This window comes from Sminthopsis crassicaudata, chromosome 3, assembly GCF_048593235.1.
Source record: "Sminthopsis crassicaudata isolate SCR6 chromosome 3, ASM4859323v1, whole genome shotgun sequence".
NCBI lineage: Eukaryota > Metazoa > Chordata > Mammalia > Dasyuromorphia > Dasyuridae > Sminthopsis > Sminthopsis crassicaudata.
Window position 1 is genome coordinate 599,851,293 of NC_133619.1, and position 125,911 is coordinate 599,977,203.

Below are 125,911 nucleotides of genomic sequence, written 5' to 3' on the forward strand. Positions count from 1 at the left end.
ATTTTTCCTCACGCAAGTGCCCAGAAAACCTCATGTCAAAGGTCTTGGCATTAGCTTAAGAACTGCTGACTAGGGAGATAGTGAATTCAAGCAGCTAGAAGCACAGCCAGCTAAGTTAAAGGTTGCTGCCTTCCTGATTGATGTCTCCATCCCCCCGCCCAGAGACTAGTGGGTCATAAGTGCTCATTGGGACCCTTAATGAGTGGCCTCTTCTGGCCACAGCCCTCAGATCAATAACCTCCTAGGCAAGGCTTGCAGCCAGTAAAGGAAGGCTTCCCTGGGAAACTCAGGGCTCCCAGGCCTGAGGCACCTAATAATAACCCATGCTGGGGCAGCCCTTTGAGAGATGTAAAGTGCTTTAGAGACATCTCATTGGAGCCCAACTATGAGACAGGTTCTGTGGATATTATTGTCATCCTTATATTTGCAAGTGTGGAATGAAAAAGCTTGAAAAGGTTAAATGTCATGCTCTTTGAACCTATATTTCTCTGACTCCTATAATAATATCTGCTGTAATATCAAGGTCATCTCTCTCTCTCTTTTTGTTTCTCTCTGTGTCTTTCTGTCTGTCTCTATATATCCATCTATCCATCCATCCATCTAATCTATTATTTTTCTATTATCTCTATCATCTATTTATCATCTACTCATTCATCTATCTCTCCATCTATGTTATCTGTCACATTTATCTATCTATCATCCATCATTTATCCATCCATCCATCCATAATATCTTATCGGTCCATTTATCATCTATCTATCATCCATATATTATCTGTCCATTTATCTATCCATCTATTTTATCTATCATCTGTCTATCTGTCTGTCTGTCTATCCATTCATCCATCTATTTATCTAACCATCTATATTTATTTGTCCATTTATCATCTATCTGCATTTTATTATCTATTGCTATCTATCTATCTATCTGTCTGTCTATCTATCTATCTATCTATCTATCTATCTATCCATTTGTCACTATCAGTAATGTCAGAGAAGGGAAATGTAGCTTTCTTTCTTGTTCTAGGTTGAATTCTATATCTTAGACCATAAAGAGCAGACTTAAGAATGTAGAGACTTGAAATCTGCCCCAGATTTTTCCACTTATTTGATGTGTTACTTTTGGCAAAGTCACTTCCCCTCAGTTACCTCACCTGTGAAATTGGATTGATGGTCACTTCCCAGCTTCTCTCATAGGGTTGTTGTGTGGGGCCAAAGAGGAAACCAATGGGGAAAATGTTTTGAAATACAAAGTGTAAAGTCTTGAGAAGGTGTGAGCTATGGTTATTACCCTGGCTGTTTCCCCCTCCTTATCCCTTTCTCTTATATTCTGAAATACAGCATCAAAGCCAGCAGCATCCTAGAGCAGGCACTACCCTGTCCCTGGGGCCCTGGATGAGTCTCAATTATTAGTACTAGGAGTCCTGACAAATGAAATTGACTGCTGTTGGGAGGGAGTGACCACTTGGTGGGGCTGACCCTCGGGGTCTTGCCGGAAGTGGGCGGAAACTCTGGCATGGGAACCATGTTGGCCCATCTTTTCACTCTGGGCAGGACACTTTGTGCTGTTTCATTTGCTAAATTGGGCTACTAGAGATTGCATTTAGAAGTAGCTAACCATTTTACCCCAAACTGTGGCTCTTGGGCCATGCTGCTTCATCCCAATCATTTTCTGCTCTAATGCTGCTGCTCTATTCTCTCAGTAGGATCTTCAGAGATTATGCCCAGGAGCAACTGAGATCTTTCTATCATGTCATCAGTGCTGATACTCCTCCTCCCTCTCCCTTTTGCTTCTCGTTCTGACATCTGTAATTGAATCAGTCCTAGCATTGCTCCTAAAAAAGTAATTTCAATTGATTGCCTATTTTTCATTCATCATCTATCTTAGTGATTTCCTAGATAAAATATTCTTCCCTGGCCACCAGCATCTAGATTTAATTTTCTCCCTATTAGAATGTAAGCTCCTTGAGGGAATAGACTGACTCACTTTTGAATTTATTTCCCCAGAGCCTAGCACATAGCACTTTATGAATGCTTTTTACTTAATTGATTAATTTGAGAGTTGTCCCATTGAGTGATTATGAATCTTCTTTTTAGGAAACTCTGCAGTGTTCTGGGGCTTGATGGAATGGATGCATTTGGTGGCCTTTACCATTTATGGAGAATTGCTCTTCTATTTGGAATTTTGATGTACAGTTTCCATGCCAGGAGCTTTGGTAAATTTAAGGCCCCCTGTTTTATGTCTTGCCTGATACAAATAATGAGGAGTTAATCATCAATTAGTTATCAAATACTTATTAAGTACTTTATGCCTGATACAATGCCAGGTAACAGGTATTTTTATTGTTTAATAATAATAACTAACATTTACATATCACTACTGGGTACTAGGCATTGTGCTAAGTATTTTATAGTGATCCCACATGAGATATAAAGGATTTTTGTATATCCTGTTGTCCACCGAATTTTGGGGTTTCTGCAGACGAGGTTCAGTCTTCTTATTAATATTTCTTTTTTTAGACCAGCCTTTACCTCTGGTTTCTACTGGTGAGAATTTGGTGAGAGAGAGACAGAGAGAGAGACACACACACATACAGAGACAGAGACACAGAGAGAGATACAGAGAGAGGTTTTTGGTACTTCCCTGGGTACTACTCAGGGAAAAAGGACCCTCCCTGGGAAGTACAAAGGGTTGTTAGGGAACCAAGCAACTCAGACCTTTTAGTTAGCCTCACTTCAATTCACAAGAGTTTGTATGGTAAAGTAGATAGGGTGATAGATTTAAATTCATAAAGATGTAAGTAAAATTATTAGTTGTGTGATCCTAAGGAAGTCACTTAACTTTTCCTTTTTTTTTCAATAGCATTTTATTTTCCCAAATATATGTAAAGATAACTTTCACTACTCATTTTTGCCCTCACCTCCCCCCTCCCCAAGATAGAAAGCAATCTGATATAGGTTAAATATGTGCTATCCTTTTAAACATTTCCATATTTGTCATGTTGTGCAAGAAAAATCAGATCAAAAGGGAAAAAAGCTATGGAAAAGAAAAAAAACAACAACAACAAATGAAAAGGTAAAAATATTATGCTTCAATCCACATTCAGTTTCCATAATTGTCTCTCCAGATATGACTGGCGTTTTTCATCCCAAGTTATTGGAATTGCCTTGTATCACCACATTTTTGAGAAGAGCCAAGTCCATCACAATTGATCACATGATCTTGCTGTTACTATGTACAATGATCTCCTGGTTCTGCTCACTTCATTCAGCATCAGTTCCTGTAAGTCTCTCCAAGACTCTCTGTATTCATCCTACTGGTCATTTCTTACAGAACAATAATATTACAATACCTTCATATACCATAACCTGTTCAGCCATTTTCCAACTGATGGGCGTCCACTCAGTTTCCAGTTCTTTGACGCTACAAAAAGGGCTACCACAAACACCTATGCACGTGTGGGTCCTTTTCTGTTTTTTATTATCTCTTTGAAATACAGACCCAGTAGAAAACACTTACCTTTTCTATGCCTCAGTTTCCTCATCTAATATTTATATAATTTGCAGCAATCATTTTGAAAGCCTTAAAGCACTATATAAATATCATCATCCTCATCATCACTGTCCTTGTCATCTCTTTGAAATAATGTGAACTAGCCAATCCATGGGTACTCTCCTTGCTTCATCAATGGATCTTTGGTTAAGGAAGAACTAGTTATCCATAGAGCTATACCCTTGGGCTTGGCATTTAAGAGGAAAATTAGAGGGCAGAGCTGAGATAGAAGGATCTAGGGAATAGGAACTGGAACACTGTAGAGGAAGACAAGATAAGGAAAGATTCTACCCATAGGAACTTGGGTTTGGTTCAGTGGAGGAAAAACCTTACCATCTCCAGACAGCTATGTGGCCCCTGAGGTGACAGTGGACATCTGTTTGAAATCAACGAGGAGTTCCTGGGCCAAGCTGGGATCTCCAGGAATGTAAACTAGCAATATGGGAGTGCCAATGGCAGAGAGACAAGAGAATTTCTGGACAAGTGGAAGCATTTCCAGACCAAGCTTCCAGGATTTAGGGGATTCTTGGACTAACCAGGAGCCATGATATGAAGGAATGATCCCAGACCCTGCCTTCCACTGGTAAGGAGGAAAGGTTTGAGATGGTAAGGACTGGAATAATTTTCCTTAATGGTGATAGCGTGGTGATGATGAATCTGGAGTTCCTGGGACTGGCACCGGTCCCATAGAGGGAGAATGTCAAGGAAAGAGGAGAGCAATTTGATTGGCTGTGAGCTTGTCTTTATTTTTTGGGGGGTTAAATAAAGCTTATCTTATATCTGATATTTTGTTAGCCTGAGTGCTTGTGTGGGGACTCAGAGGCATTTATTTTTCCATGAAGGTAAGAGTCAAATTCTGATATCGCCAGAGGAAATCCTAGAATCGGCAAAAGCCAAAAGAAGAATAATATGAAGAAAGCCCAAGTAGCGAATTTAATTCATTTAAACCCAGAACTTTTACAGGTTATGCTTTCATAATCTTTTAAAAAAATTTATTATAGCTTTTTATTGACATAACATATGCATGGGTAATTTTTCAACATTGACCCTTGCAAAAACTTCTGTTCCAACTTTTCCCTTCTTCTCCCCCTTCCCTAGATGGCAGGTAGTCCTGTACATGTTAAATATATTAAAGTATATGTTAAATACAATATATGTATACATATTTATACAGTTATCATGCTACACAAGAAAACTCGAATTTAGAAGGAAGGTAAAAATAACCTGGGAAGAAGAACAAAAATGCAATGTTTTCATAAACTTAACATTGGTATATGTTACATTTGATATAAAGCAATGAGATCCCCTGAGAGCAGGAGCTGTTTGTTTTTGTATTTCATTATCTAACACTGTGTTCAGTACATAGTCAGTGCTTCATAAAAGTTTATTGATTGATTTGAGGGACTTCATTCTTTTTAATACTGCATTTTGTTCTACTTAAACAAAAGTATTGCTGTGATTCTTTGTGACTCCATTTGGAGTTTTCTTGGTAAAGATACTGGACTGGTTTGTCATTTCCTTCTCCTGCTCATTTTACAGATGAGGAGACTGAGGCAAACAGGGTGAAGGGATTCTCCAAGGATCACACAGCTTTTAAAGGCTAGATTTGAACTCAGGAAAATAAGTCCTAATAAGTCTGCTGGAAGGGAGTCGAGATAAGTTCTTTCCCAGCTCCCTCTCTCTGCCACACTCTCAGCTCCCAATAGGGATGGGTAGGCAGCCACTTCATCACCACCTGTAGCCAATGCCATTTGTCAGGCTTCCTGAATGCTGATAATTCAATACCCCAGACAGGGCCCCCAGGGGCAGGGCGGTGCCCGCTTAGAGGAGCTCCTGGCTTTGATGGAGTGTTTGGGCTTGTAGAGGGAGGAGGAGGGGAGGAAAAGCAGCTGAGACAATAACTAGACTGTCCACCTGTCGGGGCTGCCAGCTTTGCAAGCGATTTTCCTACTCATTTCCTCATCCTGTCCCCTTGACAGCTCTATGATGGGAGCAGGGCCAGGTTTATGTACCCCATTTTGGAGCTGGGGAAGCTGAGAGGAAGGGATTCTGACCCTGGTCACAGAGCAAGTGAGTATCATAGCCAGAGTTTGGTGTTTGCTGAGCTGAGTGGAGAGATTCTAAGAATAGGGTGGAAGCCTACAGCAGCCATGATTCTGGAAGAGAAGAGTCTTTCCTGATGCTCCCCCAAATCCCCAAACCTAAACAGTCTTATATTCTTGCTTACCTACACGTGAGTTCAATTGGAGGGAGAGGGAAGACATTAAAATAGTGATCACTATATTTACATCACCTTTCTTTCCAAATGTTTCTCTTTTCTCATCCTCCCTGGCAAGCAATCCTCTGGGAAGTAAAGAGGAAAATAAGAGCTTTGGCAAAATGAGCAGGCACATCATCACAGTCTGGCAGTAAATGGAACATTCCACCCCCATAGTTTGCTATCTCTGCAAAGAAGGGAGAATCTATATTCTTATGTCTCTTCTTCTTGGGCAAGCTTTGTCATCAGAATCAGACTGCATCCGCTTTCGGTTTTATTTTATTTCCATTGTAGTAGTCAATGTGCATATTATTTTCCCAGTTCTGTTCACTTTGCATCTGTTCATACAATTTTTCCCATGGGTCTTGGTATTCTTCAAATTCACTGAATCAGGATCATATATTTAGAGATGCAATGGACCAAACCAGAAGTCGTTTCCCATCATCCTCATTTTAGAGATAAGGTTAACTCTTAAGTGAAGTTGCCTAAGATCACACAGCTCTTAAGTGGAAGAATAAGAATTCAAACTAAGCTTTGAACTTTGGAACCAAACCCAATGCTTCAGTGATTCCAGTCTACTATACCATGCTTATTAATTTTTATTTTCTCTAAATAATAATTTATTTGTATATTTTGTTTTTACATCACTTACATTTGCCATTATATTCCTCCCTCTTCTTTCCTACCTCCTCCCAGAGAGTCATCCCTTATAATTGCAGATGTCCATCCCTCTTCAGGACTCAACTCCTAAAGAACTAAAGGATTTTCCTCTAATACTTTTGGTTAAGCATCTATTTTGTTATTTGTCCCACTCCCAGGTGCCAGTTATTAAAGGCCTTAGTTTTATTAACACAGAATAACTCCTACAAAGGAGTTTTAACTTTTTTTTTGTTTCTTTGTTTTGCTGAGGCATTTGGGGTTAAGTGACTTGCCGAGGATCACACAGCAAGGAAGTGTTAAGTCTGAGACCACATTTGAACTCAAGTCCTCCTGACTTCAAGCTGGTGCTCTATCCACTGTCACCTAGGTGCCTGGGAGTATTAACTTTGAAGATTGAAGAATAGAAATAATAAATAGCTGCAAGATGGTAAACATTCTCCTCTCACACATCTAGAAACTTGCTTTCCCCAGGGAGAGTGGTCTCAGATTTAAAAATATCTACATAGAGATGTTCCCCCAAATTCATATCCATGGAAGTAGCCCACAAGCTGTGCTTTTTCCAAAGACAAGCCTTCTAAGAGGTGGAGATGAGGAGGCAGTGTGTTCTAGTCTGAACAAATAGTCTGAACAAAGATTGAGAGGCTGAAGATGGAATAATGAGTTTGGGAGCCAACAAACAGGGTGTTATTTTAATCTAAGTACAATAGGGGACGATAGAAAAATCTTGAGCAGAGGGCTGATAGAGAAAATGACTGGTATCTGTGTGGAGGGGGTTGGATTGGTGAAGGGAAAGATGAAAAGCAGGGAGATTTGGAGGCAAGTGGGGTAGTCTGGGGTAGAAGCAGTGAGGTCCTGACCTTGGATGGTGGAAAGGACAGAGGTCACTTTTGAGAGATGTTGAAGAGGAAGAATAGATAAGACTTGGCAAATGAATGATTATGAGGAGAAATGGATGAGTACAGGAGGAATTTGTGGCTGTGAACCCCTGTGTCTGGAAGGACAATCACTCCCTCACCAGAAAGTGGGAAGTTGCTGGAAGGGGAGATTGGTTGAGATCTCAAGAGGTCCTTTATTTTCCTCCTTCCTCCCAGAAATGTTTGGAATCATAAGATATGACTTGAAAGAATATAGATTGTTGAATGAATGAATAAGTCTAATGGAATAGAAGGAGCTGATTTCTTTGCAGGTGAGCTTCTCTGGAAGTGCTCAAACAGAGGATGGGCAGTCACCTGTCAGAGATGTCAGAGGGAGGTTTTGTGTACCAGGCAGATGACTAGATTTCATCATCTCTACTATCTCTTTAATTTCTGAGATCTGATAACTAAACAACAAAAAAGTCAAGAAAAAATTGCTAGAGAGGGAGATTCCCATTTTGGGACTAGGGGTTATTCTCAGGCTACTGATTTCCTCTCCCTGGAAGGATGCCCTCCCTTTTCCTTCTCCCATGACTACAAGCCCACCACCAGCAGGATCCAGGGGTTTTCTGGGGAAGAAAGCAGCTAGCTTCTAGCTCTGCCCTTTTGCCTTATTCTGTTCATGCAGAGGTCGCCACCTAGTGTCCAGGACACAAAGAAACAGTATTCCCTTGGAGGACTCCTAGGAGTCCCCATCTTGGGCTTAGAACCTTGTTCTTACTATCCTGGTGGCCTCTTTTCTTCCTGAGAGATAAGTCAGAGACATTCCTAAGGGGCTTCTTTCTGCTGGGCTTCCAACCCATAAAAACATCATGGTGGAAGAGCCTTCAAGGCCATTGCATCCAACCCATTCATTTTATAGAGGGGACAACTAAGGCTGGAAAGGCTTGTCCAAGTCCATAGAGCTAAAAGGTTGGAGATCTGGGCTCCAAGACTGGCTTCTCTGACTCCAAAGTCAGCATGTTTCTAGGGTGCGTACTTTCCTGCCTGGCAGACAGAAGACAAGGTGAATTCTGTCGCTGATGCAACAGATGGAGGAGTTTTCCTCTGTAGATTTCTGTTTCCTTATACAATTAGCCGGCTGAACTCAATTGTCTCTAAGGTACATTCTAGGTCTGATACTCTCACTATTTTAAAAATTCCATTTAAAATTATTGATCCTTTCTTTAAAAATCACTTTAATTTAAAAAAATACTCTTCCCTTTGCTACTCAATGAGCCTACCCTTGTAACAACAAATGAAAAAGAAAGAAATAAAAAAATTATAATAAAAAACTATCATGTAGTGTATGTAATATTTTGTACCTAAAGTTCTGTTGCCTCTACTCTGTAAAGAAGATGAATCGCATTTTCTCAGCTATTTTCTGTGCCATGTTTCTTCTTCCTCCATCCCTCAATTCTTCCTTTTCTTTCCTTCCTCCTTCTCTACTTCCTTCCTTCCTTTTTCCCTCCCTCCTTCTCTTCTTCCCTCCTTTTCTTTCTCCTTCTCCTCTTTCTTCTCCTTATTCTTTTCTTCTTCCTTCTTAGTCTTTCTTCTCCTCCTCCTTTTTTTCCAATACTATAATTGCTGCTTCTTTTTTTAAAAAAAGATTTTATTTCCCCTCAATTAATGTAAAGACAATTTTTAACATTCATGTAAAATTGAGTTTCAATTTTTCTTCTTCCATCCCTCTCCTTCCCTCTCCCTTAGATAGTAAACAATTTCATACAGGCTATACATACTCAATCATGTAAAAAATATTACCATGTTAATCATATTGTGAAACAAAATAGACCCAAAGGGAAAAACAGCCGCAAAAATACAGAAGGTAAAAATAGTATGCTTCAATCTGCATTCAGACTCTATCAATTCTTTTTCCTGAAGATGGATAGAATTTTTCATCATGCGTGTTTTTGAATTATCTTAGAATATTGGATTTCTGAGAAGAGCTAATCCATTCAGAGTTGATCATCATACAAAATTGCTGTTACCATAGTCTCCTGATTCCATTCCATTTCACTTTGCATCAGTTCATGCAAGTTTTTCAGGTATTTCTGAAATCAGCCTGCTCATAATTTCTTATAGCACAATAGTATTACATCACAGTCATATACCACAACTTATTCAGTCATTCTCTAATTGATGGGCATTCCCCTTATTTCCAATTCTTTTGGAATATGCTTCTTGCTTATTACAATTACATAGTGTTCAGTTTCATTTTTTATTCTCAGAGAAGCAGTATGCCATAGTGGACAAAGGAGTAGACTTACGTTAGGAAGAACTGAGTTTAAAGAGGTAAGGGATCTTTTGGAACTAAGCAGATACACTCTGTGCGGCTCCTCTCTAAGCTTCAGCTTTTTCCTCAAGGAAAATGAAGATAATACTAACAACCAATTTATAGGTTTATTGTGAGATTCAAATGAGATGTTGTATGCAAACTTGTTTGAAAATATTAAAGCCTTTTTTGTGATCTGCTAACATTATTATATTATTTTTTAAGTCAATCTATTATTAAATGGGCTCTTTTTTTTCTTCTGACCTATCCTTTCCAGTTCTATTGGCCCAGAGGTACATTAATAAATGTTTTACAACCAGCTCTTTAAAATGTATGCCAGAATATACAAGTTTAATCTATATTATTAGCTTTTTTCCATCACTTTCTTAAGTATAAAAACTAACAAAGCAAGAAATCAAGTCCTGATTTGTTGTATTTGCTGATTTCTGAGGTGTTGGTCATACTGAAAATTTAACAATGATTTCCAGCTTCAGCATACTACTACATTAGCCCTAAAGTGAGAAATTTGTTTTTATGGTTTCCCCAGGAAAGGTGATAATACCCTATCAGTTTCTATAGACCTTTATTCTTCTTTGTAACCTTCTTTTTCTGAGGGTACAAAGGACTCAGTTTACCTTTTGTAGTATATCATACTTCTTCTGGCTTAATGACTTCTCCAAAAACCAGAATAAAAATGACTGGACTCTTGGGCACATTACCATTGTTAAACATTCTGGAGACAAAATACAAAATAGGGGAAAACCCTAAAAAACTTTTAATAACAATGCACAGCCACATCTGATGTGTTAGGAATAGTGGGTAGAAGTATTGTAATTCAATCATAGCTAATTCTTGGCAAAGATACTGGAGTGGTTTGCCATTTCCTTTTCCAGCTCATATTACAGATGAGAAAATTAAGACAAAAAGGGTTAAATGATTTGCCCAGGGTCACAAAGTGTGATGTTTAAATACTTTTAGAGACATTATTTTGGAGTCATTTTATTAATAATGCCCACATGTTAATTAGTGAAATGATGATCATTTCACTCTTTGCAGATGATATGATGGTATACTTAGAGAACCCCAGAGATTCTAATAAAAAGTTATTAGAAATAATTCACAACTTTAGCAAAGTTGCTGGATGCAAAATAAATCCACATAAATCCTCAGCATTTTTATACAACACAAACAAAATGCAACAGCAAGAGATACAAGGAAAAATTCCTTCAAAACAATTGTCAAGAGTATAAAATATTTGGGAATCCATCTACCAAAGAAAAGTCAGGAATTATATGAGCAAAATTATAAAACACTTGCCACAAATATAAAGTCAGATTTAAATAATTGGAAAGACATTAAGTGCTCTTGGATAGGCTGAGTGAATATAATAAAGATGACAATACTCTCCAAACTAATCTATTTATTTAGTGCTATACCAATCAGACTCCCAATAAACATATTTTAATGACCTAGAAAAAAATAACAACAAAATTCATATGGAAGAAGAAAAGGTCGAGAATTTCAAGGGAATTAATGAAAAAAAAAAGTCAGATGAAGGTGGTCTAGCTGTACCTGATCTAAAGCTATATTATAAAGCAGCAATCACCAAAACTATTTGGTATTGGCTAAGAAATAGACTAGTCAATCAGTAGAACAGATTAGGTACACAGGACAAAATAGGGTACAACTATAGCAATCTAGTGTTTGACAAACCCCAAAATACCAACTTTTGGGATAAGAATTCATTATTTGAAAAAAAAAACTGTTGGGAAAACTGGAAATTAGTATTGCAGAAATTAGATATGGAACCACACTTAACACCACATACCAAGATAAGATCAAAATGGGTCCATGATTTAGGCATAAAGAATGAGATCATAAATAGATTAGAGGAACAGAGAATAGTCTACCTCTCAGACTTGTGGAGGAGGAAGGAATTTATGAGTAAAGGAGAACTAGAGATCATTATTGATCACAAAATAGAAGATTTTGATTACATCAAACTAAAGTTTCTGTACAAACAATACTAATGCAAACAAGATTAGAAGGGAAGTAACAAATTGGGAAAATATTTTTACAGTTAAAGGTTCTGATAAAGGTCTCATTTCCAAAATATATAGAGAACTGACTCTAATTTATATGAAATCAAACCATTCGTATTTACACACATATATTGTATCTAGGTTATATTGTAACACATGTAAAATGTATGGGATTACCTGTCATCGGGGGGAGGGAGTGGAGGGAAGGAGGGGATAATTTGGAAAAATGAATACAAGGGATAATATTATAAAAAAAAAATCAAACCATTCTCCAATTGATAAATGGTCAAAGGATATGAACAATTTTCAGATGATGAAATTGAAACTATATCCACTCATATGAAACAGTGTTCCAAATCACTACTGATCAGAGAAATGCAAATTAAGACAACTCTGAGATACCACTACACACCTGTCAGATTGGCTAAGATGACAGGAAAAGATAATGATGAATGTTGGAGGGGATGTGGGAAAACTGGGACACTGATGCATTGTTGGTGGAGTTGTGAAAGAATCCAGCCATTTTGGAGAGCAATTTGGAACTATGCCCAAAAAGTTATCAAACTGTGCATACCCTTTGATCCACTGGGCTTATATCCCAAAGAAATACTAAAGATGGGAAAGGGACCTGTATGTGTCAAAATATTTGTGGTAACTCTTTTCATAGTGGCTAGAAACTGGAAAATGAATGGATGCCCAACAATTGGAGAATGTTTGGGTAAATTATGGTATATGAATGTTATGGAATATTATTGCTCTATAAGAAATGACCAGCAGAATGAATACAGAGAGGTTTGGAGAGACTTACATCAACTGATGCTGAGTGAAATGAACAGAACCAGGAGATACATTTCAACAATGATACTGTATGAAGATATATTCTGATTGAAGTGAATATCTTCAACATAAAGAAGATATAATTCACTGCCAGTTGATCAATAATTGGCAGAAACAGCTACACCCAGAGAAGGAACACTGAGAATTGAATGTAAACTGTTTGCACTACTGTCTTTCTACCCAGGTTACTTATACCTTCGGAATCCAATTCTTACTGTGCAACAAGAAAATTGGTTTTACACACATATATTGTATCTAGGTTATACTGTAACACAGTTAATATGTACGAGATTGCCTGTCATCTAGGGGAAGGAGTAGAGGGAGGGAGGGGAAAATTTGGAAAAATGAATACAAGGGATAATGTAAAAAATTACTCATGCATATGTACTGTCAAAAATTATAATTACAAAATTAATAAAAAAGAAATGATGATCATTTGACCATTTCTTTGAGGACAAAGATGCCTCATGGAGGTTGGTTCACAGTTTATATGCCCTTGGAAGAATAGGTGTTCCTGAGGATGGCAGTCAAATCTGATTAATTAACAATTAATGAGAGGATAAATGTTATAATGAAATGCTGGGATATGAGGGTTTTGAGGTATACTTGGATCATCCAAATCTTGGTCATAGAGATTTAACAATTTCCATATCAAAAGGGAGAATCTGTATTTTCCTAGACCTGTCTGAGTAAATGCATCATCAGAAATGCACCCATTAGCATGTACTTTGAATTTCTTTTACTGTCTGATTAGATCTTGGCCTCAATAAATCTTTGAGAAAGATTTTCCACACTGTTTTATTTCTGGATGACAAAGTAGAAAAAAGGAAAAACTTGGGTCCTAGTGCAATAATTAGCTATTAAAACAAGAGAGAAATAATCATTTCTCTCAACAGCTAGCATCTGAGGCCAGATTTGAACTCAGGAAGATAAGTATTCTAAGCCTAGAGTTCTATCCACTGCTCCATCTAGCCATCCTGGTAGAAATTATGGGGAGGCAGAAACTTTGGCTCAGAATGAAGAACTTTCTAATCATTGACCTGCGTTCCAATGGGGACTTTTGCTTTGGAAGGTTTAATAAGATCCCAGTCATTTGAGGTAGAAGGACATCATAGGAAAAAAGATCACAATCATCCAGTGTGTCCTGATTAAGAGATGAAGAAACTGAATCTGATGAGGTTCGGCTCCCCTTAATTCCGGATCAGGGAACCAAAAATGATGAGCTTCGGTGCTGGGCAGGGAGTTCTGCAGGTTCTTCGTAAGTAAATTTATGAACCCAAAAAGTTAAACTGGCAAAAGAAGTTTATTATTAGAACTGAGAGGTCAGCTTTTGTAGACTGAAATTTTTTAGCAGAGAAATCCTGACAGAGAGGTAAATAGGGTCCTGTTAGGGAAATAGGTGAGAGAAATAAAAAGGGAATAACGCTAAAAAAAGTCTTTTCAGTGGACAGAGGGTCGAAGCTATGCTAAGGGGAGAGAGAGAGAGTTCTTTGGCATGTTAGGTCCTCTGCAAGGGATTGAGCTGAAGGAAGCTTGTTTTATGGGCAGCTCTTGGTGGGGAATGGAAGCAGTTTGAGCTATAATCAGGATAGAGAATCTTGGAATTGAATGAGTGTCCCTGGACTAATCTCCAACTCAATAGAGTTGTATAGAAATCTCCATCTCCAGCTCCTGCTAAGTAGAAGTGGTCCTGGACTCCACTACTCCCACCAGATAACAGAATGAAATCACCTGGAGTGGTCCCAGAAAGAGAGAAAGAGAGAGAGTTTTGGAGCTCCCCTTGTCAAATCTACTAGAGATTGTAATTTTCCTGAGTTTACATAGTTGAGAACTGAACCAAGGTCCTATCTCACTTTAAATTCAGAAAAGCAAAAAATGGTCCCTAACCTAGGGGCAGCCAGGTGGTACAGTGGATAGAGCATTGGCCCTGAAGTCAGGAGGACCTGAGCTCAAATCTGATCTCAGACACTTAACACTTCCTGGCTGTATGACCCTGGGCAAGTCACTTAACCCCAATTGCCTCAGAAAACAAAAGTCCCTACCCTTAAGGAGTTTAAAATTTAGTGGGGGAAGGAAGGATACAAAAAGATGCAGAAAAGAGGTGGGGGAAGGAGAAAGTACTTGGAAGTGGGGCCATGGTAGAAAAGTCCAGAATAGAGCAACTAGATAAGAAATGAAGAGATGGCTGATCTGGGTTTCCTCCTTAAATGGAGGTTCTGGGAAAAGAACTTTTTACTCTCCAATCAGGAGAAAGGGGGAGCTCAGGAGAAAAGGGTACTGAAGCAAGTGTGAGTTCCTAAGCTGAGATGACTTTTTAGAATAAAGAGGTTCCTAGGGCATGATGGGGAATCCTCTACTATTTGAAGAGCTTCTGGGAAAAGGAAAGACTACACTACCTTGATTTTACTGCTGCTAATAGCTTGAGGAGAAACCTCTCATGAGCCCAGTGAGCAGACCCATATAACTAAGGATTGTAGATTTATGAGAACTGTTTTTCTGAGACAGCTAATGGTGCCTCAGAGCCCAACCAAAGGAACTACTAGAATAGCTTTGCACACCCCATTCTTAGAGTTTTTGCTTTCACTAAAAGAACACTGCTTCTGTGGGCTGAGAGTAATACAAGTGACACTGCCCAGCAGCAAAGTGGGGAGGCTCATAAGAATGGACCTGTCCAGCAGGTGATCTGTTCCTTCAGAAACAGAGGATATTACAGCCTACAATCTTGAATTGTGGATTATTCAGGGTATATTGATTTCCCTACTAAGGTGTCTTCCTGCTTAGTTCATATATATTTGCACCTACTTTCTCCATAGATTCTTTGGACACAATCTTGTGACCCAGGGTTATGAATGAACTATTGTTTTGCTATTATTTTTGCTTCTTAAAAAACTCAAGTACAGAATAAGAAAATAACAAAATAGAAAAGGAAAGACAGAAAAATTAAAAAGTTGTTATGTACCCCTCAAAATATCAAAGAGAATTTAAAATATGTTACAACAAATTTCCATTTCAAGAAGGCATATATAATAATAGAAGACATCGTACTCACAATTGTCCATCTTTTCTTTGTTTCATTTCAGGTTTTCTTTTGTTCTCTGCTGTGCACTTTTTGCTTTATTCTTTTTTCTCCTTTCCCCCGCACTTCCCTTTAGTAGGCTATATGTTAAGTACTGATATAATTATGTATGCATATACTTACCTACCTATACACATGCACACATATGCATATGTGCATACATATCATCTAAAACAATATTAACATGTCTGACATAATACAGATTTTTCTCATGATTGTATCTTTTTAAAGTTTGCTTTTATCTGAGATCTATGATTACTGTATCTATTTTTTTCCTAATAAATTCTACTCCTGATCATTGTTACTGTTTGTGTTTATCTCTTATTTTCTATCCTTGTTAACTTTTACTTTACTTCTACCTATTAACTTGCCTTGCTATTACTTAACCTCACTGCCCCTTCCATGGATTCCTCCTTATTTCCTCCTCTACCCCTATCCCTCTTTATCTATGATTCTTGTTTTTGCAAGAATATTGATTTAGTAAATGTTTCATTTTATTAAATTAATTTTATGAAATGTTTCATGATTAAGAATCAATCGTATCATCATGACTGATTTGTTTAAATAAAAAGATAGAGGCTCAGGAGATATAGCTGTGAGTAGTGGATCAATTATTTTTCTAGGCCTTAAGAGCAAATAGTAGCAATGGGACTGCCTCTTTTGGAAGCTACCTTGACCTGCTAAGTGTGTGCAGGTGAAGTAAGTAACCAGCCTGAAGCCAGAGGAAGAGAAGTTAGGATCAGTGCTCATGTTAATACCATTTTAGATTTATAATGGAAAATTTAGCAGTCATTTAAATCAGAGAATTCTAAGTATTTAGGAATAAAACTGAAAGAAGGATAATAAATAGGTACAAATTGAAAAGACCAGTCAAGATTTTAAAAACAAACTCCTTCAGTGACAATGGAGCCACCAAGTTTGAACTCTAATATCTCAGTTTCTGTTATGAAGCAGGAGAGAGTTCATAATGCACATTAAAGAAATCAAAGATAGAAAGGATATCAGCATTCAACCAAATAAAACCAGAGGAAGTCTGTTATGGAGGCAACACAATTTTGAGGATGTTGTAGATCAGTTGATAGAAAAATAAGGAAGACACCAAATGCTAGAAAAAGATCCTGGATGCTATTTTTACTGAAAAAAGCTATTAATAAAAATATAAAAAACATCCCATATATCTTGCTTCCCATTTCAACAAAAAAAAATTATGAGAATAATCTACACAGGAATCTAAGGCATCCTTGATGAAGGCAAGAGAAAGTAACAGGCAGGTGTTTGCAAATAATATTTTATTTTAGAACACCTTAAGTCACAGAACTGAGAGAAGGATAAAGAGAGCAAAAGTTCCCACCCTATTTATTGTTGGTTGATTATTAAAAAAATGATGTGATTTTTGTAGAAAAATAAAACACCTTCTTAAAAGCTTTCCTTCCACAAGGGGGCTCCCATGCATATATTAAAATCATACAAGTGCCCTTAAAATTTGTAACAATAAAGGTAACTTTACTTGTCCTCTGATGAGAAATATTATATGAGGCATAAAAAAGAGAGTTATCTGCCTGCCCAAGGATATCTACTATTATGGAGGTTGTTTAATATGGAATCAAACTGGCGTAGGAATCCTTACAAATCATGAAGATTCTCTTTATGGGTGACATTATGCCAGCTGCGTCAAGCTCCAAAATGTTTCAGAGTCTCTTGGTTGAGATTCATGACAACTAAAAGAAAAAGAAGAAGGTGGAAGAGGAGGAGGAAGAAAGAGGGGGCAAAAGTGATTACAATTGGATATAAAGATTTGGGAATTATCTCGGGGGAGATGATGGTTGGATCCATGACCATAATGAAGTCACTCAGGGAAAAAATGTGGAAAAATCTGAAGGCCTTGGATAGAGCCTGGGGGAGTATCCATAGTCAGTGAGCAGGGAAATATGATCATAATCCAGCAAAGGAGTCTCAGAAAGAGTGGCCAATCAGGGAGGAGGAGACTCAAGAGAGTGTGTACTATCTTAGGAGCCAAGGTAAGAGAGAATATCCTTGAAGAAGAAGAGAGTATTAACACGCTCAAAAGCTATAGAAAATTCAAGAAGAGAAAAGGCCCTTGAATTTTGCAATTGGGGATCATCGGTAACCTAGGAGATAGCAATTTCAGTTGAGTGATGATTCCAAGGGATTGAGAATAAATCAGATCATACCAATATAATTAAAGTGATGACATTACCCTAATTAATTTGCAGATTTAGTGCTATGCCAATCAAACTACTGAGAAGCTGTTTTAAAGAACTAGATGAAATAATAAAATTCATTTGGAGGACCAAAATAGTTAGAATCACAAGGGGAACAAAAGGAACAATGAAAAAAGATAAAAATTGGAAGGACCTTACAGTATTAGATTTCAAACTATTATAAATCAGTAACATATGGAATGTTGCATTATAAAACAATTAGAGGTTGGCTAAGAAGTATCTTTCAAATCTTTGGTTATGAGAGGAATCGTAGCTTAGCAAGGATACAATTCATCATAAAAGAGAAAACAGATGATTGTGATTACATTAAAATTAAAAAGATTGTGTATGGATAAAATCAATGCAGCTAAAACAAGAAGGGAAAATTTCAATTGAGAAAAATCTATACGTCATTTAACTCTAAAAGCCTAATAAAACTGACTAAATGCTCAAAGAGCTACAGATTAGTAGCCTAAAGCTGAACTGAGACTTTTGGAACACCTTGTATAGGGAAATGACAAAGAAGCAATCCCCCAAAGGACAAATGGTCAAAAGATACGAACAGTTTTCAGAAGAGGAAATGCAAACGATCAACAACTTTATCTTTAAATGCTACAAATTACCAAAAATAGGATAAATGCAAATTAAAATAACCCTCAAGTTTCACTTCCTACCAAGAAAATTGATAAAGATGATAAAAAGTGGAAATACTCAATAGTGAAGGAGTTGTGGGAAGAAAGACAAATTAATATTCTATTGGTAAGGCTGGGACTTGATCCAACCATCCCAGAAAACAATTAACTGTTTTGCAAAAAAGTTATTATTTGTCTTTTTGCTCTGAATCTATGATCCTACTTCTGGGCATGTATTCCAAGGGAGGTCCTTCTTGGAAAAGAAAGATCCCATATTTAATGCAGCATTTATAGCAGCAGTCTTTGTGGCAACAACACTGAAAATAAATGGAGGGCACAGTAATTGAGGAATGAATGAACAAATTGTGGCATACCAATTTAATGGAATATTTTGACATTATGATCAATAATCAACATAAAGAGTCTAGAGAAAGTTGGAAAGACTTATATGAACTGATGCAGAATTAAGTAAAAGAAACTTAAAGAAAAAGGTCTGTGACCAAAATCATAGAAATTACACTCAAAGGCATAAGAACTAAGCTCGTTCCAATGACTAGATGACTCTCAAATGATGATGAAATGGATTGTGGATAGAGTGCCAGACTTAAAATCAGGAAGATCACAGTTCAAATCTTGTTTCGAAAGATTTAAGATTTAAGGCAAGTTCTTTAATCTCTCAGAGCCTCAGTTCCTTTATCTGTATAGTTGGATAGGATTGGATTAGGTGACCTATGATCTCTTTGATTTCAAAATCTAAATAATAATGGAGAGACAGTAATCTGCAGGTGTGAAATTAGGAATATATTGTCAGATATCATCAAAGTATACATTAGTTTTACTTTATTTAACAGTGTTTCTCTCACTCCCAGCACCAATGTCTTGGAATACTTGACTTCCCTTGGGGTTTGCCAGTCAGTGGGATGGCTACTAACTACTTAATTAGTTCCCTCTCCCTATGACCCAGCGGCTTCAACATAAATGTCATATTTTCCCTGTGTCTTATTATCTTGGGTCCCTGTTTTTTGTGGCAAAGGTGGAGAAAGAAGTCTGATGGAAAAGGCGTCTGGGTAACAGTATCAGTACTGTTCCAGTAAACAGCTCCTTACTGTGCCTAAGCCAGAATGGTGAGTAGTGTTGATGATAGTGGTGATGGTGAATTGTTACACCTATCTAGGTGTGAGAAGACATGTGATCAAAGGAGAGAGCCTGGAGAGGACCAATAAATGGGGTCCCAGAGAACAGGAATTGAGCCCAAAGCATTGTGGAGAAGGCTGACTGAGGCCATGTTCTTTTTTCCCTCTGTTCTTAAGCCTCCTTCCACAATTTTCTTTTATGTAACATCCTCTTCCTTTAGAATTAAGCTTTTGAAGCACAAGGATTATCTTTCTGTTTGTATTTGTTTTCTCAGTGCTTAATAAATGCTCATTGATTTGCTTGATTGGTTTTTAGGAAGACCTTCTTGGTCTTTCCACAAGAGATATTCAGTGAGGGGTATTATGAGGTTCAAATGAAATAACCAGTGTAAAACACTTTGCAAACCTTAAAATGCCATATAAATGCCTGTTGTTGTTGTTGTTACTATTATTATGCTACAATCTCTAGACCTTTAGCCCGTTAATGACTTGATTCTCTGAGCCTTCTATTGCCCTTCTGCAGAGTTCAAGCAACATTTATAGAGCAAATTTAATCTGCATAATTAACATATTCCTAAATCTAGATGATCAACAAAACAATAAATCAAGCTGGGGTTTGTAGCTGGTTTCAGAGATGTAAAAGCTCACATTGAAAATTTAACAATCTGCTCTTTCACAATCAGTGAGAACTGGCTCTGGCATCCACCTGTATTCAGCCTTCCTATTTATATACTTAAATCATCTTTCCCAACCTTTTGGGAAAGGTTTTTTTCCCCCACTGGTTTTGATTTTTCATTGGTCAGAGAAGACTTTCCTTTTTTTTTTTTTTTTTTAAACTTGCTGAGTGACTTTGCATTAATTGCTGATGTTCTCTGGACTCTGATTTCCCTATCTGTAAAATGGGGATCATACTACCTCTCCAACCTTCTTTGAGGTTTGTTCTGTGAAGCCTTGTAGGGGCAGGGTTTGGTGGTGACTTCAGATCCCTTTGAAAAATGTAGATTAAAACGTGAGGTTTGCCCAGCCTTGCCTGCAGGGGGTGCCCTAGGCTCAGGAGTCTGAGGTCCTGATCTTTCTGTGGCTTCAGTAGAGCACAAAGGATGCTGGCAGTGAAGACATGGGGATGCAAGGGAGAGAAAGCAAGGAGCATTCCAGGCCCACCTAAAGATCTCCTTAGACAATGCTCATTCAAGGCTGGCTGGGATAAATCTGCCCTCAGTTTTGCCAATTTCTGTGCCCCTCATTTTTCTTCCATGCCCTCACGATGCCATAGAACTATCCTAGCACATGGAATCAGGATGCTGCGACTGGGAGGAACTGTAAACATCAAATGTAAGGACTGAGAGGAACACAGAATACAGAGTGTGAGATTTAGAAAAGTTTACATGACACAGAACATTAGAACTGGAAAGGAACATTGAACACAGTAAAAGTTATAAATGTTGGCTGGCAGGAGACATAGAACCCACAATGTCAGATAATAAAACTTCAAAATTGGGAGGGAGGGGACTTGGAATATAGAAAGTCAAACTGGGAAAGAAAGGAGCATCTCTAAAAGTTGGAAATATTTAGAAATTATTGAGTCAAACACCTTCATGATAGGGAAACTGAAATCCTGTAGGGGAAATGAGTGATTTGTTCAAGATTACACAATGATTTTGTGGTGAAACCAGCATTAGACATCTTTAAGTACTTTACCAGATAAAAAAGGTTTTTTTTGAAATGAACTGAATTAAATTGAATTGTCTAGAAATGCTGAGGATGGGTAATAATGAGGACCCTAGGTTCTTCTTAATCTTCTTAATCTTAATCTTCTTTGTCCCACCCTTCTCTCAGCTTTCTTTCTGTGATGTCCAGGGTACTGATGCCCCAATCAAAATATCCCCTCCCATGTCTTCTTTCATGATACTGGTGGGAAGGGGTTATTTGAAAAGGGCACAGGGCTTAGAAGGCGAGATGTTACTGGATTCCTGTTCAACCATAGCCCAATGGTATGGCTCATAAATTTTGTATCTACTTATCTATGCTTGGGTTATTTTCCTTGAGAGAATGTATGCTTCTTGAGGACAGGGAACTAAGTTTTTGCCTTTCTTTGTATCTCCAGTGCTTTGCACAATGTCTGGACATAATCTTAATAAATGCTTGTGGACTGAATAGGTGATTAATAAGTGCTTATTGGTTGATTTGGAGATAGAGGAACAGCATTCACATCTTAGTTCATCCACTTTCTGCTTACACAATACCACTTCCGAGATCCTCAGCTTCCTCCTCTGTAAAATGAGGGAGTTGTTCTAGAAAAAAATCTCCAAAATACTTTTGAGCTTTAACTATTTAATGCTAGATTCAACTTCCCCTACCTGGGTCTCAGTTTGTTCATCTGTAAAATGGGAAGGATAATCACTACCCTTCTCTAAGGTTTTAGGCAGTGGAACTCTGGAGAGAATGGGGTGTAAAGCAGTTTGTAATTAACAGTTTGACCCTTTAACTCAGGGAAAACATGACTGGGGAAATTTTGAGAGGACTATTTTAGAGACTGGGGGCTTTTCAGTGGGCCACTAATTTCGAGAGAAGGTGGCACCTGTTTTAACTGACCTGAAGAGTAGGAGGAAACGAAGAGGCCATCATGGTGTAGCATTCCCTGAGTCAGAATCTCCACAGATGGCAAGGACTTCAGAGGCCATTAGTCAAAAATCCTGTGAGAGGAATCCCCTTCCTCTTCCACATGTCCAAGAAGTGATTCTAACCAGTTTTGCTTTGAAGATATCTGAGGAGATATCTCTACTGAGGTTCTACTATTCCACTTTGGGATAGCTCGGATCATTAGAAAGTCCTCCTTTTTCTGGGGGAGGGGAGGCAAACATGCCCCATGGGGTGCCTTCAAAGCCCCCTAGCAATGAGCAGGAAGGGGTAGCTGCTGGAGAAACTGCGGGCTACCTGGTATCTCCTGAGGAAAGGATCTTGGATAGGCAGCAGACGGGTTTGGCAGACGTATTGTAAGAGGGAGGGAGTCAGGGTGGACTTTAGGACAAAGTGGAGAAAGGAGGAGGGCAAGCCCTCCACTTTGCAGAGGTGGGGGGGTGGTTTGCTGAATTAATTTCAGACTACAAGATCAACATGGCCTCTTGGAAGTCTTCTGAGGCTGGCAGGCCAAGGGACAGGTCAGAGTACTCCTTTATTCTGCTGGGGCCAAGAGGGCTAGAGTGGAGTAGGGCTGGGTCAGGGGCCAGTTAATGGAGCTGGTCTGCCTACCTCATGGACCCACCCCAACCACATCTGCAGAGACCTGCTAGATTTTAGTCTACCACTTTCCCCTTAACCCCCAATTCCTTCCCTACTCTGAGCACCAGGCCATTGAAATACTGAAGGAATAGGTTCTGGACCAAGACCTACTTTCTCCAAGGGGTCTTCTCTGCTTATACTAGCCCCCCCAATCCTCAAGCCCTCTTAGTCATTTATTTTGGATCTTGCTGTACTTTGGATGGATTCGAACCAGGGATTCTTGTCTAAGCAAGCCTTCCTTTACTATAATGTAAAGAGTTGGTTATAAGAACCTTTTGCTGATGGGAATCGGAGATTTCATAATTTTTGCACACTACAATTCCAAAATACAGAAATGTACAAAAGAATCCCCAGTTCGAATTCATCCAGTTTTAGCTTGAACACTTCTAGGGATGGGGAGTGCATTATTCCCTAAGACTCAGAACATTTTATTATTTGACAACTTTAATTGTTTTGAACTTCTTTCTTTTTGTGAGCTGAATTTTTTCTACTTTGTGCAAGGTCCAATGATAGATGTTGGGATTAATATGGGAGAGAGTTAAGCATGGTTGGATTGGAGAAGGCTTGGTGTGGAATTCTAGAGTCATGACTAGAGAGCTGAAAGGGGCCTCTGAAGCCAGTTAGGTCAGCTTCCTCATTTACAGAGGAGGAAACTGAGTCTTTGAGAAATGAAGTGATTGACTTGAAGTACACATTGAGTAAGTTACAAAAACAGGATTTGAACTCAGGTTCTCTGATTCCCAAATCAATGGACTTTCCATTGAGGAAGCTGCCTTAACGCTGACTAAATGCCAAGATGGGTTTCTATTTTATTCCACAGGCAATGGGGAACGACTATAGCTTTCTTGAGCCAGAGAATGATGTGCTCATATCTCATATCTGTGTTTTAGGAATATCAATTTGGCCATGGTGTGGAGGATGGATTTCAGAGGAAAGAGACTGAATGCAGGGAGCTCCCACAGGAAGCTGGCTGTTGGTCCTTGAGGACATGTTCTGCATCTGTTGTGCCTTGGACATAATTGATCAGTGCATGCCAGATTGACTTGTCCCCCTTTAGCTCTTCCCATTTTCCTTACTTGTGAGCACTTAGCATTTGTTGCCTTGTCCTATGAGCTTTACATGTCTGGTGGTTTTATTTCCTTAAATTGTAGGAAGTGGATTTGTCAGGGTGACACTGTATGCTAATGTTTGTCTCCTTCCCACATAGCCTCGGGCAAGGTCTAGCATATAGCAGCCACTTAATAGAGGGGTATGGTATTGATCTACTTCCCAGGACATACAGGCAGTCTGGGGCTCACACTTGGGGAGCTCATTCTCCCAGCAGGAAGGCACCTCTCTTTAGAGCGTGACTCACTTTAGAGAAGGTCAGAGTGTCTCTGAGTATTTGGGTTACATGTGGAAGAAGGAGCAGACTTTTCTACCTGGTCACAAAGGATGCCCTGGGAGCAATGGACGGGAGTTACAAAAGAGCTAGATTCTGAGTCCCTAGAAGGAAGAATTTCCTAATAATTTATTGTTGTTCAGTTATTTCAGTCACCTCCAGCTCTTCATAATCCATTTAGGGCTTTGTTTTTTTGTTTTTTGTTTTGTTTTTAACAAAGCTCCTAGAATAGTTTGTCATTTGCTTCTCCAGTTCATTTTACAGATGGGGAAACGGAGATAAACAGGGTTCAGTGACTCGTTCAGGGTCACATAGTTAGTAAATATCTGAGGCCAGATTAGAACTGATTCCAGGCCTGGTATTCTGTCTACCGCACCCTTCCAATAACTAGAAGAGCTCAAAAGTGAAGTGGGCAAGCTCAGGAGGTAGTGAGCTTCCCATCACTCGAGGTCTTCAAGAGTTGGCAGGATGATTATGGAAAGGGTCCTTGTTCAAGTATGGGTTATACTAGTTGACTTCTGAGATCCCTTTTAACGCTGAGATATACCATGATTTAATGCAGGGGTTCTCAAACTACGGCCTGCGGGCCAGATGTGGCTGCTGAGGAAGTTTATGCACCCGCCGGGTTATGGCTAATGGGCCGAGGGGGCGGAGACAGAGTGTGAGTTTTTGTTTTTACTATAGTCCGGCCCTCCCACAGTCTGAGGGACAGAGAACTGGCCCCTGTTTAAAAAGTCTGAGGACCACTGATTTAATGACTCCCTAAGGGTGAAGGAGATAACCATTTGGTCACATGGCTCTGCCATCCACCAGAAAAGCTAAACTGCATCTCCTCATTTAAACTCTGGACCAGGCTCCTCCCTGAGTAGTGGCGTCCTTGGCGGGCATGTGAGGGGGTGTGGACTGAAGTCAATTATAGATCCCAAGGATACCAAGCCCCCACTGTGCCTTGTGTCCAACCGTCCCCTGTCCTGGGGCACTCTGCCCCGGGTGTTATCTTTGGAGGGGGCAGCTGGAGGCTTGCTGCCCAGAAGGATGCCAGATCCCAAGGCAGTCCTGGTACACACACAGCTGCCAAGCGCGGGCTGGAGAACAAGCAAAGAACTCACCTGTGGTGAGATACAGCTTCCAAATACGAGACGGAGATGTCTGAGCCTTATGTTCCCAGCCCGGCAGTCTCTGAGCCACAGCTAATTCATGCTAATTAGATTCAAGAAAACCAGAAGCCCTGGCTAAAGAGGTCTGGAGGGATTGGGTGGAATCTTGTTTCTAAATGGGTAGTGGATGAAACGGTCTTCTGTTCTTCCTTTCTCAGTCCTGGGGACCAGTATGCTCAGGACATGGCAGAATTCTTCCTCTCTCCATCTGCAAGGAGGCTAGGCTACTTTTAGGGAGAATTGGGGGGGGGGATAATCTATTCTAGTCACTCGTGGAGCTGTTACTGGGATGGGACAGAGTTATCAAGTCCACTTACTGTTGAAAACAGTCTGCTTTTTCTGAGCTTCTACTGTGTAGCCTGTCTCATGCCAGAGGCTGGTATTGACAAGCTAGGGTGGAGGAATGAAAAGGCATTTATTGAGTAAGTTTTATGTGCCAAGCATTGTGAGATGCTGGAGACACAAAAGCAAAGTGATAGGGTCTCCGCTCTCAAAGAGCTTACATTCTAATGGGGGGGGGGAGGCAACACATTTAGATTAGGTTAGGAAAGTCACAAAGATGCTGAGCATCCCCTAGGATGGACCCCTGACATGTCCTTTTTCAGAAGCAATGGCACTACTGATTTGATTATTGGGCCAGGGCAAAAGGTGAAAGTGAGGGATGAGAAAGGAATGGTGGATGGAGAGATGGCCAAGGGAGAAACTTGGACAGATGAAGCATGGTTTGGGGCTGGCTAGAGGGACTGAGCTAAGGAAATTTGTTCCCACTTAGGCTCAATCACACCAAGACTGGGAGTCCCAAAGTTCTTAGCACTGGTACACAGGTTCTGGAGTCTATTCCAGTGGATTGAGGGCGTGTCTCAGGTAAATGGTTGGAAGGTTGGACAAAAAGGGTAAGCCAAGGGGTGAGAGGACTGGAACCAGATCCTGTAAGGATGGGCCAAAGGACCTAGGACTGGGTAGCTTAGAGAAGAGGAGACTCGGTGATGGAGAGATGGGCTACATTGCAGTCTAAGTATTTGGGTTTGAAGGGCTTGGTCTGCTTGGCCCAAATGGTGGAACTAGAAGATGTGACTGGAAACTCAAAGATGTGACTGGATATATAGTCAGAAGACCTAGGGAGAAGCCAAGTATAGTCATTAATTGCCTATATGATCTGGAGCAAGTCAATTCACTTCTGGGATTCAGTTTCCTAATCTATAAGATGCAAGTTTGACTACATGGGCATCTCTCCCAGCTCTAAATCTCTAGTTGTGTGGAAATAAATTTTCTACCTGATATAAGGGGAAAGCTCTGAACATCCAGGGCATCTGAAAGTAGGATGGGCTGCTTCCAGAGCTTCCTTATCTCTGGAGGTCTCGGATCTCTTGGATGGCTCAAGTCTGATGCAGGAGATTCTTATTCGTGTATGGGTTGGATGGGACGGCCTGGGAGGGTCCTTCTAGCTCTGAGGTTCTATAGATCTGTCAGGAAGGAATACATACACTCTCTTCCTTGAGAACCTCAGATATGATCTAGTTGGTGAGAGATGACTCATGCAGGAAACCATGAGACAACACAGAACAACAGATGTGAACCATGTTCTTGTGGGGACAGACCAAGTGGTGGAGTGGAGTCAAAGGGCTGCCATTCCTAGCTGCAGGGGAGATCCTGGAGAGCTTCACGAAGAGGTTGCATTGGAGAGGAGCCCGAAAGGATGGTTGGGGTTTGGACAGACAAGAGAGAAAGGAGAGGGTATTACAAGGAGGAGTTAGGCTATGATGGAAGGTAGGGAGATGAGATTTTAGAGGAGGCAAGTGGCTGGAAGGAAGCTTAGGAGGCATTGGATTCAACCTGCTCTTGCACGAGGAATCCCTTCTGTACCTCATCATCTCAGAGATCCAAGCAACTCTATAGGCCACACTTTCATATCAGGTAATAATGTTCTATTGGTGGAAAGACTTTCCTCACTGAGAGGGGATGAAACTATGGATCTATACCAATTGCGGGTTCTATGCCAATGAAATCATAGCTTTACTTATACACCCATCCCCAAAAGTCAGAGACAGAAAGAGACAGATACAGAGACAGAGAAAGAGATAGACAGACACAGAGACATCTACAGAGACAGATAAGAGACTGAGAGACAAAGACAGAGAAAGGCAGATACAGAGACAGAGAGACAAAGACACACACACACAGAGACATACACACAGAATGAGAGAGATAGAGACAGAGACAAGAATGTGATAGTCTTGCTGTTCTCTACTTTAACAGACTAAAGCTGGGATGTTGTGTTCGGTTCTGGGTACTACATTTTAAGAAGTTCAGGGAGAAGTGGCAGAATATCCAGAGGTAACATTAGACTGTGAGAAGGTAAGAGTACTTGTCATATAATAGTTGATTAAGAGCATTGAGGATGTTTAACCTTGAGAAGAGGATACTCGAAGGGACACAGTAGTTATCCTCAAAAATATGTAGGATTGTCACTCAGAAAGGAGCTATAACCCTTCCTGTTGTTCCTGGGATTGTCCCAAAGTGTAGAGGGCTGTCTCAGAGGGGTCCTCTTCCTAAACCTCATAGAGGGTCCTAAAGCAAAGTCTGGATGACTGTTCATTGGAATATTTGAGGCCCCTTTTTCATATATTTCATATATTTTTCACATATTCATATAAATCTTTGGCAGCATGGACTGTTTTTTGTTTTCTTTCTTTTCTTTTCTTTTTTTGTATCCTGAACATTTAGCACAACACCTGACACATAGTAGGTACTGAATAAATGGGAGCTGACTGACTCGTTGACTTACTGAGTGATTGTATTGCCCTTGGAATCTCTCCCACAACTCTGTGATCCTGTGATTTTGGGATGGGGAGCCCCTGGACATCACTTCCATTAGGAGCCTTGTCATTCAGCACCATAGGGCAGGCTTTAGAGACTTTTGGTCTGTAGATGATAGAAAACAGAATCACATTTTTGCCAGGGTAGGATTATTCTCAACCATGAGCTAAAAGTCCAGGCAATTTAAGATATTTGGGAATAATTTAGCTCATGATCCCCAGCTCTTATCCAAATAAACACTGTCCTGACCCACATTGCCAGGTAAAGCCACTGACCATCATCTTTTTATAGACTTGTTGTGCTCTGAAGTTGTCACGGAGCAAGGATCCTCCTGTCCCAGTTCATCCTGAAGTTCCCAGCCATGGATAGGGTCCAGCATCTGACAATTTTATTTTCCACCTCACTGTTCTGACACTGTATTGTGGAAGTGGAGGCATTGCTGTGCCCACGATATAGTATTTCGGGGCTCGCTGACTTGGGGGGTTGAGATTCACATTGGGGGAAAAGGAACAACTTTTGCCAGCTAGAACACCCCAGGTTAGATGTTCTAGCTGGGAGAGATTTTAGAACATTGCATACTGGGGCAGGAAGGAGGTTTAGAAGGTAAAAATCAGATTTGGAAGTGAGCTAGAGACAATCTAGCCCAGTCCCTCATCTTTCAGGTCAGGAAACTGACAGAGGCTCATATACATCTTGTTCAACAACCATTCAACAAATATTTATTAGACATTTTTAAAGCACCTATGTAGTGCTTTGTTCTAAGTCCTGAGGTTAATAGGTACAATGAGGTGTCCATAGATGGATCCCACATTCCCATAATGCTCATAGATATGAAAACTTATTAAACTATATTTCTCATGAGCCTGTGTATAGATCCACAGAGACACACTGCTTTTGCACGAGGAATCTCTTCCTGAGATTGGGACACTTTCATTTTAAAAGGTTAGGAAGTCTTTTTTCCCCTCTACTCAAAATTAAGCAAGGATATTTATTTGGAATAAGGGATGATGCACCCTACTAGCCTTTTTTCAATGTTATTTATTTTATTTTTTTCCTAAGATGCATAAATACCCAAGAGAAATAAAATTTTAAAATGCTATTAACAGTGTTTTTAAAAATATATTTATTTTTAATACACATTGCTTTATGAATCATATTGGGAGAGAAGAATTAGAACAAAAAAACCATGGGAGAGATAAAAAACCCAGAAAACAAAGTGAACATAGCATGAGTTGATTTATATTCAGTTTCTATAGTTCTTTTTCAGGATGCAGATGACATTTTCTGTCCAAAGTCTATTGGAATTGCTTTGGATCACTGAACCACTGAGAAGAACCAAGTTTTTCCTAGTTGATCATGTATAATCTTTCTATTATTGTGTACAATGGTTCTGCAGTGTCAGTCCATTTAAATCTTTCCAGGCCTTTCTAAAATCAATTTATTTTTTGTATAGAACAATAACATTCCATTATCTTCATTTACCTGAATTTGTTCATCCATTTCCCAATTGGTGGGCATCTACTCATTTTCCAATTGTTTGCTACCACAAAAAGAGCTGCTATGAACATTTTTGTACATGTGACTCCTGTTCCCTCCTTTATGATTTCCTTGGGGTACAGATCCAGTAATTAGCCTTGTCCTTAAGGGAGACAGACAACTCAGCAGAGTGAGGTAAGGGTTTATATAAAGAAGAGAAAGTATGAAAAAAACCAGGAGAATTGGGCAGAGCAGAAAAATTGGATGATCTCAGAGGAGATTTGGACAATTTCAAATAAGTTATGCGTGGCAAAAGTCTCTGAGATTGCATTAAGGTATGTGTGGCAAAGGTAAAAGTTCTTCTTGTTCTGCTCAAATCCATGAAAAAGAGAAAGTGATACATGAGAAAAGTCCTGGTGATTGGAGGGAGTCTTTGAAGGCAGGGAGGCATGGGACTGGTGTGCAGCAGAAAAGTGATACATGAGAAAAGTCCCGGTGATTGGAGGGAGTCTTTCAAGGCAGGGAGGCATGGGACTGGTGTGCAGCAGAAAAGTGATACATGAGAAAAGTCCCGGTGATTGGAGGGAGTCTTTCAAGGCAGGGAGGCATGGGACTGGTGTGCAGCAGAAAGGTGATATATAGGATAGAATGCTAGACCCTGAGTCAGAAACACCTGAATGAAAATCTTGCCTCAGACACTAACTGTGTTACTCTGGCCAAGTCACTTAGCATTTCTCAACCTTTGTTTTCTCATCTGAAAGAAGAGAGTAATCATAGTCTATCTCATAGGATTGTTGTGAGGATCAAAAGAAACATAGAACTCTCTGCAAACCTCAGATCACTATTTTAAATGATGGTTGTTACTGACAGAGATGAGAAGTTTGAGTACACATGGCAATCGACTTAACTGTGGTGTGTCTGATGGGCTGAAAAAATGCTGGAAGTGGTCGGTGCATCTGGCTTACACTGCTGGGAGAGATCAGCTCGCTCTCCAATACATCTTCTGAGCCCAAAGGACTCAATCAAGAGCTCTCCGGTGCTTCTTAATGGCTCATCCTGAAAAGCCGACACTTCCTAGTTTGCCTTTCAGGAATTTCTTTTGTATCTTTCCATGTTGAGCTGTGCTCCTCACTTTTTGCCAAAGGGAGAATAATGGGTTAGTTGGGATCCAAAGTAAGCACTTCTAGGAGGCACAGAGGGAAATGACAAGCTTTTTAGGAATGGGTCTTCCAACCAGTGAGTGGTTGTCCAACCTTGAATTGGTGAAAGGGAAACCACTAACTCCCTGGGAGGCTCTTTCTCCACTCTATTGGTCATCACACTTCTCCTCATAGTAATGTAACATCTGGATCTTGGTAATTTCTACCCATGAATATTATTTCTGTCCACTTGTCTATGGCCAAGAAAAACACATAGAATCCCAGTTCCACATGACAGCCCTTCAACTACATGTCACATTTCCCTCATGTCTTCTTTCCTCTTGTTTAAATGTCTCCAGTCTCTTTGACTAGAGACTCTTCTGACATGTTCCAATAGCCTCACTATGCTGGATGCCCTCCTCCGCTTATAAATGTCCTTCTTAAACTGTTGTCTTCATAACTGAATATTATACTCCATAGATATCCAACCAAGGCAGGTGACAGGAACTTATCATCTCCTTCTAGATATTATGCCTTTTTGACTGCACTTTTGATTGCTGGTATATCCCACTATTGTCCCATAATTGCAATTCCTAAAGAGTGGGGACTTTTTTTCACATGAACTTCCCTTGGTTTTTGTGACATTGCTTTCCTCTGGTCATCCTCCTTTCATCTGACTACTCCTCTTAGCCTTTGTGGGATTATCATCCCTTTTATGTGACAACTCTTCTGAGCTCTTTCCTCTTTCTCTTTCTCTTGGTGATGCCATCAGCTCACAAAACGTCCAGTTATGATTCCTATGGAGATGATTTCCAGATCTACATATCCCACCCTATTCAATTTTATTAATTCCAGGTCTAAATCAGCAATTGTCTGCCAGACATCTCTGACTGAATGTTGCATTGTCATCCCAAACTCTAAGATCCAATATAGAACTCTTTATCTTTCCCACCCAAACCTACCTTTTCTCCCAATTTCTCTATTTTTTTAAGAGCATCACTACTCTTCTAGGTTCACAACCTTGGATCCTTTCTTGATTCTTCTTTCTTTCTCTCTCTCCCATATCTAACCAGCTGCCAAGTCTTATGACTTCTTCTTCCATATCATCTTTCACATACAGTAAGTCTCCTCTCCACTCACAGTCACCATCTCATTTTAGACCTTTATCATCTTTCACCGGGTCTAAGCAATAGCCCTCAAACTTGGCTCCTTTCCCTACTCCCAATCCATTCTCCATATAACTACTTAAATTATCTCCAAGAAAAACATTTGTTTATTATTGTTCTCCAGCACAAAAAGGTAAGGGATTCTCTATTACCTTTAGGATCATCTCTGAACTCCTAGGTTTGGCATTTAAAATTCTTTACAATGTGGCTCCAATATACCTTTTTAGGCTTATTTCACACTTATGTCCTTCAGTTCCAGATAAATTGCCTTGTTTTCTGTAAATAACCTTCCATCTTCCATGTCCAAAACTTGCCCAGACTATGCGTCATACCTGGAATTCCCTCCCTCCTAACCTCTACCTCTTGAAACCTCCAGCTGCCTTCAGAAATTCAAATACTATCTCTACAAGGAGCCTTTCCTAATCTCCCTAATGATTAGGGTCCTTTCCTTATGCAATCAATTTTCATTTAGTTCTTATATACTTTGTATCTACTTATCTCTGTATTTGTAGTCTTTCAGCTTTCCAGGTTGAGTAGAAACTTTGATGTGGAGAGATGGTAATGAAAGACATAAGCTAATTTGGGAAATTTTTTGCATCACTACTTGCCAACTTTCTTTCCCTTCCTAGCAACCAAGTCACTCATCACCTCCTGCCCTATCCCCACAGTCATCCTACCATAAATAGAATCTTTCTCCTAATAATAAAAGCATAGTCAAGTAAAAAAAAATAAACATTTCTTGAATCTCTTATTGGTCTCATTCAGCATCTCAAATTCATCACCTCTCTGCCAAGAGTTGGGCATCATGTTGCACCATCTGCTTCCTGAAGTTATGATTGGTCATTGCATTAGTAAGAGTTCTTGTCTTTCAAAGTTGTTTTCATTCATGTTATTGTTGTCATTGTAGAAATTGCTTTCCTGGTCTTACTCACTTCACTTTGTGTTAGTTGTCTTTACAGTCTTTACGGGTTTCTCTGAATCCATCATTTTTGCTACTTCTCACAGTGAAACTATGAAATAAGATTGTTCCATTTGATCTGCCTCAGTTTTCTCTTTTGTAAAAATGAAGATCCAGAATCCCCAGCTTCCTTCAAGATCCAGATGATATGCAATCATTTTTTTTTCAGGAGCTTTTTCCTGGTTTCCCTAGCTCTGGGTGCCTTCTCCTTTAAGGTTACCTTGGATCTATTCTATCTGTACCTTATATACTTATTTGTGTATGGGCTGTCTCCTCAAGTAGAATGTAAGCTCCTTGAGGGTTTTTCTTTGCATCCTCAATGCCAACTTATCTGAAACATAGTAAGGACTTTATTAATGATTTTTCATTCATTGATTAGGATAGATAGTCTCCCAGGTGAATAGATTAGGGTCAGGATAGAGGCTAGGCAAGGAGCTAGTATGCTTCAAGATCAGTGACTGCTGATATAGCTCCCTTGAGTTTTACATGTTTGTATAAATTGGCTGGATCCCACAATCTACTCCTCCCAGCCCCACATACAAGGTCCCCTCATCCATCTCCCATAACACAGATGGATGCAAATAAGGTCTTTTGGCTAGGGAAAGGTGTGGGGAGCTTTGGGCCAGAGTAAACATCAGAGCAAACACTGGACCCCAGGAATGTGAGCCAAAGGAAACCAACCCTGGATAAATATTAGTTCATGCAGACCAGTATTTGAGCAATACCAGGTTTGTGTTATCCAACGGCTAAAAGTGATAGATAAATATTTCATAGATGGTTAAAATAGACAATGTCAAGCATGAGAGGAGCCTTGGAAATAATCTAGTCCTATCATTTAGGGAAACTGAGGACCAGAGAGCAGCCCAGAAGCTAAAAGTTAGAGGTCAACTTATATCTGGGCAGGAGTTGCTTTTACAATCAATCAATTGAAAAGTTTTTATTAACATATGCCAGCCATTGTAGTAGACTCTGGGAATACAAAGACAAAAGCAAAATCATCCCTGCCTTCAAGGAGTTTTCTTTGTAATATAATAAGTATATATGGAATATAATCAATATAAATATGAATGATTCACTTAATAACTCCTAATGCTTGGGAATTAGAGACATATTGGAACCAGTTTGAACTGATTTGAGATTGCAGATTGTTAAATTTTCAGTGTGAGCATTTACACCTCTGCAAATCTGCTACATGTCAGATCTTAGTTTATTGGTGACTGTTTTGGACAGTCTAGATCTAAGAAAATCATAGAGAAAATGTTAATAATACAGATCAAACTGAAAAGAGTACAATGAATACATTTCCTCTCCAGAGAGCTAACTGGTCGTTAAAGATTTACTTACTACTCACCGAAGCATCCCATTCTACTTTTAGGAACATATTAATTTCTAGGAATCTTTTCCTTATATTGAGATGAAAATGGTCTTTCTGCAGCTTCTGCTTGTTGCTTTACCTTCCATCCTGAACAAATCTGATCTCTCTCCTATATGACTGCACTTCAAACGATTGAAAACAACTATGAAGTCCCCCTACCCCACCTTCTTTGCCCCCCTCCCCACAAGACTTGTTTTCTTCAGAGTAAGCATGGGTAGCTCTTTCAATAAATCCTCATATGGCATGTGGTCTATGAATTCTTCATTCGCTCTGGTTTCCTCCCTTTGGATACTCTGTAGCTTCTTAAGATAATGTTCCAAACTGGAAAAAATATTTGAGAAAAGATCTGGTGAGCACATGGAAAACCACCACCACCATTATTTCCCCCATTCATTTTGTTTTGCTTTTATTACTGAAGACTGAATTATCTTTTGGAGCTGCCACGGTTTAGGGAACTGCATAAAGTTTTACAGGAGTGTGAGCTGTTATTATCAAGTGTAATATCTCTGCTCTCTCTCCCAACTTGCACTAGAACTTATTGGATTGGGTCCCCAGAGAGTGACTGTTAACCTACAAGAATGCATTCTCCGACTTATTGCTCCCAAGCCCTTGCAAGAACATTTATTAAAATGGCACAGTAACAATAGTAACTAAGAAAAATTGCCTCCTGCCTTTGGAAGAAAAGCAACAACCAAAACCAAAATTGGGATGTACTCTCCCACAAATATATTACAGCCTCCCTGTGAAGAGTGGGCAAACATTTAGAGTACAACGTAAGTGAGGCACATTTTTAAGGAACCAAGGCATTGTGGTCAAGATATTCATGACTTACATATGGAAGCACCTCAATATTCTTTCCTTCCTCAGAGACTTCACACGTAATTCTGTCCTGGACCAGAATAAGTGGGTTGTCCAGTTGGACTCCCAACATCTGCTTTTTTCTACCACTCAATTCTTGATTGCCTGGGTTAGATCTCCTTTGAAGACATGGCCAACTTTCTTCTCTGCTTATAGGGGTCCTCCTCCTATAATTTCCCTCAAGTAAAACACCTTTCTGCAATTGAATTTGATATGAATAGTATGCTATGTGTCTCCACTCTCTCAAACAGCTGAAAACATGATAAAAGAAATGAGGAGGGGCAGCTAGATGGTGCAGTGGAGAGAGCACCAGCCCTCAATTCAGGAGGACCTGAGTTCCAATCTGGTCTCAGATACTTAACACTTCCTAGGAAGTCACAACCCCAATTGCCTTAGCAAAAAATAAATAAATAAAAATAAGGAGACAGAATTGTCCCTAGTTCTAATGAGCATGGTCCCTATGATGAGGCATCAGGTTTGGGGGAAATTATATATTTTATAAAGTTTAGGGGACATCTAGTTGGCCATTGAACACTTTTGATTCTCTTGTGTCTTTGGAAACCACAATTTTCAAATCAGAGTTTAAAAAAAAAAAGAAAAAAAAAAAAGAACAGACTCAAACAATAACTCCCATTTCCACAACACTTCAATCTTATAAAGTGATTGACTCACAATAACAATGTGGGGTAGGCATCAACAAGTATTTTTATCCCCACCCATTTTATAGGTGAGAAAACCGAATCACTGAGTGAAGTGGTTTGCCCATAGTCCCACAGCTGGTATTTATGTGAATTAGAATTTGAACCCAGGATCACAGGAGCCAATCCAAGTTTCCCTGCCAGATGTCATTTATTATGATTTAGCTTCATTTTAAACACGAGCCCAACTGGTTTGTTCCTTTTCTTGGGACTTCTTTAAAAATCCTTGGAAGCATGATCAAACCCTGCTGAGGGCAGGAAGCCTCCTCCCTGGGGTTGGGCTGATCCTTGTGGGCATAGAGATTGTGCCACATGATAAATGTCTGGTCCAGCTGTGAAGAAAATCACATGATGATGGGGTAGAAAGGAGGAAGGAGCATTGCCTGACCTCAAATCAGAGACTGGCGTAGCAAAGAAGGAACTGCTGACTCAGTCCAATAGGCAGAACTAAAGTGGGGCCAGGATATCTGTGTGTAGGTCTGGGGCTCAGGCAAACTGAGGCTTGAAATCAGAAAAACTTCCTAACAAGTTTAAGTTGCTAAATACAGTGATCCAAGATGATTTCGAAAGACCCATGTTGGAAAATGCCATCCACATCCACACAAAGAACTATAAGCTGAATGCAGATTGAAAGCATACTACTTACTTTTTTTTTCCTTTAATAGTATTTTATTTTTCCAAATTCATGTGAAGAATAGGATGTAAAATTTGGAGTAAGAGAGACCTCCGTTTAAATCCTGCTTTAGAGAGTCAGTAGTTGGGTGATCTCTTTCACTTTATCTCTTTTAGGCTCAGTTGGTTCATTTATAAAATGGGGGTAATAATAGCACTAGTTTCATAGGGGTTGATAGGAAGATCAAATATGGTAACATATGCAAACATAACATTCACAAACCTTAAAGTGCTATATAGAGGATAGGTATTATTACTGGGGCAGCTAGGTGACATGGTGGATACAGTACCAAGCCTAGAGTCAAGAAGACTCATCTTCCTGATTTCAAATCTGTTCTCAGACATTTACTAGATGTGTGACCTTGCCCAAGTCACTTTGTTTTCTTCAGTTTCTTCATCTGTAAAATGGCCTGGAGAAGGAAATGACATACTATAAGATCTTTGTCAAGAAAATTCCAAATGGGGTCAGGAACTATCTTTCTTGTACAGCATAATATTTGTGGAAATACGTAAAGAGAAATTGCACATGTTTAACATATATTGGATCACTTGCCGACTGGGGGAGGGATTGGGGAAAAGGGAAAGGAAAAATTAGAATACAGGGTTTTGTAAGGGTAAATGTCGAAAATTATCCACATATATATGTGTATATATATATATATATATACATACATATATATATATGTATGTATATATATATATATACATATATATATATATATATATATATATATATATATATATATATATATATATATATATATATATATAAAACAAAAAGCTTTAATTAAAAATACAGTAAAAAATGATGAGGAGGCAGAATTCAGAAAAGCCTGGAAAAACATGAACTGATACTGAGTGAAATGAGCAAAATCAGGAGAGGATTATACACAGCAACAGCGAGATTATGGGATGACCAACTGTGATAGACTTAGCTGTTCTCAGAAATACAGTGATCTAAGATGCTTCCAAAAGACCCATGATGGAAAATGCTATCCTCATCCAGAGAAAGAAATATGGAATTTGAATGAAGATTCAAAGCATACTATTTTGATTTTTTTTCTGTTAATAGTATTTTATTTTTCAAAATACATGCAAAGATAGTTTTCAACATTCACCTTTGCGAAACCTGGTGTTTCAAAATTTTTTTTCCCCTCTCCTCCCCCTCGCTCCTTTTTAAGCCAGTAAGCAATCTGACATAGGTTAAATATGTGCAGTTCTTTTAAACATATTCCCATATTTATCATTCTATTTTCATTTTTCCCTTTTCCCAGTGGTTTTCCCTTTTGTTCTGATTCTTCTTTCACAACATGATTAATGTGGAAATATGTTTAAAACAATTGTACATGTGTAATATATATCAGATTGCTTACTGTCATGGAGAGGGGAGAGAGAAGGGAGAAAGGGAAAAAATATGGATCTCAAAATCTAATAAAAGTGAACATTGAAAACTAAAAAGAAAAGAAGAGAAATTTATTCCCCTTTGGGTCTCTTTCCCGTATTGGCTGCTCACTAAATCTCAAGCAGCTTGTGTCCTTAAGAGAATAAGAAGTCTTGGCTGGTACGTTTGATGTTATGGCCCCATTAAGGGGGGAGGCTCAAGGCCATAACCCAATAGTCTGCTCCCTTTTCTTGTATCTGCTGAGCTTTGCAGTTCTGTTCTGCTTACCACCGATCTGATGTGGGGCCCACCTGGCCTGTGATTCATTGGCGCTTTAGCTAGCCTCTCCATCTCCTCTTGACCATCCATCTCTGTAGATGCTTGGCTGATTCCTTTTACCCAGCTGGTAATCCTCATGACTTCCCCAGCTTTGGCATTTTCTCATCTTCCCTTATTATCTATTTTTGTTCCTAACATCTCATCCTGCTCCTCCTGTCTGCAGATCTTTTTCACAGTGATGGACTTCTAGGAGCACAAAGTCATGAACACACACACACACACACACACACACACACACACACACACACACACCTGATATAATTAAGTAATGATAGAAAACAGTCTATTCTAAGTGCCAAATGAATGGGTCAGGCAATGAAATTCATTCAGGAAGAATTCATCTTCTACTAGAACATATGTTGAAAAGAACCTAAGATCTGAAAAGGGCCTTATAAAACAGAATGTCGCAGCAGGAAGGACCTTCAAGAATTGAATGCTAGGGATTATTTAAAATTTATTTTTATTCTGAACTTACATACCAAATAAAACAAGCATTTCTAGAGACATAGTAGAAATGGAAAAAAAAAGATTGTACCTAAAACCACAGTCTATAATAAATAGCTTACTGTTTTTTTAAAGTATATAAAAAGTCCAGCCTATAATTTTCACAGCTTGCCTGTGCTTCATTCTGGCCTGAAAAAAACCCTTCAGAACTTAGAATATCAGAGATAGAAAAGACCTTAGTACACAGAGTCAGAATTTGAAGGGGTCTTAGAACACAGAGTATCAGAACTTGGAATGACTTTAGAACATGGAATGTCACATCTGGAAGAGACTTCAGATTGGGATGGGAAGTACCTTAGAACTCAGCTTCTTAAATTGTGATTTGTGATCCCATATGGGGTATTGTAACCAAATGTGGGATTTGTGAAATTATGATTTATTATCAGAAAATGTTTGATTTGTATACATATTTTATATATTTATATACCTAGGATCATGCAAAAATTTTTTGGGTGAAAAGGGGTCACAAATGGAAAAAAATTAAGATGCCCTCCTTTAGTATATAGAATATTAGGGCTGGGAGAGAGACCTTTGAATGTCAGAGGAGAAAGAGACCTGAGAGTACAGAAACTTGAACATAGAATCATAGATGTTGAGTGAAAGGAACAGAATCAAGAGAACATTGTACATAGTAACAACAAGATTATGTGATGTGATGATCAACTCTGATGTTCTTGGCTTTTTTTTTAAACAATGAAGTGATTCAAGGCAATTCCAATAAGTTTGAGATGGAAAATGCTAATTACATCCACAGAGAGAACTATGAAGACTGAATGTGGATCAAAACATAGTATTTTCGCCTTTTTTTCTCTTTTTGGTCTGATTTTTCTTGTACAAGATGACAAATATGGAAATATGTCTAAAAAAACTTGCACTTCCTTGACTTTGATATTTTTTTTTGCATCTTCCCTTATTATCTCTCTGTTATTCCTAACATCCCACTTGTTTCCTCTATCTGCAGATCTTTTCCACAGTCATGAACCTCTAGGAGCACAAAATCGTGAACATCCAGGCACATACAAATACAGATACAGAAAGAGAGAGAGAGAGAGAGAGAGAGAGAGAGAGAGAGAGAGAGAGAGAGAGAGAGAGAGAGAGAGACAGAGAGAGACAGAGAGAGACAGAGAGACAGAGAGAGACAGAGAGACAGAGAGAGACAGAGAGAGACAGAGAGAGAGAGAGAGAGAGACAGAGAGAGACAGAGACAGAGACAGAGACAGAGACAGAGAGACAGAGAGAGAGAGACAGAGAGAGAGACAGAGAGAGAGAGAGGAGAGAGAGAGAGACAGAGAGAGAGAGAGAGAGAGAGAGAGGAGAGAGAGAGAGAGAGAGAGAGAGAGAGAGAGAGAGAGAGAGAGAGAGAGAGAGGAGAGAGAGAGAGAGAGAGAGAGAGAGAGAGAGAGAGAGAGAGAGAGAGAGAGAGAGAGAGAGAGAGAGAGAGAGAGAGAGAGTTCTTAGGTTTTTAAGGGCATGAGTTCCTTGGAATTTAGTGAGCAGCCTATGCAGGAGAGAGGCCCAAAGGGGAATAAATTTCTTTTCTTTTCAGTTTTCAACATTCATTTTTATTATTTAAACTATGTCAAATTGTTTCCTGTCTTGGGGAGTGAGGAGGTAAAAGATGGAGGGAGAAAAATTTAGAATACAAAGTCTTACAAAGATGAATAATTTAAAAATATTTTTACATGTACTTAGAAAAATAAAATACTATTGAAAATTAAAAGGAAGGAAAATAGAATCATAGAAAATGCAAATCATAGAGGGTAGTGTTACAGAATTTCAGAGTGGAAGGGATGTCAGTGGATAGTTTTACCCTTTGAAAAGACTTGGAGGAGAATCTTGAGGGTGAATGGGTAGGCAAGACTGGGTTTCAATCTGTATTATTGGAGGTAAGATTCATATCAAGGAGTTTACAGATCCATAGGAGATTTGGCTTTCCTCACCAGCTTTCGGCAGGGCTGCCTCAAGGGTTCTGTCATTCATCACCAGGAAGATGAAGGTGCTGTCTCCAGTACTCAGGGTTCCTGAAGAGACCTCAGGGAGATGGTTCTCCTGATCATGAGGGAGAGACAGGAGGAGGTGGAACCAGGATGTGGGTGATTAGGTTGGCATGACTCTTGCCCCAGCAGCCCAAGCCTGGGGAGGTTTGTGGGCAGGAGATGGCAACTGGAAAGGCCGATAAGAGATAGGGAAACAGACTCTCAGATAGGGCCAGATAGAGAAGAAAAAAGATTCTAGAAATCCCCAGGGCTGTCAGAGTTTTGAGATAAAATCTGGAGCAGCTGAAGAGATTTATGATCCAATAGGCAAGAGTTGGGCAGTCAACAAGTATTTACTTACTGCTTACTCTGTGCCAGGTGTTGTGCTAAGCCCTACAGGAAGGAGACAGAAAGGCAAGAACAGTCCTTGTCCTCAAACAGCTTCTGTTCTATGGAAAGAGACCACTTGCAAAACACTCGTAGCTATAAAATATGGACAGTATAAATGGAAGGTAACCTGACTAGGAAGATAATATCATTAAGTCTGAAGAAGGAAATGGCAACCACCTCAGTATCTTCCAAGAAAGCTCCAAATCGGGTCACAAAGGGTTAGAAATGATCAAGACAACTGAACAACAAAAACAAATTAAGAGGGGCTGGAAAAAATTTTTTTTTTCAGTGTCTACCTAGATTGTGATTTATTTCTCAGTCAGGAATAGAGGGATGGGTTTTGAGACAGGAAGATCTGAGTTCAAATCCTTCATCTACCACTAAATAACTTTGTGTCATGGATCCCTTTGACATTCGTATTGAAGGAAACCTATGGATCTTTTCTCAGAATCATGTTTTTAAAGGCATAAAAGAAAATATATAGGATTACAAAGAAAACAATTATATTGAAATATGGGAATCTCAAAGGGCTATAAAACTGCATATCATTTGACCCAGCAGTGCCCTTATTGGGTCTGTGTCTTGAGGAAATTATAAAGGAGGGGAAATGATCCACATATGCAAAAATGTTTGTAGCAGCTCTTGGGGCTAAAACAATACTAGATTTAGAACTGAAAGGGACAATAGAGGTCAATTCATCCAACCCCCCTCATTTTTACAGACAGAAATCAGTTAGGTGATTTACTCAGGATTTTAGGATGTAGAATGTAAGAGATGGAATCACCTTATAGGGTAAAATGTCAGAACATAAAAAGTAAAGAATAGGATGAACCTTAGAACGTAGAATATTGCCGTCTAGGACATAAAATCTTAGGGCTATAAGAGCTCTTAGAGCTAAGAATATCAGAGCTGGGAGGGACCTTAAAACCCAGGATGTCAGAGCTGTGTAATCCCTTAGAATATAAACAGTCCAAAGGGGCATCGGTTGTTACAAATGGAAGAGACCTAGAACAAAGAATGTCTGGTCCAGGTGAGTAGGAATGGTTGGTTTCCACTATAGATCAGCAGGATAAACAAACTGTTGCCCATGTAGGAGATGGGCCAGGTGCTTTTCTTTGCTTTCCTGATTCATCAAAGAAAGTTCTCAAAGCTTTCCTCTAACGGGTTCATTGTGTTTATCACAGGTGCAAGTAACTTTCCATTGGGAAGTCCCAGCCCTAAGAGGCCTTTCAAGGGCATGGCCAATACTGACTAGTTCTTTGTGCTGGGTTGATCACACTTTAGTGTTAGTACCATCCTTTCCCTCTTTCCTCCAAAACTAATTCATCAAGTTATTTCCTTAGCATCCACTATTTGTTCAGGTCTATGCTCAGTGATTCCACCTTCCAGACTCCCAAAGTCAGACTACAACCCCTTCCTCTAATAATTCTCTTCAGATATTTTCCACTCTACCTAGATGCACAGTCATTGTGCGCCCTAAACCTGCCTCTGCCTTTCCAGGCTCTGCTCGTGCTGTCTTTCCCCTGCCCCAATCCCTTACTCTTTCATTCTAACCTTTTAAAAATTTTTCCAGGAAGGCCTCCTGCCCATTTTAACCCACTTGTTTCTACTTCCCCATAGGACACTTGTTCATTGGACATTTAGCATAGGAAGGAAGGAAGGAAGGAATAAAACAAGCATTTGTTAATAAGTGCCTTCTATGTGCCAGGCATTGTGCTTAGCACTTTATAAATATTATATCATTCAATCTTCCTAGCAAACCTGGAAGAAAGGTGCTAATATTACCTCTATTTTAGAGTTAAAAGAGCTTGAGGCAAACAGAGGTAACTCTTGCCCAGCACCACATGGCTAGTGAGGGCCTGAGGTTAGATTTGAACTCAGGTTTTCCTGACAGCAGGCTCAGCACTCTATCCACTGTCCACCTAGCCACCCCAAGTATAGGCTGTTTGGTATAGTTAATTCTCTCTATCTTTTTTTCCTTTTGTTTTTTTTCCCCCAAACTTAACAAATCCTAATAGAGATAAACATTTCTGGAGGACAGAAAAGATTATACATAAAAATATGAACCCCTATAACATATAACTTGCCTTTCTTTTCAAAATATATAATATAATTAATATGTAACTTTCAAAACTGTCCTTTGTTTCCTTTGTTTTTCTTTTCATGTGTGTGTCCTGCAACTCCTACTAGACTACAAGCTCCTTGAGTGTAAGATCTCATCTGTGAGCCTTCTTAGCATCAAACGCACAACCCTGCATAGGAAAGGGTCCAGGAATATCATTAAATACTGAGGGGGGGCAGCCTAGAAGGGACTCTGAAGGAGAATCTAGTTTGATTAAAGAGGACAAAGAAGGCAGTATGGCAGAGTAGTAGGAGCTCTAGGTCTGCAGGCAGAAGACCTGGATTCAGATTCTACATCTGATGATTATTACTTATGTGCCCCTCCATATACCTTACTTTTCTCCTCTTTAAAAATGGGGTCTCCAGAAAATCTCTAAGATCTTTTGTGGCTCTAGACCTAGAATCTCATGCGGATTTCTATATCTACATAAAAATTCATGCAAAGTAAGTACAAGGTGCCTCTGAGAGGAAGTATCAATACCTGAGGAAAGTGGGAAAAGCCGCCTACTGTGGGTTGTCTTTGAGCTTCATTTTGAAGGACCTAGGGCGTCTAAAAGGGGGGAATGAAGCAGTGGGAGACAGTCAAATAAAGCACAGAGAAGGTTGTGTGCATGGAACTGTGGGTAGATCAGTATGGATGTACCAGGATGCATGGAAGGGAATGATGTATAAGCAGCCTAAAAAGACAGGAAGGGATGAGGTCTTGAGGAGCATTGAATGCCAAGTAGAGGATTTATTTAATCCTAACTGTAATTGCTTTCTTGGCTGCCATATCACACAACTGACTTATCCAGAGATTTTGGAATATTTAGACCTCATGCTCTCTAGCCAGATCTCCCCTATCTTGTGTTCCAGAAGTTGATGTTAAATGCAAATGTAAGATTTAGATTTTTTTTCTAATATATTTCATCTTATTAGATCCAGCCAACAGTCTACCTCTTTTTGAAGCCTGGTGATTATCCACTTGGTTAGCTTTCCTTCCGAGCTTTCTGTCATCTGCACGCCTCTGACAAAAAATTAAATAACAAAAAGCTAAATACAAATTCTGGGAGCGTTCTACTAGGGAACATTTTTTTTCCAAGAGGCATAGAATAATTAATGAGTGCTCTTTGGGTCTGGTCACAGATAAATAGAAAGCTGCGGCATTTATTAAGTGCTTACAATTGATAAAGCATTTATTAAGTACTGTCATTGGCTGCCTTCCATGCCTGGATGCTCTCCATTCTTATCTCTGCCTTCTGGCTTCCTTCAAGCTCCAGTTAAAATCTTACCTTCACAAGAAGTCTTTCCTGATTCCTTCTTAGCACAAGTACTTGTCCTCTACTGATTATTTCCAAATCTATCCTGTATATAGTTTGCCCACAATAACATGTTTGCATGTTATTTCTCCCATTAGACTACAAATTTCTTGAGGGCAGGGACTAGCTTTTGCCTTTCTTTGTATTCTCAGGGCTTAGCATAGTACCTAGCATGTATAGAAAGTGCTTAATAAATGCTTATTGACTGACTAAAAATAGGTCAGGTACTGTGCTAAATGCTAGGAATTTTTTTTAAAAAAGAAAGAAAATACGATGGTCCCTTCTCTGAAGAGCTTGTAATTTACTAGGAAAAGACAAAATACTGAAGGGATGCCCTACAGGATAGTGGAAAGGAAGAGGAGGAGAAGAGAGAAGGGAGAATACCCAAAGCCAGTAGGGAGATGGAATAACCTGGGAAGTGAGCCAGCAGAATAATGAGCATTGTGGCTCATTGGTGGTCATTCGACCAATTCCAAACATATCCAACTGTGCCTGCCTAAATGTGTACAGCCAACATTTTTCCATTTTGTTCTTAAGAAAAGGATAAGATTTCTAAAATATATGTAGAGTTGACTCAAGTTTATAGGAATTCAATCCACACTCCAGTTGATAAATAGTCAAAGGATATGAACAGACAATTTTCAGAAGAAATTAAAACCATTTATAATCATATTAAAAATATCCTAAATCACTATTGATCAGAGAAATGCAAATGAAGACAATTCTGAGGTACCACTACACACTTCTCAGATTGACTAGGATGACAGGAAAAGATAATAATGGAGAGGATGTGGGAAAACTAGGATACTAATACATTGTTGGTGGAGTTGAGAGCAATTTAGAGCTATGCCCAAAGAACTATACCCTTTGATCCAACAGTATCTCTACTGAACCTGTATCTCAAAGAGATTTTTAAAAAGTCAAAAGGATCCAGATATGCAAAAATGTTTGTAGCTGCCCTTTTTGTAGTGGCAAGAAACTGAAAAGTGAGTGCATGCCCATCAGCTGAAGAATGGCTGAATAAGTTATGTTATATGAATGTTATGGAATATTATTGTTCTGTTAGAAACAATCAGTAGGATGTTTCCAGAAAGGCATGGAGAGATTACATGAACTGATGTTAAATGAAGTAAGTAGACCCAGGAAATCATTGTACATAGCAACAACAAGATTATGTGATGATAAATTATGACTCTTTTCAACAATGAGGTGATTCAGACCAGTTCCAATGGTCTTGTGATGAAGAGAACCATCTGCACCCCACAGATTGTGGGGACTGAGTGTGGCTCACAACATAGTGTTTTCACTTTTTTGTTGTTTGCTTGAATTTTTTTTTCTTTCTCACTTTTCCCCTTTTTGATCTGATCTTTCTTGTGCAGCAAGATAATTGTGGAAATATGTATAGAAGAATTGCATGTGTTTAGAGGAGGGGATGAGAGGAAGGGAGGGAGAAAAAAATTTGGAACATGAAGTTTTGCAAGGGTGAATGTTGAAAATTATCTTTGCCTAGGTTTTAAAAATAAAAAGCTTTAAGAAAAAGCATGAAAGATTTTGTTTAATACTTTCCTGAAATAAGGTAAGCTATAGGACCATTCTTTTAATCTAGCAGGATGAGAGTTTAGTCAAAAAGCAATGTTTAAGATGTGATTTCCTGTTCTTCTTTCTTTTGAATGACTTGCTCTTGATGAACCCATATTGTCTCCTGATGATCACTGCTTTCTTTCTTTTTTATTTTTTCATTTTCACTCACTATCCCTTCTAGAATTTTGCCAAGAATTGAAGCAAAACTCACTGACCTATTGTTTATAGACTTTGTCCTCCTCCTCTTCTTGGAAATCAGGGCAATATTTTTTTTTCTACTTTTGTGGTATGGCTCTCCTTCTTTCTTATCTTTCAAAGGTCCTCAACATCACTTCTGTAATCATGTCTGTTCTGAGATGCAGTTCATCTGAGACAGGAAATCTAAATTCATCAAAGTGCTCTCATTCAGGTGCTCTCTTATGCTCTCTTGAGACTGGGGGAGGTATGGTACAATATGTACTCAGATGAGCAAGATTTAGGGTTGGGAGCAATTAGGAATTCTGAGGTTGGACATTTGGGAAGCAATATTTTCAGGTGTGTAAATAAGTTGTGGGCCAGATCAAGGAAGAATGACAAAGTTGTTTTAAGCAGGGCTATCAGAGGTAAAGCTGTGAAGTGGAGATTTGTCTTTGGTTGGATTTTTCCCACACCTCCAGTCTCCACCCATTCTGCTTCCTATCCTCCTCTTATTCCTTCTGGATTCCTTGGCATCCAGGGCCTTCATTTTGTTCTTACCTACTTAGAACCTCTCCCTTTCCCCAAGGGATAGCTGGGTGAAAAGAACTTTGGTTTGTAGTCAGGAGACTCAGGTTGGAGCCATAGCTTCGGACCTGATAGCTGTATAAGCTGAGCAAATTACTTCAATATCATCATCTCTAAGTAAGGATAGTGATTCCACCACCTATCTTTTCTAAAGTTCAACTCCAAAGCTTTCTTGTTGTATAAATTTTTAAAATTTAATTTTTCTCTCCTTCCCATCTATCCTCTTTCCATTAAGAAAAAAAAAAAAACTTGCAGCAAATGCATCGTGAAACAAAACAAATTCTCACACTAGTCTTATCCAAAAAAGTGTGTCTCAATATTCACTTTCAGTCAGTCCATCATCTCTCTATTAGGATACAAGTAGCATGTTTCATCATGGATCCTCTGGAACTGTGCTTGCTTATTGTGTTGATCAGAACACCTAAATCTTTCAAAGGCGTTTGTCTTTATAATGTTGTTACTGTATATATTGTTCTATTGGTTTTGCTCTCTTCATTCTGCATCAGCCTGTGTGAATCTTCTCAGGTTTTTTAAACCATCTGTTACATAATTTCTTGTAGGATGACAGTATTCTATTACATTCATATACCACAATTTGTTCAGCTATTCCCCAACTGGGTAATTAGATTGTGCAATGGATAGAGCTCTTCCCCTGGATGGAAAAAAACCCATTTCTCTAAGTTCAAATCTGGTCTTAGACATGTGTTAGCTGTGTGACCCTAACCAACTCACTTAACCCTGTTTACCTCAGTTTCCTCATCTGAGTTGGAGAAGAAAATGGCAAAAAACACTTCTGTATTTTGCCAAAAACAACCCCAAATGGCATCATGGAGGATCAGACATGACTGAACAATAACAAAAGCTCCCAAATTGTTGGGCATCCCCTTAGATTCTAGTTCTTTGCTATTACAAAAAGAATCATTATTAATATTTGTTTACATGTGGATATTTTTCTTTGATTGACTTGGGAGTATGGACCTAGTAGTATTGATGGGTCAAATATAACAACACACAATTCAATAACAATAATATAGTTACAAATTGATTTCTGGAATGACTGGCCCAAGCAGAGCTCTGCCAACTAGATTAAATGAATTACTTTGATCAGTGGAGATCACCTACACTTTTGAAATCACAGATTTACATGGTATTATCTCATTATCATCTTTTTTTTGATAGAGTTCAGAAAAAAGGCCCTGTAACAAGTGACTATTTTTCTTTTGTTTAGACTACTACTAAGTAGACTACTAGTAAGTAGATTACTAGTAAGTAGACTACTAGTAAGTAATTTTTTTTTGTAATTGAATAAAAACTTTGGAAAATAGCTATTCTTCTGTTGCTTCAGCAAAACCATCTTTAGATGTCCCATAGAAGACAGGATGATGGAGAGGGAGTTATAAGGACAGAAATGAAAAGTCAGGAAAGAGATGTTTTAAGATTCAAGTAAGCCTGAAAGGAATCAGGAATAGATCATCCTGGACCAAAAAGACAAAAAATTTCTGAACTTACTTTCTCTTCTTTTCCTTTTCATGACTCTTAAATAAATTACCCTCAATATGATCTAGAGAAGCAGAAAAAAAGAAAGGAAGATAGAAGAAAAGGAAAAGAGACATTAGTAAAAGAGGGAAGAAAAAAAGAACAAAAATTAATACAGGAAGAAGGAAAGAAAGAGAAGAAAAAAAGCATCAATAAAATATTAAAAATACACAGAATAAAATACAGAGGTTCTAAAGAAGAATAGGTGGCAATTTTGTTACTATCATATGCTTTTAAAAATAAACCACTTAAAAGTTTACAGTTTCAAATACAATCTTTTCTATTCTCTATATTTTGGAATATCTGTGCTTATTGGTTATATGTGTTTATTATAAAAAGGACATTTTATTCCTTGTTTTCCCTCCCTATATTTTTGTTTCATTAAATATTTCTCAAATTCCAAAGCAATTCCAATAGATTTTGGACAGAAAGTGCTATCTGCATCCAGAAAAAAGAACTACAGAGATTAATTGTAAATCAACATATACTATGTTCATTTCTTTTTTCTTTTTTTTCCCCTTCTCCTATGATTTTTCCCTTTTGTTCTGATTTTCCTCTCCCAACATGATTTATAAAGCAAAGTGTATTAAAATAAATTTAACAAAAATATTCCTCAATTACATAAACATTTTTAACATTCATTTAAAATTTTTTGAGTTGCAAACTCTTTCCTTCCCTCCTTCCTCTCCTCCCTCTTGAGAAGTCAAGAAGTTTGATCTAGATGATACATGTGAAATCATGCAAAACATATTCCTTGTTAGCTATGTTGCAAAAGAAAACAAACCACCCCGCCCTGAAAAATAAAGTAAAAAAAGTGTTTCCACCTGTCAGATTGGCTAAGATGACAGGAACAAATAATGATGAATGTTGGAGGGGATGTGAGAAAACTGGAACACTGATGCATTGTTGGTGGAGTTGTGAAAGAATCCAGCCATTCTGGAGAGCAATCTGGAATTATGCCCAAAAAGTTATCAAACTGTGCATACCCTTTGATCCAACAGTGCTACTACTGGGCTTGTATCCCAAGGAAATACTAAAGAGGGGAAAGGGACCTGTGTGTGCCAAAATGTTTGTAGCAGCCCTTTTTGTAGTGGCTAGAAACTGGAAAATGAATGGATGTCCATCAATTGGAGAATGTTTGGGTAAATTATGGTATATGAATGTTATGGAATATTATTGTTCTGTAAGAAATGACCAGCAGGAGGAATAAAGAGAGGCTTGGAGAGACTTACACGAACTGATGCTGAGTGAAACGAGCAGAACCAGGAGATCATTGAAGTGTATAATGATACAGTAATGATACTGTATGAGGATGTATTCTGATGGAAGTGGATATCTTCAACATAGAGAAGAGCTAATCCAATTCCAATTGATCAATGATGGACAGAATCAACTACACCCAGAAAAGGAACACTGGGAAATGAGTGTAAACTATTAGCATTTTTTGTTTTTCTCCCCACATTATTTTTACCTTCCGAATCCAATTCTTCCTTTGCAACAACAACAACAAAAACAACAACAACAACAAAATTCAGTTCTGCACATATATATTGTACCTAGGATATACTATAAGATATTTAATATGTATGGGAATGCCTGCCATCTAGGGGAGAGGGTGGAGGGAAGGAAGGGAAAAATTCGGAACAGAAGGGAGTACAAGGGATAATGTTGTAAAAAATTACTCATGTATATGTACTGTCAAAAATGTTATAATTATAAAATTAATTTTTTAAAAAGTATTTCAATATGCATTTAGATTTCTTCAGTTTTTTTCTAAAGGTGGATGACATTTTTCATCTTTGAGATTGCATTAGATCATTATATTTCTCAGAATAGTTAAGTCATTCATAATTCAATATTGATGCTATTGTACACAGTGTTCTTCTGATTCTGTTCACTTCACTTTGCATGAGGTCATATGAGTCTTCTGAGTTTTTTGAAATCATCTTGTTCATCGTTTCTTATTGCACAATACTTTTTTCATCACAATTGTATACTATAATTTATACAGCTGCTCCCCAGTTGATGGGCATCCTCTAAATTTCTAACTCTTAGCCACCACAACAAAGAGTTTCTCTTAGTATTTTGTACATGGAGATTATTTTTCTGTAAAAATGAAAATTTAATTAAATATTAAAAGTGAAAGGAGGTGTCACAGGGAAAGAGATTTTGTACAGCTGCTCCCCAATTGATGGGCATCCTTTAAATTTCTAACTCTTAGCCACCTCAGCAAAGAGCTTCTCTTAGCACTTTTTATATCTCAGTTATTTTTCTTTAAAAATGAAAATTCAAATTGAGTTTTAAAAAGTGGAAGGAGGTGTCCATGGGGAAAGAAACTCGAGGAGATGCAAAGAGTTTGTGTGTGTGTGTGTGTGGGGGGGAGTTCTCTATTTTGTTCCATGTCTAATTTCAAATGTGAACTCCAGTATTTCAGTTCTGCCTCAGCATCTGACTACTGCTTCCCTGTTTCACAGGGCAGGGTTGGTTCCCATTTCTGGGATAGCTATTCCCACAGAATCCCCAACACAGCAAGATAAGGAGGTGACCCCATGTATTGCCCCTTCTCTTTTTTTCCCAGCCTTATCCTGGGACAGCTTGTCAGAGCCAGGCAGCAGTAGAATCACTGAGGTCAAAAGGACAGCTTTCAAAGAGGAAGATCTTTTGAGAAAAACAACCATTTCACAATGCTACTGATAGTGTGTGGGCAAACTCCCCTGGCAGACCCTGCACTCCTTCGCCCATGTTATTCTCTTAGATTTGTGACTGGTCTGACAAACAGTTTTGACCAGGCCTGGTTTATGATTCAGGGCTCTTGTGACCCAATTTTTTTTCTCCAGGAGGGCTATCTATCCAGATCTGGTAATTATTTCAGTCACCGCAATCAGTAGCACTTACGGCTTCCTCTGAGGAAGGGGAGATGTGCTGAAAGGACCTGGTACAGAGCTTATTGTGTGATGGACATTGTGGTATCCTTTATCCCCCTTCCATTAACTCACCATGTGGGGCCTAACATGGGGCATCAAGCAGAGGCTTTAAAGTGTATGAATGTATTTCTTTTTCATGCATTCAAAATTTGTCTCTCTCAGGATCTCCTACAACAATTAAAAGTAAAACTCTCAGTATATATAAATTCCCACATTGATCATGTCTGAGATTATGTGTCCCTTTCGGAATTTTAAGTTCATGAACTCACGAGCAGAAGGTGAGTAGCATGTTTCATTTTCAGTTTTCTGGACTTGTGGTTTTCGCTTGCATTAATCAGAATGCCAAAATCTTGAAAAATCTGTTTTTATCAAGGATGCTGTTGTTCCCTTGGTTCTATTCTTGTTGATCTGCATCAGTTCACGGAGGCCTTCCCAGGTTTTTTATGAAACTGTCCATTTTAAAAATATTTTAGGCCATGACAACATTCCATTCCATTCATATGCCATAATTTGTTTAGCTATTTCTTAATAGGAGTACAACCCCCAAGACCCACTGGAACTATTCAAGCAGAGAGTGGCTGAGCCCTTGTCCAGTACATTGGTGGTGGGAGGGGGAGAGGAAGGCCTGCTCTGGAATGGATTGCACCAGATGTGCCCTGATGTTCCTCTCAGCTCTAAGCCCTTATTGTAGGGTCCTTGAGGTCTGGAAATGTTTGGGTTTTGCATTTGCAACTCCAGCATCAAGGACCTTTTGCATAAATACCTTGTAGAATTGAATTAGATCAGTTGAGAGAATGTGATACCAAGGGAAACTGGAGGACCTGGTTTCAGATTCTACCCTTTTTTTCCTACATATGTGACCTTGGGCAATTTTGCTGAGCCTCGGTTTACTCATGTGTAAAAAATGAGAAATGGGGTGACCTAGCTGACCTCTGAAGTTCTGTTCAGGTCTATCTAAGTCTATGGTGATCCTTTAAATGGTGTGAATTAAGGCAGGAAGATGGTTATAATGGATTATGAAAGTCTAGGGTTTCTCTGAGATATCCAAACTCCTGCCTGACCCTCTGGCCTTCAGTTGCCTCCATCTCTCTCTTAGAGCACTCCCAGTGGGACTGGTTAAGCAGAGTAGGGAAAGGTGGCTTAGAGGCCTTGAACAAGTACAAGAGAAAGGGGCTTGCATCAGACCTGACTGGGTGAGGTGGACAGTACTGGATGGACCCAGGACCCAGGCTGCAGTCTTTATATTTGCAAGGACTGCCAGGGCTAAGGGCTGTGACTCTGGGACTTTGCAATTTCCTTTTCAGGAACAGGTGGCAATGAATGGCCTTTCCAGGAGGCTGAGGCTCTGGCCTAAGGAGCTTAGGCTGGAAGTAGAGAGAGCTGCAGAGAGAAACCAAAGGGAGCCACCATCGATGGACCCAAGAATAGGAGTTCTCCAGTGGAAGACAAATCAGACCGAGGCATATAGCAAGCCCTGGTGTAATACCTTACATGAGTTACATCACTTCTGGACCCTAGAGGTTTCTCCTGAAGAAGCCAGAAAGGCAGTTCCTCTTTACCTAATAATAGTTTACTATTTGCATATAAATAATGCCATAATAATAGCAATTATAACGGAATTTAAATGCCAGTTTGCTGTTTAGAAAGTATTTTACATGTTGCTTTTAATATAATCCTCACAACTGTGAGATTTGTAGCTGTTTGAGTATAATCATCCTAATTCTACAGATGAAAAAACTGAGGTTTAGCTTCTCTGAGGTGACACAGATAATAAGTGGTAGGGAGAGTCAGAATTCAAATCCAGGTTCCTGATTCCAGGGCCTCTTACTCACATCTTGTCTCCTCTCTTTGGCATTCAAGGCCTCTGAGCTCTGCCCCTAATCTCCTCAAACTTCTGAGACATTTTCCCTAATTCTTACTCTCCTTTTCTAAATGGGTACAAGACATTCACCAAATGTAGCCTACCTTGCTCATTCTTATTTCCAGGGTTTTTTTGGTTTTAATTTTTTTTTCAATTAACAAGTGTTTATTTTCTCTTCCTTCCACCTCATTCTTCCTTTAGGAGAAAAAGAATCTTGTAATAAATATGCAATCAGGCAAAAAAAATCCCGTATTGACCATATCCAATGTTTAATGTCCAATTAAAGTGTCACCTCTCTGCCAAGGGTCTTACATACAGTTCTTAACTCTTATTGTTTTTGCCAAGGATAAGAAATCTACCTGGTGTTTGTGATTTCCTTAAGTGTCTGCCTGTCTTTGTGTCTCTATGTCCATGAGTCCATATAATATAAAAATGTCAGATGTACTTGCTTCTCTATGTGGGCGTGCAGTATATGGTCATATATGTTGGTATATATCATATATACTGTTATCTCTGCGGATGTGCAAGTCTGGTCTATACATGGGTGTATATGCATATATGTTTGTGTATGTGTGTACATATTGGCTGTTATGTGTCTGTGTGCTGACCCCACATTCAGACTTGTAAAGGGCAGGGATTGTGTGCAATATGAGGGGTGGGAGGATGAGCAAAGTGGCTTGAATCCCAGTCTCAATTATCTCCATAGAATAGTGTTTGTTTAGAGAGTTCTCTGACTTGTTTCTCCTCAGATGTGTCAGCAAGGCCTTTGCCTCTGTCCTTTTTCCTTCTTTCACTCTTCCTTGCCTCAGTTGTATTTGTTACCCCCTCCATTAGAATGTAAGCTTCCTGAGAGCAAAACTCAAGTTGTATCTTTCATATAGCCCCAGGATCATGTCACAAGGCTTGGACTTAGGGGCTACTAAACACATGTCTGTAAAACCAAGTAATCCTGAGAAGCAAAGAAATACCACGGGGGAAAGCTTTATTCTGGAACTTTGCTTTTTCCCCAGGAGATGATGCATCTGCTAGGCGGACTCAGGCCCCTCATGATGTCTCAGAGAGAGAGAGCCTTAGCAAGATGCTCTGGCATGAGTTTGGAACAGGAAACTGTCCCATAGGCGTGGGACTACAGATACAGCTTGAGGGGGCAGGCAGGGGGGACAAAGAGTTCTTAAATTAAATTTTCTATTAGCCCATCATTCACTGCTCCATGCTAACTCCATGTCTCAGAAGTTTGAGGAGATTAGGGGCAGAGTTCAGAGGCCTTGAATGCCAAAGAGAGGAGAGGAGCTATCTTGAGCCTTGTCTGGATGTTCTGGTTCTAATACAGCCATGAGAAAAAGATTATGGTCTGTTTGTAAGAACTGAGGAGATCCTCATTACACCCTGACTTGTCCCCTATGTGATTTTCAACCTTGGGCCAGCCATTTCTCCTCTCCCAACCTCAGTTTCCCTCTCTGGAGGAATGAAGAGAATTACTAAGGATGCTCCCAGAGCTGATGTCCTGAGTTCTAGGAGCATCATAGAGCCCATACTAAGCACCTGCTTTGTGGTCAACCCTGGCCTTGGTGCTGGAGGAAACCACAGGAGGTAATAGCGTTCTATCCCTGAATGAGTTTACACATTTTGTGAGGAAATGAAGTCCATGTGCACAGTAAAAGATAGAATACAAATTCCTTGAGAGCAGACACTATTTGTTTTTTGTTTGGATTTTGAATTCTTTCTTTCTTGCTTTTCAATATTGTCTCCTTGAACTTGGAGTTCTGGAATTCAGCTATAATGTTTCTGGGAGGATGTTATTTTTTCTTTCTTTTTTTTTTTTTTTTTAAAAAGTCGTGATTTATTTATTTTAAAGAATTTTACCTTTTAAATTTTGAGTTCCAAATTTTCTCCCTACCTCTCTTTTCTCCATAATCCCCTGATAAAACAAGTGAAATGTTATCAACAATACAGGTAAAACCATGCAAAATACATTTCCATATTAGCCATATCATCAAAAAATGATGAAATTATATTTCAATTTGCACTCAAAATTCACCAGATATCTTTTGAGGTAGAGATATTTTTTCATCATGAATCCTTTGGAATTTTTTTTGAATCATTGTATTGATTGAAGTAGCCAGATCTTTCATAGTTGATCATCATTATAACATTGCTGTTATTGTATACAGTGATCTCCCAGTTCTTCCCACTTCACTTTGCATCCATTTATATAGGTCTTGACATGGTTTTTTTAAACCATCATACTTATTATTTCTTATAACCAAAAGTATTTCATCATAATTATATGCCTCAATCCGTATTTAGCCATTCCCCCAATTGATGAGCATCCTCTTAATTTCCAATTCTTTGCCATCATAAAAAGAACTGCCAAAATCATTTTTGTATATAGAGATCCTTTTCCTTTTCCTTTGTTCCCTTTGAGATATAGCCTTAATATTGTGTTGCTGGGTCAAAGAGTGTGCATAGTTTTAATGGGAGTTTACATTTTGGTATTTCTTTCTAGAGGGGATCAGGAGATTATTTCAATTTCTACTTTGCCTTCTGGTTCTAAGATATCTAGGCAATTTTCCTTTATAATTACTTGAAATATGATATAGACCCAACATTTTTAACTATTTCTTTTTGACCTATTTTCCAGTCGGTTGTTTTTCCTATAAAATATTTTGCTTTTTCTACTATGATTTCATTCTTTTTAGTTTATTTTGTTGCTTCTTGATGTCTCACGGAGTCATTAGCTTCTGCTTGACCAATTCGAATTTCTCAGGAGTTATTTTCTTCACTATCTTTTTATGCTTCTTTTGCCAACTTGTTAATTCTCTTTTCATAAATTTATTTCATTCCTCTTATTTTTTCAAGCTTTTTATCTATTGCTTTTGTTTAATTTCTAAAATTACTTTCTTGTACTTTCTTTAGCTCTTCTAGAAATTCTTTTTGGGTTTGTGTCCAATCCCCCCCCCCCCAAGGCTTTACTTGTAGATGTTTGAAAGTTGTCATTTTCTTCTGAGTTTGTGTCTTGAGATTCCCTGTCACTATAGTAACTTTTTAGGGTCTGGTTCTATTTTTTGTTGTTTGTTCACTTTTTCCAAGCTAATTTTTGATTTTGGACTTTCTGTGGTGGGTGTATATGTAGTTGAATATCTGTCTTTGGTTTCTCTCTTTCATGAGTTTCTATTGATTTTATAATTCAATGAGGGCTGTAAGTTTTGGGGGGTATTTTCAAAATGGTGTGATCCAGGGGGAGGTCTGGTCATTGCTCTCCTGATCTATGCTCTGGTTCTTCCATAGGGCTGCTGATCCCTTCTGGCTATAATTACTTCTTTCCACCCTGAAGCTGTGACATGGAGCTGGGTGATGGGCAACACAGCTGCCGTATTGTAACTGATCTTGTGCCTAGGGCTAGCATTGAGGTCCCATGGAATCTCTTTTTGCTTCGATGTTCAGTCCCCTTGCTCTGCTTGTGTTTTATGCTACTGATGCTACCACATCTAAGGTCCACAGCCAGTGCTGCTTCTACTAAATCTTGCTCCTGACCAGCCCCTAGGCCAGTGTTCTAAGACCTCTCTTTTTTGTCCTTGTAATCTGTGCTATCCTGGAAAAATGACTCACTGTGATTTGTATTGTTATTGGTTTTTCTGCTCAGAATTTGGTTTGACATCCTTTTTAAGATTGTAGAGAGGATGTATTGGGAGAGCTCAGAAAAATGCTCACTCTTCTCTTCCAGCTTTCATTTTGGGCCTGTTCATTTCATTTTGATTTTGGAAATGCTGGAAGGGAAGTATTGCAAAATCTCTGTTTCTGGAGAATACTTGTGCTGCCTGAGCACAAGAAACCATTACTCCAAAGGAGTAATGAAAACCTTCTGAACCTTTCACTTTCTCTGACATGATATCTTCAGATGGCATGAGATATTTGCCAAATACTTATATACTGATGCAACCAAATATATGTCTTAAAAGACCATCTTATCTATATCTTAGATAACTGAGTATTATAACAATGTGATTACAGGAAATTTTGATGGGGTTTTTTGTAATCTATTTATATTATGGAGAACAATATTGAACGAGGCAGATATTTGACTATAGCTTTCCTGTTCTCTCTAAATCATTTCTTCTTTAAGATAAAGACCCTCAGTTCTTTCCATTGATGTTTGTGTGCCATGTTTTCCATTCTCCTTCACATCCTATTTGTTCTATGTCCCTTCTCTCCTAGGTCAATGTTCTTTCTCTTACAACCTGTTTGTCTCTATTTCCAGGGATTCCACTTGTTTATCTACTTTGCTGCAGGTGACTTCCATCTCTCCAAATCCCTAGAATTAGCCACTTTCTACCTTCCCAGGAGTATTGTGAAGAAATGGCTTCACGAGCCTTCAAGAGTTCTACAAATGTGAATTGTCCTTATAATAAGATCCTACAAGCAACCTCTTGGGTGGACTTCTCTCTCCTCTCTGCCTGCCCTCGGGGGTACTGAGCTCCAGGATTTTTGGTCTTTCATTCTCTCATCCTTGTCATGGGGGTCCTTGTCTTTTTGGGCATCTCCTTCAGATCTGCCAGTTCATGGTCGGGGAGGGCATAGGTCTGAGTGAGGGGGCATCAGGCTCTGATCTATAGTTCTAAATAGCTAGGGTGGCCACTGGGGTCCCTCTCTCCCCTCTCCCAGTTTCCTCTTCTATAAAATGAGGAGCTTTGACTAGGTGATCTCTAAGGTATCTTCCTATTCAGCAATCTTATAAATGATGGTGGCAAGAATGATGAATTTAGATTTTGGGGCCTTCTACCCAAATGGAGCTCTGATATTTAATTTCTCTGGATCTCATTTTACTCCATTGTAAAATGAATTTAATCTAGAGAAGGTATTCTTCACTTAGGATATAACAGGAACTATACCTGTATTTCCATATGATTAATTTGCTTTGTAACCCTATGTATTATATTTTGTGTATTTAAAAGCCTTGTGCAGAGAAGGGGTCCAGAGGCTTTCTAGACCTCCCAAAGGGACCGAGACAAACAAAAGGTGAAGAAGTTTTGGTCTAGATAAATGACCTGTAATGGTCTTTGGAGCTTGGAGTCTGTGATCTCTGTTTTTGGAGGAGAGGGAGGACAGGAGGGATGTGTGGAACAGCAGAGCCCATGGCCGTTTTTCAGGTCAGGGAAACAGCCAGCTTCCTTCAGGCAACCACAGCTGCTCTCTCCAGGTCCCCTGAAGAGGCCTCATACCTCTGGGACTCTCTTGGGCCAGGAAGGTGGGGTGGGCCAGGAGGTGGGGCTGGGAGGGATAATAGCCCTCAGTCACCAGGGCTTGGGGACAGGGTCTGGCTCAGGCGTGTTTGCTCCCTGGCTGGTAACAGGACGTCCTGGCTTCCTCCAATACAAGGGGGTCTCTGTGAACGAGGGGCCAGGGGAGAAACAAGGGGCCTTCAAGGCAGCCAGCCTTGAGTCCAAGCCCCTCTGAGGGGCTTTTTCATTCATGTTCCTGACCCCTAGATCAAGATGTGTTTAAGGAACTGGGAATGAGGGGGGGATAAGGGGAAGTAAAAAAAAAAATTAAAGGCCCCCAGAGAGAATCCCTGGCTGAATGAATAGCCTCCAGCCATGGAAGGGACGATAGTATTGGCTTTCTAGTGAGAAGGCCTACTCTGGTTCTCCCATTGAGCAGTCAGTCTATGTATGCATCCAGTGTGGGGGCTGTGAACCACTATGGACCCCTACCATGTCCCTCAGGGAATCTCTCTTCTCTGGTTGAGGTTCTTGGACACAACTTGGACTAAATTTCTTTTCTTTGCTGTGTTGAAGGATCCTTTCCCCCTTTCTCTAAATGTTTGTCTGCATTTTGCTCCACTGAAACAAAAGGATCATACAAGAAGACATTTAATGCCCTTGAGGCACAGTTTTCTTATTTGGAAAGTGGCTACAAAAATCACGCACTCTCTTCAACCTAAGATTGTTGCGAGGAACAGAATGAGAGAAAGGTTTTGTCAAGGTGATGGGTCCTTCCCAGCTAAGGGATTGGTTATCATTTATAAGTAAATTCTATTTGGGATCAGTGGTAGTAATCCTACTTCTAGGGAACTGAGATCTTTTAACTCAACAATAATTTTGTTATCACCCAGTTTGGTCACCTCTTGCCTGGACTATTGCAGTAGCCTTCTAATTGGTCTTTTTTGTTTCTATAATTCTTCTTCCAGACAGCTATCAATTGATACGATCTCCCTCCCCAAATAGTTTAAAAAGCTCATTTAATCAAATTGGCTGCAAAACAGAAATCTAAAAACACAGATCTATCACACCTCTCGTTGAATACTTACTTAATTAAGTATAGCTAGTATTTATGTAGTGCTTTAAAGTTTGCCAAGCAGTTTTTCAAATATTATTCCATCTGTAGTTCCCAGTAATCTTGGAAGGTGAGTGCTGAGGGGAAACTGAGAAAGATAAGAGGCAAAATTACTTGCCCAGGGACATACAGTTGGTACTAGTGGGAGACAGGATTTGAATCTATTCTAACTCCTGGTCCAGAGCTCAATCCATTATCCGCTGGATCACTTAGTTTACCTCCTCAAGAAACTTCACTGATTCCTTATTGCATTTAGACCAAATCCTCTCTCTGGCATCTCAAGCTATTTACCATCTGGCATCAGCCTAACTCTCAGAATTTTTACACCTGACTCCTCTTATTCCTCTTTTGTATTTCAGCCAAATTATCTTCTTGGGACCCCAGCCCCAGCCCCAGCCCATCACTCTCTATCTCCTATTTCCTATCTCCAAGCCTTTTTTGGACACAGCCAGAACGAGGTATTTTTACAGCTTCTCTCAAGTTTGAAGATGGCACCCCTGGTGTATTACTTTCCACATAAAGTTTTAAGCTGTGCCCTGGAGAGGTTAGTGTACTATAGTGGAGAGACTTTGGGTGTCAGGGAGGTATTTGAATTCTATCTCAGACAGCTTTCCCTCTGAGACAAATGACCTAAATTCTCTGAGTTTCAGTTTCCTGTGAAATAGAAAACTGCACATAAATGCTGACTTATTATTATAATTATTTCTTAAAGCACCTGAGATTTGATATATCACCAAATAAATCCTTTGGGTGATGAAGGGTATAATATTTTGGCATTGGGATTTATTTTTTAAAAAAGCTTCATTTGTCCCTTGCTGTGTCCTCCTGTGTAAGTTTTCTTCTTGGATCTCCCCCAATAAGGAGGGTCCCATGCCAATAAGCTTTGGGACTGAGGTGGTCATGTGGCCACATCCTTTGACAATCCATAATCTTGGGATTGGCTAATTTCTTGTTCCCCATATCCCGGTGGGACTTCTGAGATACTGCAGTGTAATTAGGGACTCACATTGTGAGGGCTGTCCCACACAAGTTGCATAGGGGGGTATTGCTGTGTGACTTGGAGAAAAGCAGAATTGACATCCCAAGAGTCCTCCCCCAGCCCTATCCAAGGAAAAAGTTAATTCCTGTCAGAAGGAAAAGCAGGAAGCTGGGGCCAGAGGTCACCACTCTACTCTTCTCAGAGAGAGGAGGTCCTGGGCTAAAAGTAGATCTATTTATTCCCTTTAATATTATTAGTCTAGGAGATGTGAGTTTTAGATTCAAGCTCACTTCTGATTGTTGCTTCAATATTGGAGGGAAAGGGAAGAACCCCAAAACCATATATAAGGCTTGATTCCTTTCCTTCCAAATACCAATAATTACACAAATAAATACATAAATAAATAATACACAACAAATAAATAAGTACACAAAACAATTATCAAAAAAAACACATTCCTTCAAATCAATAGCAAACCAAAAATCTAAGGAAATCTACATAGGAGAATACATATCAGAAAATATGGAGAGAAGGAGTTCTTCAATTGGGAATGAGAAGATAACTCTGCTCAAAAGAGGCACACAGAGATTGAAAAATAGAGACACAGAGAGAATGGGATAGACAGAGACACAGAGAGAATGAGACAGAGACACAGAGACAGAGAGAACAGAGACAGAATGAGAGGACACACAGAGAGAGGATGTCCCAGATTGCACCCAAGGGAAAGTTCCAGTTTAGTAAGCTGGGGAGCTTCTCTCGTGGCTTCTTCCCAGAGTCTTTTCCTTCAGCAATGCAAATGGAAGCTGGTTTCTTCCAACTTCTCTCTTGAAACTGGGGGCCAGAAATGGGCAGGTGAGGAGACTCAAAGAAGACCGACGAGCCAAGAATTCTTCTCCCCCACCAGCTGTGTCTGTCTCCCCCAGACTCCAGGCCTGGCTCTCCCCCAATAAGGAGGTCCCATGCCAGTGGACTTTGGGATTGGGGTTATAAATGAATGCCTGGCTTCATGATTCACTGAGGCCAGCGGACGTCAGGTCAGACCTACTACACTGAGCTGTGTTTCAGGATAATTCACATTTAACTTCATTTCACTAAAAGAATTAACATGCATTCATTCCATAGGAGCCCCTTCAAGATAATCCCTTAAGTCTGCGTTGGGACTGGGCCATCCTTAACATGAGTGGGTGGGTGGGGGTGTTGGGGAGTTGAAGTAGGGCCAGAGTCCATACCCTGGAGAACTTAACCTTTTTAAGCTCCAGAACTTGGATATGGAATAGAGAGTGCCTCAGGTGGCCCACTGGTGGTTCCAGATGTTCTTAATTTTACTCCTGGGTCATCATTTGCTGTCTCTGCCAGTAAGTATTACTCTCATCCCCATGCCCACACCCCCACCCCTTTTCAATTCTGCCATCCTGATCAAATTAATGCTGCCATTGCTGCTGGGAATGCTGGGCCAGCGTACTCCCCTTAGACACCGTTCATCATCTTTGTAACTTTCCAAACAAAAACACTCTTCCTGGGTCATCGCTCACTTTTACACCTTGTCAGTCTTTGTGTTTGTATCCCCATTCCTCCCCTGCTCCCCACCCCCTTAACACAATGTTTGGCTTGTGGTAATTGCTTAATAAATGCTTTCTCATTCATCTCTTCTCTATCTCAAGTCCCTTCCTTTGCCAATTCATCCTCTGTACAGTGGCCACATTGATATTCCTAAAGCATAATTTTGATGACTACTCAAGAATAAACTCCATTGGCTGGTCTTTATAAAGAGCTTCTGGGCTTTTCCCACATTTCCTCACCTTTTCTCACTTTTCAATCCAGTTAAATTGCCCCTCTTGTTGGTTCCTTGTAGCTATTTTTCTTTCTCCCACCTCTGGATCTTTGCAATAAGCTGTGACTCACCCTGGAATTCATTCTTTTCACCTTTACCATCCAGATCCCTGAGCTCCCTTCAAAGCTTGGCTCAAGGGCCATTTTCCAGGATCCTTAGTGGAGTCCTTTGGGATGATTTGCGATATGTGGTGAATTTGCTTATCCATCTATGCTGTGTGTTTCTCCTACAGACTACAAGCTCCTTGAGGGGAGGGACCCTATCGTTTTTGTCTCAGCATCCTGGCTCGGCGCCCGGCACACAGTAGGTAGACCTTCCAGAATTTTATGGACAACTGAACGGGGCTGGAGACACTGCCCTGAAACCCTCAGTCAGCAGGCTGGCCTCAGGCAGCAGAGGAAGGAAGTGAAATGGGGGTGGAGTGGGGTGGGGTAGGGGAGGTAACTTCTCCTTTCTTTGCAGTGGAGTCGGGACAGTCTTGTTCTTCTTCAGCTGGTTGGAAGCCAAGGCGACAGAAGGGTGGGCTCCTGCCAAGCCGGGCAGCCAGCGACCATGGCCCTCAGAATGGCCCCAACCCAGCGCATCTGCTATTGCTTCAATGTGAGGATCACCACCACAGCCCTGGGCATCTACCATGTGGTGAGTCCTGTCCCTTTCCCTTTTCTGGAGTCAGGGTCCGATGGGAGCCTCCTGTCTTTCTCTGAGATACTCCTCTTTTACAAGTTGGGGTTATCACCCTGACTTTTATCTACCACTATCTCTAACAGCCTGTAGCTGTGTCATACCCACAGACGAGGGTATGGGAGGGCACGGGAGGATGGGCAGAAGCTTGGGCTGGCACATCTCCGTTTCAGTCCTGACTTGACCTTTGATTCACAGTGGGACCTTTTAAAAGCTAAGTTCTCTCCCTGGCCTTCAGTTTCCTCTGCTTTAAAATGAGGGTGTTGGATTCTGGGGTTTCTCCTAGCTCCAAAAGATGTCTTATTTTTGTTTGGAATCCTGGTTTGTCCTCTTTCTACTCAGATGACTTCCTGCCCCCCCAGTCTCAGACTCCTCATCTGCAAAATGGGGAGATGGGACTAGCTGACCTAAGAGGGCCCTTCCCCATCTTGATCAACACCCCATCCTGGGGATGGATGTGCAGTCCCTAGGGGAGTGGGGCTGGTCTTGGAAGAAACATCTGTTTTTGTTTTCCTCCTTCCTGCTACCAAGCTGCCTTCCTAGTTTTCACTTCTCCCAGCCTAGTTTCCTTGGTAGTTTGCTTTGGTCCTACCTTCCCCTTCTTCCTGGCTTCCTGGCTTTGATCTTGTTCTCCTTAAGGCTGAACATGAGTGCACTTCAGAGATGACAGGACCCTCCTCCAGCTCAGCCTCAAGGGAGAAAGGAGACTTTGAAGGAGATGGAGCATTTCGATTGTAAGGGAAAGTGCCTGGTATTGCTTCCCATCTGAGCTTTATCACCTGTGCCTAAGTCCCCTAGGAGGAGACCAGCAGGGGAAAAAGAGAGTTCTAATGACCTGTGCAAGAAAGACCTGAGGGAAAATTGGAGAGAATTGTTCAAAGTAGAAATGCATCTTTCTGGGAGGAAAAAAAAAGAGCCCTAAGCTTCCTGAGAAAAATAAGATGCCTTCCAGCTCTAGTGAAAAAAAAATAATGTGAATTTCGAGGCAGCAGATATTGGCTTGAACACTGGCTCTGCCATTTATACCTTGGGTGATCTCTGGCTAATCATTCACCCGCCTAGACCCAATTTCTTTATCTGCAAAATGAAGTCGTTGGATTAAATGGTCTCTGAAATCCTTTCCCTTTCTAAATCTATAAGCCTATGAATCCATGTATATATATTAATTAATCCATGTATAATATTAATGTATATATATATTCCTCATTAAGTAATGAGGAAGGACATTGATGGCATATCTAGCTCTGAAGAGTGCCTCCAGAATGGGGAGGAGCCCCCAAGATCATCAAAGGCATTGGGGGTGATTGGGCAACTAGGTGATGCACTGGATAGAGCACTGGGCTTGGACCCAGGAGGGTTTATTTTCATGAGTTTAAATCTGGCCTCAGATACTTATTAGCTGTATCTGGGCAAGTCACTATATCCTTTTTGCCTCAGTTTCCTCATCTGTAAAATGAGCTGGAGAAGAAAATGGCAAACCACCCCAATATCTTTCCCAATAAAACAGCAAATGGGGTCAAGGAGAGGCAGACAATACTGAAATGATCCAACAATAAAATAGAATGTAAGATTTCATGGGTCATACAGAGATGAATCCTTCCCCTCAAAGGGGTTACAGTCTAGCTAGGGGAATAAATAGAGGAAGTAGATGAAAAGAGAAGTTAGGAAATCCTGTATAATTATGTGTTGACAGGAGAGATCACTGGGATAGTCAGGGAAGGCTGAATAGCAGGGAAGGAATAGGAAGTGAGCTGCTCCTTTTAAAGGCTCAGAAGGTAAAGACTGGATAAGGATGGTGAGAGAGAATGACCTCCTGGAAAGGGGGAATGGTGCAAGTAACGAGGCGGAAGCAGCAATGATTCTGGAGTATCTGAGCAATAGTATGAACCAAAACTGACTGAAGAAGGAGGTTTGGCCACAGATAAGACAAAGCTGAAAGTGACCAGATCCTGAGGAAGAAGAATATGTATGTGTGTGTGTATATGTATATTCAGCACATCTATATACATACATATCTATATAATCACATATACAATTGGAAGCGGGAGATTAGGTTTGGAGGCTGTAATAATAGCCCAAGTGAGAGGTCAATAGCAGGACTCTGGGGGTGAATGGTCATCTGACTGAGGGGGCAGTTTTCCTTGAGTCACATCCATTCCCTGAAAATATCCCACAAGTCCAATGGATGGCATTCACCCACCTGGGTCATTTTAAGAGATATCCCCAAAGGGGACGGATGTGTATGTGCCCACCCAGGCTGGGTTCACACAGCAGCAGACATCTGGATGGAAGAAAGGAAAGTCATTCCAGATGTTTCTGCTTTGCTTAGAACCGGAGTCACCCACCCTCAGTCACGTACTCAGATCTCTGCCTAGCCGTTGTTACTCCTGAGTCTAAGCCTCTGGGGAGTAGCAGACCAGTCAGTTGTGCAGCCATTGCCCACAAGAGAAGGTCCCTTGGGTTTACAGAGACTAAGCCCTGTGATCTGGAGAGGGTATGGCTTTCCTGGCTCACTCGGGTAATTATGGCTGGCTAAGTCTGCCTGGGGAACACACAATCGTAGAACCTCTGAATTGAAAAAGACCTCAATGACCATTGAGCCCAACCCTGTGTTTGTCTAGCATCCCTTCCACAAAAAAGTGGCTATCAACCTTGGCTTGAAGATGGAGAAAGTGACTACCTCTGGAGAGTCCCCATTTACTTTTGGATTGTCAGAATGACAAAAAACTGCTGTTTTTCTTTAGATGGATTCTAAATCTGCTTTTCTAGAACTTCCCTCTATTATTCCTGGTTTTACCAAGCAGAATAAGATTCTTCCCTCTTTCTCACAGTAGCCTTTCACATTCTTGAATGCAGTTATCAAGTTCTCCTTTTCCGTTCTAAGAAATCTAAATTGCCTTCAGCCAATTCTGAGACTTTTCACCATATTAGTTGGTTTTCCCTGAGTGCCCTTTAGCTCGTATCTGAACACAAATCATAGACAAAATGGCTCTGAAAAGGGCAAGTGCTGAGGCTGGGAGGGAGTGGAATATTGCCTCTTTTTTCTCTGGAAGCCGTATGAAGCCCAAGATGGCATTGATTTTTTGGTTGCCACATCATATAGTTGATTCATAGTAAACTTATGGGCCACTAAAAACCCCAGATTGTTTCTCAGATGAATTTCTAACTATAGCCAGGCTTGCCTGCAGGCACCCAATCATAGTGCAACTGGGAGCCTGCTCTTTGCCAGATGTGGCTTCTGATATGGTAAGCTCTTCACACATGGTCAGGAGGTGCAAGTGGAAGCTCTGTCAGTCCGACCAATTACATAGCTGTTGGAGGCAGTGGTACATGGAGTGAAAAGCCCATCAGCTTTCAAGTCAGGAAGCCTGGCTTCAAGTCTTAAATCTGACACCTAATGTAAGTGATGATGGGGCAAATCAATTCAAATGCCCAGGTCTCGGTTTACTTTACTAGAGCTAGACTCTACAGGTCACTGGTGTGGAAGGTGACCTATGGGTGGCCAATTAGGTTAAAATGTCCACTCTTTTAAGCCCGAGTTTTATGCAAAGAGGACTTTGGTCCCTGAAAAATGTCTCTGTAAGGCTGTCAGCATCTGCTCAGATTACTCATCTTGTCCACACATTGAGGAGGAGCTCCCAGGAAGAATTCATTGATCTATCTCTGTGAAGGTCAATGAGGGTGACGGTCTTTTCCAATGCCTTGGAACGGGCAAGATTCTGCTGAAGGGGGACAAGGGAGATTTCTGTAGAACACAACCTGGTGTGTTTGTGTGTGTGTGTGTGTAAATGTGTGTGTTTCCAAATCAAGTCAACCCTCATTTCTAATTGAAAGACAAGACATCATTCAAGGCAAGACGTGAGGGATGCTGACAGAGCAGACACTGAAAACATCATCTCCACTGGCTTTCAAGATATTGCCAATAATGTCCTAGAAATCCATTGCTTTGGTCTAAGACATGGAAACCTCTTCAATGAGAGAAGTTATGTAGCATTCTGGAAAGAAGCTCTTAAAGCTGGCCATCAAAAGCTTGCTGGAGTCCTGACTGTCCCCTTGGTAGCTTGTGACTTCGGGCAAAATACTTGGCCTTTCTTAGACCCAATTTCCCTTCTGTGAAATGAGGAAGAAAATAGCTGTTTTCTCTCAAGAAAATGTTGCCAACTTCCAGATAAAAATGACTGTTATTGCAGCAGAATATCAGGGCAGGAAAAGGCCTTAGAGGTCACCTCGTCAATCCAGGCTTGAAGGGGGAATCAATGGATTTGTAAGCGGTAAACCCAGTTCTTCCAATTACCATCTTGTGTGGCCCTGGATCCAGGGAATTAATCTCTCAGGCCCTCACTTAGGTGACTCAGGGCTCTATCCCCTGAGCCTGGAGGCCGGAAGACCTGAGAGCAGATTCTCACTAGATGTGTGAATCTTACTCTATACTTGCTTTAGTTTCTTTAACTGTGAAGAGGTGGTGGTGGCAATTTTAGCACCTATCTTACATGCTGGTTATGAGGATGAAATGGGGATTTTTATAAAGGGTTTAGTTGCCTAGCTTACAGAGCTTAATAAGTGCTTGTTTTCTTCCTCATCTGTAAAATGAAGCTTGAGGTTGGATGGAGGTGGAAGAGATCAACTCTCATGATAGAGAAATTACATTGGAAAAAGAGGCAGAACCAGGCTCTGAATTTGGATCTTCTCTGGCTGGAGGCAGATTCTTTCCAGAATTCCTTTTGGCTCTGAGACTATAATTCAATGATCATCTAAGCAATGATCCTTCCATTTCTGGACAGCACTAAATGTTAGGAAGTGCTTGGTTTTAATGATAACAAGCTGAGACATAAAGCCTGGGGACTTCTTCCCTTTGGTGCTAGAAAACAAAGGTAGTTCATGAAATTATAAATATCCAAAGGGGAGTGAATTGATGAGGTCACTGAAACGGGGACTTGGAAGAAGCAGAGAGCTGTTTATTTTGGGGGAGGAGAGGGACATCATCACCTCCAGGGAAGGCAGGTCTTGGTGGTATGTCCCACAGGGGTTATCTGGTAGGGAATGGAAGGGTACGGAGCTGCAGAGGGATGTCACAGATGGGCTGGATTACTACAGGAGTGACCTCAGGCAAGTCCCTGTATTTGGGTCTGACTTAAGTCATCTCTAAAATGGGGAGAATGAGAGAACCTAAATCCCAGAGGGGTTGAGATAAAAATGACAGTATTTGTGGCAGTGTTTTGTGAACCTTAAAGTACCTTGTACAGGATAGTGATGATGAGGATGATGATGATGATGATGATGATGATGATGATGATGATGATGATGATGAAGACATTTCTGTCATACTCAGAAAAAAAGAGTGATTTCCTTGCAATCTCAGAACCCAAAATGGGTTCTGTGGGAGGGCCCTTAGAACCCCAGGATGTCAGAGCTGGGAGGGTCCTTAAAACAGAAAATATCAGAGCTGGGAGGGCCCTTAGAACATGAAATGTTAAAGCCTAGTGTGTAGGCACTTCAGAATGTGGATAATTTAAACATCTAAGTTGGAAGGAACCTTTGCCATCCTATTCTTCATACAAATTGGGAATTAAAGCCTAGAGGGGCAAAAAAAATTTATTCTAGATACCACAGTGAATGACAAGGTGAAGAGTATGAGAATCTAGGTCTTTTGTGGTCTCCCCCACCCAGCCCAGACTTCCTTCCACCCCACTGTGTACATTCTCTTTTCTAAAAAGGGCCCTCCCAGCCCTGATTTTCTGCATTCTAAGATTGAAAGGAAATTACTTTTTTTTCCCTGACCATAACAGAACTGCCATCATCCTCATCATCATCATCACTACAAAGCATTTACAAAGTATTTTAAAGTTTATAAAATACTTTATTTCCTTTTATTTCTTCCTTTCCCCCTTTTTTTCTTCTTTTCTTTCTTCCTTCCTCCTTCCCTCCCTCTCTCCCTCCTTTTCTCACCCACTCCTGTTCCTTTCAAACACTATGTACCTCACCCAGCCTTATAATTATGCTCTCTTAGCCTATAAGCGTGGGGAGGACAATCCAGATGTGATTCCCCGGTCTCTCTTTGTGCCCAATAAAGATTTGAATACAGCCAGTGCCCAGGGTTTCTTGAATGACTGAATGAACACAATGAATAGCCTTCAAGGTGTAGGGAAGGTGAAAACTGAATCTCAACAGCCTCTGGGTGACATTTGAAAGTTGATGTTTAGGGATTAAAAATAGCTTCTTGACTGTTTGGCAGGGACAGTGCCTTTGCATCTGCTCGCAGCCGGCAACCTTATTTAGCCGAGCGTGGCGGAAGTCAGCAGTCCTCTGGGGCGCACCGTGTGTGCCCAGTGAGAAAAGACGGGCCCTGGCATCTTGCCATTTGGGGTGCTTCCTTTTCTTCTCTTGCTCAATTTTTTTTTGCAATAATAATGATCAGAGGAACAACAAAAGAGAGGGAGGAAGGGAAAACAGCTTCTCTGCCTTTATTTCTTCTTTCCATTGGGGTGATCCATCAAGGAAGACCAGAGACAGAATATATGTGGATATGTTTCTGCCCCTTGCTCTGTTCCTCTCTTTCTAAAGAGTGCTCAATACCCCACGTTGCCTCTACTCTAGCCCAGATTCCCTGGAAGTTTTCAAAAGCTCTGGGTTCTTTCTATACTTTCTACTACTTGAAACTGGCCCATGTGCCATGGGGCAAGGACTCAGAACCAGGTTCTTGCATTTCTGAGTGAGTCCATACCAACAATCAGTCAATCGACAAGCATTTTTTTACCAAATAATTTTTAACAATAATAATTTCTTTATTTCCTCTATCCTTATAGGCAATGATTAGAATTTATCTTTAAATAATAGCTTTTTGATTTTCAAAACATATCCAAAGATAGTTTTCAACATTCACCCTTGCAAAACCTTGTGTTCCAGTTTTTTTCTCCCTCCCTTCCCTCATCTCCTCCCCTGCATAGCAAGTAATCTAATATATATTAAATATGTGCAATTCTTCTATACATATTTCCACATTTATCATGAACAAATATTTTTTAAATGGAAAATTTTTTTAATTAAATTTTTTTTTCTTTCTCCTTTCTCTTGCAGGGGGAAGGGGAACAAAATTTAAAACCTTTGTAACAAAAAGACAGTCACGTGAAATAGATTCCCACATTGCTCATGTTCAAATACTTAACAGGCTTTTATCAAACTTTTAGTATGTGCCAGACACTGTGCTAAACATTAGGGGATTCAAAGAAAGGTAAAAACTATTCCGGCCCTCAAGGAGCTCACACTGTCTTAGGAGATGTACCAGGTACATATATGGCTATTTACAAGCTACATACAGATTAGATGGAAGGATATCTGAACTGGGATGCATTAATAGCTGGGAGAACCAGGAAAGATGGTCTGCAAAAAGTAGGATTTCAAACAATCAATTAATTACCATTTATTAAACATTTCATCTGAGTCTTGCAGGAAACCACTGGAACTAAAAGATAGAGGAGAAAAGGGAGAATATTTTTGTTCCAGAGGACAGCTAGTGAAAAGACATGATGCAAGAAGGATGGAGGGTTGTATTGTGGTGGATAAACAGTAGGAGTACCAGAGTTGTTGGATTGTGGATTGTGTGAAAAGGAGTCAAGGATAAGAAGATCGAGGAGGTGGGAAGGGGCTAGTTTGTAAAAGGCTTTCAATGTCAATAGAAGAATTTATATTTGGTCCTGGATGTAATAGGATTTCATTGGAGTTCATTGGGAAGGGGAATAACATGGTCAGACCTACATTAAAAAATTATTAAAAAAATACTAATAAGGATTTAAATTTTCTCTTCCCCACTTTCCCATCCCCCAGTTCTAAAAAGTGAAAGCGAAAGTCTATAAACTCAGCAAACTATATTAGCTCTTCCTGTAACTTCTGATGAGTTTGTGGAAAAGCCAATGTTTGGTGCAAATCTGAAAAAGGAAGAAATCTGAAACCCTTGAAACAAATATATATAGTGGAGTAAAAAGTTTTTACATTGCCCTTATCTGGAAATGTATTTCTCATTCTTCACACTGAATGTTCCCTTCTGTCAGGAGATGGCCAACACGTTCTCTGGAATCGTGGATGTCATCACATTGATCAAATCAAGTTCTTTTGTCTTTCTAAGTTGTTTGTCAAACTTAACATTTTTAAAAAGTCACCTTGTGGCAAAGCCCTGAAAACAATTTCTCTCTTTTATTTTTTTCAAACTTGGGATATAATTTATCCCGATCCTCACTATATTAAATTTGAAAAGCAACGTGCCTTTTCTATTATACAGCAAGTCAGACTGGTGTCACTGTTAAACATGAAAATCTAATACAACCTATTAAGACAGGTTGATTGAGAATTTACAATGCAGTAAAAAAGATATTTATGAAAATTTATCACCATACAGATGCATCAGCAAACAAGTTGTATACATTTATTAACCACACAAAGATGCAGTTCTATTGCTTTTCTCTGTTCTAGTAAATACCTTTCACTAATAGTTGTAGATATTTCTACATAGCTGAATGTATAAGGGTAAATTATATATTGTAAAGGGTAAAAGAAAAGATGTTGTCAACGGAGGAATGGCTGAACAAACTAGGTCATATGAATGAAATGGAATACTATTGTGCTGTAAGAAATGATGAAAGGGACAGTTTCAGACAAACTTGGGATGATTTGTATGGGCTGATGCAGAGTGACCAGAACCAGAACAATTTATATGATAATAACATTGTAAAGGCAAGCAATTTTAAAAGACTTCAGAACTCTGAGCAATGTAATGACCAACCACAATTCCAGGAGACTAATGAAAAAAATTACTTTCTGACAGAGAGGTGATGAACTCAAGATGCAGAATGAGATATATATTTTTAGACATGACCAATGTAGAAATTAGTTTTTGCTTGACTATGAATATTTGTTGCAAGGATTTTGGTTTTCTTTTCCAATAGAAGGGGCAAGTGAAAGGGTGAGAAGATTAACATATAATTAAAAACAAGAAAATCACCTTGACATATAAGTGGAGGATGGATGAAAGTCAGGAAACATTTAAAGGGGAAAGACCAGTTAGAAGAGTATTGCAATAGTCCAGCCAAGAGGTGATGAAATGATGCAGGTACAAAATAGTTATACAAAATAATTTGTTGTGATAGGGGACAAGAGTGGGGGAGAGGGATTCCAAACCACTAGAGGAATCAGGAAAGATTTTGTGTAAGAAACCGCCCTGTAGCTCACTTTAGGTAAAGCTTGGTATTCCTAGAGATGGGGGTAAGTAGAGGAAATATTATGGCCATGGGGAGAGAACCAATGCAAAGAACCAGAGGTAGACCATGAAAGTGGTTATGCATTTGCCCTGTGAGTGTCCCTTGGAGGGAGAATTGTGAACTCTGATTTTTTTTTCTGAGGCAATTGGGGTTAAGTGACTTACTCAGGGTCACAGAGCTAGAAAGCAAACTCTGAATTCTTAATGAAAAGCTTATACCCCAGGGTTCAAGATTTCAAACAGATGGGAATGATTATAGTCTGGAAAAGACAAAAATTGGAACAAAATTATACAGTGATTAATTCTGATGGACGTGGCTCTCTTCAGCGATAAGATGATTCAGACCAGTTCCAATGGTCTTGTGATGAAAAGAGCCATCTACCCAGAGAGAGGACTGTGGGAACTGAGTGTAGTTCACAACAGCATTTTCACTCTTTTTGTTGTTGTTTGCTTGCATTTTATTTTCTTTCTCATTCTTTTCTGGTTTGATTTGATTTTTCTTGTGTAGCAAGATAATTGTATAAATATGTATTTATTGGATTTAACATATATTTTTACCATGTTTAATATATATTGGACTACTTGCCATCTAGGGGAGGATGTGGGGGAAGGGAGGGAAAATTGGAACACAAGGTTTTGCAAGGGTTAATGTTGAAGAATTATTTATGCACATTTTTTGAAAAATAAAAAAAAAGCTTTAATAAAGAAAAAAGGACAAAAATTGTGTAGGAGGGGTCAGAGTATGATGGCTATCTGCAAATATTTCCAGGGATAAGTAGATATAATTAATATGTTCTAATTATTGGAACAGGGTGGGGTTAGGGATGGGTAAGAACCAGGGCAAATAGAAATTCAAGGTACATTTATGGAGGCCTGCTTTGTGCAAGAGAAAGAAGCATTTAAACATAGATAGAAATTAGGAATGTCCAACAGCTCAGTGTGAGTAGAACATACATTGTGGAAAAGACTGGGTTAAGACTGGGAAGGCAGGTAGCCAAGACTATCCAAATGCCAGGCCAAAGAACTTCTATTTTATTTGGTAGACAACGGGGAGCCACTGAAGATTTTTGAGCTAGAGAATGATAGGATTTGATGTGTGCTTTGTGGAGTATGGGTCATGGAAGGCAGGGAGGCAAATAAGGAGGTTCTTGAATTTGTCTGGGTGAGCTGTTCTGGAAGCCGGAGTTAAGGCTAAGATGGCGTGTGAATGGAAAAGTAGGAATGGGCACAAGAGATGCAGAGGAGGTGAAACCGGAAAGATCTGGCCACTGGTTGGCTAGCGGGGGTAGGGTGGGTGAAAATCGGCTGAGGAGTGGTGGGGTAGAAGGTAAGACATTGGAGGTATTGAGCAAAAAATCTATTTAGAAGTGGGCGGGGAACCTTCTTCTGCCCGGGGCCATTTGCATATTTATAACTTTATGGACCTTATAAAATTATCAACTTACAGAACTCAAGCAGTCGGAGGTTTTTGTATCTAACTTTGAGCTCATCATTGCCTGGGTTGACCTTAGCAGATGATTTTGTGGGTCTTATATGGAGTTCTCCATCCCTGCACTAGAACGTGGTTTTTAACCTTTTATGTATTATGGATAGTCTGGTAAAGTCTATGTTCCTCATCTCCAAATAATGCTTTTAATTCATAAAATAAAATCTGTAGGATTACAAAAGAAACCAGTTATATTGAAGTACAATTAGCAAAATGTTAAGAACTAAGTTCATGAAACCCAGAATGTGATGGTGAAGAAAAGGACCACACATTATTAAAGTGTGGAGGAGATCAGAGACCTTAACCCTTCAAGGAAAGGCATGTTTATCATGCAGAAGAAAAGATGTAGAGAAGACTTACCTGGATATTTTAAAGCAGTTAAGTGAATGAGGGGTTTGGCTGGTTCTGTTTGACCCCAGAGAGCAGAATTGGGATCACTTCCACCCAAGCAATGGGTCATATTTAGGTTCTCAGGAAGTGAGAATTTTCTAGTAACTAGAACTAGATATAGTAGAGCTGGCTACCTTGGGAGATGTCGGTTTCCCCATCATCAGAAGTCTTCAACAAAAGATAAATTTCCCTAGAACCTAGATCCCTATCTGCCACAAGTAGGCACTGATGGATAGATAAAAAAAAAATGTTTGTCAATTGATATTATAGAGATAGCATATTCCTATCTTATATTTTAATTATATTTAACTAAATTAAATATAATTTAATTATATTTTAATTAATTAATTAAATTAATTGTTGACATATTCCTATTGCATATATAGGTTGGACTAGAAGATCTTTGAGCCTCTTTCTAACTTTGAGATTCTATCAGAAAGCCAGAACTATAGCTTAAAAGAATAGGAAAACCAAGGAGAAAGTCTTAAAAAAAATAATAACACTGATAGGTAAATTCTGAAAATATTTCTATGAAGAGAAAGAACAGAGAGGAATATATTAAAAAGGAGAGAGAGAGCAAGGGAATGCTTGAAAGAAGACAGTCCCGATGAGGAGAGGGGATGGGATTGGATGGAGGATATTGGGTGAGGGTTAGCTTTGGTGAGCAGTGGGGCTGTCTGGTATTAGGAGACAAGTGGATGAAAAAAAAAAGATTTCAATGCACAGAAGAAAAAAAAAAATTCTCAATGAGAGAAGAAGGTGATCCGTCCCTGCATATTTAGTTCAACTGACTGAGGATAGCATAGCTACAGAGCAGAATAACTGGAAGAATTTGTGATCTCCCGGAGAAGAAATTATTATTCTGCTCTTTTTTCATCCTATCCATCTCTGAGGCATCCTCCAAGTTTGATCCAGATTTTCCTCTTCTCAGCCTCTACCACTGCATTTGACATTGAACATGACACAAGGATTATGGATCTTGATTTCTTTATATAACGATGGAATAAAGGCTAAAAAAATGCAAGAAAAACAAGGTAGCATGAAATGATTGGCTAAGAGTTTATTGGAAATAACAGCAGCCAATGCAAATGATTCTAAATGAAGCAGCTGGAGAGGCTTCCTCTGCTCAGTCCCTTTCTCAATCATGGATTGGAAGTTGAAGTGATGCAGGAGGAATAGTTCAGTTAAAGGAGCATTGTCCTTCCCAACTCTTGAGTCAAGAAGGACAAAATGGAGTCCATCTCATCTGAATCATTGCTCAGCAGGTGCTTAGCTTTTAGTAACAGCAGGACCCCAACTTTCAGAATCTTTGTGCAGGGGACAAATGCTTGACACAGCAAAATCCACATGGTGTTAAAATGAAAGGCAACTGCAACTTGAATGGTCTTGACCTCTATTCCTCTCTCCTTTTTCTCCCCAAGGAATTTGTTCCTTGTTCCAAATTCCTTGTTAACTATCTTGCAAACTCCTTGGTTTTATAACAGCAGTGGCTTGTGGAATCTCAGGGAATCTTCTTCCTCTCTAGAGTTATTCTGAAGAAAGGTAAAATTCCAACAATGAGTTACAAAAGAACAGAAAATAAGCAAAAAAAACCCCCACATATACAAAAGTAACTCTACCTAAGAAACCCATTTACTTCTTCTGATTGCATGGACAATGTTCCATACCCTCAGCTCCTCACTTATTTCAAGATGGCAAGGAATTGTATTTTCTCATACAGGGTTTATTATGTATCTTTTAACTCCTTCATTTTACAGATGAGGAAACTGAGGTACAGAGAGATTAAATGAACTGTTCAAAATCACGTAGCTAGTGTATAGCAAAGCCACCCAGACTCCAAATCTAACATTCCTTTTACTTTACCATGCTTCCAGTTATGGGAAAATTGTTCTGAGTTCTTATGTCCCTTCTTCCTCCCCCTCCCAATTCTCCCCACCACCCCAGACCTTGCTACATATACACAGGAAGCCGGGGCTTTATTTTAAGCCCCGGGGGCACTAGCCTGGAACCAGGAATGTATTCTGGGCAATATGTAAAGCCAGTGTGAGAGGTGACGCACTTCTCTCCTAGAACTTCCTGTAAAAGTAGATCACCATTTGTACAATAAATCCCTCCTCCTGGCTTGGATCCGGGGCCTAGTCACTGATGAAAAAGTTTGTGGCTATTCCCATCTGGGAGCATGGGGAGTGAGCTTAGAGGAATGGTCCAGCCTGTATGGTCCAGGGTGATGGCCCTAGCTAATGTCAACAGTAATGTCAAATCAGATCAATTTGTTCAACATCATAAATTGATAGAATGTTATTAGTGGAAAGGATTAAAAGAGAACAAATTGCTACCTGCTTTTCTATTATGCCTTTAGGGCTACAGGACTTCTTCATCTGACTTGCAACTCAAATCTTCTATGTTGTGTCCTCCATCAGAATGTGAGTCCCTTGAGAAAAGGGTCTGACTTTTTTTGTTCTCCTCAGTATTTAGCATCTAGTAAGTGTTTAATAAATGCTTCATTTGCTCATCCATCCATCCCTTCATTAATTTATTCATGCCTCAGGATGATGTGCCTAAGATTGTTGCCTGTCTCTCTCTAGATGAAAGGCCTAAAAGAGTCAAAAGGTACGATTAATGATCAAAAGAGGTGTCTGTTAGGAGGAACAACTGCCATGCTGGGTGACCCAATAGATAGAGCAGAGTTTGAAAGACCCAAGTTCAAAAATAGCTTCAGACACTTATTAGTTGGGGGAGGGAGGGTGATGAGCAAGTCAAGTCACTGTTTTCTACCTTGTTTCTTCACCTGTAAATTGAGAGTAATAATTATATTTGCCTTCCAGGGTTGTTATGAGATAGCTGAGCAAAACAATTAAATTAGCTCAGAAGAAACATGAGATGTGCAAAGTTAGAGAGTCCACCCCAAATGTTCATAAGGACTACTTGTGTCCGACCTGTGGCAGAGTATTCTGAGCTCACATTGGTCTGATCCGCCACGGTCTGATGCACTGAAACTCAATTCTAGCATAGTGAGGTCATTTTGGTCCTCTTTCAGAACAAGAGACAACAAGCAACTATCATTATTATTTTATTGCTGTAATTCCATGTCTCAGAGTGTCAATGGCCCTTTCAGTATCCCAGTATCAAATTTTGTTTGAGTTGAAAGAGTCCCAGGGGGTACTGTCTAATACATACTTGATTACTTTTCAGCCTTTGTTTGAAAATCTCCAGGAAGAGGAAACCTACTGGGGGCAGCCCATCCTATTTATCTTTCAATTTTTTCCTCTGAGGCAATTGGGATTAAGTGACTTGCCCAGGGCCACACAGCTAGGAAATGTGTTAAGTGTCTGAGCATGGATCTGAACTGAGGTCCTCCTGACTTCAGGGCTGGTGCTCTATCCACTGTGCCACCTAGCTGCCCCTTGCCCATCCTATTTATGGATAATTATTATCTTCTACATGGAATGGAAAATGGTCTCCCTGTGCCTTCCTAGTTTTACCCTCAGGGGCCCAGGAAGGATAAAGTTAACCCTTCTTCTGTCAATTCTTCAAATTCTTGAAGACAGCTACCATGTCCCCCGTCCCCCCTCCCCACACTTCTCTTTTCTCCAGGATAAATATCCCTAGACTTTTCAAGAGACACTCCTATGGAGGAATCTTCAGTCTTTCTTGAACGTGTGATTTCCCCTTACCATATAAAGTTTCCTTTTTTCTTCCTTTCTTTGATTTATTGCCTCTTTGTCTCTCCCTCTTTTCCTTCCTTCTCTTTTTCCCTCACTCCCTCCATCCCCCTCTTCTCCTTCCCCCTTCCTTCTTTCCTTCCTTCCTTCTTTCCTTCCTTCCTTCCTTCCTTCCTTCCTTCCTTCCTTCCTTCCTTCCTTCCTTCCTTCCTTCCTTCCTTCCTTCCTTCCTTCCTTCCTTCCTTCCTTCCTTCCTTCCTTCCTTCCTTCCTTCCTTCCTTCCTTCCTTCCTTCCTTCCTTCCTTCCTTCCTTCCTTCCTTCCTTCCTTCCTTCCTTCCTTCTTCTAACACTTTATATCTATTTGTTGATTGACTTGCCCTCCTGGGAACTCTCCAATGTCCTTCCTGAAGTGTGCCCATAAATGAGCCCAGTCCTTGGGTTGGCTCCAGAGTGAAGCAGAAGACAATGAAACTTTGACCTCACTGAATCTGTATTCTCTTATATCTCTTGGGCAGTTTGAGTTTATCCTGGAGAACTTGGCTAAATCTTTCCTGCTTTAACTTATTCCCATTTCTTCTTGGTGCCTTGACTACGTGGCAAACAACTGGCCAAGAGCCAACAGAGCACAGCACTGGCATGAGAGTCCCCCTCCAGGTCTTGATGGAAAGGAAACTGTGAGGATTTCCTTCTCCCCCAAATAAAATGTGCAATATGAAAAAGTATTAATAGGCTAGTGGTGCTGAGTGTGATCTGGGGAACCAGGGGTCCCCTCTGCTTGGCTGTGGGTCTGGAACTGAGTGTCTAGGGTTGGAGAATGTAGAGAGGGGTCGATGGGGAAAGCTCCAAAAGGAGAAGACTTTTTAGTAAGGGAAGAATTCTTTGGACTGGGAGGGACCAGAATGTCTCAGCCTGTAGCCTGGCTGAGGGAAGGAAGGAATGCAGACTTCTTGGAGGGGCAGGCCGGATCTTGGAACAAGAGGCGACCGCTGGACCTTGGAAATTGGAAGGCTTATCCAGTAATAAGGCAAATGTTATATTACTCAGTGTGGATTTCGTCTCCAGAGATAGTTATTACTGGTTTCCTGTGGCAGGGAGATAGGGAGCAGGAGGGCGGTGTACCTGAAAAGAAGCATATTTGGGAGAACAGAAGAGTGTGTGAAGACAATGTGAGGAGACCTGTCTAGGAAGGGGCCTAATTGGGGAGAGTCCAGTTCTGACTTCTGGGTCCAAGTGTAGTTTTGGGGGTGCTGAGAATCTCCCAGTATGGAAAACCTTTCCCAATTTCTCTTAATCCCAGCACCTTCCCTCTAGTGATTATCCCCAATTTACCCCATCTGTAGTTTGTTTGCTTCCTGTTTCCCCTCTGCTCTCAATGAGACTCTAGAGTCTGCCTTTTACCTATATGTTTCCAGTGTTTAGTAGTGTCTGATGAATAGTAGGCTCTGAATGTTTATTGACTGACTGACTACTAATACTTTCACCTTCCATCTAGACTGTATGTCACAAGTACAAGGTGTGTTTCCAAAATTTTAAAATGTAAGCTCTGTGAAGGCAGGGGACTTTTTTTTTGGGGGGGGGGCTCTTTCTTTATATCCTCAGTCCTTGATGCAGCGCCTGACATAGAGCAAGTGCTTAATAAATATTTGTTCATTGATAAAAAATGGGGGAGGGGATTTGTTAGGTGACCCTGGGCTACCCTGAACTTGTGCTACCTTAGAAGATCTCTTTCCGTCTCTGTTATTTTCTGCATGGTTTCCCTATTTGAGGATAAAAATGAAATGATATTTGAAAAAAACTATGTACATTCTCATTCTTAATAATAATTATTATTACTTGGGGCTAACTCTGTTCTCTAGCACTGCTGTCCCAATGGAAATAATTAGGGCTCTTGGAAGATACTTTGAATAAGAAAGATATTCTAATTCTTGGGTAAGCAAGAATATTTGTGAGTCAAAGATGAGGAAGTAACGCAAAGGCCTGTTGTCTTCCTGGCAAGACTGAGTATGCTGAAACAAGGATGAGGTAGGAGGGGAGGGGGACCTCTTGGCCCTCAGCTGTGAGAACTGAAGTGAGATGAAATGTCAGAGACAATGCTGGAAGTGGAGTTAACTCTGCTTCTTGTTAAAGAGGCAGCTGAGGGGCTGTGGCTGGAGTCAGGTAGACATGAGTTCAAATGAGACCTCAGAAACTTACTAGTTGTATGACTCTAGATAAATGACTTAACCTCTGTCTACCTCAATTTCTTTCTTTCTTTTTTTTTTTTTTTTTTTTTTTTTTTTTTTTTTTTTGAGGCTGGAGTTAAGTGACTTGCCCAGGGTCACACAGCTAGGAAGTATTAAGTGTCTGAGACTAGATTTGAACTCTGGTCCTCCTGAATTCAAGGCTGGTGCTCTCTCCACTGCGCCCCCTAGCTGCCCCTACCTCAATTTCTTTGGCTAGAAAATGTGGACAATAATAGTACCTATATTCTGGATTTAGTTGCGGGAATTAAATGAGGATCTTAACATAGTGTTGGGCATATAGTAGGGTTCTTAAACAGAGAATGTAAGAGCTGGGAGGGCCCTTAGAGCCCGGAATGTCAGCACTGAAGGGACTTAGAACCCAGGATATCAGAGAATAGGCCTTAGAACCCAGGAGGTCAGAGCTGGGAGAACTTAGAGCCCAGGATATCAGAGCTGAGAGGGCCCTTAGAACCCAGGATGTTAGATCTGAGAGGGGTCTTAGAACACATAGAATTCAGGCTGGGAGGGCCCTTAGAATCCAGAGTGTCAAAATTGGGAGGGCACCTTAGAATACAGAATGTCAGAGCTGAGAGGGTCCTTAGAATACAGGAGGTCAGAGCTTGGAGGGCTCTTAGAACCCAGAATGTCAGAACTGGGAGGATCCTTAGAACAGAGTATACAGAATGTTAGACCTGAAGTTAATTAAGAACATAATTTCAGAGATAGAAAGGGTCTTAGAAATTACCTAGTCCAACTTTATTCATTTGACAACTAAGGAAATTGAGTGCCAGAGAAGTTTAGTGATTTATCTGAAAATTATTGAATGAAGAGAGAAAATTAGTGGTTGAGAGATTTGAACTTAACCCTTGTAACTCCCAGACTGTTTTATCCATTATACCTTGTTGCTTATTTGATCTTTATGTGAAAAAGATATTGGGAGAATCATATTTGGAATTTCCTGATTGAATTTATATTTGTAGCAAAAGTCAGAATAGGCCCATATTTTTACTTCTGCCTCTTGATTTTTCTTTATTGCCCTTGCTATGTTTTCTTGGCAGTTCAGAGGTGGTTCCTCATCCCCCTTTGGTGAAGATTTTCCTATAAAGATCATTGGTCTTTTTCTGCTTCCAACTCTCTGTGATATCTTAAACATCCCCTTCTCTAACAAACACAATCCTGAGTCCTAGTTTCCTCATCCTTAAAGTGAGAGGATTGGTCTTAATGATCTCTGAGATCTCAGATCTCTAATTTCCCCCCTTGAGGTGTTCAGAGGGTTTACCTTAAAACATATTCCAGTGGATGCTTGTTCTCATTGCTGGGCGTGCTTCCTCCGGTGATCCCTTCCTAGTTCATCCTGGTAGACTCTCATTCTTGTCTCTATGGAACGATCACAGATAATATCTAAGAAATGTTGGGATGTTAAGGGTCTCTGCAAGATTTATGTAAATATTCCTTGAGGAACTGAGCTAAATCTAGAGATAATAAGTTTGGGGTTCTGAGATAGCCCCCAAACTGTGATCTCCAGGGATTCTTCTGGTCCCTCTTCTTATTGGGGGCTGCTTGGCCTAAAGTCCTACCAAGGGTTGAAGCTGTTTTTCTTTGGTTTTCTCAAGACAACATCTATGCTTTTTTAGGATCTGATTATTCTTGGATCCATGGGAAAATCCATCAAATAGAAAAGATCTTAGAGGCCATTGAGGCCCATATCCTTTTTTTTTTTTTTTTTCAGAAAAAGAAACTGAGTCAGGAGTAATTACTTTATCCTGTAATCTATGCTGATTCCCCCCACAGCAAGTCATGGAAACATGATTTCTAGGCTGCTGCTATATAGATGAGCATAGACTAATTTTTTTGTTCCTAATTTTAAGAGGAGGGAAAGAACTCTTGGTTCCGTGAGAAGTAGGTAAGGTGATAGCTTCTGCATAACCACATCTCTGACATGCCCAAGAATGTACCATACAGGGCCACTGGGTATGAAGAGATTAATGTGCTGCCCTCCCAGGCAACTGCTTTTTATCTTGTTTGGAAACTTCTGGAGACCTAATGCAAGGACTGATTGGTTAGATAATGGAATTTTCATGTTAGATAGTCTGTGTGTGTGTGTGTGTGTGTGTGTGTGTGTGTGTGTTTGTGTGTATTGATTTATTAAACACCTACTTTGTGCCAAACACTGTACCAAAAGGACGTAAAAGATAGTCCAAATAAATATGGGCTATGTAAGCAAACAAACTATGTACCTACAAGATAAATGGGAGATAATTAAGAGAATGAAGGCACTAGAATTAAGAATATTTGGGAAAGGCTGAGGAAGTGTGTGTGTGTGTGTGTGTGTGTGTGTGTGAGAGAGAGAGAGAGAGAGAGAGAGAGAGAGAGAGAGAGAGAGAGAGAGAGAGAGAGAGAGAGAGAAGAGAGAGAGAGAGAGAGAGAGAGAGAAGAGAGAGAGAGAGAGAAAGAGACAGAGAGAGAGACAGAGACAGAGAGAGAGACAGACAGAGAGAGAGACAGAGAGAGAGAGAGACAGAGAGAGAGAGACAGAGAGAGACAGAGAGAAAAAGAGACAGAGAGAGACAGAGAGAGAGAGACAGAGAAAGAGAGAGAGAGAGACAGAGAAAGAGAGAGAGAGACAGAGAAAGAGAGAGAGAGAGACAGAGAGAGAGAGAGACAGAGAGAGACAGAGAGAAAAAGAGACAGAGAGAGACAGAGAGAGAGAGAGAGACAGAGAGAGAAAGAGACAGAGAGAGACAGAGAGAGAGAGAGAGAGAGAGAGAGAGAGAGAGAGAAAGAGACAGAGAGAGACAGAGAGAGAGAGAGAGAGAGAGAGAGAGAGACAGAGAGAGAAAGACAGAGAGACAGAGAGAGAGAGAGACAGAGAGAGAGAGAGAGACAGAGAGAGAGAGACAGAGAGAGACAGAGAGAGAAAGAGACAGAGAGAGACAGAGAGAGAGAGAGACAGAGAGAGAGAGAGAGACAGAGAGAGAAAGAGACAGAGAGAGAGAGAGAGAGAGAGAGAGAGAGAGAGAGAGAAAGAGAGACAGAAAGACACAGAGAGAGACAGAGAGAGACAGAGACAGAGAAATGGATACCAAGACAGAGAGATATGGATTTAATAGACATTTTAAAAGTGTTGGACAGTATGACCCAAGGAATATAAATGTAAAAGCAATTGAGTCCTATCTGGTAGAGAGTGGAGGGAGAGGTGTCAGACAGGTGAAAAGATCAGAGTGACAGTAGGTTAGTTCCATAAAGGAGGCATCAGGAAACAGTCTAAGAAAATGTGAGGAAGGGGGGAACTTTTTCTGGGGGGTGATCTGGGAAGGCTCCACAGAGGAGGAGCTATTTTGGTACATGAGGACCTTATAATCATTCTTCCACTCACACTAAAAAAAAACCACAGCTCATGTTTTTAAAGCTCCTAGATGAATACACTTCTTTATCACCACTCCTTCCCTATTTTTATCTCCATTTTGCCCAGAAGGGAAATGGCTTGCTCAAGATTTCATTTCTAGTTGTGACTAAATGCAAACTCAAACCCAGGCTTTCTGACTTTAAACTTATTCTTCTACTCATTTGACAGGCATTGAGTAAGAGCTACTATGTACAAAGCACCAAGTGCCATGCCTTTGCTTATTTTGGTGGTCACTTATTTTTTCCCTATTTAAGGCTGACCTCCTACCTAAGAACTGATGGGAAGAGAAGACCAGCTTAGGCCAGACCTAGAAAACCAGCCTAGACCATACCTAGATTAGCCTAGACTAGCCTAGACCAGACCTAGAAGATCAGGCCTAGACCAGACCTAGAACATCAGGCCTAGACCAGACCTAGAAAATCAGGCCTAGACCAGATCTAGAAGACCAGATTTAGACTGGATTTAGAAGGCCAGCCTAGACCAGACCTAGAAGATCAGGCCTAGACCAGACCTAGAAGATCAGGCCTAGACCAGACCTAGAAAATCAGGCCTAGACCAGATCTAGAAGACCAGATTTAGACTGGATTTAGAAGGCCAGCCTAGACCAGACCTAGAAGATCAGGCCTAGACCAGACCTAGAAGATCAGGCCTAGACCAGACCTAGAAGATCAGGCCTAGACCAGACCTAGAAGATCAGGCCTAGACCAGACCTAGAAGATCAGCCTAGACCAGACCTAGAAGACCAGCCTGAACTAGTCTTGACCAGACCTAGAAGACTAGTTAAGCCAGACTTAGCTTACGTCACTGTTGCACTCACTGATACTTTCTTTGAGAGAGTAATCTGTTAGGAAGAACAGTGAAAATGGGGACAGGAACCAAGGGAAACAAAGAATCTCAGTGCCTGAGTCATGATGTTCTCCATTTGCTCTGCCTCAGCCTTTCAGCACCTGCCAACTGGGAAAGTAAGGTGCTTTCCGTAGGCTAAAAATGGACCCTCTAGTAGGGTCCCTGTGAATAACATGCAGGTGGGTGGGTGATGGACAGGACTAGTCAGGGGACAGTTTTCCACCTGACACCTGGATCCCAAAAGTCCTGTGGACTATTTGTTATTCCTAAAGCTGTGTGACTGGGCCATTCCCCTGCCCAGGAAACTCCCTTGGCCTCCAATTCCTGCAGGATCAAATGCCAGGGCCTTCATTTGACAAATTAACACTTGTCACAGCCTGGTGCTGGCTCACCTTTGCAGCTTTGTTACTCATGACTCCCCTTCATACACTCAATGCCCTGGTCTTTCTGTTACTTATTCTGTTATTCCTCACTCATGACTCTCATCTCCCATCTCTGGGCTTTTGTCCAGGCTGTGGCCGTGCCTACAAGGTGCTTCCTTCTCCCCTCTACATCCTAGAATAACTAGTTTCCTTCAAGGTCCCTCCGACTATCTACTCCCTTCTGTTTCCCTGCCCATCCTCAGCTGCTTATACATATGCATATGGGTAATAATGAACCAAATTACACCGGATGTAAGTGACATAATATAAACTACATGTGATAAAATGTAACATGAATTACATGCAATATAAATAATGTAACATGAATTACAAGATGTAACATACTAAATCTACATGCAACATAAAATGTATGTTATATGCAATATAAATAATATAGTGAGAATTACACATAATACAAATATGTAAATTACACATGTAATATGAATTACATATGATGTAAGGAATATAAATTAAATGTGACATAAACAAGGTAATGTAAATTACACACAATATAAATAATGTAACATGAATCACATGAGATATGTAACTTAATCTACATGTGACATAGATAAATGTTACATGGAATATAAATAATATAATATGAATTACACATAATATAAATATCATTGTGCAAATTACACATATTATACTTAATGTAACATGAATTACATGTGAGATAAGAAATATAAACTACATGCGACATACATAAGGTAATATGAATTACATATGATATAAATAACATAACATGAATTACATGAGATATAACTTAATCTACATGTGACATAAATAAATGTTACATGAAATATAAATAATATAATATGAATTACACGTAATATAAATACCATTATGTGAATTGCATGTGATATGAACAGTGTGATATGAACAACCTGTGATATAAAAATTTGCTGCAAATTACATGTGATATACATATATAACACATATTACATGTGGGTATAAGTAATGTAATATGAATTAATTACATATAATACAAGGTGACATAAATCACATCACCTCTATTTTTTGGATATGCCATTTATGTACACATTGTCTCTCACAACAGAATGTAAGCATCTTGAGGACAGAGACTGTTTTATTTTAGGGTTTTTTTTTTATCTCAAGTAGGTAATAATGTCTGGAACAGGGTAGGGACCTCATAATCTGTGTACAACTGTTTGGATCATTCCTCTTCCACCCAGTAGCCTTTCAGATGTTTGAAGATTGGATAAGGCACAGATTGGGGGGAAATGCATTAAGATCTATTTCCCTAAGCTTCTCTCAACTGACTCTGAAACCACGCATGTGCCATGTCTTAACATACTAATTGCCCCATTAGAATATAAGATAGAGCACCAGCCCTGAATTCAGGAGGACCCGAGTTCAAATCCGGCCTCAGACACTTAACACTTCCTAGCTGTGTGACCCTGGGCAAGTCACTTAACCCAAATGCCTCAACCAAAAAAAAAAAAAAAAATAAAGATACCTGTATTGGAACAAACTTTGGTGAGAAGTTAGTCTCATTCTTCCATTTTACAGATAAGGAAACTGAGATGAGAGAGGTGAAATGACAAGATCTCACAGCTGGTAAGCCAAATTACAAGGAAGGAAGGAAATATTAAGTGCCTACTATGTGTCAGGCACTTTGTGCTTTACTAATATCTTCTAGTACCTACTATGTGCCAGACACATAGTGCTTTACAAATATTACCTTACTCCATCTTTACAACAACTCTGGAAGGTAGGTGCTATTATTATCCCCATTTTATAGTTGAGAAAACCGAGGTAGACAGTGCCTGAAATGTCTTGCCAAGGTCTCCCACATAGTGTCTGAGTCTGCTTTTAAACTCAAGTCGTCTTGATTTCATATTCACTTGTGTCACCCCAGATGCAATTTTTGAAGGTCAGGATAACAATAGTCTGTAAGACAGGGTATATGTGAGACTGGGGATGTTTCTCTTAGGAAAGAGAAACTTCAGGGGAGAAAAACCTGGGGGCCTGACTCTCGGCCAAAGGCTCTTAACCCCGACCTATGTAACTGTTCCAACTATGGACAAACTGGACCTTGTACATTGTGCTTTTTCCTCTGTCTCCCAGGGTTGAGCACATTAGACTTCTAGTGTTTGTTGACTGAATTTTGTGAGAGTTTAGGTGGGTGCTGAGGAAGCAGGGGGGTAGAACAGAACGCTGAAAGAAATCCCAATCTCTACCTGAACAGGAAGTCCATCTCTGCAATATTTGGCACAATATTGGGAGAGACAGACAGAGACAGAGAGAGATGGAAGGAAGAAGGGAGTGAAAGACGAGAGAGAGAGAGACAGAGAGAGATGGAAGGAAGAAGGGAGTGGAAAGAGAGAGAAAGAGATAGATAGATAGAGAGAGAGAGAGAGAGAGAGAGAGAGAGAGAGAGAGACAGAGAGACAGAGTGAGACAGAGAGAGAGAGAGGAGAGAGAGAGAGAGGAGGAGACGAGAGAGAGAGAGAAAGAGAGAGAGAGAGAGAGAGAGAGAGAGGAGAGAGAGGAGAGAGAGAGAGACAGAGAGAGACAGAGAGAGAGGAGAGAGAGAGAGAGAGAGAGAGAGAGAGAGAGAGAGAGAGAGAGAGAGAGAGACAGAGAGAGAGAGAGGGAGAGAGAGGGAGAGAGAGAGACAGAGAGAGCAGAGAGAGAGAGAGAGAGAGAGAGAGAGACAGAGACAGAGACAGATGAGACAGAGAGACAGAGAGAGAGAGAGACAGAGACAGAGCCAGAGAGACAGAGGAGACAGAGAGACAGAGTGAGACAGAGAGAGAGAGAAAGAGAGAGAGAGAGAGACAGAGAGAGACAAAGACAGAGCCAGAGAGAGAGAGAGAGAGAGAGAGAGAGAGAGAGAGAGAGAGAGAGAGAGAGAGAGGAGGAGGGAGGATGAGGAGAAGGAAAGCAGAGAAAGGGAGAGGGAGAAGGAGGGGGAGGGAGTAAGAACAAGGGAAGAGTAGAGAAGTTGGGCTGATTCATAGCATTTTCATTTTTTCTTGTTTGCTTGCTTTTTCTTTCTCATTTTTTTTTTCTTTTTTGGTCTGACTTTTCTTGTGCAACATGACAAATATGGAAATATGTTTAAAATAATTGTACATGTTTAACCTACATCAAATTACTTGCTGTCTTGGGGAAGGGGAAGGTAAGGGAGAGAGATAGACAAATTTGGAACACAAAGTCTTACAAAACGAATGCTGAAAATTCTCTTTTTACATCTATTTGAAAAAAAAAAACCCAACAACATTGATTTATTGAAAAACAGGGACGATTCACATTGTGATAAGGAGAATGAGTGACGATTTTGAGAATTTGAGCCAAGAAACTCTCATCCTATGACCTCAGTCTTCTCAGTAAAATAGGACAATGGGTCCATGTAAACATGGAAAATTAGGGTATAGCTGGTGGTAAGAGGAAAGAAACAATAGTTAGAAATAGTCATGGTGGGGAATTCTATAGGACAGTTGATAAAGGTAGAGTGTGAAAGGCTATCAAAAATTAGCTAAGGCTCAGATGAGCCAAAGAGTTGTGATGAATGAATGAACATCAACCTGGAAAGGAAATTTCAAGTGGAAAGAGTCATGGAGCTATCTCTGAGCCTGAGATCTTTATCCTCTTGACCAATGCCTTGGAGGAAAACATAGATAGTACGCTCATCAGATTTGCTGATGACCCAAAGCTATGAGTAATGGCTGGCATAAATGGCCGACAGGGTCAGGATCTAAAAAGATCCCAGTGGGTTAAAATGATGGTTTTATTAATTATTTAATTATTTTTTCATTTTATTCAAACTATTTTATTTATTCACTATAATAGTTTGAATAAAATAAAAATTAATTGTATTGACTATAGTAAAACTTCTTAAACTGTGACCCCACATAGGTTCTCATAACTAAATTTTGGTATCACAAAATTATGATTTATTATTAATAAATGTTTTGCATATCTATTTTATATACTTATATGCCCCAAATTTCTCAAGTGAAAAGGGGTCGTGAATGGAAAAAAATTAAGACGTCCTGGACAACAGGATGGAGAAAGCCTGGCTGGATAATAGTTTGTATGACTGAGATCTAGGGGGCTGAGAACTAGAGTCGGAACTATGAATAACTAGAAGTTCAGAGAAGAGAAGGTTCGGGGGGACATGGTGACCATGTCCAAGTATTTGAAGGTCTGCCTTATGGAAGAGGTATTAGTCTTGTTTTGTCTGGCTGCATAAGCTAGAACAAGAAGTTTTTTTTTTTCTTGTAGTTTACTGTGTTTTTTTTTTAAATCCAATTTTATTTCATTTTCAGTTCTGGATTTTCTTTCTCACCCGCCCCTCCTCTATTCATTGAGAAAGCCAGAAAAATAAAACTTGTTAGAGATATTTTTAGCCAAGCAAAACAAATTCTCACATTAGCCATGTCTAAAAAAGTCATCTGCTCCCATCTACACATCTGCACCCATCACTTCTCTATCTGGGGGAGGAGGGAGCATGATTAATCAGAGTCCTCTGAAACTGTGCCTGATAGAACAAGGCTTAATAGAACTTGTAGAGAGGGAGTTTGGGTCCTATGTAAGAACAGAGAGTTGTTCAAAAGTAGAACAAGATGCTCTGGAGGTAATGAGTCCCCCATCATTAAAAGTCTTCAAGAAAAACCTGCATAGTCCTATTGTGAAAACGGTAGAAGGAATTCTAGATCATATATAAGCAGTCTTTAGGGACCTCTGACATGCCTTTTTACTCCAGAAATCTGTGGTTCTTTAATTCTTCAAGGTTCTAGAACATCCGCTCTTGCCCCTGCCTTGTACAAGGTTTCTCCTTCCAAAGAAACCATCACCTACTTACTCAGCGAGCTCTTGGGATCATTGGTGATGCTGATGGAACAGAAACTTGCCTCTTGGTCAGGAAAGCCCCCAGTGACATCAGAGAGGGTCCCATTAAGTGCTCGGGTCTCCAGGTCCTAGAAATGATCCTTGGAGTGATTGAGCCTTAGACAGCTAATCTCTGTTGAATTAAACTCAAAAGACAGCAGCATATAAACAGCACGACTAATTTGTGATTTGTTAACTGGTTAAGGGCAGAAGGAGGAAGCACCTGCTATGGGACAAGTTTGCACCAAGTGCTTTATACAATTTACAAGTGCTTTGATCCTCTAGAAATCCAGAGGGACAAGTACGAGGGAGGGTGAGGGATGGGCAAAGGCAGCAGAGTGGTGTAAGTCTTGGTTTAGGAGCTGGGAAACTATCTGACTAATCCCAGCTCTCTTGCTAACTTGGAATGAATAGAAATATCTCTGGAGGAGGGTCAAGGGACTTGGATTATTTCATCCAAGACCCTCTGGGTCTTGGATGAAATAATTTCCATGGCCTTCCCCAGCTTTGATAATTGATATTAGGTGGTACAGTGGGTAGGATGGTGGACCTGGAAGGAGGAAAGCCTTAGTTCAAATCTGAGATCCAATATTTACTGCCTGTGTGAACCTAGACAAGCTACCTAACTTTGTTCAGTCTCAATTTCCTCATCTGTAAAATGGGAATAATAATAGCATCCACTCAAATGAGATGCTCTATTATATAAATTACTTTGCAAACTGTAAAGTGCCATATAAATGGAAGTTATTTTAAAATCCTTTTCATATGACCTTGGCCAAGAATTTTTTTTTCTGTCTGGGGTTCAGGTTCCTTATTTGTAAAATGAAGGAGTTTGAATATGATGCTCTTTTAAAAAAAATATGATGCTCTAACATTTTGCAAAGGCATGAGTTTATATACTTTTTTAGGACTAGAATATTAACACTCACACTTTCCAGGGACTTGGGAAATGGAATTGGTCATCAGAAGAAGGTTTGGTGAGCCTGGGGTTCCAGCCATAGTTTGGGGTGGCTCTGTGGGTTTCTCCATCCTGGGTTGTGGCAAAGTTAAGGGAAGACTCTGTTACTAGCCTGTACCGATCTTTCTAGGGAGAGGAAGTTCACTTGGGCCAGGTGGCACATCTTGGATCTCAGGCAGTGCCAGGGGGCACTGCCCCAGTCTTCATGGTGTCCAACCAACAAGTAAAATGAGATGACTTCTGGGTTCCCTTGCGGTTCTAAATGAACCTAAGTTTTTAGAACAAAAAGTGCCAGAGTTGAAAAGGACCTTGTAATGTGTCAGTCAATTAGTCCACATTTCAGTACTTGCTGTGAGTCAAGTCACCATGCAGAGTACTGGGGATACAAAGAAAGGTGGCCCTGCCCCCAAGGGGCTCACAGCAGTATGCAGACACCTACATACAAATAGCCAGAGACAGGACAAACGAGAGACAATCTCCAGAGGGAAGGCCTTAGAACCAAGAGGGATTAATTAAGAGGCTTCCTCAGAAAGTGGGCTTTTAGCTGGGACTTGAAAAAAGCCAGGAGGGAGACATCACGAGGGAGAATATTCCAGGCCTGGGAAAAGGCCAGAGAAAATGCCTGGATAGTGTGGATCAACAAGGCCATTGTCACAGGATGGGAGACGGGCAAAGAGGGGACCTTGGGACAGAAGAGAGTGCTGAATAACTGAGCTGGGAGGACCTTTAGAACTCAGGATGTCAGAGCTGGGAGGACCTTTAGAACTCAGGATGTCAGAGCTAGGAGGGCCCTTATAACACAGGATGTCAGAGCTGGGAGGGGCCTTAGAACCCAGGAGGTCAGAGCTGGGAGGGTCCTTAGAACCCAGGAGGTCAGAGCTGGGAGGGCCCTTAGAACCCAGGAGGTCAGAGCTGGGAGGACCCTTAGAACCCAAGATGTCAGTGGTGGGAAGACCCTTAGAAGAAAGAATGTCAGAGCTCAGATAGCCCTTAGAACAAAGAATGTTAGTGGTGAGAAGAACACAGATTGTCAGTGTTGGGAGGGTGCTTAGAACCCAAAATGGCATATCTGGGAGAGCTGTTAGAACAAAAAATGCCAGAGATTGAAAGAGCCTTAAAACAAAATTTCAGAGCTTTTTGAAAGCATCTTAGAAGAGAGGGTGTAGCTACACAGACTAGAATGTTAGAACTGGAAGGCACTTAGGAAGTCACCTGGAGGATGCCTAAGAATATGGAATATTAGAGCTCTGGATCTCAGAATGTCAGCTCTGGGAGGGACCAGAAAGTTTATTTCATCCAACTCCCTTCTTTTGTAGATGATGAAATTTAACCTCAGGAAGAGGAAACAACTTGGCCAGTCACACAGAAAGCCGATGACTGAGCCGGGCCAAACTTCTCCTCTAGAGAGTTTTCAATTAATGAGCATTTAAGTGTTTCCTGTAACCAGGCACAGTGATAAGTATTTGGGGATACAAAAACAAAGGCCCCTAGGTCTGTGACCTCGAGGAGTTTATATTCTAAGAGTAGAAATGATGAGTGCATCTCTGAGCAGAGACAAGATAAGGGGATGCAAAGCACTTGCAGCAGCATACATCTCCCCGAGGTAGCTCTGAAAACCCTTTTCACCTCCCTGCTCTGAAACCTCTCTCCCCAGACTGGTGAGAAATTGCTCCAGTAGAGACAAGTTGGGGCTCAGCGATGGCCTCCCCAGGATTTCTCTTTCAAACCACAGAAACATCCAAACAGAGAACATTTCCCTTCTCAAAAAGAAAGCAGCAATTATATCACTTTCTTCCCCCCCAGGAAAAGTTAACTGGGGCACAAGGTCAGGAGATTGAAACAGGAAAGGGGGATGCAGATGGAAAGGGGAAGCAAGGCCACAAAACAAGGTCACAATTTTATCTCCCACAGACCCACAGTTCCAGCTGTTTGTTTATTCAAGGGAAGAAAGTTCTTCCAATTCTGAATTCCTTTGTTTCAAAGTTTTTCCCCACTCTGACCTCCTGGGTTCTAAGGGCCCTCCCAGCTCAGATATTATGTATTGTAAGGGCCCTCCCAGCTCTGACCTCCTGGGTTCTAAGGGCCCTCCCAGCTCAGATATTATGTATTGTAAGGGCCCTCCCAGCTCTGACCTCCTGGGTTCTAAGGGCCCTCCCAGCTCAGATATTATGTATTGTAAGGGCCCTCCCAGATCTGACATCCTGGGTTCCACAATTCCCTCTTCATTGCAGTAGGCAAACATTTCTGTAAATCAGGAACAAATTATGATCTGAGGAGATCCTAAATTGAGGCTCAGTGAATAGGATTAGTTCTCCATTGCCTGAATGAGACCACACCTGAAGGATGGCATTCATTCCCAGAAAGGACACTGACCCAATGCAGAGATCTGGGGCTGGAAGTCATGCCCTTTGAGCTAGAAGGAACCTTAGAAGATGCCCAGTCCAACACCTCTGTAATGATACTGAAGCTTGTTGCTGGATGAAGTACAGCACCAAAATCCAGTTATTGGACAAATGAGCAAACTGTGTTTCAAAGAGGGGAATGATTGCCCAGGGTTACATAGGGTAAAAGATCTTAGTTTAAGGGCCATATCCTTCAAGTGGCTTTTCCAGATGGCCTACATGTTGCTGTATCCCACCCCCATTAATACACACACACACACACACACACACACACACACACACACACACCTTACCCTCAGACATACTCTGATACAATGTAGGTGCCTTAAAGACAGACTTGCCTCTCTTTTGTACTTGTCTCCCATTGATTAACATAATAAAATAAGGCTTAATAAATTCTGCTGGGATTGGATAATATGACAGAAAGGAAAAATGACAAGATTGGAGGGAAATATGGAACTCTGAACTAGTTAAGCCATTCTGGAGAACAATTTAGAATTGTACCTAAAGGGCTATAAAACTAGACCCTTTTACCCAGAAATACCACTATCACTATATTCGGCTATGCATACCTAAGGGGCTCAAAGAAAAAGTACCCATATGCCCAAAAATATTTATAGCAGATTTTTTTTGTGGTGGCAGACATTTAGAAATTTAAGGGATCCCCATCAATATATGGTTATGTTGGAATAATACTAAATGTTGGGGATGGGGGGGGGAGTGGTTTCAGAAGAACCTGGGAAGACGCATGAATTAATGAAGAGTGAAGTGAGTAAAATAAAAATTGCACAGTAAAAACTGTTGTAAAAATTAAAAAAAAATAAATTCTGCTGGATTGATTCAAGGGCCAGAGCAGGGATAAGGGCAAATACAGCTCAATAAATGTTGAACGGAAACCTGTTGTCTTTTGGACTCTGGCACTATCATTGCTTGGGAAGGGATGAAGATGCGGGTTGGGCTGTGAGCCGTGGCTTTTAGATCCACTATTGGAGTTCCCCTTCCCCAGTCTCACTTTTCCTGCTCTGATCCATCACCACTTTTTCTGGATCTGCCATTACCACTGGCTCCCAAAGGGCTGACCCAGCTAGACGTGGATGCTCAGGAACCTCACTCTCTGTTCCACTTTCTCTAGGTCATGAGCGTGTTGCTTCTCGTTGAGCATTCAGTGGAAGTGGGAACTGGCAAAGGCTACTGCAAAATCCTACAGATGTCATACTACAAGATTGGTGAGTCTCTGGGGAAGGGGCTAGTTTCGGTAAGTGGGTTTGGGCTGAGGGAGAAGATCAAGGCTGCCTGGGAAGCAGCCAGTCTGTACTGGGGGACTTCACCAGCTGTGTCATTCACAAACTCTGCCAAACCACTTCCAGTGATGGATAGAAAGTTTAAGTTTCACTATTGAACACATTGACCTTCCATCTCTAAGGGTCATCTCTGACCCTTAGGATCTCTTGTTTCCTTTAAAACCCAGTGCTTCTCACCCTACCCAAAATTATCTTGCATTTAACAACAACAACAATAATAATGATTACTATTTATATGGCATCTAATATGTGCCAGGTACTGTGTTATTTTATTTTTACAAATATTTCAATTGAAACCTAACCTTGGGAGGTGATTGCTATTATTACTCTCATTTTACAGATGAGAAAACTGAGGTAAACAGATCAAGTGATTTACCCAGATCTTGTGTCTGAGGCTGCATTTGAATTCAGCTCTTTCTGGTGCTCCTCCAATGTATTTTGTACATACCAAGGATCAGTACTCTAACACTGGAGGGGACTTCAGAGACCATCTTTATGTTCATGTGATCTCTCCTAGGTTTCTGTACCCCCAGTGGCTAGTGAAGTGGCTGGTACGGAGTAAGTGCTTAATGAACACTTATTGATTAATTGGACAATTTTAATGGTTAGAAAGCTCTATAAAATGTCAGAGCTAGAGGGGATTTTAGAGATAGTCAGTTCCAAGGCTCTCATTTTACAGGTGAAGAAATTGAGCTTCAGAGGGAGAAAAATGACTGCCCCAAGATCATATATTAAGGTAGTGACAGAACCTAGAACCCAGATTTCTTCATTCTTTCTACTCGATGACCTTGCTCCTTGTGGATCAGGTCAAATCACATCAGAACAGAACTGGAAACAACCTTAAACACAAGAAACAACTGAAGAATGAGTAGTTAGATGTCAACTCTGGATCCCAGAACTAGAAAGAGGCATCCAGGGTCTCTGACTCCAGGTCCACTCTTAAGACTGGACGCCAAGGTCCCTTACTGTTCTTTCCCTTGGTTTTCAGCGGACATTGCCTCCAGCTTCCTGCTCATCATCATGCTTTTTATCATCAGTGTGAACTTGATCTACGGTGTGCTCAAGGTAAGAGGCAGCCAGTGGTTTAGCCCATTAGCACTGGACCAGAAACTCTTCTCCATCCCAGCTGACCGGCTGGACATCTCAGGAGCTTCCTTGGAGAGCTCAGATTGGAAATGGGCCTGTGTGTGTGTGTGTGTGTGTGTGTGTGTGTGTGTGTGTGTGTAAGAAGCATAAATAACTCCACTTTTCCATTCTATGCTTTTAGAGCCATTATTACATTTAACCACTGAACTACCATTTGGATCCCACTGGGGGGTCACATAACTTCTGTGGTGGGATCTGGACTCAGGTTTTCTTACCTCCAAGTTCCTGCTTTTACCTGCTATCTCATCTAGCTGAGTAAGAGGCACTGCTATAGTACAAAGAACGTGAATTTTGAAATAAATAGACCAGAGTTCGAGTCCTTACTTTCCTTGTGACCTTGGTCAAATAACTTTTACTTCTGAGCATCAGTTTTACTCATCTTTAAAATAGATAAAATAATACTTGCCTCAGAGGGGAAGATCAAAATGAGAAAATAATTACTTCTGTATCTTTCTGGGAATCCTCTCACATGAACTCCAAATTTTCTTTTGTACTGACCCATCAGACTGCCTGAAATCCCAGCATTAGAGATTCAGTTCTTTAAATTAAGACATATGTTCTTTATTGCAAAACCTCCTTTGGTGGGACAGTACAGGAAGCTGTTAGTCATTTCTCCCTAAGTGTGAATGAGTTTCTTAGAGGGAGCCTTAGTTTCCTGGCAGCTATTAAGAACAGAGGCCCCCAGGAAAGGAAGTTTTTGTGGGAGGAAGAAAGAGGGTGGGAGGGATTATCGTGGAATGAAACAGGGGGTAACTGGTGGGTTTACCCCCCCCGCATTTCTTCTGGTGTTAAAAAAAACCTGCTTGGGGACTGCAGGGTTCAGAGGAGGGAAGAGCAGGCCTAGAAAGGCTAGAAAATTTAAATGTCTTTGACTTCTTGGGAGCTGGTTCCACAAGTCGACTTTGGCCAATGTTTGGCAAGTAACAGAAGTGGGACTGGGAAGGGGCATGTGGGAAATGAACTAAATTTTGGAAAGGACCTAAGGATGCAATTAGAGCTGGATTGAGAGATGTCCATGCAGGTCCTGAAAACAACCATTTGGGGGCTGTTGTGGAAGTTTCTTTTGGGGTCACCATTATATCTGACCATTGAGCCACCACTACGCCTCATTGAGGAGGGACTGGCTGTCTTCCTGAGGAAATCCAGTTCTCTGTGGCCATTAGTACAGTCCTTTCACCTGCAATGGGTTATCTTGGGAATAGAGCTTTACTCTAAGTGTTCACCAGTAAGCTCTTGCAAGGTCTCTGTCCCACTATATCCAAGAATCATTTTCTGTCTTTATTGGTCTTTTATTTATTTATTTATTGGGAATTTTGGCCACGGACTCATCAAAAGACTGGGGTAATCACTAACTAGGCCCTTACACATACACAGCACCGATAGCCAGTCTCATAATAACTGTGTGATCCCTACTGGACAGAAGGGGATCTGAGACTTAAGGAGGGAAACAACTAGAGGCCAGTGTTACATAGCAAGATGCTGGTAATGCTGTGGCTAGAAAACTGCCCCCTCTCCTCCATGGAGGAAGCCATGGAGGCAAAGGGAGGGAATTCAGACCTAAGGTTTCTTTCCAGCCTGAATTATCTCAGCACACAGGCCCCTACTTGCCACCTCTCTTTGGCCATGGACTCTCCATGAGAGCTTGACGGTGAAGAACAGATGCACTCCCAGTTTCATGTTCTGAAACTGGAGGATCGACTCACAATGAGCTGATATATTCTGTGGCATCTGTGGGGCCCCCATTATGGGGCTTTTGACTCAGCATCACTGGAAAGAGGAACTACTATCTCTCTTTTCTGCCTCTGTGGCTCAGGAAACACACAGACCCAATAAATAGTGTACTTCAAATGGCATCAGTGGGAAGAGATAAAAAACAGGGTCCTCAAGGAACAAGGAGCAGTCAGATCTTTTTACCATCAGATAATTGCCAAGCTTGAGATTAGACCAATAGATAGTCATCCCTTTGGGTTAACAAACACATAGACACATAAACACAAACATGGAATTCTGGGAGAGAAAGCACCCATTCTTATATATTCCTCACACTTTAGTAGGAACCGCAAGATAAGTTGCTTTTTAGCAGTATTATTGACTGTGACCAGGGGAACAAACGGTGGAAGGCTTTGGGACTGGGAAAAGAAGGAAAGATCATTTTAGGGCCTGCTAGTAGAAGGCCCATGTTGGTGCCAGGGCAGCAAGGGGATGCATTGGAGAGAGGCCTGGAGTCAAGAAATCTCAACTTGCTGTGTTCAAATCTGGCCTCAGACACTTCCTAGCTGTGTGATCCTGGGTAAGTCACTTAATCCTATTTACCTCAGGTAAATTATCTGTTAAAAAAATGAGCTGGAGAAGAAAATGGCAAACTACTCCAATATCTTTGCCAAGAGAACCACAAATTGGGATCATGAAGTCAGACACAACTTAAACAATGATTGAACAATAATTAGAAGGCCTGGGTAGTTTCACAATTTAGAGCTAAAAGGGCCTTTAGAAATTTCATAGTATGCTTAATTTTACAGATTTGGGAAGCAAGACTCAGAGATTTAGACTTGCTCAAGGTGCAGAACTGGGATCAGAGTCTAGGTCCAAGTACTACAGATCTAGAATTTCATCATGTTTTAGGTATAAGTGGATTCAGGAGCAGATGCATACTGAAATAAGAATATGGCAACTCTGAGAAGTAGAGGAGGGGAGCAATACAGAAAGAAGAAGAAAAATGATGTAATGCTGAGAGTTTGGAGTTCAAGGAAGGCCTAGGCTGATTCTCTCCACCAATCAGGGTGATGATCTTGTTCTAGTTCTACCAAATGGAATTTAGAGGGCTCAGAAGGGGCTTGAGGCAATCAATAAGCAGTATCACAAGCATTTGGGGAGTCAGCAGTGATCTATCTCTAGGATAATTCAGGACAAAAACTCTCTCCAAAACTCTCTTGCCTAAAATAACACCATTTCCATGGCCTAGTGGTAAATATCATGAACTTACAGAGTGAGAGGTGGAAAGGACCCCAAGATGCTTCTAATCCCAACCCTTCATTTTGCATATAAAGAGTGGAATCTGAGCACTCTCAAAGAATCCTGTGGCTTTCATGCTGGACATCCAAAGGCACAGGGTCTTTGTAGAAGTTGGGAGCCCTTTCCTACTCTAAACCCAAGGTTTCTTTAATCAGCTAGTTAACCAATTCTTCTTTCTTTCCTTGTGATGATCTGTTCTTTAAGAAGGGCAGGTCAACAGTTGGAAAACTCTTTTTTCCAGAACCGAGAGCGTCACCTTTTGCCCTTCCTGTCTCTGCAAATTATGGATTTTCTTCTGTGCCTCCTCACACTGCTGGGCTCCTACATTGAACTCCCTGCCTATTTGAAGTTTGGTTCCCGGGGGAGTCGAACGGTGAGTAGTCAGCCTTCCGACCAGCTTAGGCTTGGGGCTCTGGGCCTTAGGAGCAGAGAGGGTGGGACAATGGCAGGACTGAGATCAATGAAGCAGGCAGCTACCTAGGCTTAAACACATAGGGCATATTTTGGTGGGGGCACAAAGCTTCTTAATGTGATTTTCAATGAGAGTGCATTTTCCTTTTTATTTTAAAATTTTTTTTGTGGTAAAATTTTTATTTTTATGTGATTTATTTGGGCTTATTACTCAACTGGATCTGTGATTAATTAATTGATTGGAAATACCCTCAAATAATGCAGATTGAAATCTCTACATCCTGCCTTTCCTGTATAACTCATTTCCTGTCCATGTCCTCCCCAAAGCTTGTCCCAGAGGAGCCACTTGATGAGCTGGAATCCTTCCTTGATTTCTCCCAATGTCACAAGGATAGCAGTGAAGCGCTCTGTTTTCCTTTGCTCTTTCCACCTGGCCAGACCATATTCTTCCTTGATGATAGTATTTCATTAATTGTATTAATATGTATCTAATTATTATTTAATCCTATTTTTTAAAGTTTCTCATTATTTATTATTCTCATATTTATATATTGCAACCTACTCACACCTACTTTTACATTGTCCTTCTAGTGATATTAACTTTGAGTCTTTGGAAGCAATAGCAAGAAATATAAGGCAACATTATTAAAATGTGCTAGCTGAGTAAGCAGATTTTGGGGCCTGAAGCTAGGAGGGCTTTAAGTTCAAATCCAGCCTCAGGCACTTCCTAGCTGTGTAACTCTGGGCAGGTCATTTAATTCTGCCCTATTTGTAAAATAAGCTGGAGAAAGAAAGGACAAATTGGAAAAGTCTTTTTTCCTGGTCTTTCTGAATAAAGTAGAACCTTTTATTTGGTTGAAATGTTTTTCCTTGAGGGGGCCATATGGATTGTTGACTTTCCTATTTTATAAAGCAGAAAATTTACTTTCTCATGGAAAGTATACAAATTCATTTAAATTAATCCATGCAAGTTGTCATCCTATATTTTCTATTTGAAAAATTATATAAAAAAGTTTCACTTAGGTTTTCTGTTTTAATACTCTAGTTTTCCAACTACTTCTCTCTTCCTCTCAGTGAATCTTTAAATCCAAAAAGAAAAACCAGTTAAACAAAAACCATTGAACATATTGATTTAATTGGACAGATTATGCAACATTCCAAATCCATAGACCCCTACCTTTACAACAAAAAGAAAAATGCATACTTTTTATGCTAGAAAATTCCATTTTCCATGGTTCACAGGAATTTATTTTAGATACATTAAGTTGCAAGTATAACAGAGAGACTCAGACACTCCAGGGATCTTCACACTACAGGCAGGAGTGCAAATTTCAAATTTTGGCCTAAGGATGCAAAAATGTCTCATTTGAATTCAATGCTGGGCAAATTGTAGAACCAGGGACTCTATGTGGATTGGGATCCAGGTTGAGCAAAGAAAACATGGGACAGTATGTGTCTGGTTTCTAGAGCAGAACAAGGGAAAAGCAGTCAGAAGGGGTTACAGCATCTGGAAGGGTTGATGAGCAAAATGGTTAGCAGGCCAGTCATTAGCAAATGGATGAATTAGAGTTTTCCTGAAAAATTGTTGTAGGCAGTGGATAAGATGAAGAGATGAAGAACTCACTTTGGATTTAAGCTCACCTCTCTTAAATTTAGGTGTTTCGAATTCTCAGTCTTTGAGGGAACCAGTTGTCTTTGGTGATCTGAATATTGTGGCTAACTCAAGCTCACTCTGAACGTCCATTTCCATAAACGTGTAGAGTGTCAGCTTGGTAAGGGTTTAAACTCAGACTATAGGATGCTAGAACAGTGTGAAAGGATCCCTGGAGATTATAAAGCAATACATTCTTTTTGTTTCAATACTTATTCTTCAAAATCTTATTTTTAAAAAAAATGCCTTAATTAAGCAATCAGATGGAATTGGCCATTGAGGCAAGCAGGGATTCGTCATGGCTCATCTCTTTTCTGTTCAACATTTTCAAGAATCCCTTTAATGGAGGCTTTGATGGTCTGTTTGTCAGATCTTTGGATGATCCAAAGCTAGGAGGGACAGCTAACATGTTAGATGACAGAATTAGAATCTAAAAAGACGTTGGCAGTCCAGAACGATGGGCTGCTTCTAATGACAGGAAATTTAATAGGGATAAATGTGAAGCATGACATTTGAATTAAAAAAAAAATCAGCTGAACAACTATAGAATTGGGGGGGGGGAGAGCAAGCAGGAGGGAAGTGGCGTGTGGTTAAACAATAGTCATAAGACCTGGGGTTTTAATGGGCTATAACTTCCTTATGAGTCAACAGTGTGTTATGGAAGCTCTAAAAGCTTATGTGATCTCATGTGGCAATGATGGAGGTGCAGTATCAACCACAGCGGGTGGGTACTGGCGTCAGTCCTGGGCACCAAGGACAGTTAGAGAATACAGGGCTGGTAGGAAGCGTCGTAGTGCTCTGAGTGTGGGGTATGGAGTCAGGAACCCTTGACTTCCAATCTAGCCTTAGACACTCACTAGCTGGGTGACCCTCACAAGCCGCTTCACCTGTTTGTCTCAGTTTCCTCATCTGTAAAACAGAGAAAATAATGGTACCATCCTTCCAGGGTTATTGTAAGGACCACATGAAATAACACCTAGAAAGTGTCTAGTACAGGACTTGGCACATAGTGGATGCTATCTAAATGTTAGCTATTATTATTTAGGATGATTTTGATCAAAAGCATCACATCCAGAAAATCAAATTTGTGGGAAGTCTGGAAGCCTAAGTCCTTGAAGAATCATTCAAAGGAACTGGGGATTTTTAGCCCCCTAAAAAAAAAGATGTGGGGAGGCAGAGCTAGAAGAGACTTCGCAGTAGTAGGGACTCTAGGCTTATGTCACCATATGCCAGACTTAATTACTACTTTTTGGTGTTAGCGAAATACACTACATTAGAGAAGCCACCCAAATGTTCATGTGGACTATTTGTGTCTGAACTATGGCGGAGCATTCTGAGTTCATATGGGTCTGATCAGCCACAGTTGCAAGCACGTAACTTGATTCTAACATAGTGATGATATTTTGCTCCTCTTCAAAAATGATGGACAACAACACTACTTTTTGGTGTAGGTTAGAAAAACTAAGCTGAAACCTAAGTAAACTAAGTTAGTAAAACTAAACTCCTAAGTGCTACTCCTGAACTGTATACTTCTCTGACAGATTGCCTGAGCAATCATAACAATAGCTAGCGTTTATATAGGGTTTCCAGGTTTGTAAAGTGCTCTATAAATATTATCTCATTTGATCTTCATTACAACCCTGCAAAATATTATTATACTATTACTATTACTATTAATATTATTATTATACCCATTTTTGTTGTTGACCAACGCCTTGTGACCTCTGGTAAACATACTGAACATTTGCTTTTTCAGTAGATTGAGGCAAACAAGGTTAAGTGACTTGCCCAGGATCACACAGCTAGTAAGTGTCTGAGGCTGGATTCCTGACTCCAGACTCAGTTCTCTATCCACTGAGCCACTTAAACACCTCCCGAGGAAACTAAGAAATGACACAGGGTCAAGTAGCTTTCAAGTGTCTTGAGGTAGGATCTGAATTTAGAACTTCTTGACTCTAAGTCTAACACCTTATCTAGCTGCTCCATTAGTCTCAAAATTGAAAAGGATAACCTTCCCATAGTCAGGAGGAACAAGGACTACAGCATGTTTTTCACTTTTTCTCTGAAAAACAATTCTTTATTTTAAAAAAGAACAATAATAAAAAAGCATAATATCTCATCACTGTGTTTAAGTGAATGTAAAGTAGAACAAGATTCAAAGAAATATAATAATATAACTACCTTTCTGATTCATCTTCCAATCATTTTAACATCTATCTGTTGAATTTCTATAGTGTGTCTATAGTACACTTCTGGTTCTGAATTAGTTGTTAAGTACTGTCAACTCACATGTTTTTCTCTTCTTCCTTCTCCAGAAGGGGCCCTTCAAGGTCCCTATCATGGCTCTGCAGTTGCTGGATTTCTGCCTCAGCATCTTGACCCTCTGCAGCTCCTACATGGAGGTCCCTACCTATCTCAACTTTAAGTCCATGAACCATATGGTGAGTATGATCACTGGAGGATTTTAGTGTTAACTTTGGCCCGGGGCTACTTAGGATGCTGTTGAAATAGACATCCATCTCTAAGATGCTTAGGAGTGGTAAAGATCCTGAGTTATAAGTGATGGCAGCTCACTTCAGGTGGTTAGATGGTTCCCTAAAATAACTGTCCCTGTGACTGTTGCAGAATTATCTTCCAAGTCGAGAAGGCATGACTCACGATCAATTTATCAAGCTGATGATTGGATTCTCCATAGCATTCCTCATTGTTCTGATCTTGAAGGTATGTCATTCTCCCTTTGCCTCATCCCTCCCTCTTTCCCTCCCCACCCCCAACAACTAACTGCTTAGGGTGCCTGTATAGAACTTTGAGATCTGGGACCCTGGGCTGGTAGAGCCCAAGTATAACTCAGGCAAATTACTGAAACTGGAAAATTTGATCCTTGCCTCTATCTCCCATTTTGACTTTCTCTCCTCCCTCCATTTCCCACCATCCACAGGTAACCAAGGCCTCTCATAGAGTTCTGGGTCTCTCCTATTTAGAACAGTATTGATCTAATAAAATCACTTACACTGAGCTATTAGGAACTGAACGTGTTCCCTCTCTAACAAACCTAGCAGGATGTAGGGTTTCATGATTCATAATCTGAAATTCAATCAATTTTTTTTTTCAGGTCTACATGTTCAAATGTGTCTGGAGATGCTACAAGTACATAAAATCCCTAAATAGGGAGGAGGAAAAAGTCAATACCAAGATTTTCCAGAAGGTGAGCATTTAGCTTAAACTTTAACTAGGGTGGGCAAAAAGGGTTTTGCTCTAGGGTGGAGAGACCCTGAAGTGTTTTAAAATACTTTCAAACCTATAGCAGATAGAGTCAAACTTGGAGAGATTAGAACCTAATTAGCAAAAAAATGAGTTAAAATGGGCTACACATAGCAGCTTCCTCTTCTCAGTGATTGCTAGCTAATTTAACTCCTCCCAAGCCTTAGCGGACTCAATCTCTTTTCTTTTTCTTACTTCAGTTGAATTGAGGGCATGATTGGGGCTGCTTATCCTTGGCATGGAAATGGCTGGTTCTACCTCTTCTTAAATATGACCTTCAGAAACCTTGAGGAGAGGGAGAAAGAGGGTTTTGAAAAAATTTAAAAAGTCCTTTTTTTTTTTTTTTTTAAAAAAAGGAATCAGGGTTAAATGACTTGACCAGCTAGTATTTGGAGCTGAATTTGAACTCAAGTCCTCCTGAAGTTAAATCAGGATTCAACCAGTATGTAAAGCATTGGCCCCATCTACATTTTTAGTGTCCTCTATCTTTATGGGGCAGCCAAGTGACTTAATGGCTAGAGCACCAGTCCTGGATTTGGGAAGAACTGAATTCATATCCAGCCTCAGTCACTTACTAACTGTGTGACCCTGGGCAAGTCACTTCACCCTTTTTGCCTCAGTTTCCTGATCTGTAAAATGAACTGGAGAACACAACAACTTCCTGATTCCAAGTCCAGAGTTTTACCCTCTGCATCATTGCAAAGATTTTCCTGCTTCTCTGGAAGTTTCACCCATTACTCCTTAGTTTGTCCTTCAAATACCTGAAATCAGTTTTTGTAGATTCATAGATCAAGAGCTTCCCAAGCTAATTATTTTCTACTACACTGAACTGTCTTAATATAGACCCCAGGCTAAACCACTGAGGATCCTTACTTAATAATGACTTCCTTGAAACTTCCTGGTTTCAATTTTAAAAATCAATTACTTGGATGAATGAATAGTTGACCTGGTTATTCAATCTGTTGGCGCCATAAAAATGTAAGCATAGGCTACATATTTACTTCTAGATCTCAATAGGTTGGAATGCTTGGGGCAAAGCTAATAAAATAAAGTTTAATGGGGATAAGTGCAAGATTCTACACTTGAATTATTATTATTTCAATAAACTGCACATATATATTATAAGTCTAACAAAATAAATGTCTAAGATAAGTCTAATCCCCCATATGTGTATATATTTATATCTACATATATATATATACATATACATACACATACACATGCATACATATACATAGAATTAAACTTATTTTCCTTGGCCTGGGAGAGAACAGATTTGGGAAAAATGGAGACATGTTGGGGATGCGGGGAGCAGACTTCAACCGAAGGAAACCATTTTTAATAAAGGAAAAAACAAATCCAGGTGCATCCAAGTGCATTAATAGTGAATTTTTGAGGGGAGGTTGCAACTAGAAAGCAGTTCATGGGAAAAAGATAGGGGGTTTTTGTGGTTGGTTTTTTTTTTTTTTTTTCTTTTTTGGTGGATTGCAACAGTTTGGTATGAGTCTGTTGAGACATAGCAGCTGAAAGAGCAGTTTCTATGCCAAGGCAGAAGTGAGTAGTTATTAGTCATCTCTATTCTGCTCTGGTCAGACCACTTGTGGAGTATTTTTAGTTCTGGGCACCACAGTTTAGGATAGGTTTTTGACAAGGTAGCTATTCAGAGGAAGGAAGGCAAGAAAACAAAGGACTATGGGACAATTTTGGATGGCTAAGTGGTGTCATGGTGCACAGAACACAGGCCTGGAGCAAGAAGACCTGAGTCTAAATTCAGCTTCAGACATTTACTAGCTGCATGATCCTGAACAAGTCATTTAATCCTGTCTCCCTCAGTTTCCTCATCTATAAAAATGAGCTGCAGAAGAAAATGGCAAACCATTCCAGCATCTCAGCTAATACAACTTTAAATGGGGTCCTGAAGAGTAGGACACAACTGAATGGCTGAACACAAGTTATATGTGTTTTTTATATATTATATATAATAATGGGAATTTTTGGAAAAGATTAGACAAAAGACAAATCTTTAAGTAGTTAAAAGGCTGTCTTCCTGGAAGAGGGGACATTAGGTTTATTCTGCTTGGACCTAGAGGGCAGAAATAGAACTGAAAGGAGGAAATTACAGGGAGGTATAATATGTGGTAAGCTCTAAGCGATGCTTGTTGATTGACTGACAATGCAATGGATTGCCTTGAAAGGTAATGAGCTCCCTGTTTGTTGAGGTCTTCAAGCAGAGAGGTTAGAGCATGGTTTTGTACAGAGAGTGCTGATCATATACAAGGTCTCTAAAGATCCTTCCTACTCTGAGGTCCTGGGCTGCTACAGCTGGTGACCAGGGTCCTATTGTGCCAGGGTCCTTGCTTTATCTATCGCTCACCTGACTCATCTCTTCCTTCCCAGGTACTCCTGCCCACCTATGAGGAAGCCGTGGCCATGCCTTCCAAGGAGCCAGCCCCACCTCCTTACTCAGCTGTGTGAGCCGTGTGGTTCCCTCCTCCCCTCATCCAAGTTGCTACAACTGCTTCTTTTTGCTTTAAGTGGTCTGGCTTCCTTCCAGATGTTTGCTTTCCTACCAACCCCACTAGAACGCTGGTCTTTTTCACCCCTTCAGGGTCTGTTATTGATGTCCACCAGTAGGATGAGAGGTTAGATGGGACCTTTGGCCCTGTCTGGTCCAAACCCTCTCCTTATACAGATGAGGAATCGGGGACCCAGAAAAGGAGCTTGGGTTGCCTAAAGTTGCACAGATAGGCTCTGGAGCTGGGATTCTGACTAAAATCAGTGTTTCTTTCACCCAGCGCCATGCTGCCTCCTAATTGAATCCAATGGGCAATTTTGTCAATAAGTGGATGAGTCAGTTCATCCCCGCAGTGGTTAATTCGGTCAAACAGCTTCCAATTCAGTCAAACTGCAGGGAATGAGTCAACCGACAGTCCTGAAATTCATCTGTCTTGCTGCTTGACTGAATGCATGGGGCCATGTCCTCTCCACAGTTGCAGGGGTTGTAGGGCCAGAATCATGCTCCTCCCCACTTCAGAATCACTTCCCTATTGGCTACTGCTTCGGAGAGAGGTCTGGTCCTGGCCTTTCTGGTGGGGCCTGAGAGGTGGGCTTTGGATGGGGAGCCCAGGTGAGCTGGGCTGGGGTGGAGGGAAGAAGGCTTGGGGTACCAGGCTTCTGGGACGGGTATAGTTGCTTTCCATATGTAACAGGGAAGTTCGTCATTAAAACTGCATTAAAGCTTTCACTATGACTGGCTCTATTCTTGAAGCGTGAACACTACGGTAGCTAACTTGTCTTAAGTCCAGAAATTCATATTTGCCTCTCACTAGGGCCCTTCTAAGACACTTAGTGGGTGCCTAGAAGCCTGGGGAAGGGGGTGAGGGGCAGTGGGCAGATGGAAGAGGGAGCTTCCCATTGGCTGAAATGATTTCTCTCTGTTCTGACTCACACACCTGCAGCAAGTAATACCTGCGTGACCTTGGACAAGTCACCTGAGCAAGAAGGTGCAACAAGAGGGATCTTTTGAGTGTGAAATATCAGAACTGGAAGGATTCTTAGCCCAACCCTCTCCTTCTATCAAGAGGGAAATGTTTTACCTAAGTTTACATAGCAAGTTAATAGTACATGAAGAGTACACGAAATAATACACAAATAGTACCTGAAAGACTAAAGCCTAGGTGGAAGGGTGATTATTATCAGATCAATTTCTGATGATTTCTCTACTTGCACTTTTCAATCAACACATATATTAAAGGCAGCTAGGTGGTATAGTGGTCAAGTGCTTAGCTTAGGAAGATCTGAGTTCAAATTTCACTTCAGACATTTTCTAGCAATGTGACTGTGTGACACAATCTCTGCTTAAGTCTTCTCCACTGTAAAATGAGGGTAATAATGGCACCTATCTCCCAGGATCAATGAGGTAATTTTTGTAAAGTGTCTGGCACCCAGTAGGTGCTTGTTTCCTTTGTGAATTACAAATATAAATCACTTTGTTAAGTACTAAAGCATAGAGACAAAGGAGAGAACCCAGTAAAAGGCATCAGGATAAATGGAAGGGGAGAGAACATTTTTACTAAAGGAATGAGGGGGGGGTCAAGAATGGCTCCTTGTGAAAGAAGAGCCATATGAGATGAACTTTAAAGTAAGATGGATTCTGAGAGCTAGCAATGAGGAGATAGCCTCCTCCGGGCGTAGCGGTAGCTTTTACAAATGCGTTGAAGAAGGAAATGGAATGGGGAGTTCGTGCAAAAGCCATTGATTCAATCTGCACAGAACATAGAATTCGTGAAGAGCAGTAATGTGGAAGAACACTAGGAAGGCAGCTGGAGAGCCAACAACAGGCCAAAAGAAATTATTTACCTTAGAAACACTGGAGAGGCGAGGAAAGTTTTTGAGTGGAGGAGCCACACCATAAAAACTGGTCTTTAGGAAAATAATTTGGCAGCTGTGTGAAGGATGGATAGAAGAGGAGAGATGTTAGAAGCACGGAGACCATTTTTAAGGAGACTAATACCATAGTCCTGATGATGATTAGAACTTGAACTAAGGTAATGGTTATATCAGTGGAGAGAAGAGATTGGATGTCAAGGGTGAGGGAAGTAGAAGGGCCAGGAATTGTGCTATGTACTTTACAAGTATTATCTCATCTGTTCTTCACAATAACTATAGGATGTACACTCTATGATGATCTCCATTTTACAACTGAGGAAACTGAGGCAGGCAGAAGTTAGGGAACTTGCCTAGGCTCACTCAGGTAGTGCCTAAAGGGCATCTTTGAACTCAGATCTAACAGACTTTAGGCTCAGGTTTCTCCACTGAGCTACCTGGATCCTCAAAGGCAAAAATATAAGGCAAAGAATATTTTGATATTTGAGCCTAGGTGACTGGTAGAATACTGGTACTCTCAATAGAAACAAAAAGGTCAGAAGGAGGGACTAGGACTAGGAGGAATATAATAATTTGGGTCTTTGATGTGCTGAGGTGGAGGTGGAGAGAGGATTTCTGGGTGGAGATGTTCAACAAGGAGCTGGAGGTGAGACCTAGAACTCAGAGGAAAGATGAGATCCACAAATCTACATTTGGAAAGTCTTCAAATAGAGAGGATGAAATCCAATGGAAAATTATTTTCTTTACCATCCAAAAGACTCCAAGTTCTTTTCTAAGTTTTCATTTAAGTATTTACTACAGGAGATCTAGACAGATAGTAACTGCATTCTATGAATCCACTCCAATGCAGTTTTATCCACTTCCTAGACAAACAACCAGCTATTATATTTGTTGGGGGAAATCCAAGGTCTGCCCAGATGCTTCTGGAGAATAGTGAGGGCCCCTCCCAGGGCCTCTCTCCTTGTCTCACCCTCCTCCACTGGTGTTCTCTGAAGTCCCATCTGAAGAATGGTGGAGTCCTACATTTTGCAAGGTCTTTAAACATATGTTGTTAGTTAGAAGGGAGACTGGATATCAGAGCTAAAAGGAACTAAGAAAGTTAGAGAGGAAATGTGGAATGTTGGGTTTGGAAGGGACTTTAATAAATATAAGATTAGAACTGTGAAGACCTTTAGAACCCAGAATGTCAGAGCTGGGAGGGCCCTTAGAATTTAGGATGTCAGAGTTGGGAGGTTCTTTAGAATATAGGATGTCAGAGCTGGGAGGGCCCTTAGAACCCAGGAGGTCAGAGCTGGGAGGGCCCTTAGAACCCAGGATGTCGGAGCTGGGAGGGCCTTTAGAACCCAGGATGTCGGAGCTGGGAGGGCCTTTAGAACCCAGGAGGTCAGAGCTGGGAGGGCCCTTAGAACCCAGGAGGTCAGAGCTGGGAGGGCCCTTAGAACCCAGGATGTCGGAGCTGGGAGGGCCCTTAGAACATAGGAGGTCAGAGCTGGGAGGGGCCTTAGAACCCAGGAGGTCAGAGCTGGGAGGGCCCTTAGAACCCAGGAGGTCAGAGCTGGGAGGGCCCTTAGAACCCAGGATGTCGGAGCTGGGAGGGCCTTTAGAACCCAGGAGGTCAGAGCTGGGAGGGGCCTTAGAACCCAGGAGGTCAGAGCTGGGAGGGGCTTTAGAACCCAGGAGGTCAGAGCTGGGAGGGCCCTTAGAACCCTGGGTGTCAGAGCTGGGAGGGCCCTTAGAACATAGGAGGTCAGAGCTGGGAGGGCCCTTAGGACCCAGGAGGTCAGAGCTGGGAGGGCCCTTAGAACCCAGGAGGTCAGAGCTGGGAGGGCCCTTAGAACCCGGGAGCTCAGAACTGGGAGTGCCCTTAGAACCCGGGAGGTCAGAGCTGGGAGGGCCCTTAGAACCCTGGGTGTCAGAGCTGGGAGGGCCCTTAGAACCCAGGAGGTCAGAGCTGGGAGGGGCTTTAGAACCCAGGAGGTCAGAGCTGGGAGGGGCTTTAGAACCCAGGAGGTCAGAGCTGGGAGGGCCCTTAGAACCCTGGGTGTCAGAGCTGGGAGGGCCCTTAGAACCCAGGAGGTCAGAGCTGGGAGGGGCTTTAGAACCCAGGAGGTCAGAGCTGGGAGGGGCTTTAGAACCCAGGAGGTCAGAGCTGGGAGGGCCCTTAGAACCCTGGGTGTCAGAGCTGGGAGGGCCCTTAGAACCCAGGAGGTCAGAGCTGGGAGGGGCTTTAGAACCCAGGAGGTCAGAGCTGGGAGGGGCTTTAGAACCCAGGAGGTCAGAGCTGGGAGGGATCTTAGAACCCTGGGTGTCAGAGCTGGGAGGGGCTTTAGAACCCAGGAGGTCAGAGCTGGGAGGGGCTTTAGAACCCAGGAGGTCAGAGCTGGGAGGGCCCTTAGAACCCGGGAGGTCAGAGCTGGGAGGGATCTTAGAACCCGGGAGGTCAGAGCTGGGAGGGATCTTAGAACCCAGGATGTTAGAGTTGAGGAAGCCCTTAGAACATAAAATATTAGAGCTGGGGGGCCTTTAGAAAACAATATTAGAGCTGGGGGGCCCTTAGAACAGAATGTAACAATTAGAAGGAACTTTCAAACAGTAAATAATAGAGCTGGATAACTTAAAATGTGTTGATGGAATAGATAATAAGACCCATGAGGGAAATATGATTTACTGTGCTTTGTGTCTGTTCTCCCTGACTGGCTTGGAGACTATAGAGCTGGGAAGGGTTCTAAACCAGGAGTCTTCGAGTAGATTTCAGGAAATCTCTGAATTTTAATTGCTAAAATCTTTATTTTCACTAATTTCCAGGAGAAAGTGAACATTTTCTTCAGTTTTGATTGCAGAAACAAATTTAATTCTGACATAGGGTTCACAAACTACAGAACACTGTCAAAGGAGTCCATGAATTAAATGAGATGAAGATCTCACCTAGAGCAATCTCTTCTTTTTGTAGATGAAGCTCAGAGAAGGGTCTCACTCACCTTGGTCATTTAGAGATGGGGGTAGGAATGGGATTAGAATTCAGGTCTCCTGAATCCTGCCTGCCTTGCCCCCGCCCACCTTGCCCTCCCTGCCTTCTTTTCCCCCTTGCCCTCCTTCTTCCCCCTAGCTATCTTCCCCCCCTGTTTACCTTTCTTCCCCCCTCCTCCTGCCAGGGATGATAGGAGAGCCTAGTACACAGCCGTGCTCAGGTTTCCTGACAGAAAGTGATTTATGGTTAGACCAAAGCTATGGTACATGATGCTAAACATCTGGGTGGAAAAGCATCTGTTCATATTTAAACTAGTCCTCTGAGCATTTGGTGCCATGCTGGCCCAGTTAAAGCCTTGGTAGCTGTGATGAGGATGGAATAGATGGGGAGGATGAGCTCAGCTTCCTGAGCCAAGATCCCCAGGGGCTGATCTTTCTGGGGACAGGGAAAGAGATTCACAACCAGGCAGAACTGGCCCAAAGAGATCATATCTCTCCTAAGAACATAAAATTATAGGATTTCAAGAGGATGGAGCTGATGATGAGAAGCTGATGATGGTCTGAGGCCTTAGAACTAAGGGTCCTAAATGGGGATTTGTAGGGATTAGACATTGTCTGTGGGATAGAGATTTTCCTTGATTTATCCCAGGGACTTAAGTGAGATTTACACACTCAGTAGCATCCTGACAAATTGGCTATTTTAAATCTTCCCACTCCTTAGAGAGCATTAAGAGAGATAAATAACATGCCCAATGAGATGAGGCTTGCTCAGAGAGGGGCCCTGACACACCAGTCCCCAGATACATTCATCTTCCTAGAGCCTGGATCCCCCAGTGCCCAGGGGAGGTAGCTGAGCTGGAGGAAGGAAGCCAGCACGGATCCTTGCACTGATGCACTGGACTCTATTCTCCCCAAGACTAAGACCAACAGTACAGGGCCCAGCCATCCCTGCTCTCTTTCTACCTCCCCTCCTCCAAGAATCACACCCTTGGGGGTTAGTCAGTGATGTGGGGCAGCCGCCTCCCCGCAAGCAACATCTTCTGACCACTTTCCTTTGTAGAGATTCTGTGTTTCATAACTTTTCTGCCTTTGTTTTTTCTTTCTTTCTCTCCTACTCCTCTCCCTCTTCTCTTGTTTCATGTTTTATTCTACTTCTTTCTTCCTCCTTTTCTTCAACATCACTCAGGAACATTTTCAGAGAATCAGACTGTATTATACCAGGAACAGATCTTCTAACAGAGAATGTCAAAGCAAGGAGAGAACCTAGAACCTAGAATATCAGACCTGGGAGGACTGTTAGAACCCAGAATGTCAGAGCTCAAAGGGCCCTTAGGACACAGGATATCAGAGCTGGGAGGACTGTAGAACAGAGTATTTCAAAGTTGGGAGAGCCCTTAGAATATAGAAGCAGGAAGGGAACATAGAACTCAGAATATCAGAGCTCAAAGGGTCCTTAGAACACAGAATGTTAGAGCTGGGAAGAACCTTAGTAACAATGTCAGATCTGGGAGGATCTTAGAACGTAGAATATCAGAGCTAGACGTTTCCTTAGAACTTTAACTGTTAGTTCATACAATGTCTGAACCTGAAGGAACGACAGTTCATAGAATATTAAAGCTGGAAAGAAGCATCTTTAGAATTGAAAATGTTGGAATACTTTGTAATCACATCAAACAAACAAGCAGCATATATTATGTACTTAGCATGTGCCGGGCACTCTGCTATTAATAGCTAGGATTACTTTTACAATTTAAAGTCTGCAAAACACTTTATAAAGGTTATCTCATTTGATCCTCACAATAACCCTGGGAGAGAGTTGATATTATGGTTCATATATTATAGATGAAGAAAATGAAAGAGAAAGGTCACATAGCTAATGAAAGTCTGGGCTAGATTTGAATTTTCTGACTCCAGGACCAGTTCTCTATCCACTGTGTCACGTTGGATCTCCTCAACGACTTTCTGAGTTAGGTGTTATAGGTATGACTGCCCCCACTTTACAGATGAGAGAATTGAGGTACCTGGGGTCACACAGTTTGCAGTGGAGGTGGGATTCATACTCATGCCTCTCCTGATTCTAAGTCTAGAATTCCTCCTATTATATGACACCGTTTCTCCAGATTTTGCTGGGCATATATTCTGTTGCTAGGTTTCTATTTGATGCACTTCCAGTCTGGGGAAACATGACAGAGTTTGGGTTCTGGTCTACACAACCCTCCAGAAACCAGGGTTATTCCCAAACCACAATGAGGCACCAAAATAGGATTTAGATGGATACCTTTAAAATACAATTGATTTTTAGAATGATCAGTCAAGTACCTGATACCTCTTTCTGCTCAAAAGGCAGGATCATACCACCTCTACTCCTGAGGATGGCCACTCTAGTTTAGAATATTCTATGTGTCTACATTCTTTAAAACTACATTTCACGAGCCCCCATTATTGTTCCCATATTTAATAGTTAGCCGAATGACATAATGAGTTCAAAGCAAAGCCAATTAAAACACCAAAAGGAAAAAGCATCAGTAAAGCATCTCCTCCTTAACCTTAGGTGCTCTCCTCCACAAATACACAAAACATCCATGAGAAGAGTTCATTCATGTAGGTGACACACAGAAATACAGAATTTATGGTCAAGGCAGCATTATCCCCAGCTCTGAGGACCTAAAAGATCTATCGATGGTCATTAATAAAAATTAAAAAAAAAAAAAAACCTAACCTGGAATTTGACCAGTTCAACCAGAATTTCTTTGCTTACCTCTGAAATTTGTTTCTTGGTGTTTTTATTTTTAGAAATGTTTATGGAGTGGCTCACATGTAAGGGAATGAGGAGAAGTAACTTGCAGCCTTGCAGCTGCAGGGTGCCTAATGCATTCTAGTACTGTCATTACACTATTCCTGCTGAGTTTGCATTCCCTTGAGCTCCAAGTCTCCACACAGCACTGCTTAGAGAAATGATGCTCCGCTAGTTCCTGCTTCCCTAGAAGCTGCTTAGCTGAACATTGCTCGGATAACCAGGTCTGTAGTAGCACAGTGTCCGTGGGATGAATAGTCTCTGCTGGACACTGTCTGATTAGGTAATATTTAACTGGCTCAATCACTCACTCAATCCTCACGTACTTAGTAAGCACCTGGCAGTGTGCTGGTTTGCTGGAGATATAAATATGATCAATGAACGAATGTGATCAAAGAATTTATATTCTATTTCTTTGCTGTTTTTATTTTATAGCTTGGATCTTAAATCTTGAATCCTTAGCTATCTCTTCCTTAAAAAAAGGGTAGACACTGCCATACTCTTCTCTTACCTCCCCAGCTCTTTCAGAAAAGCCATTCACTCTGGCCTGGGGCAATCAGAAAAGGGCAGAAATCCTAGACTGGGACAAGCAAACACACAAAAAGTCTTCCCTCTGGTTGGTTCTTGTTGAGTTTTCCTCAGTCCCCATCCACTGAATTCCTCAGAACAAACAGTAGGGTGCTCCCTGTCCTAGGTAGTTAATGTTATTGGGCTTATTTTTGATTTGTACTAATTTACTAGTTACTGAACTCATGTTCTCTGAGAGCAGTTCCATTCTGGCTCATCGTAAGTATTTCGGATGCTTCCTAATTTTGATCTCTTCAGGCTGAATTTCAAATCAAAGGTGTTTTTTTTTTTTTGCCTAATAAGCACCCAAAGGCTCTGGGGTATGGGATTCCTCAGTTTCAGAGCCCTAATCTTTTCCCACTCTTTGAGGTGGATAAACAGATAAGGAAAAGCTGCAGAGATAAATAAAGCCTAGACAAAGTAATTGTCTTCACTTTCCCTTCCTTCCCAGTCAAATTTTTAGTCCTTTTATCTGTAAATAGTCAGTCCAAAGTATTGGGGGGGAGGTAAACTTTGAGGTCCATAGTTTGTCAAGAACATTAGCAATAATAAAGAGATATAGCATATAAAACAAGCAGTTCAAGAGTTGCTAACCTCTTTTTGTGTCAAACCCCCCACCCAAAGACCCCTGGGGTCTAAGGAAGCCAATGGATTTCTTCTCAGAATAATGTTTTCAAGACATAAAATTAAAAAAAAAATAGTATTCCAAAGGATTCAATTATACTAAAGTGCAATTGTTAAAATATTAAACAAAACAAAAATCCAGGTTAAGAAGCCTTATGCATACATAGATGACTGGGTTTGGAGTCAGAAGACTTGTATTGAATCCCTGCCTGTGACACAGACTGGCTGTGTGACCTTGATGACACAAGTGACGCGTAAATCCCTCAGAGAGCATCCAATCTAAGACAATAGTTATAGAAAAGTTGCTGATTTTATTAGGAGAAGAAGTTTCTAAGCTGGGAGTTCCCTGTGCTGCTGTGATCATAGATTGGACTAAAACTAAGTGTTCCTCTAGTGCCTTCCCTCTTAGGCTATCTCCAATTTATACTGTCTATATCCTTCATTCTTAAAAAGCCTGGTGTAATGTCTTTACTTGCAAGTGAATTGGGGTTGAGTGAGATATAGCTGGGCAAAGGCCTCCCCAGTCCACCTGCCTGCCATTAGACTGAGCTTCTTGAAGGAAGGAACCATCTTTTACCTTTTTTTTTTTTTTTTGCCCCCAGTTCTAAGCACAGTATCTGACACATAATAGAAGTTCAATAAATGCTTGTTGACTGATAGTCACGATATTAATGATGATGCTAATAACATGTTAGGATGAATCCCTTGCAGAGGGACGTCACCATGCTGTGTGTTCAGAGGTCCCAGCAATCACGCAAAATACACCGTTCTGTGCCTGGGACTGAAGGTACCCCCCTCAGGCCAGCTAGTGTAAGAAGAGACGGAATGTACAGTGGCGGGAAAGCAGCATACAGGGGCCAGGGCAGGGAAGGAAGAGGGGTGGGAGACAGGAAATAGTTTAGGTTTGCTGAAATGTTAGAATCGTCCTGGCCAACCCAAGGTAAACGGAAGCTGCCCACGATCTGTTCCCAACTGGCCCAGGGGCCCTATCAATGCTGTGTTTGAGACTGATACAAGCCTCCTTTGAAAATGGCCCCAGCAGATGGTGGCCGCTGGGGGATGGTTTCACTCCTTTTGGGCTGACTGAAAGGAACTGTTTTTTGATGGATGTTCTCCGGCGTCAGTCCCTCCCCCAAATCTAAGAGCACAGAGAACAGGAGGCGGCGGTGGGATGGGCGAGAGACAGCCAGAGGAAGAGTGAAGAGAACAGTTAGTTCCTGAGAAAGAGGGGAAAAAATCTCCAGGTTTCATTTGGGAAAGCTAAGGTACCCACAAATTAGTCCTTTTCATCAACTTTGAGGACCTTCCCTTTGAGCATCAAAATGCCCATAGAGAGCCCTCAGCAGGAATTTGGGACAGGCAAAGGAAATAAGAACTTTGCTTCTGACTTCTAACTACTCCCCTTTCAGAGGAGGATTACGAGATCATAGGTCAGAGGCAGGACTTGAATCCAGAGCTTCATGTCATGAATTGTCATTCTATTCATTCTTTCATGCTCCTTCCCCAGAAGGCCCAGATAATGTGCCTGAGGGCCTGAGGTATTTGAGAAAGGCTGTGTGCTCTAGTGTCCAGATCATGGGATTTAAAGACAGAGGATCCAGATTCAAATTCTGGCTCCATCACTAACTGCCTGTATGGGCCTGGGCAAATCACTTCTTCTGGGTCTCAGTTTTCTCATCTGAAAAATGAGGAGATTGGGGTGGGTGATCTCTAAAGTTTCTACTTGTTCTAAATCTGTGATCTAATGGTTTTCTATGCATCATTGAATGCTTAAATCCAAGCATTTATTCAACATTTATTTAGTACTCACTAGGTATAGTATATAGTGTTGGGCTTTGGAGGAAATAAAAAAAAAGCAAAACCAAAAAAAACCACAAAAAAACCTTAGGCTTGGAATGGCACAGTATGGTTCCTTGCCTTCATTGATTCCATAGTTTCTTGAGACATATTCCACAAACTGTAATCTATGCAGGTGTCCCCTGTTGAGAGTCACTCCAAAGCAATTCCAATAGATTTTGGACAGAAAATGCCATCTGCATCCAGAAAAAGAACTAAGGAGATTGAATATAAATCAACACCTGCTATGTTTACTTCTTCTTTTTTTTTAATCTCTCCTGTGGCTTTTCCCTTTTGCTTTGATTTTTTTTCTCTCTCAACATGATTCATAAAGTAATCTGTATTAAAAATAAATAAATTTATTAAGAAAAGAAAGAATCAAGAGGCAGAAGAGGTCATCCCAATCCAGCATCTAGAAGACTCCCATTTGAATGAATTTATTCTTGCTTGTCAATTAGGAGTTATTTTTTCATGATTTTCTTTTCAAAACTTCAAATGTTACTAGCACCCTCTAAATTAGGCTTCCTGGGGCAGAATCCAAGTTGCTACACCCCGGTTGCAGTTCTAAGGGAATAGGACACAGCCAGGAAGTGTCTGAGGAAATATTTGAACTTAGGAAAATGAATCTTGCCAACTCCAGATCTGGTACTCTGGGTATGATGGCACCACCTAGCTGCCCTGTGGGTAACATTGCCACATAGTAATGTGATGGGTGCATCTGAGAGACATAAAACATACTCCTCGAACAGGAGAAGGAAGTTTGTTTTCAATCGAGATCACCAGCGATGGCTTCGGAGCTCTATGTAAGTCATTTGGTCTAACCTCCCTCCCTCATTCAGGAGTCCTCTTTGTGGTGGTCTTCTAGGAAACTGGTGATTACTGACTTAATTCTTGTAATTTTCCCTTTTAGGTTATAAGCTCCCTGAGGGCAGGAACTTTATCTTTGCAAAGTTGGTGCTCAACAAAGGATCTTGAAGATAGAAGAACATAATAAAAAGTTTCCCAGAGCAGGATCTATCTGGGGCAGGAAATGACACTGGAAGGGGGTTGGAGTGGAGGAAGGTGAGGAGAAATACCTTTGGTTAATGTGGTTTTGTCGTAAGGAGTCACAGAATCAAGAGACAGCCATAAACAGGTGCAGCCAGATCTTGAATCCTGGTGTCTCATCTAGAGATCTGCTCAGTCTCATTAAAGAAAGTAGTGCTCACTTGGAACTATGCCCAAAGGGCTATAAACCGTACCCTCTGATCTAGTAGTATCTCTACTGGATCTGTATCCCAAAGATAAAAGGAAAAAGGACCCACGTGTGCAAAAATGTTTGTGGAAGCTCTTTTTTTTTTGTAGTGTCCAGGAACTGGAGACTGAGTGGATGCCCATCAGTTGGGGAATGGCTGAATAAGTTATAGTGCATGAATGTTATGGAATATTATTATTCTATGCATTCACAAAACATTTTAAGTTTACTCTTCCTGGAACAGCTAGTTGGTGTAGAGCACCAGCCCTGAAGTCAGGAGGATCTGAGTTCAAATGTGACCACAGACACTTAACACTTCCTGGCTGTGTGACCCTGGGCAAGTCACTTATCCCCAATTGCCTCAACAAAAAAAAAAAAAAGAAAAAAAAAAGAAAAAAAAAGAAAAAAAGAAAGAAAGAAAAGGAAAAGTTTACTCTTCCATATTAACATTTCTCCCACAACTTTTAAAAGTCAAGAAATCAATGAACAAATAAATCAAGTCTATTTGGAGTATTTGAACAACAAAACAATAACTAGGGGCCGGGGGAATGAACAAACATCTCTGGAGATCCCTTCCAGAGCTTATCTTAGTAACAAAGCTTCTTTATTTTCCAGAAACTTGAGATTTACAAAAATTTGACATTTTCCTCATGATAACCCTGGGAGAGAAGTAGTTCAAGGATTATTATCCCCATTTTATAAATAAGAAAACTAAGACTTAGGGAGATTAAGTGACTAGTTTATCATCACAGAGCCTGTGAATGTCTGAAATAGAATTAGAACTCTGAGCTGTGGCTACCTCCTGAGTTACCACCAATTGGAACTCTTGAGTCTTAGGAGTGGGATCAAGGTACATTAAGCACCTTGACTCTCTTTATTTAGAATAAAATATCACCAGACCTCAGTCTGGCTTCTTTCCTCCTCAGTTTCTCTCCAGAGCTGAACTACCTTGGTGGCCAATTAGTCCCAGGCTGAGTTTCCTTTTGGGGTTCCTGGGAGATCATTTGGAATGTTAATCTTCCCGACCACAGCAGAGGAGTCTGGTTGAGATTGGCTCTGCGGTTGTAGGGACACCTGGGTGGCTGCGCTGGCCCCTGGGAGGGCTAGACTATGGTCAGGCTGTGGGTTTGGCTATCCATCCTCACAGCAGAGGTGACTGGTGGTCTAGTGCTAAAAAAGCTGTGATATGCAGCTGAAAAGGGGCACATCTGCCCCTTCTGAGGGCTTCATAAAGTCCTACTGGGATCCCCCCCCCCCAAACGGGATCTGGGATGATTGGGTGAGGTCCATGGTGCTGATTGAAATTTCCCTGCTTCCATGGGGAGAGAAAACATTTATTAAGAACTTGCTGTGTACCAGGAGCTGTGCTTGAAAAGTGCGAGAAGTGGGTATTAGAGAAATTCTAGCACAGGTGGAAACCAGGAATGAGATTGCCCAAGCCAATATTGGTAGTTGATGAGTGGAAAGAGAAAGAAGCAGGAAACAGGATCAGAGAAATCATCAAACAACAAACATTTTAAAAGTGCCTACTATGTGCCAAGGACTGTGTTCAGCACCGGGGGTACAAAAAAAGCTTCAAAGAGCTTTCAATATTTGTGTGTGTGTGTGTGTGTGTGTGTGTGTGTATGTGTTTGTCTATCTATTTATTTTTGCTGAGGCATTTTGGATTAAGTGACTTGCCCAGGGTCACACAACTAGGAAGTGTTCAGTGTCTGAGACCAGATTTAAACTCAGGTCTTCCTGACTTTAAGGCTGGTGCTCTAACCATTGTGAAACCTAGCTGCCCCATGCTTATTTTTTATTAAAGCTTTTTATTTTCAATAAATATGTATAGATAATTTTCAACATTCAGATTTTTTTTCTTCCTTTCCCCCACCTCTTCCCCTAGACAACAAGCAATCCAATTTAGGTTAAACATGAGAAATTCTTCTATATATATTTACACATCTATCATGCTGTACAAGAAAAATCAAATCAAAAAAAGGAAAAAATGAGAAAGAAAAAATACGAGCAGATAACAAAAATAAAAATATTATGTTGTATTTCACACTCAGTTCCCACAGTCTTTTCTCTGGGTGCAGATGGCTCTCTCCATCACAAGACCATTGGAACTGGCCTAAATCATCTTGCTGTTGAAAAGAGCCATATCCATTAGAATTGATCATTTTATAATCTTGCTGTGTACAATGTTCTCTTGGTAAAGAGTTTACAATCTAATCAAAGAGCCCTGCTATATGACCAGCCAAGGTCTTAATTCCCAGAGAGAATACAGGTCCAGGCAAAAGTCATCTTGGTGCTCAGATGGATGGCCTCCAAATGGAGAGAGGAGGGGGAAATGGCAATGAAAACTGGCAATCTGATTTCTTTAGACCATGTCTAGATTTCCCCATAGGAATCTAGATCCTTGGTTTGACTTAGAATCAGCCCTTTATGTTCAGGTAAGAGACTAGTCCTATATGAAAATTCTTCCACAATTCCTACAGCAAAAAGGATTGTCTACCTGGGGTGTGGGCAAAAAATTGTTGAGGTTCTCGGACTAAAGGCAGATTTCCTGTATTCTTATTCTAAAGGTCACTCAAATTCTTCCCCAGACTGCCTAAGGAAGAGCAATGTAAATGGAACTTCAAACTCACCTATGAATGGGACATGTAGGTACAGTTGGAAAAAACAGCAAACAGGATCAGCTGAAGACCAAAGATGGCTAAGGCACTTAAGGAAAGAATCTAAGTGCCAATGGTTGATTATGTATTGCCTTAAATTTTGCTGTTGTTCAGTCCTGAATAATTCTCTGCATGGAGGTTTTCTTGGTAAAAATACTGGAATGGTTTTCCTTTTCCTTCTTCAAGTCATTTTACTAATAAGGAAACTGAGGCAAACAGGATGAAGTGACTTGCCCAGGGTCTCACACAGCTAGCAAGTGTCTAAAGCCAGTTTTGAACTCTTGAAGATGAATCTCCCTGCTTCCAAATCCAGCATGCATTAGTACCATGTCACCTACAACTTTCCAGGCATCCTTAACAGACTTTTCCATATGGATTTAAAGGGCATAAGGATCTCATAACATGGGAGCCTTCTAAGTCTGTTAAATGCTACCAGAAAATATGAGCATTTCTCAGCAAAGTTGCTAGCATTTTAGTTATGCAAAGTCCTCATGTTTAACTACATATTACTTTGGATTCAGTAATATGGCAAGTATTATGATATGGCATGTTATTGAATAACTCAATAAATGCACTAGCCTGCAAAATCATCTCAGATGGAACTGGTTTGTAAGGAGAAACAAACACTGGGAAAACCAACTGTATAATCATAGTCTGAAACAAAAGGAGGAAAAATGATCAATTAATAAAATAATTTAATCAAGTTACGATTAATAGTATTCATTGTTTCTGAGGTGTCTGTGCTCACACTGAAATTTTAATAATCAACTCTTTGAACCAGTGAGGTAAGTGGGAAGAGTAGAAATAAGGACAGGTTAATAACTCTCAGCTGGATTCTCCCCTGAAAAAGCTGCAGGAATCACCCAACTCTGATGATCTGGCTACAGGCTTCTGCTTTTTTTTTTTTTTTTTTTTTTTTAGGGGGTGCAGATTACTGTAGATTAGAAGAAATCTTGTGTTGCCTTTGAAGTCATCACAGAAATATAGATTGTAGAGATCTCTCAGCCTGCAGTATGGGGATGCTCATCCCATTTGCCTCATTCATGAGGGCGGGTGTCTCCCTTTGAAGCAGTTCTTTCAGGTGTGGGTCCAAGAAACTGTGCTGTGTTTGTGTGGTCCTACCACAGTAGGATTAGTGTTTATTTATGGGGAGCAGGGGAGAACCACAGTGCTGATCAGTGTAGAACAGGAAGTCAGGACTGATGAAAGCTGGCTCTAGACTGGATCCAGCACACTTTTGTTTGAAAGTATCCATTTTTCTTTGTTATATTCCACATGCTCTCATAATCTGCCCCCGTCCTTGAGGGAATTCTCGGTTCCTGGCTCAGCTCCTTGGCCCATTTGGGTCTTGGGGTGACTTCCTGCCTACAGATCCAGAATGGAGATGAATCTCAGTGCATTACCTGGCAACTGAGCTTGCTTTGATTAGAAAGTGAACCTTTTTCAGTTAATGAACTTTTAATTTTCTGGAAATCCTAGTCATGAAAAATAAGATGGAACAACCAGGGACCTGTCAAGGCGGTTTGAATCCCATAATACATTGCCTGTCTAGTATAGAAGCAGACTTGAAATAAGACTCCGTCCGTAAGTACATCCCCCCTAGTCAATACTGGACACACTGTTCCAATTTGTGGAGTCCAAGGGGTGAAAGTCTTCATATTTTAAATTCATAGATGTTTATTTATTTTTTGCACATATAGGCTTAATTTCTTAGTTGGTCTGTTCTTTCTTCATACCCTTCCCCCTTCTTGGATTGCAGAATTCTGATGCTGTTTTCTGCCTTCTAAGACCCACCTCTTTTCCTAAAAATTTACCTACACCATATTTATCTTTCTATACTAATTAGAAGAAAAATGACACAGAGAAACATTATATTTTCCTTCTTGAGAACTGCCATAAAGCCTCCATTTATGGGCAGAGTTGAATGCTCCATTTCATAGGCGGCAAACCTGCCATGTCGGCCAATAGATCTTTGTCTGTGAACTGCCCATGGCAGAAAATAAATCTCCTTTAATACCTGCGTTAGAGGAGGGAAAGGGCAGAAATCACTCAGATTGGCTCACATTAATTCTGCTTGTCCTCTTTCAGGATTTCCTTGGGGAAAACACTAAAGGCCTTTGAACAATCTGCATCACTAACCCTAACTTGAACCTCACTGAGGCAGCCAGGGATTGTCCTGGGTCCTGCCTAGAATCCCAGTTTAAGGAATAATTGAGGAGGAGGAGGAGGGGCTTAGGGACCCAATCTCCTTCAGAAGCACTTTGTCAAAGTAAATACCATTTATCAGAGGGAGCAAGATAAAGCCTGTACTTATCTTGACTTACATTGCAGACCTGAAAGGTCTATTAAAGATTACCAAATTATCTTGCATTTACTTATCTGTTTGTGGTGTTCCCTCTGGGCTCGCTTTCCCAACTGCCAAGGGCATTAACTGGTTGGGTCCCCAGAGAGCAGTGACTAATGGTCCCCTCAGGTTTTAGAATTACCTCCTTAAATTGTTGAGGTTTAGAAACAATATTAGAGTATTGTGTTTCCTGGGCCCAAATATGTTTTCTAACCTCCAAAATCAATTAATATTGTAGTAGTGGAGGGCAGATAGGCAGTAGAATTCCGAGTATGAAGTCGGGAAGACTGTTTTTTCTGAGTTCAAATCTGACCTCAGGCACTTATTAACTGTGTGATCCTAGGCAAGTCATTTAACCCTGCCTGCCTTGGTGTTCTCATTTGTAAAATGAACCTGAAAAGGAAATGGTGAACCACTCCAGAATCTTTGCCAAGAAAACTCCAAATTGGGTCGTGATGAGTCAAACATAACTGAACTGACTGAACAGTCACTTTAGCTTGTAGGAAAAAAGAGTATTTACTAAGCAGTTGCAGCAAAAAAAAAAATTGTTATAAGCCAATCCTTCTGCATCAGGGCTTCTTAAACTTTTTCCATTTGCCATCCCTTTTAGCCGAGAAATTTTCGTGTGACCTTGGGTATATAAAATAGGTATACAAATCAAACACTTACTGGTATACATTTCAATTCCTTGCAGTTCCTAATAATTCCTTGCCGATGCAGATACTCCATCTCTTAGCTCCATGCATTTTCTCTGCTGTCCCTCATGCTTCTCTCTCTCTTTCTGTTTCTCTTTCTCTCTCTCAATGCTGGAAAAACTGAGGCAAGATAAAGATTAGAGAGTTTTAAATATTTTGTTTGGATTTCTAAGAGGGAGACATTGTGCTGGGGGCATGTTGCCCCCAGGGTTGATATCCAAAGCATCCAGTAGCAAATGTGAGGGTCCCATGAAATATATGTACACACATAACTTGGGTAGCTAAACAAAGGTATGTGTGTGGGGTGGTGAGGTCCAAACTCTGGTGAGTGGGAATCTCTAGCCAGGAACCATTAATCTGGATCTGACAGGTTGGGGGTAGGGACCATAAATTTTACCAAATTGGGAGTTAAGGAAGTGTCCAACTAGAGCCAGGAAGTCTGGACTTAGAGGATAAACAATGCCAATTAGGTATCTGAAATATAAATCTGAAGTCTTATCTTCTAGAATGTCAGATTTCCACAGCCCTAATTATCTCAGTTCTAATGAGCAGAAAAAGGGGGTTGCAACCAGGGAAACTGAGGCAGAACAAAATTAGGGAAATTGAGGCAGAACAATTAGGGAAACTGAGGCAAGACAATTAGGGAAACTGAGTCAGGACAATAAAAGGGAACTGTGGCACAACACATTCTCTCCTTCTTTCTCTTTTCCTCCTTCTCTGTCTCTTTCTCCTTCCCTCTCTAACTCTGTCTGTCTCCTTCCTCTTTCTCTTTTTTTCTCTCTGTCTCTCTCTCCTTCTCACCTTTTCTCTCTCTCCATATATATATATACATACATATATATACATACACTAAAAAACTTTTAAAGATAAATTTATGTATAAATTGTAAAATCATATGTGTGTTTTTAGATATGATTCTGTCATTTATTAAAGATGAAAGCAAATTTGCATACTAATGAGATGGATGTGCTTGTTTATTTTTACATAAAGAATTAAATCTTTGTGCAATATTTGATCCCTTTTACTGTTGCCAATTTTTTTTAATGGTTCCCACATTCTGTTACGATCCTGTATAGGGTCAGAACCCACAGTTTAAGAAGTTTTGTTGTGAACCACAGGATATACTATCATCTTGCATTCTGTGACCACACACACACACACATACACCATATGCACATGTGTGCTCATGTACACTGGCCTTTATAGAAGAGGTTCAAACTTAAAGTATTGAGGTGATCAAATATGTGGGACAAAGAGATCCTCTAAACACTTGGCCCAAATAATCCTCTTTGCTTTGTACAATGTCCTGATGAAGTTCCTACTCTTATTTCAGTTCTCTGCTGGAGTGCCTTCTTAAAGTTGTATTCAATTTCTTTCTCCTTCTGCAGATGTTTTCTTTATTATCAATCACTGGATCGATTATTTATTAAGTGCCTACAATCTGCCAGGCACCAAGCTAAATGCTGGGGATAAAAAAAAGACAAAAGGTAGCTCCTGCCCTCAAGGAACTTGCAATCTAATGGAGGGAGACAACATGGAAACAAATATATACAGATGAGCTATATGTAGGATAAATTGGAAATAATTAAAAGAGGAAAGGCACTAGAATTAAAAGGAATTGGGAAAAGCTTTCTGTAGAAGATTGGATTTTAGTTGGGGCCTAAAGGAAGCCAGAGAAACTGGCAGGTGGAGATGAAGAGGGAGAGAATTCCAGGCATGGGGGACAGCAGAGAAAATGCATGGAGCTAAGGGAGGGAATATCTTGTTTTAGGAACTACAAGGAAGCTGTTGTCATTGGATTGAAGAATATATAGGGGATTAAGGTGTAAGAAACTGGAAAGATAGGGAGGAGATAAGTTATAAAAAGCTTTGAATGCCACACAGAGCATTTCATATTTGATCTGGATTGATAGAGAACCATTGGAGTTTACCGAGTGTGTATGTGTGTGGAGTGGGGTAGCATTGTCAAAGCTGCACTTTAGGAAAATTGCTTTAGTGACTGAATGGAGGATGGATAAACATGGAGAGAAACTAGAGGCAAGCAGATCTACCAACATGTTATTGTGAT

The 125,911-nt window shown here is 40.6% G+C and overlaps 1 protein-coding gene across 1 annotated transcript; it reads left to right on the top strand.

Moving 5' to 3' along the window:
- Window positions 1–27,651: 27,651 nt before the first annotated feature.
- LAPTM5 (lysosomal protein transmembrane 5) lies at window positions 27,652–106,980 on the top strand. Its single transcript, XM_074305536.1, has 10 exons — window positions 27,652–27,751; window positions 62,604–62,674; window positions 62,834–63,010; window positions 94,087–94,180; window positions 95,244–95,320; window positions 98,655–98,786; window positions 102,791–102,916; window positions 103,101–103,196; window positions 103,588–103,680; window positions 106,134–106,980. Exons 3-10 carry the CDS (start codon window positions 62,924–62,926, stop codon window positions 106,209–106,211), a joined length of 783 nt encoding a protein of 260 aa, XP_074161637.1. The 5' UTR covers window positions 27,652–27,751; window positions 62,604–62,674; window positions 62,834–62,923; the 3' UTR covers window positions 106,212–106,980.
- The last annotated feature ends 18,931 nt before the right edge of the window (window positions 106,981–125,911 follow it).

Bases quoted from the DNA above. Each gene is read 5' to 3' on its own strand.
- LAPTM5 (XM_074305536.1), top strand. From the start codon at position 62,924: ATGGCCCTCAGAATGGCCCCAACCCAGCGCATCTGCTATTGCTTCAAT. The intron at 94,181-95,243 runs GTGAGTCTCTGG...CTTGGTTTTCAG, and splicing joins GATGTCATACTACAAGATTG to CGGACATTGCCTCCAGCTTC. The intron at 102,917-103,100 runs GTGAGTATGATC...TGACTGTTGCAG, and splicing joins TTAAGTCCATGAACCATATG to AATTATCTTCCAAGTCGAGA.